This window comes from Rhinoraja longicauda, chromosome 18, assembly GCF_053455715.1.
Source record: "Rhinoraja longicauda isolate Sanriku21f chromosome 18, sRhiLon1.1, whole genome shotgun sequence".
NCBI lineage: Eukaryota > Metazoa > Chordata > Chondrichthyes > Rajiformes > Arhynchobatidae > Rhinoraja > Rhinoraja longicauda.
Genome location: NC_135970.1, coordinates 17,567,498 through 17,684,167, shown reverse-complemented (window position 1 = coordinate 17,684,167; position 116,670 = coordinate 17,567,498). Strand labels below are relative to the sequence as shown.

Here is a 116,670-nt window from a genome sequence, read left to right as displayed (position 1 = left end):
AAACTTACCTTCATTTACCTTTACAGTTAACTTTGGTGATATCATTCAACTGTAGGGGGCTGCACTGAATGTGCCAGCTCTGGTTATATCTGGAGCATTCGGGACACTAAAGAACTCCCCAGCATGCCTTTCCTTCCATATGTGGTGCCCAAATGCAGAAGTCCTCAATGTGCTGATGTCCACATTGTAACTGACCGTGGGTTCTCTATGGCTAACCATCAGCCCAACCTGATTGTGACGATCAGTCCTAAGGGTCGTTCCTTACGTGTTGAAAGTTCCACAAACCATATGGAGCAGTTCAAACCTATGTGCACCTGCCCGTAAATCCAAGGAAATAATGTCCTAATTAGCCTCCTAATCCTGTTGCTTAACGCCAGAGACCCGGGTTCAATTCTGACCTCAGCTACTGTTTGTGTGGAATTTGCATGTTCTCCCCATGACTGCATTGGTTTCCTCCGGGTGCTCCGGTTTCCTACATCCCAAAGACGTGTGGGTTTGTAGGTTAATTGCCCCTGTGAATTGCCCCAAGTATGTAGGGAGTGGATGACTAAATGGAATAACATAGAATTAGTACAAATGAGTGATCGATGGTCGGCGTGGACCCGATGGGCCGAAGAGCTTGTTTCCATGCTGTATCTCTAAAACAAAAACTAAATAAAACTAATGTCTGGGTCTGTGACTGAGATAGGATGTTCCTATTGAAATAAATTACTCACTAAATGGCCTGGATGAGGTAAAACCCTGATTCCTATGTTAAAATTGAATAAATAGGTGAAATGATAGAGCAGGTAATGATGAGTGAAAGAGATAGCACAGGATCTGCTCAACACAAAATAATCATTTGCAGAATTAAATCTTGATTATTTCTTGTGCATTAGCTCCGTTCCTCAAGAGGTGATTCTGACTTTTGTAAGGATGCACCACCACCCCTCCATCGCCCTCCAACCCTTCCAGGTTGTGGTCAATCACTTAGACTTCCCCGTACCTCCAGCTAATGTTTTTGATGTGGACTAATTGATTTTGTTGGCTTTCCATTCCTTCACCCATTGACCCTGGAGGACTGGATGCCAGAACTATACTACAATTTCTCCCACCAAATGGTGAGGACTGTCTTATTACATACAGTATGAGTGTCCTTTTTTGGTTAGATCTGTCATAAATATGATAATGTCATTTCTGGAGAAAATAGTATTGGTGGCATTGGTGGAGTTGGGAGTAGTAGAATGAAATCTAATGTAGGATGTAAGGGTATTACATGAAAAGCTCCATGGATATTGACCCGGGAAATAAAGAATATTGGTTGATGACTGGGTCTTCTGCCATCTTGCAGTAATTTACAGCTGGCTGCATACCTACCTTTGTTGGACAATGCAGAATGTAATCAAGCAGTTGGTATTAGACATTAGAATCCCACCACTTGATTTGATCGGCCATTATGGTTGTGCATACGAGTCTTGTGCAATAGTGTGGCATTCCGCACTGCCTGCACTGGCCGCGTTTGTTGGTATGAAGGAGTTCACTAACACTGCTCAAAGGGTTTTGCAGGTTAATGTTGGGAATGCCCCATTTGCTAGAATCACTGATCCCAGCTGCTTTGCCATAGTTGTCACTCCAGAGATTTGTAAGTGGCTGTGAGGTTGATATCCATGTTCTCTAACTGTCCACAGTAGAAGTTGTACATCGATCACTGTGTATGTGCATATTCACAGTAACCAGCGACACTTTTGCTTGGGGAATCAAGCTTAACCCGTCAGAGCCATAAGTAAATGAACCTTTCAGCTTGTGTGCATCATGTTGAGGGCCAGCTCTGACGAAGGTAGACTTTGCAGCTTATTTTAATTTGCAATTAGATAATTGAGCGTCTGAGTGTTAGCCTTTCTGATATGCGGGGGGGGGATGTTGTTGCTTCTGATTATTGCAGAGTTACTACTACAGAAAGCACTTGCCTGCAACACTGCTGATCATGACTCATTGACAACAAAGAGGCTGGTGCTCACTGTATCCCCCCTATCACAGCATGTGTCTGAATGTTAAATAACCAAAGAGTAAGTTACGTATTGCCTAGTTGATAAAGCATGATTGTAGCTGTCACATTTTATCAAGAGACGCAATTACAGCGAGTGGCATGCTTTAAGGTTATGAGTCCCAGACTGACCGCAATGAGATTGTGTCTGTGAGTTTTGCACAATGCTTGCCAGGTTATGGGTAGGTGTATTGCTTGGAAATGGCCTCCCTAGGACAGCTCCACAAGAAGGGGAACAACAGCCGAGGAAGAATTTAATTATGGTCGGGTCCTTTTGGTTCTTGGATGAAGACTGGGGTAATTGTGCTTGTTGCCTACATTCCATTGCCTACATTTGTTGGGCAGCATCAATGGAGGAGGGAGGGGGGAGGGGGGGAGGGGGGGTGGGGGAGCCTCCCTGATGGGTTCACTTTCACAAGTGGGAAGATCTCGGAATTAAGATCCAAGGATCAGGCAGGCCGCACATGTACTACGTTGGTAATTAGCATTATGCAATGAATTTGCAACTAATTGTATGTTTTAAACTGAAGCTGTAAGAAACCTTTTCCTTTAGTGTATTTATGATTAGCTTTAATCGCCTATAAATGTATTAGCAGCCATGGTCTTCAATTGTTTGACTCTTGTTGAATTCTAATATTTTAAATGTGCATGTCCTTGTGCCAAACTACTTGTCCAAAGCGCTTGCACTTCACAAATAAAGGACAGGCTCACGCAATCAAACTGCAGTGTCCAATGCTTATTGAGTCAACTTTTATTTTAATTCAATTTTCCAGTCCAGCTGATTTCTGTACGATATCACAGGAATTAAAACATAGAACAGTACAGCACAAGAACAGGGCCTTTGGCCCACATTGTCTGTGCTGAACTTGATACCAAGACCAATTCTTATCTGCCTGCACATAATCCACATCCCTCCATTCTCTGTGTATCTGTGTGCCCATCCAAAGTCTGTTAAATGCCACGATTGTATCTGGCTCAACCATCACCCCTGGCAGTGCTTTCAAGGGATACGCCACCCTCTGTGTAAAAAGTCGGGTCAGGGCCCGTCTTCAGAGTGAGCTACTCCAGCACCTCATTCTGCAGCGTGTTTAAATAAGTACATGTATATACTGCTGATCAAACCAAAGTGTTAGTATATGGCAGGTTGGATTGAATAGATAGTAAAATCTCAACTGAAATCCTAGACTTTGATTCAACCACTGGAATAAACGTTTATCCTTTTTCCTTATTTACAGAGCTCTGGTAATGGACATGAGCTCCATCTTGTGACACGTCGGGATATGTTCACTCATGTATCAGATTTAAACCAGTTTATTTTCTTACACAATGTGCAGGAGGAACACAGTGCATCAGGCAGCGTCTGTGGAGAGAATGGGAAACAATATTTTTTGTATTCCCTCCGCAAATGCTGTCTGAACCGCTGAGTGATTGTGAGCACCTTGTATTTTGCTTCTTTTGTTCAATATTTTCTGGAGAACGTCTGTTTTGTTTACGTATTTACAAGGAGACAGGAAGTCTCCGGCTAACACACAAAGCTGTTCAAACGTCAGTTGCATTTCAAAGGGAAAATTTTCCTAAAATAAAACTTTAATTAATCCAAAATGGAAATTTTCAACAGATCGGGCAGTATTTGTGAAGTATTGGTAATGCAGTAAACCATCCAGCTCAATTATTGATTAAGATGATGGCAGATTTTCCATCACGCTGCCATCTTCCACATGAGGAACTGCAGATGCTGGAATCTTGAGCCAAACACAAAGTGCTGGAGGAACTCAGGGGTGAGGGAGCATCCAAAAAAGGTGGATGAAGACCACGTGGATACAGAGAAGTCTAAGCTGAGACTTAGGTTAGTTAACTATTTTATTTGCAACTACAAATATATCAATTAGTGCCTTTCTCTGAGCTTTATGTGCTAGACTTGCACATTGGTTATTTCTCATCTGGTGCTTTGGGTAGTGATTATTGAAGCGCAATGCAAAAATTGAAAAAAAAACAGGACAAGAAATGGAGGCATGGTGAAAAGATGTGTGGACACCATGCTCTTAACGTTGGTTTATATTGGTCACATGCCATTTCCTGAGAGTAAGATAGAGAAGTCAAGTTATGTAAAGGGAGATGATGCACAGGAAAAGAATGAGAGGTTGTAAATTAGCAGAAATGGGAATGAGATATTCTGCCTTAGGGCACAAGAAGGAAGCAGTTATGATAATGTTCTGGAGAGAAAGGTGAGGGTGGGACTTGAGTAAGAATGGAAGAAAGATGCAGGCGAGGTTTCCAGTACCAGTGGGAATGACCCTGGCATGAAGTTATGTTGGGCCACAGGTAGAGGGGTCCAGCCACAGTTCTGTAACTGCCCCATGTAGACATCTCCTTATGTAAGTGTCATCTCCAAAGGCTCCTCAGGACTTCTGTAGGTGAAGGCGTTAGCTGGCCATATCCTCCTAGTTAAACCTCCTCCTCTCTTTCTACCTGCTCGGTGTGACATTCCTGTCCCTTATCACTTAAATGGTATCTAGAGATGGCAGTCTCAGCTAAAGCCAGGTATGCTCTGTAGAGGCAACACATTTTACCTCCTCACTCCAATCACAAATGTTCACAAATAAACTGAATCTAATCACCAACTACAAATTACCAACTAAGTAATTAGTGTGGCACAGCAGCACAGTGGTAGAGTTGCTGCCTTGCAGTGCCTGAGACCCAGGTTCAATCCTGACTACGGGTGCTGTCTGTATGGAGTTTGTGCATTTTCCCCGTGACCATGTAGGTTTTCTCTGGGTGCTCCGGTTTCCTCCCATATTCCAAAACTCATGCAGGCTTGTAGGTTAATTGACTTCTGTGAATTGTTCCTTGTGTGTAGGGTAGAACGACTGTATGGGTGATCACTGGTCAGTGTGGACTCGATAGGCCTAAGGGCCTGCTTCCACGCTAAACTAAACTAAACTAAAGTGATTAAGCAGAACGGACAGAATCATGTGACTGGAGTGGTAATTTTGCCTGCTGCTAAACACCCTTTTCCTGCACTTGGTTAACACATCGTTATCAAACAAGCCCTGTGACAGGATGGGTCTCACCAACGGCCCCGTCTCCACACTTCCGACGTTCGGGAGTGAATCAGGAAGTGGCCACCACGCTAAATAACACTCGTTGTGCTATAAATTTGGGCTTCAGATGAGTAAGTGCTAATGTCTGATAAACACTTGAGTGCAGTAGAAATTAAATGCACTCCCCCCCCCCACAGGAAGATGAATTCGGTTGCAAATTCTTGTTTGGCAAGTGACAGAAATGAAATCATTCTAAACAATAAAGTTAAAACAAATTAGGAACTCCCGACCTAAACAGTGAAAGTACATTTGTCCCTCTTTTTCTGACAGATTTTGTCCAACCTGTTGCACATCTGCAACTTCCCTGGTTAATTTTCACCCAGCAAAGTCCAGCTTGGACTTATAATGACCAGAAAAACTGTTTCTGTGTTGTTTGCTGAAGGACATATATTGATCAGGGTAGAGTTAAGGTGAGAGCAGCAAAGTGTTTTACACCTAGAGTGGTGGGTGTGTGGAACACGCTGCCAGGGGTTGTGATGGGGGCAGATATGAGAGGAGCATTTAAGAGGCCTTTGGATAGGCACATGTTTGATTTCCAGAGCACTATTCATTAATTACATTTCCCGATTTGTCTTTATTCTTCCAGTCACACAGCTCTGCTGAATGCTATGTTTGCTCTTTACGCACACTATAGTTCACCAATGAGGAATACGGTACAGGTTAATGCATTTACATCTAACAAAAAAGTTCATTTTTATTCTTACAGTATTTACGAGCTGACCACCATCTGAAACATTTCTTTAATTGAGGATGAACAAGATGTTTGGGCTGATTTCTCCATGGATAATCATTTTCCAAATGGCCAATATCCTTGCAGTAGGTAAGCTAAACCAGTGAATGGATTCAGAAATCCAGAATTTGTAATTACATCCAAAGGACCCTGATCTCATTTGAAACCTTTAACAATAATCACTGAATGGGACACAGGAACAACAAATATCTGTACAAAGATTCCCATCTCTATCTTATGGATGCAAAGGACTCTCCACAGCTGGGTCTTCTTGATCTTTTTGATTCAGGCACAAATGCAATGTGCAGGGATAAGTCTGCTCTGTGGCACATCGATTTGTAGAGTTCAGCAGAAGAAGGGGAATCCCATATATCTCATAAATGAGGATCCCTCTGCTTAAGTTCAAAAGACATAGGAGCAGAATTAGGCCATTCAGCCCATTGAGTCAACTCTGTCATTCGATCATGGCTGATCTATTTTCCCCCTCAACCCTATCATCATCTTTCCTTCTCCCCTTAACCATTGATGCCCTTACTAAACAAGAACCTGCCAATCTCAGCTTTAAAAATACCCAATTACATGCCCTCCACGGCCTCCTGCGGCAATGAATTCCACAGATTCAGGTGCCTCTGGATGAAGAAATTTCTCCTCATCTCCATTCTAAAGGTACGTCCTTTTATTCTGAAGCTGTGCCCTCTAATTCTAGAATCTACCACTCCACATCTTCTCCACATTCACTCTCTCTAGGCCTGCCATTTGTTAGGTTTCAATGAGATCCCCCCTCATTCTTCTAAATGCCAGTGAGTACAGGCCCAGAGCTTTTAATGTGGTGAATGTGACCAGAGCCCACAGGAATAAATGATCTAGAAGGTCCATGGTCATTAGAGCCAAATATCTACCAGGTGTTACAAGAATCCTAGACAAGGACATGTTGAATAATGCAGCTGTTATTGGCCGTGCTTCTGAACTGTTAGATCAAAATTGGGTTTTGTGGTGTTAATGCTGGGATAAAGTCAGTGAACCAGATGTTGGCGTGGGGTGCTTCCAGCAAAGTCGGCCCGCAGCTCGGACTGCTGGTTCTATTCTACACGCTGGGATCCAGGGAGGGAATTAAATGTTTTCTGTAACTGAATCCATTGAGTTTATTTTTAGCTGCTCCATTATTTAATTTCTGCCCTGGCATTACTCGGTAACGTAACACTGAGAATTGGTGCACTACTGAGCTCTGACACGGTCCTTTTACTTCAGAACATAGAACATGCAATAATACAGCACAGGGACAGGCCCATTCGGTTCACAATGTCCATGCTGAACATAATGCCAAGCTAAACTAATCTCCTCTGCCTGCACATGATCCATACCCCTCTATTCCCAGCATATACGTGTCTATCTAAAAGCCTCCTAAACACCACTGTCAAATCTGCCTCCACCACCACCCCCCAGCACCATGTTCCAGGCACCCACCACCATCTGTAAAAAACCTGCCCCGTACATCTCCTATAAACTCACCTTAAAGCTATGCCCTCGAGTCTTTTACATTTCCAGCCTGGGGAAAAAGGTTCTGACTGTCTACACTATCTATGGCTCTCATAATTTAATATTCTTCTATCAGGTGTCCTCTCAGCCTCCGACATTGCAAGATTTGACATGAGGCTCAAATGCACTGAAGGTGGGATTAAGGCTCCTCTGTCATCCCCACAGCCCCAGGGCGGTTCTGGCTCATTGTAAACTGTGAACTAATCCACTCACTCAAAGATGTCGCATGGTGGAATCTGGTGAAGCTATCATAGAATGGGACTCTCCCAGAGTCTCACAGCGTCTGAAGAAGGGCTCTGACCTAAAACATCACCTATTCCTTTTCTCCAGAGATGCTGCCAGTCCCGCTGAGTTACTCCAACATTTTGTGTCTATCTTCCCTATAAACCAGCATCTGTAGTTCCTTCCTACACAGAATGGCATGATCTGCTGAGATATATGTGCCTAGATTTCTAACACCAAAAAACATGAACTTGCAAGTCTAGAAGTTCAGATCTTTGACTTCAATTAAATGACTTTCAGCAGCAGAGTGCAATGTGCTGACAAGACTATACAGCTCTCTAGTGTTACCAACCAAGGTACATTTTTAGGCACAGTGCCCTTAACAGTGACATTTTACAGGAGAGATGTAAAGTAAAGTGTCAATACAAGGGCAGGCCGGAACTATTAATGCAGGAACCAAATGTTTGGTAAAAGAGGATTTCAAGACTTTATTTCAGACGGAAGCAGAAAGGAGCAATGAGATCTTGAGTCCGGGCCAGTAGAAAGCAGGACAGCCAATGGTCGAGGGGTCAGCACAAGAGGACAGATTTAGAACAATTTAGGTTTCACCAGGAACGTTTCAGATTTGACCCATAGCATCCAGTGATATATAAAAATGATGAGGGATACGCCAGGCTGTTCAATGGGCACAGCTCGCATTCAACACCATCATCCATTTCAAACTCATTGTCAAACTCAGGGAACTGTCTCTGTGCTCCTCCCGATGGAACTAAATTCTTAAATTCATCATCAGCAGATCTCAATCAGTACCAATTGGCACCAACATCTCCGTCTCGCTGACCATCAGCGCAGGGGCACCTCAGGGCTGCGTGCTCAGTCCCCTGCTCTGCTCTCTCTACACCCATGGATGGGTAGCCAGACACAGGTCCAAAGCCATCTTTAAATACCACCATTGTATAACATGTAACCATACGTCAGACTACAGGAGGGAGATCGACAAGTTTATTGAGTGATGTCAAAATAACAACCTTGCTCTCAATGTTAGTAAGACCAAGGAACTGATTGTTAACTTCAGGAGGGGAAAGCCGAGGGATCATCCACCTGTCTTCACTGGCGGGATGATGGTGTAGAGAGTCAACAGCTTCACGTTCTTGTGTGTGCACGTCACTGCAGATCTGTGCTGGGCCCAGCACATTGATACCAACACAAAGAGAACCAATCCCACGTGGACTCGGTGGGCCGAAAGGCCTGTTTCCACACTGTATTTCTAGAGTCTAAAGTCACAGCACTAAATCACTATGGACTATGCACGACTATGTTTACTCTACATACTGGAAGTAATTGATCATTTATTGTTTTTTTGCTCTGGTTGCGTCCGATATACCTGTAAATCTGCAGCAAGTAATAATTTCATTGATCTGTTTTATATCCGGCAAATATGGTAAACACTCTTGAATCTTGAATCTAGTGACTCCTGAATGAATCCTAAGCCCATCTTCAGGCTTGTACCTGACATTGGGCTTGTTAATATGTTGTCCAGGTATGAGATGGAACAATGTCATTTCTCTTACTTTCCCTGTCCTTTCTTCTGAGATCATTGAAGTTAATTGCGTTCCTCTGCAATTTGGATAGGACACAGTGCCACTGAAATTTGCTCTGTATATCTGGCAAGCTATTCCTTGGGATAGTAATTTAACATTTCTATCTATGTATTTACAAGCAATCTCACCCTCTTTGCCTGCAATTTCTCTGTATAGGTATAAGAGTCCGTGAAGACGTGGCCCTTCTATCTTTTTCTAATGGATCTAATGATCAGTCTGTTCAGGCTTTCAGGTGAAGCCATTCTTTTTAAAACAGGAAATCCTTTGGTAAAAATCCATACACAGAAGCTCTCTGGTGTAAATGCCAGCGCTCACTCCAGTTTGAGGCTGACTTCAGGAATAATGTAAGAAAATAACTGCAGATGCTGGTACAAATCGATTTATTCACAAAATGCTGGAGTAACTCAGTAGGTCAGGCAGCATCTCGGGAGAGAAGGAATGGGTGACGTTTCGGGTCGAGACCCTTCTTCAGACTCAGGAATAATGTGCTTTAAAGGATGGTGTTCAAAGCCATCCTCTCTTCTCTCATGTAAAATGTGTCCAGGTGCATTTAATTTGAGAGCCCTATGTTTTACATTTAAAAAATATCCAACGAGTTGGGACCATTTCACCACAGTTCGCTGGATTGTTATAGATACAGGCCCACCACCGATTTTCCAGCAACTGGTGGTCCGGCACCTCCTTTAATCTGGACAAAATTATGAGAGTTCACTTGAAATCCCCCCCTGAAAAGGTCGCGCACAGGCAGGGTGAGGCGGCCGATCACAACGTTGTTGGGACTTCTACTCCAATCGGTGGTGGGTCGAATTTGCCCCCTGTGGCCGGGTCTCTGGAACTCCGGCCCAGCTGGAGCCGGCAGATCCGTTTCCATTGCCAACTTCCGAGGCCAACTTTGCGGTGGATGTCTCCGCTCTTCGGCTGCCCAGGCAGACCGTTCCGGTACCAATTGACTCCTCTCAGGTCCGGTGACCTCCCTTGGTTCGGCAAAACAGGTAATCCAGTAACGCTCTGAAACTGTGGATGCCAGAAAATCGGTGGATGCCAGAAAATCACCTGCACTGATTTTCATTGTTGGACTAACCGGCTTTATACCTTTTGATTATGATTATGATTTTGGTTATAATTGTATGTGTTATTGCATTTTTATTGATTATTCTTATTGGTCTTATTGTTGAACTGCGGGTAATTTTTCATTTCACTGCACATTTATGTGTATGTGACAAATAAATTGACTATTGACATGAGTTTGGTAAGTTTGTATCTGTGTGAGATTAACGTGTGACAGCGGGATCCTGTGCTTCGAGACATCACCAGCAGATGGAGCTATCAGCCCACAAATCCCATTCACTGGTCAACAACCTTATTAGCAGCCGATGGATGAGTATCAACGGAAAATAGGGATATCTTCAAACAGAATTATGAATCTTCTGTATTTTCTAACAAGAAGTTACGATTGTAAGTACCATAATTGTACTGAAAGCATTTTTAAAATAACCCTAGCAATAGGTCATTCAGTCCCTCAAATCTGCCGCTCCATTGAACATAATCATAGCCTCAATTCCTTTTATGTGTCTGTTGGCCATGACCCCCAATTCCCCGATCTTTCAAAATGTATTTATCAACGTTTGGACAGGTACACGGATAGGAAAGGTTTAGCGGGATATAGGCCAAATGCGGGCAGGGGGGATGAGCATAGATGGGGCATCTTGGTCGGTGGGTAAGTGGGCTGAAGGGCCTGTTTCCATGATGTATGACTATGAACACCCTCCATATATCAGGATTGCCTAATAACGAGCTCCTGTTATGGCTTTCATTTCTACACAGACTCTTCACAGACTCTCATACCAATACATATCTGCAGGCAAAGAGGGTGAGATTGCTTGTAATACATAGATAGAAATGTTCCATTTCTATCCCAAGGAATAATTTGCCAGATATACAGAGCAAATTTCAGTGGCACTGTGTCCTATCCAAATTGCAGAGAAACACAAATAACTTCAATGATCTCAGAAGGAAGGACAGGGAAAGTAAGAGAAATGACATTGTTCCATCTCATACCTGGACAACATATTAACAAGCCCAATGTCAGGTACAAGCCCGAAGATGGGCTTAGAATTCATTCAGGAGTCACTAGATTCAAGATTCAAGAGTGTTTCCCCATATTTGCCAGGATATGAAGCACCATCCTGCCAGTGAAGACAGGTGAATGATGCCCCAGCTTTCCCCTCCTGACGTTAACCATCAGCTCCTTGGTCTTGCTAACTTTGAGAGCAAGGTTGTTATTTTGACATCACTCAATAAGCTTGTCAATCTCCCTTCTGTACTCTTGACGCATGGTTACCTATTATCCGTCCAACAATGGTGGTATTTAAAGATGGCTTTGGACCTGTGTCTGGCTACCCAGTCATGGGTGTAGAGAAAGGCAGAGCAGGGGACTAAGCACGCAGCCCTGAGATGCCCCTGCGCTGATGGTCAGCGAGACGGAGATGTTGGTGCTGATCGGAACTGATTGAGATCTGCTGATGATGAATTTAAGAATTTAGTTCCATCGGGAGGAGCACAGAGACAGTTCCCTGAGTTTGACAATGAGTTTGAAATGGATGATGGTGTTGAATGCGAGCTGTGCCAATTGAACAGCCTGGCGTATCCCTCATCATTTTTATATATCACTGGATGCTTTGGGTCAAATCTGAAAATTACCTGGTGAAATCTAAACTGTTCTAAATCTGTCCTCTTGTGCTGACCCCTCGACCATTGGCTGTCCTACTTTCTACTGGCCCGGCCTCAAGATCTGGACGTTGCTCCTATCTGCTTCCGTCTGAAACGAAGTCTTGAAATCCTCTTTTACCAAACTTTTGGTTCCTGCATTAATAGTTCCGGCATGCCCTTGTATTGACACTTTACTTTACATCTCTCCTGTGAAATGTCTTGGCATGTCACTGTTAAGGGCACAGTGCCTAAAAATGTATCCTTGGTTAGTAACATTAGACAGCCCTATAGTCTTGTCAGCACACTGCACTCTGCTGCTGAAAGTCATTTCATTGAAGTCAAAGAACTGAACTTCTAGACTTGCAAGTTCATGTTTTTGTTGTTAGAAAATTAGAGACTTCCAGTGCCAAAGCAGGATTCTCAATGGCGGCTGTATTTCCAGACGTCCAGCCCTCTCACGTACACCTTGTCCAAATGATCGATGATCAGGGACAAACCCACAGTATTCAGCGCAGTACCTGTGTGGAAAATGTGGTGAATCAAGATTTAAAGATCAATTTATTGTCACATGTACCAATTAAGGTACAGTGAAATTTGAAGTTACCATACAGCCATACTAAGTAAAAAGCAACAAGACACACAACCACATAAAATAAAATGTTAGATAAACATCCACCACAGCGGATTCCAAATTCCTCACTGTGATGGAAGGTAATAAAGTTCAATCAGCTTCCTCTTTGTTCTCCTGCGGTCGGGGCTGTTGAACCATCTGCAGTTGGGGCAATCAGAGCCCCCGCAGTCAACGATCCAAAGCCCTTGCGTCAGGATGATCAAAACTACCGCGTCGGGTCTTTTGAAACTCTCTCTGCGGCATGGAGCTCCCGAGTCGGCCTCTTCTTACCAGAGACCGCGGGCTTCACGACGTTAAAGTCCGCAGCTGTAAAGCTCTCCACAGTCGATCCCGGCAAGGGGATCGCAAGCTCCACGATGGTAGTACAGCAGCTGTTTTCACCAGACATCAGCTCTCCCCAGACAGGATCCGTCATTCAGTTAGTTACTCTTCCATTCAATGCTGGCAACATTGTGGCAACAGGACAGCACAGTAGTGCAGCTGGTAGACCAAAAGACATAGGAGCAGAATCAGGCCATTCAGTGCATTGAGGCTATGCCGCCATTCAATCATGAATGATCTATTTTCCCTTTCAACCCTATTCTCCTGCCTTCTCTCCATAACCTTTGAGGTCCTTACTAATCAAGAATTTATCTATTTAAATATACCCAATGACTTGACCTCCATGGCCATTTGTGGCAATGAATTACGCAGATAACTACTCACCTGCCTCATATCCCTCTCTAAATGGCTCTTCAATTATTAAGTTTGAGGGTTTATGATGCCGACAAGCAAAGATCTTCTGTAAAGATTTTGAGCTGAAAGAGATTACAGGAACAGAGGATTGTACTCTGGGAGAATGTTTCTCAACTGTAACTACAGAATATTTCATTGTTTAAAAAAATAATTAATTGACAAGAAACCCGAGGAACAATTTGGAAATTGGCTTTTTTTTAACCTAATATTGGAACTTTATTCGGCAAATAAGTAGATATCGACAAATAGCTTTTCAGAAGTGAGAGGATATTTGCTGGTTCTGTTTATCTGTGAATTTCAAACTAATCAATTATTTGTAATCCCTCCCCCCCAAATTATTTGCTGGTCACTTGATTCCTTTTTTAGCTTTAACATAGAAACTGCACTTGAGTGTCAATGCAGATATAATGCCCGGCTCTCGTAGAGAGTTTAGTTGAGAGATACAGCATGGAAACAGGCCCTTCGGCCCACTAAGTCCACACCAACCATCAGTCACTCATTCACACTAGTTCTATATTATCCCACTTTCAAATCCACCCACTACATATTAGTGACAATTTTACAGAGGTCAATTAACCAAAAAACCTGCAAGTCTTTGGGATGTGGGAGGAAACCGGAGCACACGGAGGAAACCTATGCATAACAGGGAGAACATGCAAACTCCACACAGATAGCATCCGAGGTAGGATTGAACCTGGGTCTCTGGCGCTGTGAGGCAGTGGCTCTACCAGCTGCACCACCATGCTGCCCCTGGACCTTCTGACTCATCAGCAAGAGCGTTAGTACTGAACCACAGCTGACTCCCGAGAATGAACAATACTTTCAATAATAAACCCTGAAAGTTATTTATAATTAATGACAAGATTGGATAGTCACTGATTCACTGATAACAAGCCACACCCCAAACACGTTATTACAAGATCATCCCATTCAAAAGTAAAAAAAAACATGAAAGCAGCCAAGTGTTTATTTACTGTTCTGAAGTGACAAGACGGAAATCCTAGAATACTATGCAATAGAATTAGAATCTGGTTCATTTAGTCATGCTACCTCTGTGCCTGATAAACACAATCCATCACAAGGCAATACATGGCTATTGTTATCTTCTGCCTCACTGTGAGCCACACATTGATGTGTGCCACTGCTATATTGCACAGAATGATTATTTTTAAACACTTCTTGGGTCACACATCCTTGCGACACCTTAATTTTGCACTTCACATGTGAAAATATCTCATATTTAAATTATTCAAATTCTTGCAGTGCAAATTGGCTGGGGTTCAAGTTCTTCCAGTGAATGTATTCAGCTGGATGTAAATCCGTTCGGCTGACTGACCGATATGCAAATTTCTTAATTAGAATTCAACGTTATTAATTATAAATTAAACATCTGTAAATTTAATAGCGAACTGAATGTGAGGGAAACTAATCAATCAAAATAATTGAAGTTTGTCTGTTATTTACTTGCTCTCGGTACATTAAAAAAGAAGTGATCCTAAAATGCAGACAGAGAGAAATACTATTGGCCAGGCAGTAGGATCTTGCTCAAGTGGTGAATATCTGAGGTGAGGAAAAGTTTCATCATTCCAATAAAGTGGACAGATATCTCAGCCACTGTGGACTTGTCTTGGTGTTTACACATTTATGAGAGGCTTAGTCAGAACCTTTTTTCCAGGATGGAAATGTCAAATATAGGAGGCATAACTTAAAGGTGACAGAGGCAAAGTTCAAAGGAGATGTATGGGCCATGTTTTTCACACAGAGGATAGTGGGCGCCTGGAACGTGCTGCCAGGGGTGGTGGTGGAGGCAGATACGATAGCGGCATTTAAGCAGCTTTTGGGTATGCAAGGAATGGAGGGATATAGATTATGTGCAGGCAGATAAGAGGTGGTCTTGGCATTATGTTTGGCACAGACATTGTGGGCCAAAGGAGCTGTTTCTGTGCTGTGCTGTTCTCTGGTCTACAGTATGTTCCATATCCACCAAAAAAAGGGGAGGATGTGCACAGTGGCAAATCCTAATGCTCTTTGAAAAGCATGTGTTGATTATATTTGCCTTAGGATCAATACACAGCTATTACAATATTGCCTATACTGCTATTTCTAGAAGAGGCCTGTAATTTAATTTATGGAAGCAATATGATGGGATAGGTTTTGTGGTAACGATATTGTTCTTTTCCAGCCTCAGTAGGTGAATCAGGCAACAACTTGGGGTCTCTGTACATTCTGTTATTGGGCCAGCATGCCTCCAAGGCTGTGCTTTCTGCAACCTTCTGTGGACTGGTTCTGCCTCACAGTGGTTGAAAGAGATACGTTAGTGGCATTTAAAAGACATGGATGGGCACAGGGATATGCACGGAATGGAGGGATATCTGTTATGTGCAGGTAGATAGGTGAAGGTCTTGGCATCATGTTCGGCATAGATATTGTGGGCTGCAAGGCCTGTTGTTGTGCCAGTCTGTTTTATGTTCCAGTTTACCAGTTCTAACACAGTATTCCATATATAATCAGATAAAGACGCTGCACAACCGCGCATCACTTCTCTCTCAGTCGTCCAGCCTCCTCAGGATGAGAATCAAGTTTTCATGAGTTTTATTATTACATATAAGTTTGTAAGTTAATTGGCTTGGTAAAACTGAGTGTGCACAGCACAGTGTTAATGTGCGGCGATTGCTGGTTAGTGCAGACTCGGTGGGCCTTAGGGTCTGTTTCCACGCTGTATCTCTAAACTAAACTAAACTAAACTAAACACTCATTGCAAAATGCAATAGTGTTTTATTTTCTCAAGACCTTTATGTGAATAGACGCTTCTGATTGATGGAGTTTGAATATCTTCTGTTTGCTGATTAAATAGATTGTGTTTGCTGTGAAATAGCTGTAAGGTCCATTCTCCAGCACATCAGTGTCAGTGTAGCACAGACAACCTATAAACTAGAAGCCAGGAGGGAACAATGCCAAATAGTTAATTTCATGGCAAACAAAATTTGTTTACCCAGGGATATATTTATATGTTTTAATAGGTGTACAATAAGCAGTCTATTGAGTTTATTTTGAAAATCTCCAGAATAGAGATAAAATTAAGTTCATAAGCAAAATTTACAACAGCTTCTTCTGACAGTGATTCCTCCATGGGGTGTTTCAGTCTAACTGACAGTGTGGGATGCGGTGTCCCTGTTTGGTTTTCAGTGAGTAACTCTCAAGGAAAATAATTAGGGTTGACTCTGTCTGATTGTTGGCACAGTGGGAGCTGGTGATACAAGGAGGGAACTCCAGATGCTGGAACCTTGAGTAAAACAAGTGCTGGAGGAACTCAGTGGGTCAGGCAGCATCAGTCTGAAGAAGGGTCCTGATCTGAAATGTCGCCTGCCCATGTCCTCCAGAGATGCTGCCTGATGTGCTTTACAGTGGGAAGTGGTGTACGAGTGATCATAGTGTGGCAGCCTTAGAAAGTATGTGTTAGTAGTCAGTGTGGATTGTAGACATCATGTCTTTATACATCTGGTATGGTCATTATAGGTTTCTCCATACTGCTCCATGTTCCTTATTGTCATTCAGATACCTTATACTATACATTCCACTGTCCTCTCCTCTCCTCTCTTTTCTCCTCTCCTCTTTCTCCATTTTATGTTCATTGTTTCAGCAAAATATGTGAACAGCACATCTCCTTTTAAGGGCCAGATGCCCAAAGTCACAGTTGCTTGCAATTCCTTTGGATGTTTTTGTAGAGTATGCCACTTTTCCAAATAAGGAATCATTGACAAAAAAACACCAGCAGGATTGCGATAAAAAAATCATGAACCTTTTGCAACTTTTATAACCAGAACTAGGGAAAGGCATCCCACAATTCTAACAAAGACTGACACAATGTGCTGGAGTAACTCAGTGGGTCAGGCAGTATCTCTGGAGCACATGGAGAGTTGATGTTTCAGGTTGGGACCTTCTTAAAACATTCTTCTTCTGCAGCTCTACAATTCCCATTTGGAACAAATTAATTTTTAGACTTTATGTCTATTTAAAGAGAGCTTTCGAGCATTATAATTATCAAAGGTCTAGTTTTCTTTCAATAACCTAGGGTCCAAATCTTGATATCTTGACTTCCATAACTTCCGTCATGACAGTTTTTTATTGCCTTGAAACAAATAACTTCCTCCCATGATTTATTTTTGTTCCCTTGCGTTCTTATCCTTTCTCTGCCTCTGCCATGACAATGCATGGACATTAATTTAACTAGGCTGACATAGCCTTATCATTCGTTACACTATCACCGACATCTGCTTTAATTGGCCTACATTTCCCCTTTACATTTCCTCTTTTTCTTCATTTATTTACAAAAAAAAATAGTATTGATAATCTTTGCGACTTTTTATTCCATCTTTCATTTCAACTCACTGTGTACTGACTTAATTTATGTGTACAAGTTCCTTTCTATAGTTCGCCCAGTGCACGTGGAATTCCAATTATACTTGCAATTGTGTGCCCTTAACCTGAAACTGTTTCATTTGTTGCCAGTCTGAACTGCGTAAAGTGGCAATGTGCAATTTGGAAAGTACATACATGTTTGGTTTGTACCCGGCATTAGCCTGAATAATTCCACTGCTTATCTGTACACTTACCCATCTTCCACAGATGCTGCCTGACCTGCTGAGTTTTTCCACCATATTCTGTTCTTCTCGCAGGGAAGCTGAATTTACTTTTGATAAATTCAGAGATGCTGCTTGACCTGTCGAGTAATTCCAGCAGTTTGTGTCTTTTTCACTTCCAATATTTTATTCCTCATTCTTTCAAAGTCTTGAAATTGAAATCTTGGTCTCTGGATACTCCTATTCAAACCTAAAATAAAAGCCAATTATTATGGTTACTTTTTGTGATGCGTTACAGTCATTACTCATCATTGAGTTTATTATCTCTTGTTTTAGTAATTTATTGTCTCCACATTTTAAGCTATTCTGCTTATTCTTGGTTTGCAAAAATTGACACATCCTATTATATCACTTTGATTCTGCATCATGCATCTGTAATTTCGATATCATATCATATATTTACAGCCGGAAACAGGCCTTTTCGGCCCTCCAAGTCCGTGCCGCCCAGTGATCCCCGTACATTAACACTATCCTACACCCACTAGGGACAATTTTTACATTTACCCAGCCAATTAACCTACATACCTGTACGTCTTTGGATATCTAGACCTTCCTCCACCCTATCATTGTCATCACGAGTTTAGTTTAGTTTAGGGATACAACATGGGTATAGGTCCTTCGGCCCAGTACGCTTGCGCCAACCATCAATCACCCATTCACGCTAGTTCTATGTTATCCCACTTTTTGCATCCACTTCCTACATGGTAGGGGCAATTTACAGAAGCCAATTGACCTACAACCTCGTACGTCTTTGGGATGTAGGAGCAAACCGGAGCATCCAGAGGAAACCACAGAGTTACGGGTAGAATGTGCAAACTCCACACAGATAGCACCTGAGGTCAGGATTGAACCCAGGTCTCAGGTGCTGTGAAGCAGCAGCTCTACCAGCTGTGCCACTGTACAGCACGGAAATGGATCCTAGGGCCCAACTCGTCCATTGCAAGTTAATCCCATTTGCCCTCGCATGCCCATATCCCTCTAGACCTTTCCTATACACGTACCTGCCCAAGTGTCTGTTATTGTACCTGCCTCAACTACCTCCTCTGACAGCTTGTTCCATATACCCACCACTCTGAATGAAAAATTCCCCCTCAGGTTCCTATTTAATCTGTCCCCTCTCACCTTCGACTTATGTCCCCTGGTTCTTCATTCCTCTACTCTGGGTAAAAGCCACTGTGCATTCTGCAGAAAGCACACAGTACAGTCTGCATCATTATCGTTACTCAAGCTCCTTCCATCGCCTATCCACTCATGCTGACCTTTTATTCCAGTATCCCCAATTCCAGTATCCCGACTTAAGAACATCTTTGAGAGGGAAGGCGAGCAGCCGGAAGTAGTTGTGCATGTAGGCACAAATGACGTGGGTAAGAAGAAGAAGGAGGTTCTGCAATGTGAGTTTAGAGAACTAGGTAGGAGGCTGAAAAGCAGGGCTTCTAGGGTGGTTATTTCTGGGTTGCTTCCAGGACCTCGTGCTAGTGAGGGTAGGAACAGGGAGATAGGGGATCTGAATGTGTGGCTGAGGAGGTGGTGCAGGGGGCAAGGGTTGAGACTTCTACATCACTGGGATCTCTTCTGGGGCAGGGATGACCTGTACAAAAGGGACGGGTTGCACATTAATTGGAGGGGGGCCAACATTCTGGCAGGCAGGTTTGCTAGTGCTACACGTGTGGGTTTAAACTAAATAGTGGGGCGTGGAGTCAACAATGTGGAAGTGTATGCATGCAGTTAACGGGAGAGTGTAGGAAAGGTCACGTTTAAACTAACAGGGCAAGGGGATGGGAACCAATGCAAGGAGACAGAGGGACATAAAAGGAGGACAGAAGCAAATGGTAGAAGGGCGAAAAGATAAACAAGCCTGAAAGCTTTGTGCCTTAATGCGAGGAGCATTCGCCATAAGATGAATGAATTGAATGCACAGTTAGTAGTTAAGGAATGTGATATAGTTGGAATTACGGAGACATGGCTCCAGGGTATCCAAGGCTGGGAGCTAAACATGCAGGGGTATTCGATATTCAGGAAGGATAGACAGAAAGGAAGAGGAGGTGGGGTGGCATTGCTGGTTAAAGAGGAGATTAATGCAATTGCAAGGAGAGACATTAGCTTGGATGCCGTAGAATCGGTCTGGGTAGAACTGCGAAATAGCCAAGGGCAGAAAATGCTTGTTGGAGTTGTATACAGACCACCAAACAGTAGTAGGGAGCATCAAGCAGGAAATTAAGGATGCGTGCAGCAAAAGTACAGCAGTTATAATGGATGACTTTAATCTACATATAGATTGGGCCAACCTAATTGGTAACAGTGCTGAGGAGGAGGATTTCCTGGAATGTATATGGGGTGTTTCTTTAAACCAATATGTAGGAGAACCGACTAGAGGGCAGGCCATCCTAGACTGGGTGTTTTGTATTGAGGAAGGATTAGTTAGCAATCTTGTTGTGCAAGGCCCCTTGGGCAACAGTGACCATAATACGGTGGAATTCTGCATTAGGATGGAAAGTGACACGGTTTCAGAGACTAGGGACCTGAACTTAAAGAAAGGAGACTTTGAAGGTATGAGACGGGAATTGGCTAGGATAGACTGGCAAATTATACTTAAAGGGTTGATTGTGGAGATGCAATGGCAAAGATTTAAAGACTGCATGGATGAACTCCAAACATTGTTCATCCCTGTATGGCAAAAAACAAAATGGGGAAGGCAGTTCAACCGTGGCTAATGAGGGAAATCAAGGATAGTGTTAAATCCAAGGAAAAGGCATATAAATTGGCCTGAGGAAGCAGCAAACTGGAGGACTGGGAGAAATTTAGAACTCAACAGAGGAGGACAAAGGGGTTAATTAAGAGGGGGAAAAAAGAGCATGAAAGAAAGCTTGCAGGGAATATAAAAACTGACTGTAAAAGCTTCTTTAGATTTGTAAAAGGAAAAGATTAGTGAATACAAAAGTAGGTCCCTTACAATCAGAGACAGGTGAATTTATAATGGGAAACAAAGAAATGGCAGAACAGTTAAAAGAGTACTTTGGTTTGTCTTCACTAAGGAAGACACAAACAATCCCCCAGAAATACTAGGGGACCGAGGATCTAGTGGGAGGGAGGAACTGAAGGGAATCCACATTAGCCAGAAAATGATGTTAGGTAAACTGTTGGGACTGAAGGCAAATAAATCCCCAGGACCTGATGGTCTGCATCCCAGAGTACTCAAGGAGGTGGCCCTAGAAATCGTGGATGCATTGATGATCATTTTCCAATGTTCTCTCGACTCTGGATCAGTTCCTGTGGACTGGAGGGTAGCCAATGTAACCCACTTTTTCAGAAACGAGGGAGAGAGAAAAGGGGGAATTATAGACCAGTTAGCCTTACATCGGTAGTGGGGAAGATGCTTGAGTCGATTGTTAAAGATGTTATAGCAGCACATTTGGAAAGCAGTGACAGGATTGGTCAAAGTCAGCATGGATTTATGAAGGGGAAATCATGCTTGATTAATCTTCTGGAATCTTTTGAGGATGTAACAAGCAGAATGGATAAGGTGAGTGGATGTGGTGTATCTGAACTTTCAAAAAGCCTTTGACAAGGTCCCACACAAGAGATTAGTGTGTAAAATTAGAGCACATGGTATTGCGGTAGGGTATTAACATGGATAGAGAACTGGTTGGCAGACAGGAAGCAAAGAGTGGGAATTAATGGGTCCTTTTCAGAATGGCAGGTAGTGACAAGTGGGGTGCCGCAAGGCTCGGTGCTGTGACCCGAGTTATTTACAATATATATTAACGATTTAGACGAGGGAATTAAATGTGACATCTCCAAGTTTGCGGATGACACAAAGCTGAGTGGCAGTGTGAGCTGCGATGAGGATGCTATGAGGCTGCAGACTGACTTAGATAGGTTGGGTGAGTGGGCAGATGCATGGCAGATGCAGTATAATGTGGATAAATGTGAGGTTATCCACTTTGGTGGCAAAAACAGGAAGGTAGATTATTATCTGAATAGTGTCAGATTAGGAAAAGGGGAGGTGCAATGAGATCTGGATGTGCTTGTACATCAGTCACTGAAAGTAAGCATGCAAGTACAGCAGGCAGTGAAGAAAGCTAATGGTATGTTGGCCTTCATTGCGAGAGCATTTGAGTTTGTATTACGGGGCTAGTAATTCTTATGCTTGGACTAATAATACACACATTTTGAGTTCAAATCCTGCTTTTTTAGTTGGAGAAATTGGCCAAAAGTGACCCTGAAGCTGATGGATTGTTGTGAAACCTCTTCAGATAGGCTCTTTTGCAAACCTGTCGGTGGTATCAAGACACTTAAGACTGATGGTACTATAGAATATGGACCACTAATCCAATCTGAGGGCAAGTAGCTTTGAGCTATAGGTACCAGCTTGCCCCAAGAATGAAAATTGCTGGAGAGGGAAGGTGTTTTAGGGTTGCAGCCTCTTTTGTTGTATGCACAGTACATGCCAGAGGAAGCGTGTAACAATCTGTGGAAAATTTTAGATTAGTTTGCACATTCATATAAAACATTCGGACTATTTATTGATCCCCTCTGGGATCAATACTTGACCTATTTTGTTAATTCCAGCATCTTGGAAGAACAAACGTTTTGTTCAGGTGTTTCAAATCCTTGGGGAGCCAGTATGTGTTATTTGTAGATGGTCCTTTGCTATTTTGGAAGTTTGATATGAAAGATAATCTTGCATCCATCACTGATGAGCACATTGATTGCAATATGTGATACGGAATAACTGGTTGTATTTAGAAGCAGGAGCATTCATAAAGATATTATACAACATGCCCTTGTATTCTAACCTACATCCCTTTGATATTTCCTCTCCAGAGGACACTAACCTACGGAGACATGTGATCCTACAACCATGCAACCCTCTCTGTTACTTTGTGCTCATGCCCTTCCTTTATAGACATGCATATGCAATGACTGTTGATAATCTATTTTTCTATGAAGGACATCAAAATTACATTCAAAAATCCAAATGCTTTGCCACCAGAGGGTAATGGAGTCATGGAGTCATACAGCACGGAAACAGTCCTTTCTGCCCAACTTGTCCATGCCAACCAAAATGCCCCATTCAAGTGGGCCAAGTGAGAACCTGAAATGAATTTCTTAAGGTCTCAATGCCGTCTGGTTCTTCCTTCAACAGAGACCCAATCAATTTCCCTCTACTACATCGACGACTGCATCGGGGCTGCCTCCTGCATCCATGCAGAACTCGTTGATTTCCTCTGTGTCCAATAGTTCTGATCTCGCTCTCTCTCCCCCAAAGGAAACAAGGGTAGAGTTCCCCTGGTCCCCTCCACCAGCCTCCACATCCAACATATCATTCTCGGACATTTCCGTCACCTCCAACGTGCCAACGTGATCCCACCACTAGTCGTATCTTCACATCTCCACCCCTTTCTGCCTTCTTTCTTGACCAGAGTGTTTCCAACTCAAACAGGAAAGAAGAAATGTAGTTTCAGTGACTTAAGAGGGTAAGTGAGCAAGTTTCATGGGGAGATGGTTTGGAGAACAGTGATCACAACATCTTCAGATTTGGAATGATTGTGGAAAATGACAAGGTGTAACCAAATATAAAATAAGTGAACCAACTACAGTGAACTGTAAAAGGATGTGGTCCAGGTGGATTGTAATCAAAAATCAATGAATCCTTAATGGGCTAAGGAAGGACATCCAAAGCTAAATAAAGATATAGAGGTTGAGAAATGAGATTCATGACGAGTGCATATTCGTAAATCGTAAATTTATGACGATTTATGACGACTATTACAGTAAAGCATAATATATGAAATGCAGCGGAGATCTAAAATAGGGAATGAGGTGCAAAGTGTGGAAATATTTGCTGCACAAGAGAGAGAGAGAATCAAGTGTCTTTATTGTCATATGTCCCGAAATAGAAGAAATGAAATTCTTACTTTCAGCAGCACAACAGGTTGCTATATCTTCTTCTTGATGGCAGGAGTGAAAGAAGAGCATGGCCAGGGTGGTGTGGGTTCCCGATGATGCTGGCTGTCTTTTCGATGCAGTGTCTCTTGTAGATCCCCTCAATGGTGGGGAGGTCAGTGCCCATGAGTGACTGGGCAGTGTTCACCACTTCTTGCAATCTCCTTCATTCCTGGGTGTTCAAGGTGCTAAACCAGCCATGGTGCAACCAGTCAATATGCTCTCCACTGTACACCTGTAGAAGTTCAAGAGAGTATTCGTTGCCATACCGGATGAAAAAGGACCAAAGGTACATTTTAGGCACACATTTAGTAAGTTGGAATTAGAGCTGAGGTCCACATGAGTTTGATACTTTTGAGTGGAGCAGTAAAGGACAAGAAGTAGCAATAAATGATGGGGCAAAAGAACAAGCATATGATTTAGAGGATTACACTTCTTAATGGTTACCTGGTCTGTATGGTTACCTGGTCAGCTCGACATAGATGACCACATCTACACCAAACCCAAATCTATCTGGAGTAGACGAGGGCATTCGATTCAATTTGAGATACCAGCTACCAAGACCGATGTGTATAGCAATTCATTCTTCCCTCGCACAATTAAAGCATGGAATAGTCTTCACCCTACTATAGTTACTCAACCAGACACAACTAAATTTAAGGCAGGTCTTCTTCTCCAAGAAGCCCTTCTTGCTTAAGTCCATACTCCACCACCTCCAGTTTAAATTCCATTTGGAATATTTTGGAGGACCAAGAACCAATTAATGATTGCTGAAAGAAGCAAGGGTAGAAATTGTGTCAGTTCTGGATAAAGACTTCAAATCCCCGTAAATGCTGTCAGCAGTTTAATATCTTTATTTAAAGGGGTGGAACAAACTTTGGCAGCATCATTGCCAATCCACCTGTAATCCAGGACAAAATTAATAGGCATTTGGAAAAGTTTAGATTAAAAATGAAGGCATCGATTTGTTAAAGACAAGTTAGGCTTGACTGAGTTATTTGAGGAAGGAACACAGTAGGTTGAGGCTAGTGCACTAGATATTGGATTTATACATTTCCAAAGAGTATTTGAAGTACCACACAATAGACAACCACAAATCTCTTGGAGTAGATCAAGATAGCAAGGCTGCTTAATAAAGATATATATGATTTTTTAGTTTATTAAGAGAAAACTAAAAAAAGTATGCTAAACTTTTATAAAACTTTCTTCAGCTTTCAATAGAAATTGTGATCAATTCTGAGTGGCCTTCAGCAAAGTTTTTCAACATCATGGGTAAATGTAAAAATTGTCCCTAGTGGGTGTAGGATAGTGTTAATGTACGGGGATCGCTGGGCGGCACGGACTTGGAGGGCCGAAAAGGCCTGTTTCCGGCTGTATATATATGATATGATATGATATGAAGACGGGATTTATTAGAATGGTGCCAGTGAGCCAGTGGCGAAACTAAGAAGTTGTTGTTCTCCTTAGAGTAAAGAAGGACTTTACTTTAGACTTTAGACTTTAGAGATACAGGGCGGAAACAGGCCCTTCAGCCCCCCCCCCCCCCTCCCCCAAGTCCACGCTGACTCGCGTTCACCCCATATACTAACACTATCTTACACACTACAGGAAATGGCCAGACAACATTTCGGATCAGGAACCTTCGTCCGAATGATCTGAAGTAGAGTCCAGAGTGGAAACATCATCTGTCTCCACAGGTGCTGCCTGATCCCCTGGGTACCTCCAGCAGTTTGCTTTTCACTCAAGATTCCAGCATCTGCATTCTCTTGTGTCTCTGTGATTAAATAATGAGGACGATGGCGCAAGACGAACAGTGTGGGAGGTAAGAGAGTTTAAAATAATTAATAAAAGGTACGAGAGATGCTGCAATGGACAATGACATATCAGCATCAACCAAATGGTCCAATGGTTATGAATTGAAATGGCTGAACATATCATGAGGCTGGAAGGATGTAAAATGGCGTATCAATAATGGAGTGCTATTTGTTGATCTTCCATGAGCTTTATTGTCGGGGAGTACAGAGAGAGACTGGGGTGGGCAACTAGAACAATAAGGAAACTAGAAGCTTGGAGTCTGAATGGAAGTATTCGCCAAATATACATTAATTTGTATTCGTTGGGAAAGCTCCATCATAAGCAGTAAATACACTACACTGATCACTACAGTAGACTAATTTAGACAGAATGGAGTTAAATTAGCAACCAATATTCAGTAAGGTTAATTTTAACATAGACTGGTATCTTAACCTTTATATTGTGTATAGAGCTGGTTCCAAAATGAACATATTTCCAAAATTAAATAGCCTCTTTAACTTGATCTCTTTCGGTCCTTTGAGAAACAATCTAAAAATTAAAAGGTATGTCAGGCCATTTGGGAAGGAAAATAAACCAAAGACAGGTCATGGGAGCAAGAAGGACTGGTCCTATTCTGTGGATTTGGACAGCAAGGAAAGTAGTGGCAGATGAGGATGGCACGGTGATGCAGCGGGTGGAGCTGCTGCCTCACAGCACCAGAGTCCCGGGTACAATGCTGAGGTCGAAGGCTGTCTGTGTGTAGATTGCATGTTTGCCCTGTGACCGTGTGGATTTCCTCCGGGTGCTTCGGTTTCCTCCCACACCCCAAAGATGTGCAGGCTTGTAGATTAGTTGTCCCCTGTAAATTGCCACCTGCTCTGTAGGGAGTGAATGCAAAAGTGGAATAACATTGAACTAGTGTGAACAAATGATCGATGTTCGGCGTGGACTTGATGGGCTGATTGGCCTGCTTCCATGCTGTATGACTATAACTCTATTTTAAGTTATGCTGGATGCTGACTTCAACCAATCTCGCACAGAATGCCTATTTTCTTACAAGCCGTCAGAGGGTGAAAAGGACAGAACCTTGGGTGAATTTCTCTGCTACCATGCAAAGAGTCACTGAAATCAGAGCACTCTGGCAATTGCAGGGGGGATCAAACCAGGGATCTGTTTTGAATCTGGGTTAGAACCACTTTCCAACATGTTAATAGCACACGGTGAAGGGAGGGGAAACAAAGTTGGGGAAAAGTAGCCCTAAATGGCTGTTTTGTAATCTGTATTCTAAATAGAAAATAATTATTTACTGGTGTTAAGCATTCTCTGAGTTGTGTTTTAATTAACACTGTCATACTGAGGGATGATAAGTATAGAGTGAAATACAGCCACTGTACACTGAAATACAGGTTTCAGCTAATGAAACCTTGGACTTTTTTAAACAGGGTACCAGAGGAACATTTTTTTCCTGACAACAAAATCCTACTTATTTCCTTCCATTAGGAAAGTACATCAATACCACTTTTTAAAGAACTTTTTGTGGAAATTATTTACATGATTTGTATAGAGCTCTAGGGGCTAGCGGAATCAAGGATTATGGGGAGAAGGCAGGCACGGGTTACTGGTTGCGGATGATCAGCCATGATCACAATGAATGGCGGTGCTGGCTCGAAGGGCCAAATGCACCTATTATCTATGTTTCTATGTTTCTATGATTATCAAGTTGCAGGATTGAAGTCATGATACAGCTTATGGGACTTTGGTTAGGCCGCATTGAGATTATTGGTTCTGGTTGCCTCATTACAGAAAGGATGTGGAGGCATTGGAAAGAGTACAGAGGTGGTTTACCAGAATCATGCCTGGATTAGGGGGTATTAGCTACAGGGAGAGGTTGGGCAGACTTGGATTATTGTCTCTGGAATGCCAAAGGCTGCAGGGAGATCCAATAGAAATATATAAAATTATTAGAGGCATAGATAGGGTAGACAGCCAGAACCTTTTTCCCAGGATGGAAAAATCAAATAATAGAGGGCATAGCTTTAAGGTAAGAGGGGCAAAGTTTAAAGGAGTTGTGCGGGGGAATTTTTTTTTGCACAGAGGGTGCAACATTTTGTCACAACCTACCCCCTCCCCTGTTCTGTTCCTCCTTTATCTCTCCCTCTGGCTTTATATTTCACTCTTCTCTCCTTATCTGATAGCCTGTTGACCCCCTTTCATCTCTAGCCTTTGTCACTGACCACCCATCTGTCAATTAACCTCCCCCCTTACCTCTATCCACCTATCACTTGCCAGGCTTGTTCCGCCATCCCACATCACTTTTCCAGCTTTTCTTCCTCTATTACAATCAGTCTGAGGAGTGGGTGTCATGGCTACTCCTGGCAGCACACTACAGAGGACCAACAATACGTCCTTTATTACCTATTCATGTACTAGCCAGATGCACACATGCATAGTTATGTTTCACTAGGTCATCATAATATATTGAACCTATTGCTCTGAAAGGGGTTGCTGTGCAAACCAACATGCCTCAGTCTGCCAATGTTAGAAGATCCACAAAGCTACCTGCTGTTCTGGACACATATACTGTATATCTCTGCTTAGATTTCTGCCTCTGACATATGTTCTTGCTTTACTTGTTTGCAGGAAGCTGTACATAAATTGTGCCAACAAATGCTAATAGTAAGTTGTTCATTTATGTTGCATCCCTTAATCCTTATAAACACAGTGTGGATATTTTGGATGTGGAGGGAACGGAGATGGCGTGGAAAGAGCTGACTTCTGCCTTACTGAGATTCATCACCAGGATGTCCTTGTTTATTTATGATTTCAAACATTCTCTCCCTCTCCCTCTCCCTCTCCCTCTCCCTCTCCCTCTCCCTCTCCCTCTCCCTCTCCCTCTCCCTCTCCCTCTCCCTCTCCCTCTCCCTCTCCCTCTCCCTCTCCCTCTCCCTCTCCCTCTCCCTCTCCCTCTCCCTCTCCCTCTCCCTCTCCCTCTCTCCCTCTCTCCCTCTCTCCCTCTCTCCCTCTCTCCCTCTCCCTCTCCCTCTCCCTCTCCCTCTCCCTCTCCCTCTCCCTCTCCCTCTCCCTCTCCTCTCCCTCTCCCTCTCCCTCTCCCTCTCCCTCTCCCTCTCCCTCTCCCTCTCTCCCTCCCTCTCTCCCTCTCTCCCTCTCTCCCTCTCTCCCTCTCTCCCTCTCTCCCTCTCTCCCTCTCTCCCTCTCTCCCTCTCTCCCTCTCTCCCTCTCTCCCTCTCTCCCTCTCTCCCTCTCTCCCTCTCCCTCTCCCTCTCTCTCCCTCTCCCTCTCTCTTACATGAAAACAAACACAAACACACACAAACACATACACAAAGAGATACTGACACACATGTGTGTGCATAATGCATTTGTGGGATTTAGCAGACGCCTTTTCCCTTGGTTGTGTATATGTTCAAGGCTGTGTTGTACAGTATCTGGTATAGCCAGGGCTGGAACCTAGACTATACAATTAGTGAATTCTCTTTTCAGAAATACAGTCGCTGCATGTCCAAGAATAAAAACCTGAAGTACAATAAACAGCTGGGGGCCAGTCCGGTTCCAGTAGATTTCCCCTGAGATATTAATGCATATATCCTTTAATCTCTCCCCTTCCTTCAGTAGCTGCCCACAGGGCCATCCATATTTCTCCCAAACCAGAAAATATTTTTTTTGCCTGGAAAAACAGGCAGCCAGAAGTGTGGGTCTGTGCAGATTTAAGAAGCTATCAGCTCTCAGTTTGGGTACCGATTTAATGAATTAAAATTCCCAGCAGCAGTAGAGTTGAATTATGATCCAAAATGCACCCTGCACACTCTCAGGGCACTGGTCTGCATTGTACATGGGACATTCAACTGATGTTGAGGTGAACAATGGTTCCTTCACAGGTGCATCTTTGATTGCATGGAACGTTAATGATGACTTTGGCTAAAGCTGTCTGGGCAGCCCGGGAATCTGAATCTCCTTCACAACCAGCTCCAGCAATCCCTCCCATTCTCTTTACTATGTGGATCAGTCCTCCCTCCTAGTCTGACCCGACCAGGAACCACATTTAATATCCCTGTCTGTCAAGATTTTGGTGATTTCTCTCAACATCCCAACAATACCACCATCTTTTTATTATTGGATAATAAGAAAGATTACTAGCTGTTACTGAGCCCAGATGCAGCCCTCATAAACTCTCAACCTTTCATTACCAACTTTAATAATCACTCCTGTCATCGAGTCGTAGAGTCAAAGAGTCATGCACAGGCGCTTCAGCTCAACTTGCCCATGCCGACCAAAATCCCCATCTATGCCTGTGTTTGGCGCATATCCCTGTAAATCTTTCCTATCCGTATACCTGACCATATGTCTTCTAAATATTGTTATAATACCTGCCTCAACTACCTCATCTGGCAGCTCGTTCCATATTCTCACCACCCTCTGAGTGAAAACGTTGGCTTTTAAATCTTTCCCCTCTCACCTTAAACCCTATGTACTCTGGTTCTTGATTCCCCTACTCTTGGTAAAAGATTCTGTGCATTCACACTATTCCCTGTGTAATTTTATATACCTCTATAAGATCACCCCCCAGCCTCCTGCGCTCCAAAGAATAAAATCTTGTTGTGGTATTTTATTTTTTTCAGCACCATGGCCCCACCCTTGCCTCATCTATATACTAAAACTCTCATTTGTTTGTTTATTTGTTCCTGAACTTCAGCCAAAATGGTACATGATAGCGCGACAATGTTAGGCCCACCTTACTCACCGTCGTCCCTTTGGTGCTAATGGAAGAAGTTTCATTGAAATCGGTGTTATATTTTTTAAGTTATTCACATTTTAAAGTTTAAATCTATCTCCTAGGGAGGGAGGGGGGGGAGGGGGGGTGGAGGGAGGGGGAAGGGAGGGAGGGGGGTAGGAGGGGGTAGGAGGGAAGATAAGGGGGGTTGAGGGGGATGAAATGCATGGGGAAGGGGAGGGGGAAGGCGAGGGGAGGGGAGGGGGGAGGGCGAGGGGAGGAAGGGAGGGAGGGAGGGAGGGAGGGAGGGAGGGAGGGAGGGAGGGAGGGAGGGAGGGAGGGAGGGAGGGAGGGGGAGGATGGAGGATAAGGGGGGTTGAGGGGGATGGAGTGGGGGTGAGGGGAGGGTGGAGGGGAAGGGGAGGAGAAGGGGGGAGGGGGAGGGGGACGGGGGTAGAGGAGGGAGAGGGAAGGGGAGAGGGGGAGGGGAGAGGGGGGGGGGGGGGTGAGGGGGGGGGAGTGAGAGGGTGCTGCACCAGAGGGGGGGAGGGAGGGAGAGGGTGCTGCAGGAGAGGTTTGGGGCCCCAACGAGTCCACTTGGTCTAGTTGCTACTAAAATCTGTGCTCTCTTCCAGCTCAGTCGGAAGTCGGTTTTAATGTATCCCCCAGCATCATCTATAATAGCATTATCACTATTAGCGATCTCTCAATCTGTCATAACCTCATCACTATCACTACAATATCTCATTACCATCCTCGTGATTCTTCCCTATTCCACGTCAGCATCAGTGTTCTTTCTAAGTCCTACTATAAATATCAGTGTTCCTTCCCAAACGCACCATAACAACTGCAATAACAGCATCTTGCATTTATTTAGCACCTCCAACATATTATGTTATTAAACAAAAAAAAGTCCAGGACTGATGGTCACAAGCTTGATCAGAGGTAGATTTAATGAGCCTTTTGAAGGGGGGAGGGAGAGAGGGAGGGAGAGAGGGAGGGAGGGAGAGAGGGGGGGAGGGGGGGGGGGGGAGAGAGAGAGAGAGAGGGAGAGAGAGAGAGAGAGAGAGGAGAGAGAGAGAGAGAGAGAGAGAGAGAGAGAGAGAGAGAGAGAGAGAGAGAGTGAGTGAGAAAGTGAGTGAGAGAGAGGAGAGAGAGTGTGAGATAGAGAGAGAAATGCATGGCCATTAACAATAGAGTCATTAATAAATATACATGAGGGGAATACAGGAGGATCAAATGGATTTAGCAGGTGTGTAGAGCTGTAGAAAGGTACTGTTAAGGGGATTAAGGAGGCAGATGGGATGGGTGGATGATGGGTGTTGTCAGAGAATTACCAGTGCAGATCAGCGAGCAAAGGTGTACTGGATGAGTGAGACTTGGAGCGAGCGAGAAAGGGCAGTAGTATTATGATGAATGCAGGCTAGTGAAAGTAGAAAATGGGAGGCTGGCCAGTAATGTGTTGGTGTAATCAATCCCAAATAAAATATAGAGAGATGTGGGATTAAGTAGGTGGCGACTTGCCAGGGGTGAAGGCACACAGTGGTACACAGTTGGCAATAGGCATATTTGGTTATAGTGATAAAATTCAGTGTGTCAGACTCGATGCCAAGAATGCTGGGCCAACTTCAGTCAATTGTCTGGATAGGTATGGTGGAAAATGAGCTGAGTTAGGTGTGAGGACACAAGAATATAGGACACCCCCGGCTCCTTAAGCCAACCCTGCCTTTCAACATTATCATAGAGCTGCTACAGACCCTAACACCTCTTCTGTGCCACTTTCCTACAGCCTTCTATACCCTGATCAACCTTCTCTTTAAATACCTCCAGTGATCCAGCCTTCACAATCCTCCAGAGCAAAGTACTCCAGAGATTCACCACCTTCTGCAAGAAGTTCCTACTGTTTTTTAAATGTTTTTTTACTGTTTTATAATCAGGTCCCATCACTTGATACTCTGCAATGAGTGGAAACATCTCAATACCTAGGGTATTAAGGTTCCATTTGATCTTATTTGTTTCAAAAAGTCTTCCTCATTCTTCTAAACTCATAAGAATGTAGTTCCACGACAGGGGCTTTATTCTTATTCAGTTGGAGGAAATTTCAGCTCATTTGGCATTACATGTGAAGTAACCTGTCGCAAACCTGAAGAATGGTTCATAGCGAGATCATTCTTAGTGCGATCAGCATACACATGGAACCTGCAGCCCAATATTGTGCCAATGAATACATTGCAGATGAAAAGTGGAAGTGGGCTAAAGGGAATCCAAGGGTTTGTGCAACAATGCCACTGCTAGTAATACATTAATTATGTGTTGGATAAAATAAGAACAAAACCAAGCAAGGGCAGACCCATCAATGGAAGAGGACAGTGCGGTGTATTTTGGTGAATACCGCAGATAGGATGAGGAAGATGAAGAAAGTTTAGCTTAGTTTAGAGATACAGTGCTGAAACAGAAACTTTGGCCCACCGAGTCCACACCGATCAGTGATCTCCGTTCACTAGCACTATCCGACACACTAGGGACGATTAACAATTTTTTTTACTGAAGTCAATTAGCTTTCAAACCTGTACATCTCCGGAATGCGGGAGGAAGACAGCTCCCGTAGAAAGCCCACGTGGTCACGAGGAGTACGTACAAACTCCGTGCAGACAGCACCTGTAGTCAGGATCAAACTCGAGTCTCGGGTGCTGTACGGCAGCAACTCTACCACTGCACCACCGTGCTGCCCTAGGTTAGTTATTTAATTGCAGTTGAGGTTCAAAAGAATGTCCTGGTGATTTAGATAATAATAAGATGTGGCAGGAAATGAGACAGAAAGGATTTGGATGTACAGTTGAGGATAAATTGAGCATGGATTTGGAAAGCAATGATGGCATCAAGGACAGGCAGGTGAGGTTGGAGAGGGGGATGCAACTTTTCAAGGTTTCAAGGTCAGTTTATTGTCACGTGCACTAATTAAGGGACAGTGAAATTCGGATTACCATACAGCTATACTAAAAGAGAAGCAACAAGATGCACAACTACATAAAAGTTAACATAAACATCCACCACAGCGGATTCCCCACCTTTCTCACTGTGATGGAAGGCAATAAGGTCCAATCTCCTTCCTCTTTATTCTCCCATGGTCGGGCCAGTCGAACCATCATCAGTCGGGGCGATCAAAGCCCCCGCAGCAGGCGGTCAAGGCCCCCGCGTCGAGCCGATCAAAACTCCTGCGTCGGGGTGATCGCAACTCACGTGTCGGGGCAGTCAAAACTCCTGCGGCTTGGTCTCTGATGTCGGTCTCTAACCAGAGACTGCGGGCTCCCACGGTTGGAGCCCCAAAGATGACCCCCCACAGGGATCGCGAGCTCCGTGATGGTAAGTCCGCAGGCTCCCGCCTTGGAGCTCCCGGTCGATCTCCAGCAAAGGCCATCTCAACTCCACGATGTAAGGCCGCAGTGCGGACGGAGATATGATACGGAAAACATCACATCTCCTTCGAGGTAAGAGATTAGAAAAAGTTTCCCCAAACTCCCCTCCCCCACATAAAACAAGCTAAAGAACACTAAAAAACATACATGTAACACATACAAAACAGACACAAAAAAGGGAAGGACAGACAGACTGTTGGCGACGCAGCCATTGCAAGGGGTTTGGGGGAATGGGGAGTTCCTGGTGAGAATGATGATGGATTTGAAAGTGGTGAGGACCATAAGCAAAGAGAGGGAAGCATTAACAAAATCAGCTAACAATGGGGAAATAGGTTGGCCAACTGAATGGTTGTAAAATGATTGTGTGAACAGGAAGTGGATCTCATGGTCATGATGAACCTATACAGGGCAAGGCAAGAGATGGTAAGGAATCAAGTGAAGCATGTAATTTAGAAAAAGGATAGCATGTGGTTTTGGGGAAAACATGGTCCCATTAACTTGATCTCATTAACTTCATGTATGAAGGAGGGACCTGGCCCAAAACATCGTCTATCCATTCCCTCCACAGATGCTGTGTGACCCACAGAGTTCCTCCAGCACCTTGTGTTCTACTCAACAAGGTTCCAACATCTGCAGTTCCGTGTGACTCCAAACTCTTTGTGTTGGTGGGTGTGATGATGTTGGGAAATAATGTTTAATCCAGCCGCATCTATGAATGTTTGGTTTAATGTGTAGGAAGGAACTGCAGATGCTGGTCTAGACTGAAGATAGACAAAAAATGCTGAAGTAACTCAGTGGCAGCATCTCTGGAGAGATGGAATGGATGACATTTTGGGTCAAGACCCTTCAGAGTGTTTGGTTTAAAGTGGTTTAACATGGGACAGAACCATGGTGCAACTTATAGCTGTGGCTTCACAATTCCAGTAAACAAGCTTGGACCTTGGCCTCCAGTGCTGTCAATGTGGAGTTTCTCCATTCCCTCTAGGACTGCATGAGATTCCCCCCCCAACCCCCCCCCCCCCCACCCCCACACCAACATCCTCCAGTTTCCTCCCACATCTCAAGGACAAACAGGATGGATGGTGAATTGGCCATTGCATATTTCCCCCAGGCTGTAAGTGAGGGGGAGGGGGTGGCGTTAACTGAATGAAATGCAGGGAGAATAGGGATACTGGTGAGAGAATGGGATTGCTCTGTGAGCTGGCGTGGGCTTTTTCTATGTTGTTAGGAAAAATGTCAATGGTCATCAAGGAATCAGAAGAGAACTGCAAGGATGTTACCTGGATTGGAGGGGTTGGTTAGGCTTGGTCTGTTTTTCCTGCCACAAAGGAGACTGAGAGATAGCATGATAAACATAAGTAAAATTATAAGATACATTGATGGGGTGGATAGCCAGTGTCCCATAGAAAGGGTGCCTAAAATTAGAGGTCGTAGGTTTGAGGAGAGAAAGAAGAGGTTTAAATGAAAACTAGGGGGTAAATGTTTCATACGAACAGTAGTAAGCATTTGGAATGAGGTGTCTGAGGAAATGGTGGAGGCAAAAACAAAACAACATTGAGGAGGCATCTTGGCAGATTGACATTAGTTTAGTTTAGTGATACAGTGCGGAAACAGGCCCTTCTGACACTGGGTCCGCGGACCAGTGATCCCACACATTAACACTATCCCTACACACACTAAGGACAATTTACACATGCACCAAGCCAATTAACCTACAAACCTGTACGTCTTTGGAGTGTGGGAGGGAACTAAAGATCTCGGAGAAAACCTACGAGATCACGGGGAGAACGTACAAACTCCATACAGACAGCACCCGTAATCGGGATCGAACCCGGGTCTCCGGCGCTGCAAGCGCTGTAAGGCAGCAACTCTACCATTGTGTCACCATGCCACCCCCAGATACCGTGCTGCCAACAGATACTTGAATGAGCAGTGCACAGAGGGATATGGAATGAATGCAGGTAAGAGTGCAGGTAAGGCCTGATGGTCAATATAGATGCAGGGGGGCAATGTTTCTATGCTGTGTAATTCTATGACTTTATGTGTGAAATTGTGGGTGTACCTTGGTAAAAATAGTCAAAATCGGAGAGGATAGTAGACCAGTGATAAATAGTCAGCTATAAACTAAAGAGTTGAGAATTGGAAATGTACTGGTAAAGGATTTGTGAGCTTTATTTTTCAATTATTTTATTTTGCCGAAATGAAAAGAAGATGCAAGAAGAAATGATCAGAAAAGGGCACAAAGTGCCAGAATAACTCAGCAGGCCAGGCAGCATCTCTGGAGAACATGGACAGTGATGTTAGGCAGTTAGGAGGGGAGTGGATGAGGTTTTAAGTACAAAGAGAGGAAGAGAATAAAAGGAGGTGAGATGAAGGAAGGGCTACTCAATGTAGAAGATGAGGGAGGCAAGCAGAGAATAAATCTTATTGAGAAACCAGCTGTAATATTTGAAGAGATGTTACTGAACAAAAGGTGTAAAATTCAGCTGCATAGAACCTGTTTTCTGGGTGTTATTTTAATGACTCACCATGTGCCAATCCCACCTCTGAGGCGATTTGTCCTTCTGATGTTGGCTGGGAGCATCAGATCCAGTGACAATATTTCCTCATCTTTACTGACTTACTGTTGACCCACTGCTTGGCCAGACTGCCTTCTTGGATTTCTGAAAGGAGAGTAGAAAGGAAATGGCAGTTGTGTTAAATCAAGTGCTTTATGTGTTTTCTTTTTTTTTAGTTTTTAAATTGTTTATTTTAATATTAATTATCCACTATGTTTCTGACAGTCAGAGACATTAAAAGAACTGTTTGAATCCACGAGAGCTTTGAGAGAACATAAAGCTTTTATCGTAGCTTCGCCTTCTGACAAACATCATCGGAAACAACCCAAGATTTAGACTTTTGCAGTACACAATTGAAGACCTGTTTCTTGTCTGGATCTTGCTAAAGTTAACCCAGATGCTGACTAGATCCATGGCTGTGTTCTGCAGAAGTCAGATACAGTGCATTCAGAAAGTATTCAGACCACCTTCACTCTTTCCACATTTTGCTACGTTACAGCCTTATTTTAAAATGGATTAAAAAAAAAAAAATCATCAGTCTACACACAATACCCCATAATAAAAAGGCAAAAACAGGTGTTTAGAAATTTTTGCAAAGTAATTAAAAAGAATATCACAATTACATAAGTATTCAGACCCTTTACTCAGTACTTTGTTGAGGCACCTTTGGCAGCGATTACAGCCTCAAGTCGTCTTGGGTATGATGCTACAAGCTTGGCACACCTGTATTTGGGTAATTTCTCCCATTCTTCTCTGCAGATCCTCTCAAGCTCTGTCAGGTTGGATGGGGAGCGTCGATACACAGCTATTTTCAGGTCCCTCCAGAGATGCTCGATCGGGTTCAAGTCCGGGCTCTGGCTGGGCCACTCAAGGACATTCACAGACTTGTCATGAAGCCACTCCTGCGTTGCCTTGGCTGTGTGCTTAGGGTCATTGCTCTGTTGGAAGATGAACCTCCGCACCAGACTGAGGTCCAGTAGCTCTGGAGCAGGTTTTCATTAAGGATCTCTCTGCACTTTGCTCCATTCATCTTTCCCTCAATCTTGAGTAGTCTCCCAGTTCCTGGTGCTGAAAAACATCCCCACAGCATGATGCTGTCACCACCATGCTTCACCGTAGGTATGGTATTGACCAGGTGATGAGCGGTGCCGCTTGACATTCAGGCAAAAGAGTTCAATCTTGGTTTCACCAAACCAGAGAATCTTGTTTCTCATGATCTGAGAGTCCTTTAGGTGCCTTTTGGCAAATTCCAAGCGGGCTGCCATGTGCCTTTTACTGAGGAGTGGCTTCCGTCTGGCCACTCTACCATAAAGGCCTGATTGGTGGAGTGCTGCAGATATAGTTGTCCATCTGGAAGGTTCTACCATATTCACAGAGGAACTCCAGAGCTCTGGCAGAGTGACCATCGGGTTCTTGGTCACCTCCCTGACCAAGGCCCTTCTCTCCCAAATGCTCTGTTTGGCCGGGCGGCCAACTCTACGAAGAATCCTGGTGGTTCCAAAGTTCTTCCATTTAAGAATGACGGAGGCCACTGTGCTCTTCTGGACCTGCAATGCTGCAGAAATTGTTTTATCCCCTTCTCCAGTTCTGCGTCTCGACAAAATCCTGTCTCGGATGTCTACGGACAATTCCTTCGTCTTCATGGCTTGGTTTTTGCTCTGACATGCACTGTCAACTGTGGGACCTTATATAGATAGGTGTATGCCTTTCCAAATCATGTCCAATCAATTTAATTTACCTCTGGTGGAGTCCAATCAAGATGTAGAAACATCTCAAGGATAATAAATGGAAACAGGGTGAACATACGGTCAATTTTGAGTGTCATAGCAAAGGGTCTGAATACTTATGTAAATGTGATATTTCAGTTTTTTTTAAAAATTACACTGCAAAAATTTCTAAACACCTGTTTTTGCTTTTTTATTATGGGGTATTGTGTGTAGATTGATGATAAAAAAAAAAGAATTTAATCAATTTAAAAATAAGGCTGTAATGTAGTGAAGGGGTCTGAATACTTTCTGAATGCACTGTAGGAGTGTGGGCACTCTGAGTGAAGGCTCCAGGTGGTGGGCTGATGTAGTAAGATCTGACCCATTATGCAATTTGGAAACAAGACATAAAGAACAAATATGCAATGCACATATGTACAGCTCTCAATAGATAAACCACAATCTATAACTGACAATAAATAATGGATAATATTCAATGACAAAATTAAAGAACTGTGCTAATATAGAACACACTGGTGGATGTTTACACTAGTGGGAGAGTCTAGGACCAGAGGCCATAACCTCAGAATAAAAGGACGTACCTTGGAAAGGAGATGAGGAGGAATTTATTTAATCAGAGGGTGGTGAATTTGTGGAATTCATTGCCACAGAAGGCGGTGGAGGCCAAGTCAATGGATATTTTTAAGGCAGAGATTGACAGATCCTTGATGAGTAAGAGTGTCAAGAATTATGGGGAGAAGGCAGGGGAATGGGGTTGAGAAGGAAAGAGAGATCAGCCACGAATGAATGGCAGAGTAGACATGATGGCCTAATTCTGCTCCTAGAACCTATGAATTTATGAAAACTACAGGTTAACTAAAAAGGCAATACGGGGAGAAAAGATGAGGTACGAGGGTAAACTAGCCAATAATATAAAGGAGGATAGCAAAAGTTTTTTTAGGTACGTGAAGAGGAAAAAAATAGTCAAGGCAAATGTGGGTCCCTTGAAGACAGAAGCAGGGGAATTTATTATGGGGAACAAAGAAATGGCAGACGAGTTAAACCGTTACTTTGGATCTGTCTTCACTGAGGAAGATACACACAATCTCCCAAATGTTCTAGGGGCCGGAGAACCTAGGGTGATGGAGGAACTGAAGGAAATCCACATTAGGCAGGAAATGGTTTTGGGTAGACTGATGGGACTGAAGGCTGATAAATCCCCAGGGCCTGATGGTCTGCATCCCAGGGTACTGAAGGAGGTGGCTCTAGAAATAGTGGAAGCATTGGAGATCATTTTTCAATGTTCTATAGATTCAGGATCAGTTCCTGTGGATTGGAGGATAGCAAATGTTATCCCACTTTTTAAGAAAGGAGGGAGAGAGAAAACGGGTAATTATAGACCAGTTAGTCTGACATCAGTGGTGGGGAAGATGCTGGAGTCAATTATAAAAGACGAAATTGCTGAGCATTTGGATAGCAGTAACAGGATCATTCCGAGTCAGCATGGATTTACGAAGGGGAAATCATGCTTGACAAATCTACTGGAATTTTTTGAGGATGTAACTAGGAAAATTGACAGGGGAGAGTCGGTGGATGTGGTGTACCTCGACTTTCAGAAAGCCTTCGACAAGGTCCCACATAGGAGATTAGTGGGCAAAATTAGAGCACATGGTATTGGGGGTAGGGTACTGACATGGATAGAAAATTGGTTGACAGACAGAAAGCAAAGAGTGGGGATAAATGGGTCCCTTTCGGAATGGCAGGCAGTGACCAGTGGGGTACCGCAAGGTTCGGTGCTGGGACCCCAGCTATTTACGATATACATTAATGACTTAGATGAAGGGATTAAAAGTACCATTAGCAAATTTGCAGATGATACTAAGCTGGGGGGTAGTGTGAATTGTGAGGAAGATGCAATAAGGCTGCAGGGTGACTTGGACAGGTTGTGTGAGTGGGCGGATACATGGCAGATGCAGTTTAATGTAGATAAGTGTGAGGTTATTCACTTTGGAAGTAAGAATAGAAAGGCAGATTATTATCTGAATGGTGTCAAGTTAGGAAGAGGGGATGTTCAACGAGATCTGGGTGTCCTAGTGCATCAGTCACTGAAAGGAAGCATGCAGGTACAGCAGGCAGTGAAGAAAGCCAATGGAATGTTGGCCTTCGTAACAAGAGGAGTTGAGTATAGGAGCAAAGAGGTCCTTCTACAGTTGTACCGGGCCCTGGTGAGACCGCACCTGGAGTACTGTGTGCAGTTTTGGTCTCCAAATTTGAGGAAGGATATTCTAGCTATTGAGGGCGTGCAGCGTAGGTTCACTAGGTTGATTCACTCAGAAGGCAGTGGAGGAGGCCAGTTCGTTGGATGCTTTCAAGAGAGAGCTGGATAGAGCTCTTAAGGATAACGGAGTGAGGGGGTATGGGGAGAAGGCAGGAACGGGGTACTGATTGATAGTGATCAGCCATGATCGCATTGAATGGCGGTGCTGGCTCGAAGGGCTGAATGGCCTACTCCTGCAGCTATTGTCTATTGTCTATTGGCCACTATATATAAAACACCATTGAAGATTTCAGTCCAAACACACAATTTTACTCACAGTAGGACATTTTAAAAAAAATTGTCTTAAAAAACCCTACTAAATGCTCTTAGGGCTCAAAGCATCCTTGTTATGATTTCATTTTTTATATGTGATACAGTTTAGTGGAGCGAGATGCTGCTAAAGAATCCATGGTGATTATTCTAAATTGTGGTTAATGCAGCAGAGTACATGGATAAATGATGGAAGGTGTTGGAAATACCATTCAAACAGGTTGATCTACCCTCTGTGATGGTCAGATCACAGAATCATTAACAGATAGATGCTGCTGCACTTAGAAAGACCAATGATGGAACTGTTTGGAAAGCTGAATGTTGGTCACTTCCCTGATCAACTGTGCTGCTGTCCAATATAATTATCTGAGTGGTGGTATGTCTATGCTTTCTACGACAATGAAAAGATTTCTTCCTATTCCTGAAATAAGGAGACACAATAAAATGCATTGGTTGGAATCTTGAGCAAAATACAAAGTGTTGGAACACTTTGAAGGGTCCTGGCCCAAAATGTGGTTGTCCATTTTCATGGATGTTGCCTCAGCCACTGTCAGGCAAAGTGTTCCAACACTTTGCCTGACAGTGGCTGAGGCAACATCCATGAAAATGGACAACCACATTTTGGGCCAGGACCCTTCTTCAGACTCAAGACAGGTCTGACTGGAGGAGGGGTCCACCACAGTCTGGAGGAGGGGTCCACCACAAAATATCACCTGTCCATTTCCTCCACAAATATTGCCTGATCTGTTGAGTTCCTTCAGCGTTTTGTGTTTTATTACTGAAATATTTTTTTAGGTGCAGGCTGTCAGTCAAAGGTCAGAGTGTTGGCTACTCTCCAATGATAAATCTGTCTCTGATATCCCTTTGGAGCCTGGGCGCTATCATGGTCAGATCACAGAATCATTAACAGATAGATGCTGCTGCACTTAGAAAGACCAATGATGGAACTGTTTGCAAAGCTGAATGTTGGTCACTTCCCTGATCAACTATGCTGCTGTCCAATATAATGCGCAGAACAGGTAATGCACTTGAGGGTGGTTGGGGTATATGGAATGAGTTGCCAGAAGAGATAGTTAAGACATGTACTATTACAACATTAAAAAGACATTTGGGCAGGTACACAGATGGGAAAGGTTTAGAGGAATATGGGCCAAATGCAGGCAGGTGGGACTGGTGAACATGGCCATCTTGATTGACTTGGGCAAGTTGAGCCAAAGGGCCTGTTTCTGTGTTGTATGACTCTATAACTTTCAGTAATGCACTTACCAACATACACATAGCCCATATGTAAAAAGGGGAAACATTCTGACTAATTTCACTAATGTAAAAATGATTCCACTGTATTATTCTAATAGCCAAAATAAATATGAAAGGGAAGACTCTCACATCACAAGACACGAACAAAACAAAATGTTCATTGAATTCCTTAAGCAAGATGCAATGTAAGTAAGGCACAAGGCACAAAACAGCTCTTCGAAGCGAGAGCTACTTGTGTGTGATACAAACCAGCACGTCCTTGCCAAGTGTTAAAGATGGCAAAAATCCATCTTGTATTTCTGATGACTTTCAGAAACTGAAATGACTTCTTTTACAGGATAACATTTTGTCTGAATCCCTTGATACCTCTGAATCCATTCCCGATAGTTATTAATACCATTTTGAGTTACACTGAAATTGATATACTATAACAGTAACTGTAACGACCTCTGAAATATGGAGTCTGTACGATCGACAGTGGGCCGTACAGCAGAAGTATTGTTGGCGCGCTCGGAATCTCCTTGTGGAATTGGCCCTCGGCTCCATTGAGCAGTAAAAAATTATCTTTGTCAAAAGCTTGAAGGCCGTGCGTGCGTGTCTTGCGCCGGCACTGCAGATATGTCACAGGCATATGTCTACACAGCCATATGTCTACACATTATGCAGTACGTGTTTGTCCCTATTTTGTGTATGTTTCTGTATCTGCAGAGGGAGCAGCGTATGTGAGGACAACTATGTAAATTTGCCGATGCACCAGTGACCGTGTGTGGCTTGTGTTTATGGTTGGTTTTGTCAAACCGTCATTTTCCCTTTCTACCTAAAACTCTTATGCCTTTTTTATAATCTTAAACATGGTCTCAAAAAATGCCATGGATTAGGACAGAATGCAAAGCATCAACATTTATGGGCAGTATTGGTTGGGAGAACAGCTCTATATCGGTGAGGCTTAGGAAACAAACCTTCTGACGGCTGTCTCGGTCTCAGGGACCAAGCACGGTGCATGAAGGTGGCGGTGATGGTGAAGGGGAGGGAGTGGTGAAGGGGAGGGAGGGGGGAAGGGGCGGGAGAGGGGGGGGGGGGGGGGTGATGGTAGAGAGGACCTGAATTCACGGCTGCGCAGCGCTGTTGCCAGCGGAGGAGAGTCAGCTCCGCCTTCCAATGCGCCGTCTTGTCCTCCAGCTCGCCTCCTTTCAGCAGCGGCGGCCCTGCAAGCAAGCCGGACAAATGTGAACGCAACACCTGATCGATCGATCGTGAAGGGAAACCGATCCGATCGCTGGCGCTGGAGACGGTGCTGGTTAGTGTTGGGAGGGAGAAGGAAAGAGAGAGACAGAGAGAGAGGAGAGATAGAGAGAAGTCGGCGCAGGAGGGGGGAGGAGGAAAGAGGCGGGGAGAAGGCGCCGGACAGATGCCTGGCCGCTATCCGCGGTGCTGAATGATTAGCCCAGTGCACGTCTCCACCTCCCGCGGCGGCACCCCAGGAAAGAGACCTCCCTCCGCGACATGTCTGATCGAGGAGATGGGCAAGGGCGACGACAACGATCGCATCGTGATAAACGTGGGAGGGACTAGACACGAAACGTACCGGAGCACCCTGAAGACCCTGCCCGGCACTCGCTTGGCATGGCTCACCGAACCCGGCGCCTTCGCCAATTTCGACTACGACCCCAAAGCGGGCGAGTTCTTCTTCGATCGCCACCCGGCCGTCTTCGCTCACATCCTCAACTACTACCGCACGGGGAAACTGCACTGCCCGGCCGACGTGTGCGGACCCCTGTACGAGGAAGAGATCGCCTTCTGGGGCATCGATGAGACGGACGTGGAGCCCTGCTGCTGGATGACCTACCGGCAGCACCGCGAAGCAGAGGAGGCTCTGGACAGCTTCGAGTCTCCCGACCTCAACAGCGGCGACGGAGACGCCGGCTGCGGGGGAGACGGGGTCGGGGACTCTGAAGATGAACTGGACACCAAGCGACTGGCCCTGGGAGACTGTTCCCCCGAAGCCGGAGCGAAAGCCGGCTGGTGGAGAAAATGGCAACGCCGCATCTGGGCTCTCTTTGAAGACCCCTACTCCTCTAAATACGCGCGGGTAAGAGCAAAATACTCAACGTAGCGCTGCAACATCTAAAGAACCTGTTGGTGAAACGAAAGGCTAGGAATGGGGGGGAGGGGGTGCAATTTCTAGACAGACCTTGGATAAAGTGAACGTAAGGGATATATTTCCATTGAATTGATATCGATGGCAACAACCAAGCAACTGTGATTGAGGGGTGGGAGTGAGCGTGTGTATGGTGAGGAAGGGGAGAGAGGGGGCTTATCCGACCAGACCAATGCCCGGGAATGCAGAATCATTGTTTGTGATTCTAGGGCAATCAGACTGATTTCCTGCATGCCCCGTTTTGTTACAGCGAGATGGAGAGATTGCAGATTGTAGCTGGTTGTGATTATAGTCAAAACTGTGCGAACTACCAGTCAATCCAACTGGCTTGGCACATGTTGTGTGGTTCATGTGTGGTTGGGACGAGCGCAAACGTCCATTTTTTTAACACTACCCGGTGTTCCTTAGCTAGGATTTAAAAAAAAGATATCGGTAATTGAAATCGTTGGTTCAATTGATACGTTTTGTTTTGTTGGACGGGTTTCAAGCTTATTGGAAAGCGGAGTTATTTTATTCCGGGGAACTGGTCCTTCTGATGGAAGCCGCGGAGATTGCGCGCAGCGGGAGTGCGTTTCAAATGGGGTTCATTGATATTCTATCGGCGCGCACTCAGGCTACAGACTGCAGAAGAATCTAGGAGGCGCCACTTTAATCCCATGTCCTGGTTTAAAATATATTAGAAATAATACGATTTGTGGCCCATCTTATTGAAGGGAGATAATGAATCGCGGCATAACGCTTCTCTTTGTTTTTTTATATGTAAACTCAGGCTAGATATAACAAGAACAATAACATTTAATGCAAAGACACAAACACCATTCGAGTAAACGCACCCACAAGTGGCACTGTACATTTCAGCAATTCTACAGTTTGTGAGATTTCATGTAAGATTGTGAACATTCATTGTTGCAAGCTTCTGAAAGCGTCTCCGGTTTTAGAGCCTTATTATTATAATTTTTTTGCTCTTGCTAGATAAGATGTTGTGATTCATTATTGCCGTTGACCTCAAAATGAAGGCTATCGATTTGCAGATTATTTAGAGAGTGATGGCAGTCTGTACGTTCCGGACAAGCACTCAAACCACTCTTAACACAGCGCCTAAAGAATAAAGACACTAATTTCAGAGTCGCTGAGAATCAGGTTTCTGGTGGGGCGATATGCACTGTGCAAAATTGATTAACAATATCAACCGAGGTGCCGCATCTAATTGACGTTTTTCTGCTAGTATACTGGCACACTGGATGTAAATTGGGCTGATTTCCGAACGAATCTAGATACGTTTATGGGAGGGAGAAGGTAGGAATACATACATACATACATACACACGCGCACACACACACACACACACACATATATATATATATATATATATATATATATATATATATTCATATATATTCCTATCTTCTCCCTCCCATAAATGTATCTATATTCATATATATATATATATATAAATGTCTAAGCAAACTGGCAGCTTGTAAACAAACATTCGTGTCTGAATGTTCCATATCTTGGTTTATTCGCAACATTTGTATATGCTACTTGTTGGACTGCGTACAGCCCAGTCATTCCTCTCCCCTCCCGAGTATAAAGGTCCATCCTACATCTAGTCTTACGTTTGGAAGGGAGGTTCGCCCCAGACACTGTAATATGTCTAATTTGACTCCTTCCGTTGTTATTTCCTCTGTTGCATCTACCTCTGACTGCACCAGATGCGCGCTTCTGCGTACTATTTTACTGCCTCGCAGACATACATGCAAGAGCGAGGCACCAAGAGACAAAGTCGCGGCTTCCAGGAAGTATCGAGTGTTTTCCTCAGTTCCAGCAGGTGGTAGCTGGCACTACGTCCGATTTTCCTGAAATCTCTGCAGTGGAAAAACAAGGGCGAATGGCTGTTGAAACCAGCCGCAAAACACAGGCACGCCGTCGCCCGACACCGATCATTTACAGCTTGGAAATTACCCCTTTGGGTTGATGCATTGCCCAGACAGAGGTGTCAGCATCTGACCTTGAATCTGGAATTATGTATATGTTCCTGAACAGTGCACTGCCCGAGAAGGAGACCTGCCCCACAAGGTTGTCCACAGAATGTTTCTAGGTCTGGCATGGATTCTTTATACCAAAAAATTACAGACAAATGACCTTCATGGATAGAATATCCCACTGACATCAATGAAAGAGGTGTTTCAAAGTACCAATATAATAGGTTATCTAGTTTTGTTAACAGAATGTTGCGGATATTCCCGTTTGTATTGAAATTATATATAGTGCAGGGTAACGTGTACATTCAGTGCGAGAAACAAAAATAAAAATAAGGAAAGCGTTTGATGATAAAGACATGAATGATAACACGTATGGACCTCTCCGGAATCAATGTTTATAATCAATTCCACATTTAGTAAGCACCCAAGAACGTTTATATCGGATTGCTTTGCTGTCTATCGTTGTTTCATGGTGTTCATGTTCTTGAATGAATTCACAATTCACTGGAGACCAATACCGTGCAACTTAGATAACTGCATATTAATAATATTAATAACGGGGCCAGACATCCTGGGTGACATTCCCAGGGACTGGATGAGATGTGCGAGGGTAGGAGGGGGTGGTGGGGGTGGTGGGGGAGCGGGAAATGTGCATGGACAGGTTTCTTTAGATGGAAAACAAAATAGGGAGGACGGCACAGGTTAGATGGTTTTTCATTTGAACTTCCTCAATGTCACTAAAGCAAGAATATGACAATATCTCGTCTGCCAATTTTTCACCATGTTCAATACAAACAATATCTTAAAGGAGAAACAAACGTTAGACCAAAACTTTTTTTCCTGGTTGGTGGCGGGTGTGGGTTGAGGCAGGAGCGGTTCGGGTGCCCGGAGAGGAGGAGAACCATTCGGTGCTTTAATTCAGTCCTGGATCCAGAGTCATGCAGCTCTTCGGGCCAGCACGTCCACGCCGACTAATCCAGGCCCATTTACCCGGATGGCTAGATTGTCAACACTTACAGTCGTTCAGCTCACTGGTTAGCATGCGACAAAAAGCTTTTCATTGTACCTCGGTTTCACTGTACCTCTCAGCTTTGCCCCTTCATGACATTGGAGGGTCACTCCAGATGCTGGTGGGTTTGGTGCCCAAATACGTGATACTAGTTTGGTCCTTTAACATCAAATTACAGCGCATTATAGGGTAGAAACAACACCCTTTTTATGTATTCATGTGGGCATCCCTAGCAAGGCCAGTATATCTCACCCATCCTTTATTTCACTTGAGATATTAATGGTTAACCTCTTCACCTACTGCTTTTCTATTCTCCCTGCACTCAGATGCCAAAACTGCACACAATATAACAGAATAATTAAACTTCCTTTGTGAAGTCAGATTTATGGTCCTTTCATTGCATTCTACAGAAAACAAGGGTTTCTGTTTTTATTTTTCTTATAGGGGTTATCTCATTGCACTGACATTGAGTCAACGAGTCAGTATGGAAACAGGCCCTTTACACCACTGAGTCTGTGCCAACCATCCAGCATTCATTTACACAAGTCCTACTCTAACTGAATTTTATTATCTTCACATTCCCATCAATTCTACTGCTCATCTATGCACATCAGGTATAATTTACAGTGGCCAATTAACCTACTAGCCTGCCATCTTTGGGAAGTGGGAGGAAACTAGAGCAAGGGAGGAAATTCATGCAGTCACAGGCTGCACTGGAGGTCAGGACTGAACCCAGATTATTGGAGTTGCATGGTTGCAGTTCCACCAGCCCCTGTCAGCTGCTCTACTGTGCCACTCTTCGTGGATGCCCCTTGCAAGCTATTGTTTATTTTCTGTCCTGTTGCATGGAAATTATACCTTTTATGGTGTCTCTATGTTATTTTCAAATATACAACCTTACAATTTTCTACTTTGAACTGCATTTGATGCCTGATTCTTCAAGACTGTAATTGTTATTGCAGTCCTTCTGAATTCACAGATTTAACCATCTCTCTCTTATGGTTGTCAGTCAGATGTTTAAATAACTGTGAGACACAAGGAACTGTAGATACACAAAAAGCACTGGAGTAACTCAGCAGGTTAGGCAGAAGTAACTTGAAGAAGTGTCCTGACCTTAAACATCACCTATCCTCATTTTCAAGAGATGCTGCCTGACCCACTGAACTACTCCAACACTTTGCGTAATTGTTTAAATAACTTCTTCATTATCATCTCCTAAATTGTAATGAACTGACCTGAACTGCTTGTATTGATTTTGTAAACTTGATATTCATTTCCTTTCTTGAAACCAAAGTAAAGTGTTTCCAGGACACAAGAATGGAAGAAAATCAGAGCAGACTTAGTATCTGATCCTTCAACCTGCCCTATCATTCAATCTGGTCATGGCTGGACTACACTGGCTCCCCTCTGACAAAATGGCTCAACTCCTCTTTTGTACCTGTTCCCATAACCCTCAATTCCCCGACCTATCATTAAATTATCTATTTCTTTCTTAAAACCTTCTAATAATTCAGCCTCTACAACCGTCTGGAATAGACAATTCCAGAGATTCACTACCCTCTTTGTAAATACATTTTTACACACTTGCATGCAGTGATTGTATACAAGGATCTGCATGGGTTTCTGAACACTAATATTTTTTAACCTCTCACATTTAATAACGCTCCTATACTGGGTCACATTTCTTGACCATATTCCATGGAAGCCTCATGGTATCATCCTCAACTCTGCCACCCAGCTTTGTGATATAAGGAAACTAGAGTTACCCTACAACTAACTGGTCTGACTGGTCTATATTTCTCTCTCCTTTTCTTAAAAGTGAGTTGGGTTTTCTGCCTTCCAATTTGGGGGAAGAGCTCTTGAATCTAATATTGGAAGATGACAACCAGTGCCTCCACTGTTTCATTAGCTACCTTGGCATTATAGTCATTGGGTCCTGGGGATTTACCATTTTTCAGTCACCATATTTGTACTTTTGCAAATATTTTTTCAGTTTCTTATTCAATCTTTAAAGCATCTTCTTCAGGAAGTAATGTTCGTATACAAGTACAGGTATCCCTTGATGTGCAAATCTCTTTGTATGGATTTTCATATCCTCAATTTCCAATGTTTTTTACGAATGTTTAATGTTAGCAATTAATTGGGAGGGGGCAGAGATGGAAAGATCTGGAATGGTTGCGGGGAGTGGAGGGGTTTGGGGGCGGGGGGAGGGTGAGAACTAGGAGTGAGGTGGGTGGCTGACAGAAGCCAAGGGAGAGAGGTGTTGCTAAGAGTCTTGGTGAGGTGTTGGGAAGAAGGCAGGAGAATGGGGCTGAGAGGGAACGATAGATCAACCATGATTGAATGGTGGAGTAGACCCATTGGGCTGAATGGCCTAATTCTGCTCCTATGACATGAACTTACAAAATCTTGAGGGTATGGAGTGGGGGGTGGCAGTGAGAGATGTTGGAAAGCAAGGGACTGCACTGGGGAGAGGAAGAGACATTTTGCATGTTTCACTTCATGAGTATATTGTAAGGTTACATATATGTTTCTATAATCTTACTTGTGGATATAACCATCAATAATATTTTTTTCAGATATTGCCTTATTCTTAGATGTTTTTGATTAAAATTCTTGAGCTTTGGAACACAAGAGTTTATGCATAATTTTCCAAAAATGTAACCCTATTGTGATTCGAGGGATACCTGTATATATTTGTGAGCAAGATGCTGGAATCAGTGGCTGGGGTTGTCTTCTTGTAGTACACCATCTCATGGTTTTCCATTCACAATTTACTCAAGCGGAAGTGCTGGCAATTGCAGGAGCACAAATCCCCGGGTGCTTTCACTGGATCGCAGGTAAAATGGAACCTTACAATACAAGAGGAGGCTATTTGGCCCATCAGATCGGTTACAGCTCTTTGTCATCAAAAATGTAGTCCCTTGCTCTTTGCAACCTCATTGCAAACCATCTTTCCTCATATACTAATTTATTTTCCTTTTGAAAACACTACCTGACTACTCCAACATCCCACACTCTTTCAGTCAGAGAGTTCTAGATTGTAATTCCTCTCTGAGTAAATGATTTTATTCACAGCAGCCCTCCCTCCCCACAGTACTTTTTGCCCATTATTTAAAGCTATATCCCTTGAGATAAGTGTTAATGGGCACAGCCTTCTCTCCATTTATCTTATGTGGGCATAACCTTCCTCCATTTATCTTATTCTTTTTGCTCGTTAAGAAATCCTTGACAAGGATTGCTTTTTCAACAAAGTGGTGACTGAATTATGCAAGGACATTGACTATCAGCTATCTAATTACATTGTTAAAATCAAATCTATAATTCTGTAATGAGATTCCAGGGGGCAGGTGCTGCTCAAGTATTTGTAGAGATCTGTAGTAGTTCTGGGATATAAGTAACTTATTGAATTATTTATGTAATGCAAATTGCATGCTTCATAGAGCTTGCCATCAAACTTCATCTAAACTATACCATCAAACCCTCTCATCAGGATCAAAAGAATAGACTGGAAAAGTGAAAGATACAAAGATACGTTTTGTTGAACACTTATGCTCAGTCTGCCAAGTCTCCCAGTTGGGACCAACTTTAACTCCCCTTCCCATTCCCATTCCCACACTGACCTTTCTGTCCTGGGCCTCGTCCATTGCCAAAGTGAAGCCACAAACAAATTGGAGGAACAGCACCTCATATTTCGCTTGTGTAGCTTACAACCCAACGGTATGAACTTTGAATTCTCCAATTTTAGGTAATTTCTACAAACAGTTCCCTCCCCTCTCCCCTCCCCTCCTCCCCTCCCACCCCCTACTAAAAGTCAGTTAACCAGACCCACAGTTCACAACAGCCTAATGCCTGTTTCTATCCAAAAATTGGCCTATCAGAAAACCTCCTTGCTTGAGGGCAACTGTTGCCAGCACTGATCTCCTGTTTCTATTTTGTTTCATGTTTTTTTTCACCACTCTCCCTGCGACAATCAATCTGAAGAAGGGTACTGATCCCAAACATCACCTAGCGTTTTTCTCCAGAGATGCTACCCGACCCCCTGAGTCACTCCAGCTTTTTGTGGCTATCAAAGATCTATCAAACTTCGCCTCAGTGTTTAGAAAAATAATTGCTTCTTGTAACTCTCAGTTCCTGCCACCAATAACCGTACTGTGTGCTGGTTATGAACCAACTGTCCAAAGTGAGAGGATGAGATCCTCTATCATGTCAACACCCAACCAATTCTCCTACTATTTAATGATTCCTTCCATTTCATTCCAACATTTCATTTCCTTCTGTTCCATGATTTCATTCCATTGCTTTCTCCAACAAAATCAAAGCTAAGAAATCACATTGCTGTGACTTTTAACCAGCTGTTGTAAGTACTTTCAATTGTAGGATTTTGTGATCTTAGTTTGAATTTGGTGAAGAGATGGGAAAATGGCAATCGTCTTTTAGTTTTGGGATATTATGTTCGTTCGGAATCTGTGGGAAAATGACAGCAGCAGCAGCAGCTTCCTGTGTTACTGCCAAAATTTCAAGAATCAAGACGACCTGGGATTTTTAATTTGTCCCATGCATTGAGAATAGATCAATGAAATTCTTACTTGCTGCAGCTTTACGAGCACATTAATGCAACATCATAGCAAATAAATATGCAATAAACAATAATACAATATATTATCAGTTACACTAAGTAACTGGACCATAACAGCCAAATTACATAGTGCCACCCCTGCAACATCCATTGTAGTTCATTGCTGAGGCAGGGTTGTGGTTCGGGTTGTGCAGGAGCCTGATGTTTGATGGGAAGAAGCTATTCATGAACCTGGAGGTATGGTTCTCAGGCTCCTGTACCTTCTTCCTGATGGGGTAGCAGTGAAATGAGAGTGTGGCCAGTGTGGTGTGGGTCTTTGATGATATTCTTGAGGCAGTACTTCCTGTAGTTCCTTTCAATGGGTGGGGAGGTGAATAACCATGATGGACTGGGCAATATCCACCACTTTCTGCAGCCTTCTTCGTTCCTGGTCATTCATGATGATCTAACCAGGCTGTGTTGCAACCAGTCAGTATGCTTTCTGTAGCACATCTGTAGAAGTTCAACATGCCGAATCTCCTCAAACTTCTGAGGAACTAGAGGCATTGATGAACTGCCCTTTGTGATTGCGTCAACGTGCTGGGTCCAGGATAGATCTTGGGGAAAATGTATGCCCAGAAACTTAAATCTGTTGACTCTTCCATTGCTCTTCTTCCATTGAAGACAGGTTCATGGATCCTTGGGTTTCCCTGTCTGAGGTCAACAATCAGGTCCTTGGACTTGATAATGTTAAGAGCAAAATTATTGTTCTGGCACCTTTCAATATTTCCACCCAAGAAAAATACTCTGACTGCCTACCCTATCCATGCCTCACATAATTTTATAAACATCTATCAGATCTCCCTCAGCTTCTGACACTGCAGAGAAAACAATTTTTGCAAGTTTTTCCAACCTCCCCTAATAATTAATACCCTCTAATCCAGACAGCATCCCGATAAACCTCTTCTGCCCCTTCTCAAACTTTAAGGAAGCTTTGGACTTGGTCTCCAACATTCCTCTGTACATCAATGCTGTTAATGTTCCTGTCATTAACAGTATACATTCCCCTTATATTTGACCTCCTAAAATGAAACATCTCACACTTGCTCAGATTAAACTGCATCTGCCTGTTCACACCCATATCTATATCCTGTGGTATCCTGTGACACTCTTCATCACTGTCTATCAATTTTGGTGCAGTCTGCAAACTTACCAACCAACCTATCTACATGTACTTCCATATAATTTATACATATCACAACCAACACAAGTCCCAGCACTGATCCCTGTGGAACACCACTGGTCACAAACCTCCAGCCAGAATGACATTGTTTCACCACTACTCTTTGTCTTCTAAGGGTAAGGCAGTTCCTGAATCTAAACCATGCCTCCCATGCATCTTAATCTTCTGAATCAGCCCACAATGAGTTTCAGTTTTCATTTCAACAAGTTTAAAAATGTATCTGTTTTTAGTATTTTTTAATTTTTCCAAATATTAGAAAATATTCAATGTTTGTGACGACTTTGGTCATGAAGTTTGCAGGTGACACTGAAGTGAGTGATCTTACAGATAGCAAAGTTGATTATCAATAATTATAGCAGGATCCTGGTCAGTTGGGCAAATGTGCTGAGGAATGGTTAATGGGGTTTAATGCAGATAGGTGCGAGGTGTTGCATTTTAAGAAGTCAAACCAGCAAGATCTAGATAGTGAATGGCAGGGCCTTAGGGAGTGTTGTAGAGCAGAGGGCTCTAGGAATGCAGGTATATAGTTCCTTGAGAGTGGTGTCACAGGTAGATAGGGTGGTCAAGGAGGCTTTTGGTACATTGGCCTTCATCAGTCAGACTATTGAGTATAGAAGATGGGATGTTATGTTACAGTTATACAAGACCTTGGTGAAGCTTCATTTGGAGTATTGTGTTCAGTTTTGGTCACCCTGATATAGGGTGACCAAAATTGGAAATAGTGCAGAGAAAATCTTTGAGGATGTTGCCAGGGGAATAGATAGGATGTATGTGTATTTTACTCAGAGTAGTTGAATCAAGGGCTGGAGGACATAGGTTTAAGTTGAGAGGGGAAAGATAGGAACCTGAGTGCTACCTTTTCACACAGAGGGTGGCGGGTACATGGAACGAGCTGCAAGAGGAGGTAGTTGAGGCAGGTACAAGAACAACATTTAGAAGATATTTGGACAGGTACATGGATAGAAAGGATTCGAGGGATATGAGCCAAATGCAGGCAGGTGGGACTAGTGTAGATGGGGCATTTGTTTGGCATGGGCAAGTTGGCCGAAGGACCAATTTCAGTGCTGTATGACTCTATGAGTCTATGATTCAGGCGCCTGGTTTAGCTCACTGTCAGTACTCCATTCATCTTTTCTGAGGGCCTTGATCTGAACACACCCATCTGATAGCCTGTTGTCAAAGCTTTTGTTAACAGAAAGGGTCTCTGCACAATTGATGGAGTATCTCCTTTCAAACTCTGACCAGGTGGACTAGGGATAGGCTGGCAATAAATTTGGCCAACTCACTGTTTACTTCAAAGTCCGGCTTTTTATGTCAAGGTTTTATCCCTTTATGTTGAAGATAATGGGACTAGCTTGAGTGGCACAGTGGCGCAGCAGTAGAATTGTTGCCTTACAGCACCAGAGACCTGGGTCCGATCTTGACTATTGGTGCTCTCTGCATGGAGTTTTTACATTCTCCCTGAGACTGCATGGTTTTCTCTGGCTGCTCCAGTTTCTTTCCATTGTCCAAAGACGTACAGGTTTGTAGGTTAATTGGCTTCAGTAAAATTGTCCCTAGTGTGTAGGATAGGGTCAGTGTATGGGGTGATTGCTGGTCAGTGTGGACCCGATGGGCTGAAGAGCCTGTTTCCTTGCTGTATCTCTGGTCTAAAGTCTAAAGCTTAGATGGGGTATTTTGGTCAGCATGGATGAGTTGGGCTGAAGGGCCTTATTCAGACTGTATGATTCTATGATAGTGATAATCCCTGTTCGGATGTGCAAACAATCACTTCAGGGTTGATTAATGACCAAAGGGAAATTGGAAAGGACATGCCCTGGTGCGATTCAGCTTTTGCATTGGTGATGTTTGCCCAAAGCAAGTCATGCAGCTAATAATGTCAAAGCTCGCGCAGTGCATGTTTCCACCACTGCCGGCAGACATCGGAGCTTTTGTGGGGGAAACCTATGCCCTCCATTGTTAACACACAAAGAAAGTATGGACACATAGCCTAGGATTTTGAAACAAGATTGCGTTTAAAGGTTCCCTTTCAAATCGCATAGCGTTCCCAAGCCTCACTTTTCAATGGCGAATTTTTTGTTAGATTATTCATTGGAGCCTGCTTTCCTAACTGTAACCCTTCTTAAAAAAAACATATTGTGATCTGCATGTAGTCCCTTGGGAAGCCTACACCGCACAGTGGCATGGGGCCACACGTAAACACACATCACATGACTCAGGTTAATCCCAGCCCCACTGGGAAGCTCCAAGCCCCCTCCTCTCACACATTTCTCCTCATCTCCATGGTAACCATTTTTACCACTATGATGTGGTTAGTGTGGGGAGAGTTCTTCAAGTGCCAACCTTAAACAATGAACTTCTATGGACCATACTAACCTCAACTATGAATTTCTATGGGCCACACTGACTTCAACCATGAACTTCTGTGGGCCATACTAATCTCAAACTATGAACTTCTATGGACTGTCTGTTATTGTACTATGCAATTTTTGCACTGGTATTATGGTTATTAATGTATTAATTTTGTGTTTTGTTTATTATATATTATCTGTGTGCATTGTGTTTACAGGGTTGTTACACTGTTGCAAGTAAGAATTTCATTGTTCCTTGTCAGTACACATGACAATTATACACTCTCTCTCTGTCCCTCCTCCACCCAACTCGTCCTGTTGGTTTAACTGATCGTATTCCTTTGGTATCACCTCCTCCACAGCCAACTAAGGATCATTATGGGCTCCTGGGCCATCGGTGCCGGCTCTGATTTGTTCTGCACCTTTTCATACCTCCCCTGAATCTCAGTCTGAAGAAGGGTCTTGACTTGAAACGTCACCTATTCCTTTTCTTCAGAGATGTTGCCTGACCCGCTGTTACTCCAGTATATTGTATCTATCTTCAGTGTAAACCAGCATCTGCAGTTCCTTCCAACACAATTATACACTCTTGACTCACTTCCTGATGAAGCAGCATCTATGAGTTTTGGGATGGAGGTCCTGGCAGGAGGTTCATGCACCTTTTTAGCACCTGAGTTTGTGTGCTAAATGTGTCAGTTCGACTTCTCATTTTTTTTACCTAACTTCACAAATATTTTGGAGATCAAAATTGCCCATAGCACCATCTACAAAAGAAAAAGGAGGGGACCTCTACTTTCGAGACAGCATGTGGGAAAGAGAGAGAGAGATGGGCCACAGAATAGTTTTCAACACCTCAATACCCACATAGACAGAAGCATGGTCAGAGATAATTTGATCGATGTCCATTAAATAACATGGCCACAAGTGTATATGGACTAAGTATTTCAATTGGATATTTTAACCAGAACAGTATGCAGTCACGGCATGAGGTCATATGTTAACCGATTCTTTCCTGGAGAATAGTAAATTATTAAAACATATTGATGGTTTGGGTAGCAATAACTGATATCCTGTATTCTTATGAGTGCCACCAGGATCTGCTTTTGTGCGACCACACACAAAGGACTGAAGTATTATTGTGATCTTCAGATCTAGCTTTGATTGTTCAAGGGGTTATAATGAAATTTATTTCTGAATTGGCCAGTTTTTTTCTACTCCAGGAGATTTCATAGCTGCAAGTGAGTATGATTTGTGTGGATCATGTTTTCTGAGATAAGCTACAATAACCCACTGGTCTTTTTTTCTGTTTGACATGGCCATATCTTTATAGATACAGTATGATAATAGTGATGGAGAAGAACGAGAATGATTATTTGGCAATGTCGTGAAGGATTCCTTTGAATCTAAGTATCCCATTCATTTCCTGGGTGGATTAATGAGCACTGGTTTTTGAAATGGAGTTACTGCATTTCCAAATGGTGACAGGCCTTAGGCTGATCTCTGTAGCCGCACAAAACGACGAGAAAAATAAATATTGCATTCTTCATTCAATTCCTGTCTGAGCACAAAGTCATTAATGTAGCACAAAGTCATTAATGTATTTCAGGAGTCATACTTCCACTTATGTTAGGTTCCACTTTGAGGATTGACTGTGCTCAATACCTTTGATGCAACTATTTTGGAGGCTTCCTGGATAACAACGGCTAATAACAGTGCCCGAGTAAACCTATTTCAAAATCACTGAGATTTTCAACCAAAACCAACGCATTTGACTTTTGTTCAGTGAGAAATCATACAATTGTTGCTACCCACTTGAATGAAATATTATCACCATCCTTTCAAAGGTGCTCTTTATCATTGTGCTACAATCAGGACAGAATATTAGGACAGGTTTCATAGACTATTTTTCTATTCCCTTGAACATGATAGATAAGGTAAAATTTAACTGAGGCAATTGTTATGATGAGATCACTTGATAGGAAGTAAAAATAAATTATTCTGCAAAAAAAGGTATTGATGCTTGGCTATAGGCCTTTCTGGAGGATGAAAGTACCTCTTCACCCAGCGATTTTTTCCCCTAACTCTATTGTTAATTGAGATACTGGAGGAAACTGCAGATACTGGAATCTTGAGCAAATCAGAAAATGCTGGAGGACCTCAGTGGGTCAGGCAGTAACTGTGGAGGGAATGGACAGGTGATGCTTTGGGTCAGGACCCTTGTTCAGCCTGAAATGTTGGCTGCCCTTCCCTCCACAGATGCTGCCCGACCCACTGAGTTCCTCTGACATTTTGGGTTTTGCTGTATTGTCAATTGACCTTCAGTCAGTTAAATAGCAGAAATTAAAATAGAAAAATATAACAGAATGCTTTTGAAACACATGTAAATGATAAATTAATATACAGGACGTATCTTAATTAAAATTAAAATAAACACCTTTTCTATCTAAATGTATGTTTAAATTCAAACAAATGGGATCACACTCATTATAGCCTTGCATAGTGTAAAGCTAAGAGGGTCAGATATGAAGTGGATTGAATCTCTCAACTCAGCATTACTCAACTGCGCTCCTGGACTCAAGTCTGAATCCAGTATTGGACCAGAGAACAGACTCGCTGCCATCTGACCTCCGGTGTTGCAGTGCAGATGTGGAGGTCAGGGGTGAATTGACCCACACAGTGCTGCCAGCCGGCAGTTCTATCTGATCTTTTGGCCAAAAAGGACCTAAATCTGGACTTTCTTATTGACACTGAAACAGGGACAACCATCAAATGAAATAGTATCACTCATACAATGACACCTCTTATGCTACTATAATATGTTGACACTTCACAGGTCGATAATGATATATTGATACCTCTGAAACTGCTAGTAATAAAATAACCCATCAGATAATGAGACCTTAAATGTAGACAGAAGTATTTTGACTTTAAATGCTATCACACAAATGTAATGACAGCTCATTTGCCCTACAGTAATAAATCAGCATTAATAATAATATAGTTGACCTCGTGTATTGAATTTAATATATAATTTAATATATTTACAGTGATATAATAAAATCTCTCACAAATGGATGTTTTTAATATTAGACTCTTACACATTATCATAATATACATATACATAAAGCAATATATTAATTCCTCTGAGACTGACGAGAATCTATTGATATTTCATGTACCGACGTGTCCTGACAAGTTACATATTTAATAATAAACTTAAATCTCGAACACTGGAGGTTATATTGTGGCAGGGGATAATGAGACAGGTAAACATTGACACCTCACAGAATGTAAATAATATGTTGACACCTTGCAAATTTACAGCAAAGCACCAGAAATGCTGACAGTAATCTGGTGACCCATTGCACGTTGCTAGTGTAAGATGACGATAATAGAATACCAACCCAGGCAAGAACCACATGCAAACTGACAGCAATATGGCATACTGGCAGGGACATATTCCTATAACTTATATATTCACTATATGCAACATCTGGACACAGCAGCCATAATATACTGACACCCCCAACTCTGACAGTGATGTAATGGAATGCTAACATCTGAGATACTGCTGGTAATACATGTCACAATTATGCAGTATGCTACTGGAAGCTCATACAGTAATGGTGACATATAGACTGCTCACACACTGACAACAATATATTTACATTACATGGACATCAATGTTTTGACACTCAAAAGACAGTATTTAGTGCAAACCTCACAGAAAGAAAATATTAAACTTGGGCTAACTAATATGTTCACCCCTCATATACTGGCAGTATCAGGCTGAGTTGTCACATACTGAATGCAATAAACTAACGGTCCACTTAACTAATGATACATCTCATAATAAGAGACAAATACATGCCTGTGTGATCTCTTTTCATATAACCTACAAGCCTAGCCCTTGCAGTGGCTTTAAACAATGTACACTTAAGGCTTCTCCAACAACCATAACAGATTGACGTCCACATTTGAAAGTACAACACTGACATCACAAACTCTGATTGTATACAGAAAATCTGACCCCTCACATAACTGGCGCCATATATTAGCTGCAATATATTTTACTGACACATCATAATGACAGTAAACTATTAACGCATATTCTATCAAAAATAGTTTACTAATGAACATGTCATCATTAAAAGAGATTTGAACAGCTACATGGATAGGAAAGGTTTAAAAGGATATGGACCAAATGCAGGCAGGTGGGATTAGTGTAGATGGGGCATCTTGGTCGGCGTGGCCTAGTTGGGCCGAAGAGCCTGTTTCCGTGCTGTATGACTCATTAATAAAATGAAAGCTCATACACAGAGAGCAATGGGGATGCTGGAAAATGAGAGTAAGATATTTAGTGCTTAATGATATGACATCTCACAGAATTGTGAAAAACTAAAACCTCATATAAAGGCACAAATTTATTAATCATATGAAGGTACTACATTGAAATCGTGGGTGCTGACTAGTATATATTGACACCTCATGCACCAACACAAGTTAACCTGTTACATAATCAACTCTTTTACTCATTGTCCACTGTGCCACTCCTGTGTTGTGGAGGGGAGGAATTCATGGCAAGTTATTGCTGTACATTTTGCAGACATAACGTATCTACAGTGAGTCATTAGTGGAGGGAGTGAATGTTGATGTAAGGATTGTGGCATTCCAATTAAGATGATTGCTTTGTGCTGGGTGATACGGAGTGTTGTTACAGATGCAATTTTTCAGTTAAATGCAGAGCACACCATCACACTCCTGACTCGTGTCTGGTAAATGATGGAAGTGTTTTGGGGTGTAAGGTAGTAAGGGTCTGGCTAGTGGAGAGCTTTCCTGCGATTGTTATTGCCTTCTGGAGTTGCCTTAGAATTAAGGTTAGCCACTCTCACCTCGGCTCGGTAGTTTATCCTGTTTGGGCATGAGTTGATGAAGGCTGCAATGAGATTAAGTGTGAGAATTAATTCACTGATGGTAGCATATTGGCAGACACCAATATGTTGACACCTCATTCACTGATAGGAACATATTATCACATGTAATTATAGTAACATAGGCAATTCAAACACTGGCATAACATTGACATTGCACACAGCGATATAATAGTCCTATGTCCATATCTCATACTCAAATAACATATTACATTATGTAATATATTCAAATGAGGCATAATGGTAATATTGAACCATCATCTCGTACATTGACAGCAATAATCTGATGTTTCAAACACCAAGAGCAAGATGTTGACCGCGTGCACTAGGCAGTAACAATGTGGCTCTTATGTATTGAGAGTAATATATGAATACTTTGGTATCATGGGCACAAGAGAGTAAAGTAGAGAGCCCACAAACACTGGGAGTAATGGAAGGACATCATTTATTTATTGTAATTTTGGTCAAAGTGAGTGGAATGTTTGGACAATTCATTCTCAGTAATAATATACAGAGCAATAATAATATACTCAAGGATTGTATTCTATAGCATTTTGAGACTGTCATCTCACACACTGATAAATAAAATGCCTCTTCTCTGCAAAGTAGGATGACTATGTGACATATATGTCAGGAAAATGATATCACCTTTGCACCAAACAGCCTGGATTTCCCCACACTGCAGCCAACAATTGGAACCTTTGCATAACTATGTCAGTACAGAAATCTTGAAAGCTAGCAGCTGCTTGTCAGCGATTTACTAAATGTGTTGCTGTGTCCCAGTCTCATGGCTGAGTGTGAGATTTAAGTTCTGCTGGTCAATCCACTCAATGGACATGCACTGTCAACCCAGTGTAGGTAGTTCTCCATCAATTTCATCAGAGGAGAGCTGTTGTAGGGGATCTGCTGGGTTACTCCAGCACTCTGCGCCCTTTTCTGGTAAACCCGCAAGTGCAGTTGCATATTCCTATTATAGTATTTGAACATTTAGTTTGTTTAAATAATTTGATTCATTTATATTAAATGCAATATTTTAAAATCAGAAACTTCCAGAAACGTTCATGTTAACTGTTTTGGCAGCAGGCTAAGCCAACTATCAATATTTTATCCAGCTGTTTTATGGGAGATTTGAACATTTTCAACAACTTTCAACTTGAAGGGTACAAGATGGTGCCAGAAATGTGGCGGCTCATGTGTACTCTACCATTCTTACACTCATGGACTTGAGTATGATTGTGCCTATTTTACTGAACTGAATGCAAAATATCTACATCTCACACAATGAATATAGTATATCGACACTTGAAAATATTGTTAGTTGTTCACACAATAGCATAACATGTTTTGCACTGATAGAAACATATACCTCATTCGCTCCGAAACAATCATTATATTCAGTAATGTATACAAATATAACAAAAGAGTAAGTAATAAACTGCAACCTAACAAAATTACAGTAAAAAAACTCTTAACGTAGCAAGAGTTTTAAACTGAGAAAGACCCAAAGTGCTGGAGTAATTCAATGGGTCAGGAAGCATCTGTGGAGAACATTGGTAGGTGATGTTTTGGGTCGGACTCTTCTTCACACTGAGTGAGAGAAGGAGATATGCTGAAAAGAGGTGTGAAACGTAAAGCCAGAGGTAGGAGAACAGTCGGAAGGGGAGGCGGGGAAGGGGAAAGGGAGAAATGGATGTTGATCCAGGTGGGGCACACTTTAACCATTGAGAGAATAGCTTGCCAATCTACACACTGTCTGTGATATATAGACTCCTCAAACTCTGAGAGGTCTTGACATTTCACTCATTGATTTTAACGTATTGACAATTCATGAATTAATAGTCTTATTTTGAAAACTCACATACTGGCAAGGTGGCGCAGCCGTAGAGTTGCTGCCTTACAGGCTTGCAGCGCCAGAGACCCGGGTTCGGTCCCGACTATGGGTGCTAACTGTGTGGAGTTTGTACGTTCTCCACGTGACCCCGTGGGTTTCTCCGAGATCTTCGGTTTTCTCTCACACTCCAAAGACATACAGGTTGGTAGGTTAATTGGCGTGGTGTAAATGATCCCTAGTATGTGTGTGTAGGATAGTGTTAATGTGCGTGGATCGTTAGTCGGTGGGCCAAAGGGCCCGTTTCCACACTGTATTTCTAAACTGTATTTCTAAATTAAACCAGAAACTGGACATCTCAAACAATGACAATTATTGCGACAATTCCGTGACTATGCATGCAATCTCAGACATGATAGTGTCACACACACTGATGGTGAGACACTGACTCCCACACACTGATAGTAGTAAATGGACTACAATAACTGATGTTAATGTTGATCTGAATGGAAATATTAAAAAAATGAATCCAGAAAGAATTGAAGCATAAATAGTTTGGAATAAAAAAAAGGTGAACAACTATTTATGTTCTGATTGCCACACACCTTCAGGGAAATGTTGATGAGAGGACAGCAACAGGAAATTATTGGCCCAACTTCTCCCATTTTTAATTAGGATGAATACAAAATGCCAGAAATGTATTTGTTAATTCAGCTATGGGCAGGGAATTTGCCTGAAGTTTACTTTGAAGAAATTGATTAAATAAGAATTAGTCCAAGAATTCCATATGTGAATGGGTTAAAAAAAAAACAGGTGATGAACAAAAAATGTATTGGAATCCATGACCATAATCTTCATTTGGCTCTTCAAGAAGACAGTTTAAAAAGTTATTTAATTTCCTTGAAAGCTCTCAGGACAAATAAGGATGTGATAATCTGAATAATGAATTGGTTGGAGTCTCAAAGAGCAAATAATGATCAATAGCAATAATTTAATTAAAAACATGGGACTCAGGGGCTGATTCCACACCCAACTCTATACCTGTTTTTCACCACATTTACTGTATGAATTTTGTCGTGGTTACCGGTGTTCGAAATGAAGCAGATGACACGGAGAATTCTTCAAGAAGTTAAAAGCCTTTATTTGCAAACAACGGCTGGAACAATCAGGGCGTCAACCATCTGACTGCCCACTTAGTACACCGGGCAGCCTATTTTTATAGGATTATTCTAAACCTTGTCTCCTTTGCATTACCTCATACCCACACTCCTTTCTTCAGTCCTTCATTTCTTTGTAGTACCCGTTTGTCCCGCCACCATTAAATCCCATTTAGTAATATATCCTTATCTCAATGCTCACATCCCTTCATATTTCGCCTCCCTTATTTCCTGCTAGTCCATCCCTCACATCCATCCATCACCCCAAGGCCTATGTCTTTCCTTATCTCTTCTCTTGCCACCATTAAATCCTACTCATTGATGAATATCTGCATCTCTTCACATTCTGCCACCCTTATCATCTCGCTAAAGCAAAGGTAAAGGCTAAAGCAAAGGAGTGTTATGTTACAGAGACGTGTCAAGGGTAAGGAATGTCTAGAGCGCCTTAATTAGTTACAGAGAGGCGCCTAATGCCTAAGTAGTTACAAACCTTAAACAACAATGTATAAAATAATACCGTAACAATGTCTAATGTATAAAATAATATCATGTATAAAATAATATCGTATTATCTCCCATAGTATTCCTATAATGGAGAATGTTTAATGACAGGGATATGCCATTTGCTCCAATAATATGGTACTTTTTTTGGTGATCATGCCATTGTGCCTGCTTTTACGTTACCTTCATTAATCCTTTCTTGCTGCTGGAAAGAAATTAATGATCTCTTGCGACCACAAATTAGATCTACTTGTCTGTCAGTTGGTCCACAAAACTCACCACATTACACTGTGGCCATATTCCATTAGTATTTCACTGGCCACAAGGCATTGGAAACATTCCATTTTGTTGAGTTTTGTGGCAAGGATCAATCGATGGTTGAGAGTGCTTATGCTTTAAATATGTCGGGCAACTTTAGTGAAAAAAATTACAGAGAAACTATAAATGACTGATGACACAATTACCATTTTTGTGAAAGTTCCTCCACATTTGGAGCTCGGGAATTCAGATGCTATGTCCTGCTAAATATATCAATGGAAAAAGCACATTGGACAATCCTTAATTTGGTAGGTTTTTGACAAAGATACAGCATGGAAGCAGGCCCTTCAGCCCTCTGAGTCCATGCCGATTGTCGATCACTCGTTCACACTAGTTCTATGTTATCCCACTTTCTCATCCACTCCCTGCACACCGGGGGTAATTTACGGAGGCCAATTAACCTACAAACCCGCAGGTTTTTGGGATGAGAGAGGAAACCGGGGTACCTGGAGGAAACCCATGCGGCCACAGGAGAATGTGTAAACTCCACTCAGACACCACCTGAAGTTCGGATCAACCCAGAGTTTCTGGCACTGTGGCAGCAGCTCTACAATGCCACCCAATGTTTATGTTAGGTGGCCGTTGATTGCCATAATATTCACTGTGTCATCACAGATCACTCTAACGCTTTGTACGAGAGGCTTGATGATCACTTGGTTCACAGTGTCTATGTTATGCCTCAATAGTAATGCATTAATTAGATTTCTAGAGTAATAGCTAAATCAGAAAAAAAAATCATGATCCTGAATCTGCTCTTAGTTTGGCAGTTCACTCCTCTGGGATGATCATTGATTACTGTAATATAGTACGATAGGCAATCAATACTGTAACACACTAACAAAGTTTGTATGCATTACAATGTAGTACCTTCTCACTGATTGTTGAAATGTTCATCGGCCACTGCTAACTGGAATGCATAGCCTTTAATTAGTGTGAGGAGCACTGGTGAATCACATCACAGTAATAAACTGCACTACACGATCAAGAATCAAGAGTGTTTAATTGTCATTTATACTGACAATGGAACAATGAAATTCTTTCTTGCTGCAGCTTAACAAGCTTGTTAATGCAATACAAATATAATATTTTAAAAAAATCAATACCGCTAACTATTGTACCATAACTCTGCCCTTAACGACCTTTTACTTGTGGATATAAATAATACGTGATTATCTGTTCTGTCTGTTCATTCACACAATGTTGTAATTTTTTGTGATACAGCAACAAAGAAGACAATTCTGCCCATCCTACCCATGCTAACTCTTTGAAAGAGCTACTACAATTTGTCACAAATTTCTGCAAATGTTCTCTTCCATGCAGTTTTTTAACGTACACTGGAAAAGTAGAACTTAATTGTTTTCACTACCTTTCCAAGGGGAACGAAATAGTTCACTATGTAAAAATAAATTTTCATTTCATCTCTGGTTCTTCTACCAATTAATTCTCATCTCTTCCCTCTGCCAACCCAACCTTCTGTCACCAGAACAGGTTTTCCTTATTTTATCAATACATCTCAGTTTTTGCACATCATGATTCACTCTCCCTTAATCTTCATTCTTTTCCACAACAGGCTCAGCTTCTCTGGTATCTCCATTTAACAGAGGTTCTGAAATCTTGACAGTTTAAAAAACAATAAACTCCTCTGCAGCCTCTCTGTGGCATTGATTTTTTTTCTACAATATAGTTTCAAGAACTAGCTGTAATCTACAGAAATATTGGTCCTAATACTGAGCCCAGAGAGACAACATGATCCAGCGTCAAAAACAAGTTCTCTGCTTTCCGCCCATGAGCTAATTTCATAACTCAAAATTGATTAATATTGTGATACCTTCCCCATTGAAACTCAACTCACTTTCATTTCCAGACAGTGATTAATGATTCACACTCTGGAATCAACAGTGTTTCAATGACCAAGCCAGAGAGTACCTTTCTTCCTCTAGCTTCACATTTTGCGCCTCTTCTATCCTTATTTCTTTATTTCGCACATTGTCTTTTAATCTCTGGCATTTGTCCAATCATCTGCCTATCAACCCCCTCCCCCTTCACCCATCACTTGATAGGCTTTATCCTACACCCATATCTTTTCCAGCTTCCCCCCCCCCCCAACTACATTCAGTCTGAAGAGGGGTCCTGACTTGAAACATCACCTTTCCATGTTCTCCAGAGATGCTACCTGTGAACCCACTGTGTGACCTTTCCTGTCCAGACCTGCTCTGGAGACACATTAACTTTGTGAGGCCACAAGGTGCCAACAATCTTGAAGCCTTGGCTCTGTGTCCTGTTCATGCGTCTGACCGCAAGTGGCCTCCATACCTTTAGACGAGGAATCCTAGCCCGCCCCACCCTGCCCCTGCCTTAGTCCTTCCGCTTCGGCCATGTACCTGTACTCCATCCCCCTGCACTCCACCTCTGCCCCAGACTCTGCCTACCGACCCCATCCTGCCCCTCCCCAGCCACTCCCTGACCCAACAATCTTTGACAGCTCACAACTACCCAAATTATTTTCACTCTCTAAGTCTCTGATAATCAGTGTCTCTTATAAAAATAGTTGAATAATTAAAATTAATTTAAAAACAAAGACAAAGTTATTTTCAAATACATTGAGGTTAATTAGTTAAAATATTAATATACTGAGAAATTATGAAAAGAAGAAAATTAAACAGATCTTAGTTTGGAGGGAATGGATGAGAAAGTAGGATAACTTAGAAATTGTTTAAAAGTGTGATCTATGGTCTGTGTGGATCCGGTGGGAAGAAGGACCTGTTTCTGCACTGTATCTCTAATCTAAATTAAAGTAAATATTCACTATGCTTAGTTTTTCATTTAATCTTTGGTCACTCAGATTCCCAGGAACGAAGGAGACACTGCCCGTCCATCACAGGTGCAGATCGTCCTACTGCAGTTGTACAGGGCCCTGGTGAGACTGCACCTGGAGTATTGTGTGCAGCTTTGATCTCCTAATTTGAGGAAAGACATTATTACTATTGAGGGAGTGCACCGTAGGTTCACCAGTTTAATTCCCAGGATGGCGGGACTGACATCTGATGAAAGAATGTGGCGACTGGTTTTGTATTCGCTGGAATTTAGAAGGATGAGAGGGGATCTTATAGAAACATATAAAATTCTTAGAGGATTGGACAGGGTAGATGCAAGAAAAATGTTCTCTATTTTGGGGGAGTCCAGAACCAGGGGTCACAGTTTAAGAATAAGGCGTACGCGATTTAGGACTGAGATGAGGAAAAACTTTTTCACCCAGAGAGTTGTGAATCTCTGGAATTCTCTGCCACAGAAGGCAGTGGAGGCCAATTCACTGGATGTTTTCAAGAGAGTCAAGTCAAGTCAAGTCAATTTTATTTGTATAACACATTTAAAAACAACCCACGTTGACCAAAGTGCTGCACATCTGATTAGGAAAAAAAAAAAGAAACATACAGTGGCAGGCAGCCAAACACAACGGCGCGGCCATCTTGAACAAAATGTTTAACTAAAGCAGAATGGTGTCCCGCGGCCGCGCCACACCGGGCGATGGAAGGCCCCGCGGCTGAGCCACACCGGGCGCTGTTCAGTCCTGCGACCGAGTCACGCCGGGCGATGGAAGGCCCCCCAACATACCCACCCACCCTCACCAGAGTTAGATTTAACTCTTAGGGTGAAGGGAATCAAGGGATATGGGGAAATAGCCGGAACAGGGTACTGATTTTGGATGATCAGCCATGAACATATTGAATGGCGGTCTGGCTCGATGGGACTGAATGGCCTACTCTTGCACCTATTTTCTATGTTTCTATGTTCTATGTTTCTATCCCATCATTGAAGGGATCTTTAGGAGGGGCTGCCCCAAAAAGGAAGCAGTACCATTAAAGACCCACACCACTCTGGCCACACTCTCATTTCACTCTTACTATTGGGAAGAAGATATAGGAGTCTGAAAACCATATCCGCCAGGTTCAAGAATAGCTTCTTCCCAACAGCCATCAGGCTCTTGAAGACTACACAACAGTAACCTCAATTATGAACTATGGACGACCGTCTTTGGTTGCATGTTGGGTATTTTTAAACTAGTATTGGGGTTATCAATTTATTGAATTTTGTTTACTATATAATATCTATGTGTACTGTGTTTACAAGCCTCTTATGCTGCTGCATTTCATTGTTCTGTTGTTGGTACATATGTCAATTAAACACTCTTGACTCTTGAGAACATGAGGTTTGCTACATACAGAAGCTGTGAGTGGTTTTAGGGTTTTTTTGTTTTAGAGATACAGCGTGGAAATAGGCCCTTCGACCCACCGAGTTGGCGCCAACCAGCGATCGCCCGTACATAAATTCGATCCTACATATTAGGGTTAACCTACAAACCTGCACATCTTTGGAATGTGGGAAGAAACCACAGCACCCGGAGAAAACCCACACGGTCACAATGAGAACGTACATACAGCACCTGTGGTCAGGATCGCACTAGGTTCCCTGGTGCTGCAAGGAAGCAACTCTAGCTCTGCGCCGCTGTGCCTCTGTGGTGTGAAGCAGAGTGATGGGGCATAATGGCCATACAGCCCCTCAGCTCAGGATGTGGGTGCTCGGCCTTAGATTCAGTGCTGTCCGGCAAATAAGCAAAGGTCACTGTGCTGTCATCTGACCATTGGGTTTTTTCCTGATTTCCTTCTCGCAATACATAGATGTGAGAATCAGAAATAAGCTGACCCATCTACAATGGTCCTCTGAAGCATCACTGCTGATGCGCTGCATGATCCCACTATTAGAATAATGACCTGACTTCAAAAAATGTCCTTGAACTTAAGAAGAATGGGGACATTTTGCGATTCTGTATTGTTCTATATAAATGCCAATGAATTTTTTACAACAGTACAAGTGGATAACTATATAAGTACAATTGTTACAACTATATAAGTGGAATTCATTGCCACAGACAGCTGTGGAGGCCAAATCAATAGATATTTTTAAGGCAGAGATGGACAGTAATTAGTGAAGGTGTCAGGGGTTATGGGGCGAAGGCTGGAGAATGGGATTGAGAGGGAAAGATAGATCAACCATGATTGAATGGCGATGTGGACTTGATGGGCCGAATGGCCTAATTCTGCTCCTAGACCTTATGAATTTATGAAATGCTATTTTCCTTCTTTTTATTTTCATTCCCTGTACTCAAAGCCACGTGTGCTTGATTAGTCCCCGAACTTCCTCTGCGATTTCTTTGGTAATACTGAGCTTACGTAGCCATGAATTAATAGACCATAAAACATACAATAGTACAGCATAAGAACATATCCTTTGGCCCACAATGTCTGTGGCAAACATGATGCCAATGCCAACTCTCAAATGCCTCCACATTGTCCATATTCCTCTACTCCCTGCCTATACAAAAGCATTTTAGGCACTATTATTGTACCAGCCTCCAGACTACCTATGGCAACATGTTCCAGGCACCCACCACCCTTGATATAAAAAACTTGCCCTTTTAAACTTGGCCCCTCTCACTTTAAAGCTATGGCCTCTAGTATTTGATTTTTTCCATCCTGGAAAAAGGTTCTGACTGTCTATCCTATCTATGCCTCTCATTCCTTGGTGAACTGTCTGCCATCACTCCTACATGTGTATTTCTTAATTAATTCCTTTCAAATTTTCCCCTGCACATTTTCCATCATTTCCTCTGCAACCTTCAGTGCTGTTGTTTTACACAGTCCATTTTCATGCAACATTTCCATGCTCAGTGCTTCACTTGCCTGGGGCACTTTTAAGCTGACTCTTTCCATCAATCTTCCTGTCTCCTGTTTCCTCTTGCTTTTAAGCTATGAATCAGTTGATAACATTTCCTAATTCTTACTGCCTGCCTTTGTGAAAAGTCACTCATGTTGTCCCTAAGCACTCAGTGCTATTTACGATTTCTATTCCTTAAATGCTCACATTTGCAGGCTATTCCAGTCCACTATTGTTTCGGTTTACTGGTAAAATGAAGACTACCAATGGGCAGCAAAAGTTCAGACACAATATTGGAAGAGTACAGGCAGAAATTTACTCTGCATCTAATTCACACTGAAACCCAGTAAAAAATGTTTGATGGAGCACTGCATGCCTGAACTAGATAATGTCCTGATATGCAACAGTAACAATATCCACCTTTGAAGCGAACGCGCAGAAAGATTTGTACAGACAATTCACGCTGTTATACTTCGTTTGGAAGTAAACTGAAATAAAACATAGATCATAGAACCTAGAACAGTACACACAGGAACAAGCCTTTCAGCCCACAATTTCTGTGCTGAAAATGGTGCCACGCCAAAATCTTAATTGCCTGCATATGATCCATATCTCTCCATTCCCTGCATATCCAAAAGCCTCTTAAATGCCACTATCATGTCAGCATCCACCATCACCCATGGCAGCACATTCCAGGCACCCACCACTCTCTGTGTAAAAAAAAACCTGCCCCACACATCTCCTTTAAACTATCAACCTCTCACTTAAAAGCTATGCCTTCTAGTATTTATTATTTCCACCCTGGAAAAAAGGTTCTGACTGTCTACCCTATCTATGCCTCTTATAATGTTATATATTTCATCAGGTCTCCTCTTATAATGTTATATATTTCATCAAACTCTCCTTATAGCTAATCTCTCTGATCCAGGCATCATTCTGGTAAACCGTCTCTGCACCCTTTCCAAAGCCTCCACATCCTTCTTGTATAGGGGCAACCAGAATACTCCAAATGAGGCCTAACCAAAGTCCTATAAAGCCACATCATGACTACCTGACTCTTATACTCAATGCCACGAACTATGAAGGCAAGCATACTATATGCCTTATTTGCCACTCTATCTACTTGTGTTGCCACTTTCAGTTATGGACTTGGACCTCAAGATCCCTCTATACATCAATGCTGTTAAGGGTCTTGCCATTAATTGTATATTTTCCCCATACATTTGACCTCACACTTGCTCAGGTTAAACTAAGTCTACCATTTCACAGCCCATTTCCATAGTGGATTACGCAAGATACTTAGCCTTCCTTACTGGGCCTCCACAGATGCTGCATGACCCACTGAGTTCTTCCATCTCTTTGTGTTTCGCTTAAAACTCCAGCACAAATTAATGCGGAAAAGCTTATAAAGCTGAGCGATGCCTTTGGACACAGGCATTTTACAGAATGCATTTATTAACATTGCAACTTTCTCGCCAATATTAGTTTGTAAAAATGCAAAGCATACCATCAGTAGAAGCTTCATGAAAATAAACTATTTGACATTGGCATTGTATTTCAGTCAGCTGTTTTACTGTTCACGATCCTCTCGTCATGTGCACATGCAATATCATATCATATCACTGAGTTTCAGTTCTGCCACCGCTGCTTAATGACCACAAGAGTCCATTTGACCTTGTGTATTTGGATGAAATTTAACGGCATTACATATCCTTGAGTACTCAGACCAGAGATGACAAGGACAGGAAAAATCAGATTTCCATTTGAATCTTCCATTTGAATTTTTAACATTCCCCTTCCCTCCCTCCGTGCCCTCTTCCTTCACCCTAATCATTTAACTAGTTCAACAGTTCACCACATTGTATCCCTCTTGAGATCACACCTTCTCTAGCCAACAATGTGCCCACCAGGGCACCTCCTCTGCCTGAGGTCATTTGTTGCCGGCCCTGATTGTTCCTGGTCTTTTCTCACCACCAGCTCTTCGCCCCCTACTTTCAGTGTAAAGAAAGGTCCCAACCTGAAACGTCATCTGTTCTTCCTCCAGAGATGCTGCCTGACCCGCTGAATTACTCCAGCACTGTTGTCTATCATCCATTTAAATTAACCTGGAATCACATCAGATCTACACTGGTTCAGAATCAGAATCAGAATCAGAATCAGAATTACCTTTATTGTCATCCAAAAAAAACAAGTCTTTTGGACGAGATTTCATCACCCACAGTTCATCAGTAGCTCAACTGGACCAATGTACGAGATTTTGTTTTGAATATTTAGAGAAATTAAGTTGATACAATAATTTAGCATCCACATCAAGATTTGCATTGAAACCGCAAATGTTTACCAGGATGGACATAGAACATGGAACCCAGAACAGTGCAGCACAGCAACAATCTCATCTGCCGGCATGTGGTCCTTTTCCCTCTATTCTCAACCTGATTATGTATCCGTGTAAGTGTCTCTTAAATGTTGTTACTGTGTCTACCACCTCCCCCAGCAGTGAGTTCCAGTCACCTTCCACACTGTAAAAAACCTACCTTGCACATCTCTTTTAAACTTTCCTTCACTCACCTTAAGCTCATGCCCTCTTGAGTTTGACATTTCCACCCTGTGAAGTCTGACTATCTACTCTATCTATGCCTCTCATCATTTTATATACTTCTGTCAAGTCTCCCTTCAACCTCTGGTGCTCCAAAGAAAACAGTACAATACAATCCAGTTTGGTCAAATGAATACTCTCCCAGCCAGGCAGACTGTTAATGGTGAGGTTACCTGGCTTGGAGAGTATTAAACTGAGGCACAATTAGAGACTGCAGCATCTGTGGAGAGAAAGGGATAGTCGATGTTTTGAGTCGCGGTCTTTACCATGGTGGTGGGTGAAGGGCCAGTGGGAAAGTACATTATGCAGAATAACATCATAGGATTGATGGGATAATACAAAGAACAATTCTCAGAACTCTAGCAACTTGTGGTTACAAAATTACCCCAAACACTTTTCAAAAATGATTGATTATTGATTGATTCTTGGTCCAGTATTTATTCAATGTGGTGACACATCAAAGTACACAATTCGCATGGGTTTCCTTGATTTGCCCATTTTTTATTTGCATTGGTAGAGACATTTTGGAATAGTTAACCACATAAAATCTCTCTCAAACTGTTGAAAAAACAGCTGAGAACAAATTGATCTGTGGGTGAGAGGTGGGATGGGGGAGGTGGTGATGGATCTGGAGAACTCCTCAGTCTAGGACGGCAGACATTCTATGTGATGCATCACCGTGTGAGAGTACGTCCAGAACAGACTGTACCGTGTGGAAGGACCTGGATGTGTTGCCTCACAGCTGCTCTATCTGAGAACGATGCCTTCAGTAAAGGATATTACGTGGCCCTACCTCTAACTTCACCTAAATGATTGTATTCACAGCAACATCAAAGGAACAACTTTGGCGCAGTAATGTTCCCACTAATTAGATGAAGTTTCACTATATTTGAGAAAGGGAGGGAGAATATTATCCCAGTCACCACCACCTCGACTGGGCACACTGAGATAATACAGTGCAGATAGACACAAAATGCTGGAGCAACTCAGCTGGTCAGGCAGCATCTCTGCAGAAAAGGAATAGATGATGTTTCGGTTCGAGACCCTTCCTCAGACACTGCACAATAGTTTATTCCTTGTCCAATTGGATCCCCATCAGTTATCATCCACTTAAAGTGACAACTGGTCTACCTAAGGAAGTTCTCTATCACAGACTTTTGTGACTCTTTCCTCTACATTGGTGGCTGCATTACCCCCACATCTTTTATTTGGCATGGAATCATCCAGCACAGAGAGAGGTCATTTAGTCTGTCATGCGCCATGAGAGCATCATTCAAATAGACCCATTGCCCTGGTTTTTCTCTACTTCCCTGAAAATGTTCCTTCTCAAGCATACATTTGGAAGCTGCTATTAGAACTGTTTCCCTCTCAGACTGTGTATTGCAGATTAAAATATGAACTTGCTGCATAAAAATAATATCTTCATCTCAGTGAATGACTCATGGTTTGTTTTGCCAATGTTCTTAAATATCTAGACATAGACATTCCTCCAAGAGGAAATAGTTTCCTTCCACCTACTCTCTCAAATAATTTCAGAACTTTGAAGATCTCCAATGAATCATCCCTTGACTGATAATGTGAAGAGTGACAGATTTTCTAGTTCCTTTCCAGAGCTGATAGATCACACCCATTATTATTATCCATCATATCTCATGTGCATCTTTCCAAGTCCTCCCAAGAGTGGTGTCAAGAATTAGATAGAATATCCCAGGTTAGCTCTAATCAATTATTTATTTGACTTCATTCCTTCTCTTCCATGACACTTGGCAAAAGTTCTTTGATTTTTAACTTCAGTTACTACATCTTCTTGCAAGGTATAACTAGCTTAAAAACAGGCTGGGTATTGGAGTGTGTGCTAGGATGGAGAGCATTGATGGAATAAATTTCATGTCACTGAAGTGGGGCAGAAGGTTGAGCTGAATCTTATGTCAATAATGAAAATAGGAAGGATAAAAATTGCCCCATTAGACGATGTTGTGTTGTTGCTTGAGCTTATTTTGGGCTTCAACGGTTGGTTGGGAATAATGAAATTTACCTATTTACAAAATACTTCATTTATAAACAGTTTCAATTCTTGGCATTAACATTTATTTCTTCTCTATTTTTCTTCACAGTACTGTGCTTTTGCTTCGCTTTTCTTCATCTTGGTGTCAATCAGCACCTTCTGTCTCGAGACCCATGAGGCGTTCAACCCAATCGTTAACAAAACGGAAATTATAAGGAGTGGAAATGAAACCCGGACGGAAACTAGGCAGGAAACAGAAACTGAAGCTTCCTTAATGTATATTGAAGGAGTCTGTGTGGTATGGTTTACGTTTGAATTTCTCATGAGGATCACTTTCTGTCCAAACAAAGTGGAGTTTATCAAGAATACTCTCAATATCATAGACTTTGTGGCCATTTTGCCCTTCTATCTGGAGGTAGGACTCAGTGCTTTGTCTTCCAAAGCTGCTAAGGATGTGCTGGGCTTCCTGAGAGTGGTTCGCTTTGTCCGAATCCTGCGAATCTTCAAGCTGACCCGTCATTTTGTAGGACTGAGAGTTTTAGGACATACTTTGCGTGCAAGCACCAATGAATTTCTGCTGCTCATCATCTTCTTGGCACTTGGCGTCCTGATATTTGCCACCATGATCTACTATGCCGAGAGGATAGGAGCTAATCCCCATGACCTGAGAGCCGATAAACACACACACTTCAAAAATATTCCGATTGGATTTTGGTGGGCCGTAGTAACCATGACTACACTTGGCTATGGAGACATGTATCCTAAGACATGGTCGGGCATGTTGGTAGGAGCCCTCTGTGCTCTTTCGGGCGTGCTGACCATTGCTATGCCTGTCCCTGTCATTGTCAATAATTTTGGAATGTATTACTCCTTAGCGATGGCCAAACAAAAATTACCAAAGAAGAAAAAGAAGCATATACCGAGACCGCCCCAGCTGGGATCCCCCAATTATTGTAAATCTGGTGTAAACTCTCCACATCACAGTACACAGAGTGACACATGCCCACTCGCTCAGGAAGAGATTTTAGAAATTAACAGAGCAGGTAGGAAACCTCTTAGAGGAATGTCCATCTGACCCTCGAATGCCTCCTTTGCACCTACCCCTGGTAGTCATTTTATATCTCAACCAGCTTTGGATTTCTGGAAAGGCAGCACATTTAAGCCATGCTTGTGTTTTGTATCAAACATCCTCTTAGTAAGCACGTTACCAAATAGAGTGCAGCCAGTCTGGTAAACTTCTATTTGGGAATGAAACCATGCATTGTCGAGGTAACTTAAGAACACCAGGTACATGTGCAATTGGAATCATCTGTTAATTACAGATTCTGACGGGTTTTTTTGTAAAGAAAGAACAAAAACTATAGACGATTTGTATCTGACAATGACTACCAAATCCTACTACATTTCCTTGAGGTATTCAGCATTATTCATATCTTATTGGTTATTAAACACCAGAATGAAGTATTATCATCCATCAGGTGGATTTAGGACAGAATGTGTTCTCATTTGATCAATTGTGGGGATCAAGGTTGAGATAAAACTGTAGTTTATGTATATAAGAAAATATGATAAATTAGGACAAAATCCCAGGCTAAATTGAGGCCCTTGGATTCTAAATAATCTGGAGCCAAATAGGCTCTCCTATAGAAATCTTGCTGCATGAAAATATAAACAAAGATAGGCTTCAAACTCCTAGTAAAGTAGTAAGTAGTAAAAAGTTTTACTCCTAGAAAATAACTAAAGTATTTCACTTCAGACCATAGTTGTTGCTCTGTAAATATACTTCATGTTGCTCTAACAAATCTGCCATGTATTATGGTAATAAAATAGCTTAGTATAAGTGTACAAATAATACTATTAATAATAATAATAACTTAATGCAAGAAGAATCCACTTTCCCTGCTGTTTCTGAGTGAATTAGCATAAAATAATTGTGCATTTTAGTACAAAAATGTTTAACTCTTTCAATGAGAGAAATATACTCACATAATCACATCAGATTAAGATGTTTCTAACACCTATTTTAGTATTAAAGACTTTTAGTCTAAACTTGCTATTTGTATACTAATGGACGCATTTAAAATAAACAGGTTAACACCAGCATTAAAAAAGAAGTGTCAATCAAATGCTTTACTTGTGCGTCTGCTAATATCACAAAGAGTAATGTCTTATGTTGCCATTTCAAACAGTCTTCGAAAGAAACATCAAAATATAAATAACGAGAAGTTAATGTTAGTATAGTTAGCAATGAACTGTGTTTCTGAAAAATCAAGTTTATAATTGCAGATGGCAAAGTTAATGCAACCCTAACATATTTCTCTGTTCTCTTTGTAACAGAGAAGTTAACTAATTAATTTAAACCAATTTCTGTCAGCATCAAATTAGCAGAGAGAAGGCAAAATGAGTACAGGGAACAGAGTAACACCGTCAACAATAATTTTTACTTTATTGATTAAAATTCACTGTATTTTGAAAATGTACCTTTCTCTAATGTGTTTAATAACTGTTTTGGTAAAACAATGTTTCTGTGGCAATTAGCATCAAGAGTCCTACATTGTCTACCTTGCGCGCTAGGATTGTTGGGCAACACGATAGACAATAGACAATAGACAATAGGTGCAGGAGTAGGCCATTCAGCCCTTCGAGCCAGCACCGGCATTCAATGCGATCATGGCTGATCACTCTCAATCAGTACCCCGTTCCTGCCTTCTCCCCATACCCCCTCACTCCGCTATCCTTAAGAGCTCTATCCAGCTCGCTCTTGAAAGCATCCAACAAACTGGCCTCTACTGCCTTCTGAGGCAGAGAATTCCACACCTTCACCACTCTCTGACTGAAAAATTTCTTCCTCATCTCCGTTCTAAATGGCCTACCCCTTATTCTTAAACTGTGGCCCCTTGTTCTGGACTCCCCCAACATTGGGAACATGTTTCCTGCCTCTAATGTGTCCAATCCCCTAATTATCTTATATGTTTCAATAAGATCCCCCCTCATCCTTCTAAATTCCAGTGTATACAAGCCTAATTGCTCCAGCCTTTCAACATACGACAGTCCCGCCATTCCGGGAATCAACCTAGTGAACCTACGCTGCACGCCCTCAATAGCAAGAATATCCTTCCTCAAATTTGGAGACCAAAACTGCACACAGTACTCCAGGTGCGGTCTCACCAGGGCCCGGTACAACTGTAGAAGGACCTCTTTGCTCCTATACTCAACTCCTCTTGTTACGAAGGCCAACATTCCATTGGCTTTCTTCACTGCCTGCTGTACCTGCATGCTTCCTTTCAGTGACTGATGCACTAGGACACCCAGATCTCGTTGAACATCCCCTCTTCCTAACTTGACACCATTCAGATAATAATCTGCCTTTCTATTCTTACTTCCAAAGTGAATAACCTCACACTTATCTACATTAAACTGCATCTGCCTTGTATCCGCCCACTCACACAACCTGTCCAAGTCACCCTGCAGCCTTATTGCATCTTCCTCACAATTCACACTACCCCCCAGCTTAGTATCATCTGCAAATTTGCTAATGGTACTTTTAATCCCTTCATCTAAGTCATTAATGTATATCGTAAATAGCTGGGGTCCCAGCACCGAACCTTGCGGTACCCCACTGGTCACTGCCTGCCATTCCGAAAGGGACCCATTTATCCCCACTCTTTGCTTTCTGTCTGTCAACCAATTTTCTATCCATGTCAGTACCCTACCCCCAATACCATGTGCTCTAATTTTGCCCACTAATCTCCTATGTGGGACCTTGTCGAAGGCTTTCTGAAAGTCGAGGTACACCACATCCACTGACTCTCCCCTGTCAATTTTCCTAGTTACATCCTCAAAAAATTCCAGTAGATTTGTCAAGCATGATTTCCCCTTCGTAAATCCATGCTGACTCGGAATGATCCTGTTACCGCTATCCAAATGCTCAGCAATTTCGTCTTTTATAATTGACTCCAGCATCTTCCCCACCACTGATGTCAGATTAACTGGTCTATAATTACCCGTTTTCTCTCTCCCTCCTTTCTTAAAAAGTGGGATAACATTTGCTATCCTCCAATCCACAGGAACTGATCCTGAATCTATAGAACATTGAAAAATGATCTCCAATGCTTCCACTATTTCTAGAGCCACCTCCTTCAGTACCCTGGGATGCAGACCATTCAGTCCCATCAGTCTACCCAAAACCATTTCCTGCCTAATGTGGATTTCCTTCAGTTCCTCCATCACCCTAGGTTCTCCGGCCCCTAGAACATTTGGGAGATTGTGTGTACAAAGGTGATTTTCTAGAAACATGGGCCGACCCCACTTCAAGCCCACTTGTCTCTTCAACGCAGCCCTTTTACACGCCTCTGTATTTGAAAATGTAGCAAAGGAAACAGTGGCACAAATAGGCCTTGGAGTAACCCAGTGGTCAGACAGCATCCCTGGAGAAAATGGATATGTGGCGTGTCAGGTTGGGAATCTGATCTCACCAGTCTGAAGAAGGGACCCAACCTGAAATGTCACCTATCCATTTTCTCCAGGCTTGCTGGCTGACTTGCTGAGATACTCCAGTACTTTGTGACTTGTTTTGTAAACCAGCATCCACAGTTCCTTGTTACTACAAGAATAGGTCTTATGGCTTTTCAACCTTCTGTGCCGCAAAATCTCATCTTGGCTAATCCCAAGCCTCAAATTCACTTTGCTGCTTGATCACAGTATTCTCTGACTTAATGTGAAAAACAACTATTATTCATCTTTCAATAAATTTAAATCTGAGCATTCAGGTCTTCAGAGATAAAGATTTCCAAAGATTTCTAATCTTTGATATGAACAATCTTTTTCTTGCTCACTAAAACACAGCATTTCCTTTCCCATTCACAACAGTTTTTTCATTTTATACATACTTACACCATTTTAATCACCATATTTGGTAGGTGTGGGTTTGGAAGAGAGATTTATTCTTTTCATTGTAACTATGATTACACAAGGGGGTCAATATTGCATCCTATAGCACAACGCCCCTGTGCATTGTAAGGTACAATTTCATCAGAAAATCCTTCATGAAGTTTGTTTTAGGATTTATTGAGCACTCTGCCAAGTTTGGGATTTTTTGTGTGAGCTCTCTGCATCTAATGCACTGAGGCACAGCAGCATCCAAAACCATGAAATGTGCATTCAGGCATGCATGTTTGGTTTACATGCACACATGCATGGCTGCGACTTTGGCAGACTTGCGGCCTGTTTCATTGTAGCTTAAAGGAACCGAGACTGGAGGTTTGCTTCACAATGGAGTCCACTATTAGAGTCTTACTTTAGGAGATCCACTAAATTAAAAAGCTTGCCCCTCACTATTCCCAAACTGATTGTAAGACCGACCCCTCAGCTCACGTTGAGTATAACCTTGACTCCTCCAATCTCTATAAACACCAATCAACCCTCACCATACCCGTGGATTTGACAGAGGAAGGGGCATTGAATGTGGAAGTTTGTAATAGTTGGTTCCTTCACATAATTGCAGTTGACCTATTGTTCTCCACTTGTTTCACTTGATTATTTGAATTGATTGAAAGATACAACAGACCCTTTGGACCATCGATTCCACGTTGACCATCAATGCACTTTCACGTCAACTCCCTACAGACTAGGGGCAATTCACAGAGGCCAATTTACCTACCAAACCATACGTCTTTGGGATGTTGAAAGAACCCGGAGCACCCGGAAGAAAATCATGCGATCACAGGGGAACATACAAACTCCACATTTCCAGGCCCCCACTACCCTCTGTGTGAAAACTTGCCCCACACATCTCCATTAAACTTTACCCCTCTCACCTTATAACAATGCCCTCTACTCTTGGACATTTCCACCCTGGGAAAAAGGTTCTGACTGTCTACTGTATCTATGTCTCCCCTCAACAGCTGTACTTTAAGTCGCCAGCTGTACATCCAACATTCTGTAACTGTAAAACTTTCCCTAGAAGCCAATGACTCTGAATTAGGTTGGCAATGGACTTTGGTAAAGGATGCCTGTGACTAATAGACCAGACTATTGTTGCCTCACGCCACATGATAAAGTGCTGAACAAGTGATTCAAAGCTTGTCATCTTTAAAACAAATTGATCATACAAGGTGTTGGAATCTTACTTACAATTTCAGCCTTCAACAAACTCATATTTTGATATTCTCCCCTCTGCACTAAACCTGATGGCCACACAAAATAGGCTTGGTTTAATCTTCTTGATAGCAGTCTCATACTACAGAGACTGCATTAAAGTAACCACTGTACAACACATGAATCACCGTAACTAATATCTATGTTTCTGTACCAGCCTGTTGTTATAGAATGTTGTCTCTCTTTCATAAAGTGATGTTCATCTGTTCCATGCACAATGGGAGTAGTTACTTTTGCTTAGAACTGTTGAAATCTATCTCTCACAATTTTGGTGCCGTTGCTTACTATATTTACGTGATATTATTTGCCAGTGCAAAATATTTTATTGGCTGAATGTGCTGCCTCTGGAGTAACTTTAGTTGATTGCATAAAGCGTTACAAACCATAGATTCTGCTAACCTTTAGTAAGAGACACAAACATAGTACTTAGCATTTCATTCAGCTTTTGCTTGTATATTTGAAGATTTTAAACAGAACGGTGATGCAGCAAATGCAGCATTGGCAAACGAAGATTGTCCTCATATTGACCAGGCATTGACGCCTGAAGATCACCTCCCCTTCACTCGTTCTAACACCAGGGAGAGGAATGCCAGAGACGGGCCCTGCTTCCTCTTATCAACCGGGGAATTTTCATGTCCACCCGATGGAGGGATAAGAAAGGGTACGTAACACACAGGCAAGGTAACCTTATAGGTATATATATCAATCTGTTAATCTAGTATTGCTAGGATATACAGCTGCATTGGGGAAAGGTTTATCATGGATTAATAAGCAATGCTTAGCTGTGTAGGGTAATTGTCTATGAAATTCCATAGAGATTTTAGAAAGACGCTAAGCGCCATAAATTAAAATGTAGAATTTCATTCAAGTCCTCTCACTGGTGTATTGTATGTATATATATGTATATATATAGATCTATACATAGAGACAGTATTATCCAAACCATACCATTGGTGTGGTATATAGGAGCTTCATGTGCCATTTCTGATGGACAGTCTTCTATAGAGCAAACTTAATATGTAAATATAATTTATAAAGTAAAGTAAAGTAAAAGCCAGACTAAAAAAAAATGATCACAACACTTTCATAAGAAAGTAGCTTGAAAACCTCAGCTAAAATGATCTTTGTAGCAAAGTGTTGAATTTGATTCCGTATTGGACAGATTGGCTAAAGAGTAATTCACTAGTGTGTTTCAATGTCAGCATATTGTTGGCCCGTGGAAGTGTGTTTTTACCAGCATGGACGATGGAAACCTTTCAGCTTAAATCCATCCTGTATGTGTTCTTGTAGATCTGTTCAATGTTAAGTTCTTGTGCATGTTTGAAATGGAATTGGTTGCATGTCTAGTCTTTAAATGCTTCAATGGACTTCAGAATAGTATCAAATTGGCATCAAAACGAGACCAATTCCTACTGACATGAAAGACTAAAGAGTTCCCAGGCATTCTTTCAAGCCAATTCCTACATTATGTGGGGTGAGATACCATATCAAACACATAATCTTATTTCCACAATCTAAATATGAAGCTCTGGCATTTCCTAATTTGAAAGCAGAGAATTGTCATTTGGAATGGAGAAAATGGGGAAAGGAGGTGGAAGTAGCATCCAAATATCCTATAAAGCATTTGAAAATAAATTAAATTGTGAATTAAGCATGATTAAGCATATTAAAATAATTTGGTGAGTCAGCTAGTTAACCACATTTTAATTCTTCTCTTGTAATAAAAAAGACAAATGTTATGACTTTGGCCTGGCTTATCTATCCGGAGCAAACTGAACATTGGAGTTCTATTGTGTAGGAAAATAGCTGCAGATGCTGGTACAAATCGAAGGTATCACAAAATGCTGGAGTAACTCAGTGGGTCAGGCAGCATCTCAGGAGAGAAGAAATGGGTGACGTTTCGGGTCAAGACCCTTCTTCAGACTCAGTTCTATTCGTTGACTTAATTTGATATGTTTTCAATTGGCTTTTATTGTCCAGGTCTGAGAAAGCTGAACAACTGGAATGAATAAACTATTCAATATCTTGCTGATTAGTTTTATATTAATTAAAGACTAACCTAGTGCCTTGTATATCTGAGGTATTTATTACCTAGCACAAACAGAGTGATTCCTTTCACAATCTAAACATGAAACTCTGGTATTTCCTAATTTGAAAGCAGAGAATTGGAGAGTTGCCAAAGGGGAAAGGAGGTGGATGGGAAACATTTGATGGAGAGAGAGTATTTTGGCACAGTATTTGCTGGCCTTTCACTTCTACTTTCCCCTGGATTCAAACCAAACCTCGACCAACATGTTTAAAGTCTTCTCCCATGGTTGGTTGATACGTTGACACTTCTGGGTAAAAATAGGAATTCTGTTCCAAAACTCATCTCTAATTTGGTGGTTTCACATGCTGGAGTGTATAGGAAATGGAAAGCTTAGGTTTCTGTGGTTAGTGCTCAGATGAGTCTATGGGGTTAAGCTGCAGCAACATTTTACATTACTATACCTGAATTGACAATGCTGAATACAGGTAGTGCTGACTGGATCGTACTGGCTCTTCCACACTGGCATCCCTCTTCCCCACTGTTCAATATGTACACATCGAATTTGACTTGAAAGGAGTGCACAAGAACCTCTGAAAATAATTTTCCACTGATATCCCTACTGAGCTAATGCTGTTTCTATGGGAATTGTTTGGAATAATTTCAATTAAGCCTGGCTCCTAACAAATAGATTCTTAAAAAACATGTTGTCTTTCTCATTTTACAAAATGAAACTCCCACTTGCTGCTCCTTGATGCTGACAAAGTGGGCTCCTAGACGGGACAAAGTGGGCTCCTAGACGGGACAAAGTGGGCTCCTAGACGGGACAAAGTGGGCTCCTAGACGGGACAAAGTGGGCTCCTAGACGGGACAAAGTGGGCTCCTAGACGGGACAAAGTGGGCTCCTAGACGGGACAAAGTGGGCTCCTAGACGGGACAAAGTGGGCTCCTAGACGGGACATCTACATGATTGTGCATCTCCTTAACTATTTTCTGTATTCCTTGTTTTTTTAATAAAAACGTAGTTTTAAAACAGTATTTCTCCATCTGGAATTCCTCTCTGTATTTGAATCTCAAAAGACCGTGTTTCCCACCTTTTCCAGACATGCAACTTCTGTTCTAGAAACTGGATTGTCAACTCTAACAGCACCACCAGTCACAAAGTAATTTTCGTTTGGGCAAACGTTCTCCCACCTCATGTGATAAAAGGCCAACTGCTTCACACCTTCAGACTATAGTTAATGTACAGTAAGATAAATAAATGGAGAAAGAAGTTGATGCCGGCTGTTAGACAGCCGAAGCTGAGTGGACACCAAGTGCTGGTGTAACCCAGCGGGTCAGGCAGCATCTCTGGAGAACATGGATAGGTGATGTTTTGAGTTAGGACCCCTCCTCAGACATTGTTATTTGGGGCAGAAGAAAGCTGGAAGAGAAGCCAGGCTTTGTCCTTCCCCTCCTCTCTTCCAGCTTTCTTTCCTCTCCCTACTACAATCAATCTGGAGAAGGGTCCCGATCTGAAACGTCGCCTTTCCATGTTCTCCAGAATGCTGTCTGACCCACTGAGTTACTCCAGCACTTTGTGTCCTTTTGTGTGAACTAGCATCTGCCGATCCCTGTTTCTACATAGAAGCTGGGTGGAATTGGACTTGGCAATTGATTGCGATATGGTTAGATTTTGCTTGCTTGGTCGCTATTCTTTAATTTGGAATCCTTGACTGAAATATTGCCGTCCCATGGATGACATGGACATGACAGTGTCACCATTTAGTAACCCATTAGATGAGCTGAAGAGGTCATTTGCCCTAAAACCAACAGTGCTGTACTCCAAAAATTATAAATTGAACCATAAAAAAACAAAATAAAAATTAATAGCTTGGAGTAACAGATTGCTGTCTAAAGTGACAACACATCCAAAAGAACATTCACATCCGATACAGCCTTTCACATCACCTGAGATATTTCCTAGCAATCAATGCCTGGTGAAATAAGAGTTGTTAGCTTAGGGATGTAGAATCAATCCCTGGTATCCACTTCTCTTTGTCTTTCATTAACAGTGATACTACTCTGAGCATTCAAGTGCATGGAGATGCTTTATCAGACTGGCAATGATGTAAACTCATCATTATCCATTCTATTGTTGATCCAATGCTGTACTTTGCATTTTTCCTACATAAAGGTTTTGAAAACTCAAGGAGCCTAAGCAACAGAGCTGGCATGAGCAGAAATATACTAAAATTGCCTTCAGTGTCTTCTTCGCTCTACAGCTCTCCTTGTCCATTGAGGCTTTCTCCGTCTCCCATACCATCCATTTTATAGCATGGATTAGTAGCTGAGAATGGTCCAAAGCTTTAGTCCTACAGCCTGTACTGTCTTGCATAAAACCAGGTAATAAGCCTGAAGATTGCATGTGTCTAGTTAGCACTTTGCTGCTGGTGATTCTACTGTTGACATTAGGTGGGACAATCCTCGATGATTTCTAGATGGGATCACTCAGCCACATGATGCCACCAGTGGTCTGTATGCTACATGTGTTTGGCGCGTAGATGGAAATAATGCAGTTACATGCAGTTCCCAATAATTGATGATCTCGCCCATGGCTTTGGGCATACAGTTGTCCACTCGTGAAAACGCTGGCTCTCTTGGAAATGGGTAACGTTTGTGTTTACTGGTGCACCAGGTCAACGTCTGAAGATTTCTTTCTCAGGATCTTTTATGCCGCATGGCCCTGAGGGAGTTCAGACAAACATGCGGTATGTGGTGCCGTTGCATGGAAGCCAAACTGATTGCGAGAAATACTCTGTAAAGGTCCCAGTTAACTTGGGGTGCATGCGAAGGTCTTTAGAAGAAGGACACTGCCCTCTCTGCATGTAGCTATATATTTTTTTAAGCAGAAACAAAATGCCACGTTTATGTTGAAGGGCAGGGGAAGGAAGGTCAAGTATTCATTGTATTCTTTACATGCAGATTTCTGCAATCGCAGCCCTGTCATTGCTAAATATATGCCAGCAGGGGCAGTCAGAGTAACTTAATGAGCTGGGACAGAATTGGACGCTCTGTGGGTAATTATCTGCCCACTGGGAACATTTCAAGAGAAGAAGACCCACCTCTTTAGGACAAGCAAAATTACTTCAAGCCACAAAGGCTTCCGAGGACCATTGTGTGATTTGACCCAGAATTGTTGGCTCTATAAAGCCAAATGTTTCCAAACAAAAGGTAGAAGATTTGTAATTTGTTTGATAGCATGAACTGCATGTTATAGAAACTGTAATTCTATGATTAACTTTTAAATCAGAAGTTCTATTTCCTTCCAAGACATTTTACTTTTACAAAACTTTGATGTGATCACATTGTAAGAATTAATTATATTTATTTGCATTGGATAGCTTTTTTTGTAATTATTCATGAAACAGTGCAAGATTAGAGAAAAAAAACCTGTATATAGATGGTGATTGGTCATATTGACCACTCATCCGTGTTTTAGACCTCCATCTGAAACAAGCCGTTAAACCATGTATTCAGAAAGCACCGGCACCTGTATATGATTAGGTTGGCATGCGAGTAATCTTGTGTTTTCTGAACATCCTATGTATCTATAAATATTAACTCTTCATCCAGATGGTCTTTGCCTCTTTGCATTTACAAGTGTATATTTCAGACTTGCAGACTCTAAATTAGGAAGCGTGCAAACCCTTCTACAGTATCAATTTATCCGCAACGTTTTCCAAGGCAGGACTACCGGTCTAAGTCAGCGAATGACTTCACCCAATTTGGTCTTCTTAAGTTGGAATCAATACTTCAGCACTGTATGCAATTTAGTTCTGAATCCGTGCATGCACAATATAATATGCAAAACAAAAAAATTCGAGCATGAAATAAATTTTGTATTAAATCAGCCTTTGTCTGCATGGATTGGTTTATTTTTGTTTTTTCTAAATTGATGTGAGTGCTATATTCCCTGTAGTCTCCAAGGGCAAATCAAGAGGGTCAGACTGGAAACATCAGGTGCTTGGCTCATTTTCAAACAATGGATGATGAATACCGGGAGTCAGTGCTCTTCGACAGGCTGGGGAAGCTGTTACATCAGTAGAGCTTAAAAATCATAAAATCTATCTATAATTTAAAAATATGTTTAATTATAAATGTTATTATTGGAAAGGTAATGTAGCCGCCACAAAGTGCAGAATCCTTCTTGAGGAATGATTTCTGCCACACATTTTCTGCTAATGATATCCAACTTCACTTCAGGCTTTTTTTAACCTGATGATATTGGATGGAGACAGAGGTGAATTTTACATCTTGATAATACTGCCTGGAATCAGCGGAGAGGGCAGTGTGGTGTCTTGTGTTTAATGGGAGACTGGGTGAAGATTTTGTTTTTCCTGTTATTTAAAATAACGTGGGAGACAAACCAATCACACAGTCGGCCATTTTAACATAAGCCGCCCAGCGGGGGAAAGGTTGGTTGGGTCAGAGGTTTTATAGTTCACCCCTGTTTTATACTTATCTGCCTACAGATATACAAGGGAGGACCAACCTTGGGGAAATCAGAAGAAGACAACAGTAGGACTAGCACTCATCTCCCTCTTGGATCAAAGGATTAACAGCATCTTGCAAAGCCAATTTGGCCTAAAGGGACGATTGCTTATTCCTGCTGAGTGCTGTAGTGAGTTCATAGAAATGGAACCTCCTTGCTATTGTGGTTGGTCAGTAGCAAAAGGTTGGAAGCCATTCTCCCTGATCCAGGCTTCCCAGAGACAGAAGTTAGAATTTGGGAATGTTCATTGTTTAAGTCGGGTACTGTGAAGGATTATGCCATGGCCTGAGTCTACCCTCAGGGATATCAAAATGTTGCAAATAATTCAAGTAAAACTGGTGTGAGGTGAAAGGGAACACAAATTAGCAATATAACACTTAAGCACCATACTGCAAGACAAATAAAATATACTCCAATCAGGGGATTTGCAGGCATGTGTTCCCCCTTGGGGGTTCCACATTTAAACAAGAGGCAGGGAATAAGGCGCTTCCTCCCACTGATGCATTAGATTTCGTGCTGCCAGCTGAGGTGTTGTGTTCAATAGAGAGAGATATCAAGCTATTTTTTGATGGGCCAGCTGCTTACCTGAAACAAGTGTCTGCAGGGAATCAGTTTGCTTTGCTTTAGGCTGAAGCAGATCACGCAGCCTGGAGACCTATGGTTCAGTAGTCAGGTAAGTCATAGGAGCAGGCGTTTGATTTGTGCTCGTCAAAGGGACTTGAAGTCACTTTGTGTCTCTCACATGTGGGGCATAGGCTCAAATGCACACTCAGGTTATTTGAGAAACTGCTTAGAAAAATTGCTGTGCCCTATGATCGGTATTGGGGCATCAGGTAAGACAACGGGTCGACAATGACCACACCAACACACTCCTGGTGGGGTAAACTCAAGTGAAAAGGTTTATTTATAGGGAAGGACGATAGTAACGAGAAGGTCCAGCTGTACGTGAGGGTGCAGTCTCTCAATGTCCGTGGGCAAGTGAGGGGGTCTCTCCCTCTCTCTCCCTCTCTCTCCCTCTCTCTCCCTCCCTCTCTCTCCCTCTCTCTCCCTCTCTCTCCCTCTCTCTCCCTCTCTCTCTCTCTCTCTCTCTCTCTCTCTCTCTCTCTCTCTCTCTCTCTCTCTCTCTCTCTCTCTCTCTCTCTCTCTCTCTCTCTCTCTCTCTCTCTCTCTCTCTCTCTCTCTCTCTCTCTCTCTCTCTCTCTCTCTCTCTCTCTTTCTCTCTCTCTCTCTCTCTCTCTCTCTCTCTCTCTCTCTCTCTCTCTCTCTCTCTCTCTCTCTCTCTCTCTCTCTCGCAGCATTTAGGGAGTAGGCGTCATCACAGTATTTTGTTTCAGATCACTTCATCTTGTATACTTGCATATTGAACATTTTTAAAACTTCTACCATGTGAGATTTCTTGCAAAAGGAATATGCCAGGGATCAGTTTGTATTTACCGTAGGTATCGTCTTTTCCTGTCTTTTCCTGATGGTGCTTCTCTTGTTGGGGAACAGATCTGTGCAAACAAAGAACAGTTTGGAATATCACACGTGTGACCTCATGCACGGAAAGCCTGGGGATATCTCCTATTCATTCTCATCCTCAGCCACCATCACAAACACTTGCTACACGTCATCTCTTGATCTTAGTTGACCTTTTCCTTCCCTGATGCAGGGACATTAAAGTCAACTTCACTCTGCAAATGCAGTCACTGCTGAACCCAGCTAACTGAGCAGGAGCTGAATCTGGGACAAGCTCAGCTGTAGAAAAAGAAACAGAGTTCATGTTTCCGATTAAAGATCTTTCATCAGAATTCTGCTTCACTCTCCATAGATGCTGCCTGACCTGTTGGGTATTTCTAATATTTCCTGTTTTTATTTCTTAATTTCAGAAGCTGCATTTATTTTGTTTACCAATGAAATCTAGGACAATTGTTGCTGTTTGTCTTGAAACAATAAACCTCTGGGGTTGCAGCTTGCTCAATAGGTACATCTCAGCAGTTAACTCAGCAGTGCTCAGGATAGATACAAAGTACTAGAGTAACTCTGTGCATCAGGCAGCATCTCTGGAGAAAAAGGATGGGTGACGGTCTGAAGAAGGGTCCCGACCCGAAACGTCATTATCCTTTTCTCCAGAGATGCTGCCTGACCCGCTGAGTTACTCCAACACTTTGTATCTATCTTCAGTATATACCAACATTTGCAGTTCCTTTTTGCACTACGTTGTGCTCATTTGGCTGATGCCAAATCAGGCGCAAGACTCCTCCAAAGTTAATGGGAATGGGCAGAATCATAAATTGAATCTAAATCAAAATAATGTTTTTTTTAATGCTATGTAATTAAAATTTGATTTTTCAATGAGTGAAAGATGAAAAGGGCCATTATTGGGTCATGTCTCAGAAAATTCAACTGTTGTGAATCACTCTTCTAAAGTGATTTCCATGTCCGGGCCATGCAGGATAGAACAATTTTCTTTATAACGCCAAACTAAATGGAATTCGACTACACAGTATGACTTATGCAATCCAATAAAATCAGATAATACCATAGATAAACACAATCAAACCAAATTCATGTGGCCCAACTTGCTCAGTGCTGAATTCAGAGTTTTGCAAAGAGAGTGAAACAGTTGGTAGTACCAGCCCGAATACCCCAGTTTCACCTACGGCCACTCTACCCTGTGAGTCCTCCCAGCAGTAACACCTGCTGACTTCTATCTTCTGATTCACCTCCTCATTCCACAGTATGTCTTGATCTTTCTCCTCCTTCCAAATAATATTGTTGGCGTATCACAATCCTTCTCAGACCAATGCACCACCTCATATATTGTTGCTGGTAAGTCCTAATTCTTCTCCCTTTAACATCATGTAAACAATAATGGAGGTGAATCCCAATCCTTATTCTTCACTGCTCCCATAACCCCTTCAAAGAAGAATGGCAGAGAGTCTCATTCCATTGTCTCACTGCTCCACACCCGACTTTATCCCCACCATCCCCAGACCTGTGGCAGAACATCAGGGCAGGAAGGATAGACTAGACAGCATATCTTTAAAAGGAAAAATGTGTAATGTGTAACTGAATACTGATGCATCCTAAACAGAGCTTGTCCACCACATTTCTATGCTTCCAGCACAATGTTTAGAGTGCACATTTATTTATTCTTTAAATATGAACCTTTAAATATAACCTTGTATTTTTAAATTGCCATTCATCCACATCAGGCATACATTCCCACAAATCTATCAAGAAAACTATCATGATTTTATTGAGACATGCAGGTTTCAGCGAGAATAAATTAAAATTGGTCTAAAACATTAGGAAATTATGTTATTTCTGCTTCGCCTAAGCATCTAGTCTCAAAGTGAAGTCCTTTGAATAAGTGCAATTAAACGACCGTTACTTTTGAGGATTGAGGGATAATTGGAGAATTGTGCAGATGGAGATTGCGAAAGATAATTGAAATGCCGTGTCATGGAGATGTGCATGTGATAAATAGCTGCGATCAGGCCAGCACAGTGGCCTACCTTGAGAACTGCTTCCTCACAGCTCCAGCAATCCTTGCATGATCCTGACCTTGGGTGTTGTCTGTATGAATTGTGTACTTTCTCCCTGTGACTGTTATGTTCCCGCCTGATATCTATTTCCTCCTGTATCTCGGAGATGTGCAGGTTAGTTTACTGTCTACTGTCCCCTTCTGCTTCGAGGAAACCTCTGTCATTTCAGTAGCTCAAACTTTGACCATAATTAAGCGCTTTTAAAGATTGAAAGTGCTATAGGAACTCGGCAGTTCAGGCAGCACCTGGGAGGGAATGTTTCAGTCTGAAGAAGGATCCCGACCTGAAACTCATCTGTCTATTCCCTCCCCACATGCTGTCTGACCCATTGAGTTTGTGTTTTGCTCAAGATTTCCAACATCTGCAGATTTTTGTATATGCTTTGAAATGTTGTAAATGGCCCACATCTGTGCCAGTCTTCTGGACAATCTAGACTCTGAAATTTGGGTACAGGTAAAGTAGTCTATAGAGGACACCATCTCCCTTGCACTACATTCAGCTCTGGATCCTTGACAATAAGAACACCTATGTTAGGATGGCATTCATTGACTACAGCTCAGCCTTGGACACCGTAATACCAAATAAGCTCATCTCCCAACTTCTGGATCTCCATCTGAAACTTGCTGTTGAACATGTTGGTTAGAAATGGTCCCAACATTTCCTCCACCCTGACCCCCAGGGTTGCATGCTCGATCCCTTGCTGTAAACCTTGTACCCCCCCCATGTCTGTGTGGCCAAGTACAACTGCTCGATCTTTAAGTAACTCGATGCTAACATTGTTGTCGGCCAGGTTAACAACAATGTTGAGACAGAGCACAGGAAAGACATAGGGAACCTTGTGCATTGGTGTCAGGACAATAACTTGGAACAACATCAGCAAGCCAAAAGATGTGTAGGAAGGAACTGCAGATGCAGGTTTATATCAAATATTGACACAAAAAGCTGGAGTAACTCAACGGGTCATGTAGCATCTCTGGAGAAAAAGAATAGGTGGCGTTTTGGGATGAAACCCTTCTTCAGCCAAAAGAGCCCAAGACAAAAGAGTTGGGGGGTGAACATAACCCTGTCCTCATCAACAGAGCTGCTGTAAAGATGGTCAACAGTTTCCAGTACCTAGGCATTCATATCCCCAGCAACCTAACCTGTCTCTTCATACTGATGCAATGATGAAAAAAAGCACATCAGCATATTTACTTTGTTCACTGTCTGAGATTCAGCACATTCATGAGGATTCTCTCAAATGTCTACAGATGAACGTCTATGTAAAGTATTCTGATGAGAGGTATCTCAGCCTGATATAGCAACTGCTTTGATCTTGCCTGCCTGAACCTGCAGAGAGTAGTGAACACAGTCCAGCCCTTTACAGGCTTGTCACTTCCGTCAATCCAATCCATCTTCACCGTGTATTGCATCAGGAAGATTGGAAGTTTCGTCAAGAATGCCTGTCAGCCTACCATTTGTTTTTCTCTCTTCTACCTCCTGGGAGAAGATGCAAGGGCTTGAAAGCCTTGACATCCAGACTTATGGACAGCTTTGTCTTCATGGCTATCAGACTCCTGAACCAGTCACCTCCTTCACGCCCCTTCCCAGTAGTGTTGCCATGTACTCTTACTCTTAACTCTACATCATTTGATTATTCTGTCACTACTTAAATTTTTTTTGTTGCTTTACTTCAGATGCACTTTGCATAATTCTGCTGCTTTGCTTGGTGTTGTATTTATCATTACTGTATGTATACTGTTTATTCTGTGAGTCTCATGTGATCAGGGAATTTGATTGCATTCTGGTACGTATTAGATTAAAATAACCTGAATTGGGGGTTAATTCCCCATTGTAAATTGCCTAAAGTGCAGGTAAGTGGCAGAATCTGGGAGGAATTGATGGGGATTTTAGGGGAATAATTTACATGAAAATTCAGTGAGTTGGTGGGGTGGATCTGTGAACTAGCATGGGCTTCATGTGCAGAAATAGTCTCCTACTTTCTAAGGAAACATGGAACTATGGAAAATTATTTATTGGAGAGATTGGACAAACTGTTTTCTCTGGAACATCAGAGGTTGAGGAGAGACCTGATAAAAAGATATAATTTTATGAAAGGTAAACAGAACCCTTTACCCAGGTTGGAAATGTCAAGAACTAAAGGGCGTAGCTTTGAGGTGAAAGGGGCAAAGGAGATGTGTGGAGCAAATTCTTTTTACACAGAGGGTGATAGGTGGCTGGAACTCACTGCCAGGGGTGGTGGTTGAGGAAGGTACGATTGTGGGATTTAATGGGCTTTTTGAAAGCCACGTGGATATTCAGGGAATGGAGGGATAAGGATCACGTGCAGGCGGAGAAGATTATTTTAACTTGGCATCATGTATGGCACGGACATTGGTGGCCAAAGGGCCTGTTCTTGTGTTATACTGCTCTATGTTGCATGGTTTTGTCCACATTATAGACAATAGACAATAGACAATAGGTGCAGGAGGAGGCCATTCGGCCCTTCGAGCCAGCACCGCCATTCAATTTGATCATGGCTGATCATTCTCAATCAGTACCCCGTTCCTGCCTTCTCCCCATACCCCCAGACTCCGCTATGCTTAAGAGCTCTATCTAGCTCTCTCTTGAATGCATTATATGTCTCTGGAAATAAATGTAGGTGAATAAATAATTATTTAACTCTTTTACTGCTCTCACTTTTCTGAGTTAAAAACACACTTGACTCTGTTATACCACAACAAAGATGAAATATTAGAATAAACATTGATCTCACTGTTAACATCATACTGTATCTGGTTGTAAAATGTTGGAAGATCATCCATTAAAAATATAGTGATGTTGATGCTAACTAACATCGAGTAGTTGGCGGCCTTTATCTAACATTGAGTAGTTGGCGGCCTTTGTCTAACATCGAGGAGTTGGCGGCCTTTGCTGGAGACCGACTTCGGGAGCTCCAACCGCGGGAGCCTGCAGGACTTAACATCGCAGAGCTCGCAATCCCTTTCCCTCTGAGCTCCAACCATGGGAGCCTGCAGACTTTAACATTGTGGAGCTCGCAATCTCTGGTTAGAGACTGACTTAGGGAGCTCCAAGCCGCAGGAGCTGCGACCGCCCCTACGTGGAAGCATCGATCGCCCCGACGCGGGGGCTTCAATCGCCCTGACACGTGGGCTTCAATCGCACCGAGGCGGGAGCTTAGACTACCGGTTGTGGGAGCTTCGATCACCCCACCGGATGGTTCGACTGCCCCAACCGCGGGATGAATAAAGAGGAAGAAGATTGGACTTTATTGCCTTCCATCACAGTGAGGAATGTGGGGGATCTGCTGTGATGGATGTTTATGTTAACTTTTATGTAGTTGTGTGTCTTGTTGCTTTTTTTTAGCATGGCTGTGTGGTAATTCACATATCACTGTACCTTAAATGGTACACGTGACAATAAAAGACTTTGAAGCCGTTGAAATCTTTGAACTTTGGGGCTGTGATTCACCATAGGTCATATTCCTCAGAACAATTAAAAAAGATGGAAAGAAAGTGGATGTACCAAAGGAGATAAAATAAATGGAAAGGAAAAGCAAGTTTTATTTTCCCTGAAGAACAAGCAGAAACATGGAATAAATATAGAAAATGTACGAAACACTCAACAGGTCAGGCAGCATCTGTGGAAAGAGAAGCCATTAACATTGTCAGAAGCGGGAACAAGACAACATAAGTTAGTGTTTTGTTGCAGAGTAGGTGGGAGAAGGAAGGTGGAGCAAAGAGTACATCTGATTTGCAGGGTGTTTCAGGTCTTGAGCCCTTCAACAAATAAAGAGGAATTTGGAGAGATTTGAAAGGTCTCTGTAAATGCAATGAAGTGAGAATTGTTGTATATTTCTCAAACTACACATGCAATTAAATAACAATGGCAAGAGGTAACAATTTCCTGTTCAAACAATGCAGTGTTAACTATACACTCATCATGAAGGGCAGCACATGGGTGCAACTGATAGAGGTGATGTCTCACAGCACCAGAGACCTGGGTTTGATCATGGCCTCAGCTTCTGTCTTTGCGGAGTTTGCTGTGACCGCATGGGTTTCCTCAGGTCATCAGTTTCCTCCAACATCTGAAAGTTGTGCGGGTTTATAGGGCAATCGACTTACGTAAATTGCCCAAAAGTCGGATAACATGGAACCAATGTGAACAGGTGATCAGCGTGGACTTGGTGGGCTGAAGGGCCTGTTTCCATGATGTATCTTTCAATCAATTAATCAATCAATTAACCAAAGGTAGACACAAAATGCTGGAGTAACTCAGTGGGACAGACAGCATCTCTGAGAGAAGGAATGAGTGATGTTTCGGGTCGAGACCCTTCTTCAGACTGAGGTTAAGGCGGACTGAGCGGAGGTGTTCAGTGAAACGATTGCCGAGCCTGCGCATACAGCATATAATCCTCCAACACTTTCGCCACCTCCAACGGGATCCCTCCACTGGCCGCATCTTCCCATCTCCACCCCTTTCTGCATTCCTCAGAGACCGTTCCCTCCGCAACTCTCTGGTCAACTCGTCCCTTCCCATCCAAACCACCCCCTCCCCAGGTACTTTCCCCAGCAACCGTAGGAGATGCATCACCTGTCCCTTTACTTCCCCCCTCGACTCCATCCAAGGACCCCGACAGTCTTTTCAGGTGAGGCAGAGGTTCACCTGCACCTCCTCCAACCTCATCTACTGTATCCATTGTTCCAGGTGACAACCTCTCTACATTGGCGAGAGGTGCTCATTTCGCTGAACACCTCCGCTCAGTTCGCCTTAACCTACCTGATCTCCCGGTTGCTCAGCACTTTAACTCCCCCTCCCATTCCCAATCTGACCCTTCTGTCCTGGGCCTCCTCCATTGTCAGAATGAGGTCCAGCACAAATTGGAGGAACAGCACCTCATATTTCGCTTGGGTAGCTTACACCCCAGTGGTATGAACATTGACGTATCTAACTTCAAATAGCCCTTGCTTTCCCTCTCTCTCCATCCCCTCCCCCTTCCCAGTTCTCCCACCAGTCTCACTGTCTCCAACTACATTCTATTTCTGTCCTGCCCACTCCCCTGACAGCATTCAGGGAATTCTTTGCCTCATAAGGCAGTGGAGACCAATTCTCTGGATGCTTTCAAGAGAGAGCTAGATAGAGCTCTTAAAGATAGTGGAGTCAGGGGGTATGGGGAGAAGGCAGAAACGGGGTACTGATTGAGAATGATCAGCCATGATCACATTGAATGGTGGTGCAGACTCGAAGGGCCGAATGGCCTACTCCTGCACCTATTGTCTATTGTCTATTGTCTATCAGTCCGAAGAAGGGTCTCGACCCAAAACATCACCCATGCCTTCTCTTCAGAGATGCTGCCTGTCCTGCTGAGTTACTCCAGTATTTTGTGTCTACCTTTGATTTAAACCAGCATCTGCAGTTCTTTCCTACACATCCTAATCATTTAACCAAGGTGGGACTGTGGCTGCTGTCATCGAGATAAATTCCGCAGAGTCGCTGCATCTCTGCTGGAATGTTACTCAGGAATATCTAGAACTTGCTGGAGGACAGATGGCTGGATCGCTGTAGGGATATCACCCAGAATCGTTTCAACAAAGGTGTGAGATTCTATGTCTTCACTTTCCTATGCCACCTCCCATACCTCTTTGCAACTCATTTTGTGGGGAACAGGTTTAGATCAAGTAGTCTAAATGATGCAAAACTGATTGTTTTTAATATAAAATTTTCCAAGGAACACAAAATATGCCATTAATCTTTACTAATCTCGTGTAGCAGGAGGTAAGGCTTTCTAGATAACACCTTGATAACACATTTGTTGTCTCATTCATCAGATATTAACTTTTCATATTATAAAATCATTCAATCACAGGGGAATGCTAGATTTCCTTGCAATTAAAGTGGCAATGATGGGAAGACCCATTTGTAAGTTATGGTTAGAAAGTGTCTCCTGTGGCACCACGAAGTTGCTCTTTAAAGATACGATGGGGTAATTTTACCCTGGAACACCATGAATGAACAATACTTTATTGTCACATGGGGTATGGATTGCGGAGCTGGCGGGGGTTAGTGACATAGAATCCACAGACTTCTCTACTTCACTCCAACACGCTGGGCTGGACATGTGGAGGAACCAATTTGGCAACATTGCCCAGAATTGAAGGAATATTTCAATTCACATTTCAATTTCACCCAAGCCCACAATTTTTCAAGCTTCTTGAAATTCACCAATTTATCAAGAAATACTGTCCTCGTAAGCCAGTATTCAGAATGGGTTTGCTTACGTTAGTGGTGAGGTTGCTCTCTAGATTTAAGAGGTCTGATCCAAGGTTTGAGGTTTGTTCTTAAGGACCCACAAGTTGAGCTATGGCTGAAGGGCCATATGTTCAGTACCAGACACCTGGTGACAAAACTGTAGGTGATCGCTGTGGAGGGGAGTGCAGTACCAAAAAACAGGGCAGCAGGGAGAGTAGGTCACCAGAGAGGTCACAGCCTTTGGTCAATTGAACAAAAGAGTATTTGAAGATCAACACCCCAGACCAGTCACAAAATTCTTGGTCAATCAGGCAGCAATGACCCGTGGCTTCCTATATACTTCTGAAATCAACATTGCCAGGATATCTCAAGGCACTGGCAAAATACCACCAGCACTGCCTCGACAAATCCACCAAACGTCCAATGAGAAGGGTGAGATGAGTAAGGAATTAAAAGTATTGTATATGAATGCGCGACGTATAAGAAGTAAAGTAGATGAGCTTGATGCTCAGTTAGAGGTTGGTAGATATGACATTGTGGGGATTACAGAGACGTGGCTGCAGGAGGATCGGGCCTGGGAACTTACTATTCAGGGTCATACATCCTATAGAAAAGATAGGCAGGTGGGCAGAGGCGGTGGGGTAGCTCTGCTGGTGAGGGATGAAATTCAGCCCCTTGCGAGGGGAGACATAGGGACTGACGAGGTAGAGTCACTGTGGATTAAGTTGAGGAATTGTACAGGCAAGAAGACACTAATTGGTGTTATCTACAGACCCCCAAATAGTAGCCCGGATGTAGGGTGTAAGATGCAGCAGGAGTTAAAACTGGCATGTAAGACAGGTAATGCCACTGTGGTGATGGGGGATTTCAATATGCAGGTAGACTGGGAAAACCAGGTTGGTTCAGGACCCCAAGAAAGAGAGTTTGTAGAGTGCCTCCGAGATGGATTCTTAGAGCAGCTTGTAATGGAGCCTACCAGAGAAAAGGCAATTCTGGATTTAGTGTTGCCCAATGAACCAGATTTGATAGCAGAACTCGAGGTAAAGGAACCGCTTGGAGGTAGTGATTATAATATGATTAGTTTTAATCTGCAATTTGAGAAGGAGAAGGTTAAATCGGAAGTGTCAGTGATGCAGTTGAACAAAGGGGACAATGAAGGCATGAGAGAGGAGCTGGCCAAGGTCGACAGGAAAGGGATCCTAGCAGGAATGACGGTGGAACAGCAATGGCAGGAATTTCTGGGCATAATCCGGAAGACACAGGATCATTTCATTCCAAAGAGGAAGAGAGATTCTAAGGGGAGTAGGAGGCAACCGTGGCTGACAAGGGAAGTTAGGAATGGAATAAAACTTTTAAAAAAGATGTATAACACAGCAAAGAGTAGCCGGAAGCCAGAGGATTGGGAAACGTTCATAGGACAACAGAAGGTAACAAAACGGGCAATACGGGCTGAAAAGATGAAGTACGAGGGGAAGCTGGACAAGAATATAAAGAAGGACAGTAAAAGCTTCTTTAGATATGTTAAGAGAAAAAGAGTAGCAAAGTCAAATGTGGGTCCCTTGAAGGCAGACACAGGTGAAAATATTATGGGTAACAAGGAAATGGCAGAAGAGTTGAACAGGTACTTTGGATCTGTCTTCACTAAGGAAGACACAAACAATCTCCCAGGTGTACTGGAGGAAAGAGGATCTAGGGGGGTAGAGGAACTGAAAGAAATTTTCATTAGGCGAGAAATAGTACTGGGTAGACTAATGGGACTGAAGGATGATAAATCCCCTGGGCCTGATGGTCTGCATCCCAGGGTCCTCAGGGAGGTGGCTCTGGAAATAGTGGACGCATTGGTGATCATTTTCCAATGTTCAATAGATTCAGGATCAGTTCCTGTGGATTGGAGGATAGCTAATGTTATCCTACTTTTCAAGAAAGGAGCGAGAGAGAAAACGGAGAATTACAGACCAGTTAGCATGACTTCGGTGGTGGGAAAGATGCTAGAGTCAATTATTAAAGAGGTAATAACGGTGCATTTAGATAGCAGTAAAAGGATAAGTCCAAGTCAGTATGGATTTATGAAAGGGAAATCATGCTTGACTAAACATCTGGAATTTTTTGAGGATGTGACAAGTAAAATGGATAAAGGGGAGCCAGTGGATGTAGCGTATCTAGACTTTCGGAAAGCCTTTGATAAGGTCCCGCACGGGAGATTGGTGACTAAAATTAGAGCACATGGTATTGGGGGTAGGGTGTTGACATGGATAGAAAATTGGTTGGCAGACAGGAAGCAAAGAGTAGGAGTAAACGGGGCCTTTTCAGAATGGCAGGCAGTGGCGAGTGGAGTACCACAAGGCTCGGTGTTGGGGCCGCAACTGTTTACCATATATATTAATGATTTGGAAGAGGGAATTAGAAGCAACACTAGCAAGTTTGCAGACGACACAAAGCTGGGTGGCAGTGTAAACTGTGAAGAGGATGTTAGGAGGTGGCAGGGTGACCTGGACAGGTTGAGTGAGTGGGCAGATGTGTGGCAGATGCAGTATAATATAGATAAATGTGAGGTTATCCAATTTGGCGGCAAAAACAAGGAGGCAGATTATTATCTCAATGGTGTTATGTTAGGTAAGGGGGAGGTGCAGCGAGACCTGGGTGTCCTTATACACCAGTCACTGAAAGTTGGCGTGCAGGTACAGCAGGCAGTGAAGAAAGCTAATGGAATGTTGGCCTTCATAACAAGAGGATTTCAGTATAGGAGTAAAGAGGTTCTTCTGCAGTTGTATAGGGCCCTGGTAAGACCACATCTGGAGTATTGTGCACAGTTTTGGTCTCCTAATTTGAGGAAGGACATTCTTGTAATTGAGGCAGTGCAGCGTAGGTTCACGAGATTGATCCCTGGGATGGCGGGACTGTCATATGAGGAAAGATTGAAAAGACTAGGCTTGTATTCACTGGAGTTTAGAAGGATGAGAGGGGATCTTATAGAAACATATAAAATTATAAAAGGACTGGACAAGCTAGATGCAAGAAAAAAAATCCCAATGTTGGGCGAGTCAAGAACCAGGGGCCAGTCTTAGAATAAAGGGGAGGCCATTTAAAACTGAGGTGAGAAGGAACTTTTTCACCCAGAGACTTGTGAATTTGTGGAATTCTCTGCCACAGAGGGCAGTGGAAGCCAAATCACTGGATGGATTTAAGAGAGAGTTAGATACTCTAGGGGGTAGTGGAATCAAGGGATATGGAGAGAAGGCAGGCATGGGTTATTGATTGGGGACGATCAGCCATGATCACAATGAATGGTGGTGCTGGCTCGAATGGCCAAATGACCTACTCCTGCACCTATTTTCTATGTTTCTATGTTTCTATGTTTCTATGAAATATCATCAGTGCCTCTCCCAGGTCAAGGGAACAATCAAATAATGATCATAACATAAAATAAAAAAGAATAAATATAATAACACAGATAGATAAGTAGATAGATATATAGATAGAGATAGATAGATAGATAGATAGATAGATAGATAGATAGATAGATAGATAGATAGATAGATAGATAGATAGATAGATAGATAGATAGATAGATAGATAGATAGATAGATAGATAGATAGATAGATAGATAGATAGATAGATAGATAGATAGATAGATAGAATAACTTAAAAAGGAGAAAGTGCACAGCTAGTCAGAAAGTAACCCACAGGGAACAAAGCTGGGATTAAGGTCGTTCATTTAGTAATGTTGTTGCTCCATTATTTGATGTGTTGAAGTTTCCAAAGGAATTTTAAAAAAATACAAAATTAAAGCAATATAAAAATTAGAAAACCAGACTGAAACTAAAAGATAAAAATCCATATACATTCTAACAATGTTAGTGATTCTTAAAAACATGGCCTTTGTTAGTCGTGATACGAGGATTCTGAAATGAGTGATCCCCAGAAACACATGAATGAGTCATTCCCAGGGAACCACTTTCCACAAGCTACAATGATGAATCAGTTAAAACTCACCGGGTCGACCTTGCAATGTGGCTTGAAAGCACTCTCCAAATGTTTCTACAAATTCGAATTCTTTCCAGGAGAATTATCCTCAAATGTACAATTAAGTCCCAACATCAGCAATGTCACTACGAGTAACATAGTTCGATCCCGACTACGGGTGCTGTCTGTACGGAGTTTGTACCTTCTCCCCATGACCATGTGGGTTTTCTCCAAGAACTTCAGTTTCCTCCCACTCTCCAAAGATGTATAGGTTTGTAGGTTAATTGGCTTGGTAAACTGTCCCCAGTGTGTATAGGATAGTATTAGAGTGTGGGGAGCGCTGGTCGGTGCAGACTCGGTGGGCTGTATCTCTAAACTAAACTAACAATGATGTCCGAGATCCTTTTGGCCCCAACAGTATTGGGAAACCTTGCTTCCATCAACACACACTGGCTGGTCCGAGAGGCCTCATCACAGAGAATGTCCAGGACCTGTCTTGTGATCCTTGTATTCTTTAAGGACAGATTCCTCCCCAATATGCCCCAGAGATTGGTGGCACAGTAGAGCTGCTGCCTCACAGTGTTAGAGACCCAGGTTCGATTCTGACCTTGGATGCTGTCTGTGTGGAGTTTGCACACTCTCTCTGTGACTGCGTGAGTTTCCTCTGGGTGCTCCGGTTTCCTCCCACATCCCAAAGACATGCAGGTTTGTAGAGTAATTGGCCTCTGTAAATTACCCATAGTGCAGTGGAGTGGATGCAAACATGGGATAATGTAGAACTAGTGGGAAAAGGTGATCAATAGTTGGCATGGGCTCCAATGATCCAAAACATCACCCATTCCTTCTCTCCAGAGATGATGCCTGTCCCGCTGAGTTACTCCGGCATTTTGTGTCTACCTTCGATGGACTGAAGGGCCTGTTTCCATGCTGTAGCTTTCATTCCATCAATCAATATCCCCATTGATTCCTGGGAATCTCTGGGCCATGACTGCTCAAAGTGGTGGAGGAGGGTTTGGTTTAGTATTGACAAATCTGAGGCCATATTTTAGAAGCACAAAGAAACCATGAGTAAGTGGATGAAGAAACTGACCACCTCACGAACGATCCACCTGCCGACCCATTAGGGACTATTGCATCTGTGGAAAAGACTTTGGTGTCTCCATTGCTTTATTCAGATACCTCAGAAGTCACAAAACTGGAGTGGAAGCAAGTCTTTGTGGTTAGACACAAATTGCTGGAGTAACTCAGCGGAACAGGCAGCATCTCTGGAGAGAAGGAATGGGTGACGTTTCAGGTTGAGACCCTCGTCTTTGTGGTTCCTGAGGGATTGACTGAGAAGCAGGCACTGAGGTTGGTTACAATGCTGCTTGCTGTTTGCACTTTTGCTGACATTATCCAATTCACAGTATGAAGCCGAGACTCCTGTGAACATGACACATTTCCACATCATGCCATGCTTATAATCACTGACCTGTTAGAATGGTGATAAAAAAAGACATCTTGGAGTTCACATACTCATGATTTCTCTCTTTTAAAAAACATCATGTTCTCAGTGTGAGTGACGTTGATAATTCAGAATGTGCTTTTCCTTTATTCGTTCCAAGACAGTAACAATAGACAATAGACAATAGGTGCAGGAGTAGGCCATTCAGCCCTTCGAGCCAGCACCGCCATTCAATGCGATCATGGCTGATCACTCTCAATCAGTACCCCGTTCCTGCCTTCTCCCCATACCCCCTCACTCCGCTATCCTTAAGAGCTCTATCCAGCTCTCTCTTGAAAGCATCCAACGAACTGGCCTCCACTGCCTTCTGAGGCAGAGAATTCCACACCTTCACCACTCTCTGACTGAAAAAGTTCTTCCTCATCTCCGTTCTAAATGGCCTACCCCTTATTCTTAAACTGTGGCCCCTTGTTCTGGACTCCCCCAACATTGGGAACATGTTTCCTGCCTCTAATGTGTCCAATCCCCTAATTATCTTATATGTTTCAATAAGATCCCCCCTCATCCTTTACTGAACATTGGAGATTGAGGGGAGACTTGATAGTCGAGAGACTATACTTATATACTTATAGAAGTTTCTGAAATTATGAGAGGCATAGATAGGGTAGCCACTCAGAACCTTTTCCCCTGGGTGGAAATGTCCAATGCTCTAGGGCATAGCTATAAGGTGAGAAGGGGAAAGTTTAATGGGGATGTGTAGGATAAGTGTTTTTACAGAGAGTAGTGGGCGCCTGGAATGCATTGCCAGGGGTGGTGGTGGAGGCAGATACGATAGTGTAGCTTAAGGGGCTTTTAGATCGGCACATGGAAGTGCAGGGAATGGAGGAATAAAGATCATGTACAGGCAGATGAGATCAGTTTGACTTGGCATCATGTGCGGCACAAATATTGTGGGCTGAAGGGGCGGTTCCTGTGCTGTACTGTTTAGTTTTTAGTTTAGGGATAGGGCATGGAAATAGGCCCTTTACTCTATCAAGTCCACGCCAACCAGCGATCACCCATACATTAGTTATATCCTACACACCAGCACATCTGTGGAATGTTGGAGGAAACCAGAGCACCTGGAGAAAACCCATGTGGTCACAGGGAGAATGTACAAATCCTATCCTATCTACTCGCTATCCCGCGGTCTAGGCTTAAGCTCAGGGGTGACCGCGCTTTTGCCGTTGCAGCTCCTAGACTGTGGAACAGCATCCCTCTCCCCATCAGAACTGCCCCCTCCATCGACTCCTTTAAGTCCAGGCTCAAAACCTATTTCTACTCCCTAGCGTTTGAGGCTCATTGAGGAGGCCCTGTGAACTGTTTTGTATGTGCTGTTATGTTTGCGTGCTACTGTATGTTTCATTTTTTTCCTTAGTACCTAATCAGATGTACAGCACTTTGGTCAACGTGGGTTGTTTTTAAATGTGCTATACAAATAAAATTGACTTGACTTGACTTGACTATACAGACACCACCCAGAGTCAGGAACAAACCTGGGTCTCTGGCGCTGTAAGGCAGGAGCTCTACCGCTGCGCCACTATGCTGCTGTTCTATGTTGTATGTTGCATGTGAACTAAACCATTATTGGGAGAGTGTTAATCTATGCAACCAACAATGAAACCACCATTTAAAACCTGAGCCATCTTGAAATAATGCTCAGGAGATTTTACAATTTTGGATATTATAATAGATATTTATAATAGAAATCATGATGTACCGATTCTGACTGTCTGCAATTAAATTACTAGCAATAGATGTCATTTGTGATCTTCACTTCAATCTACACATCAAATCCCCAGTAACAGATGGTGATGCCCTCCAGTTAGAGCTCCCCTTCTGCAGAGGATTCACAAACAGGGCATCTGCTTGCAGGAGGTCTCAATATCAATACATTTCCCTTGGGGTCTCGCAAGTTCCAGTGAAAGCAGTTCGCTGAGTATTAACAAATAGCAAACTCCAACCCTGCTGCTAATGAATCAGAGCAGCAGCTCATACTGGTTACAATGAGGACTTCAGTATCTGTTGCACCATTTTCTCACTCAACCACTTGGCAACAATTTCCAGAAGCACCCTTTAAAAAGTAAAAACAGTGCCTTTTAATTTTCTGTCTGCTTAAAGGTGACCAACGGTTATTTCAGCAGAGACTGCTAATTAGATAAAGCACTGCTTCCGTTCTCACTCTGAGTAGATGAAAATATTGCAGTCAAGTCTTAAAGAATAGGTCATAATTATTTACCAAACCAGGTAGCTAGAAAATACCGCAAGATGAATTAATACCCATGGACAAACCAACTCTAATTGTTAACATTTAACAGAGCTCTCATAAATTCTTAATATGTCCAAGGTGTTCTCAATTGTGAAAATCTGTTGAAATATCTCAGTTGTGTTCAGTCAAGATGCAAGGATAAGAGGTAGAAATAAGGAACCAAGGGTGCTGATTTACAAAAGGAACACATTGTGCTGGAATAACTCAGCGGGTCAGGCAGCATCTCTGGAGAATATGAATAGGTGACATTTTGGGTCGGGACCCTTCTTCAGAGTGATATGAGGTAAGTGTTTGCCTCACCACCAATGGACTAAATCTTGATTGATTAAGGAATAAGATGGAATGTGGAGTGAGTGGCAAGTTACTGCTACTGTCAGGGCAGGAGACACAATGTACAAAAATAATGTTATAAATATGGAGTTGGAATAAATCAACAGGAGAATGAATGAGTAAATGCTGTGAGTGTCAAATGCTAGAGTAGAAGTCAGAGGCCAACGAGAAAGACACTGAGCAGGTGACAAAGTCGATAGATGACAAAGCCAATAAATAATAACAAACTCAATCGGTGGGTGACAGAATAGGCAGGCTGGTAATAATGCAAATATACAGGCAGCAAGGGTAATGGACAATGATTGAGTAATTTGTGAAGTTACAAGCACGAGGGACAAGGAACAATGGAATTCTGTCAATGATGATATGCGGGCACAGGAAATAATGAACACTTGTCAACTTTCCTGTAGGTTATTGGGCAACAATGCAGTCAGAACCTTTTTCCCAGGGTGGAAATGTCAAAGACGAGAGAGCATGACTTTAAGGTGAGAGGGACAAAGTTTAAAGGAGATGTGCATGGCACATTTTTTTACACACAGAGTGGTGGATGCCTGGAACGCACTGCCAGGGGTGGTGGTGGACACAGATATGGAAGTGGCATTTAAGAGGCTTTTGGAGAGGCATCTCTATATGCAGTGTAAGGGGTTTCTGCGCCGAGCTTTCGCCCGACCTAAGGTCCCCGTGCCTTGCTCTGATCCCTTGACCAGGCCGCGCACACTGGTTCCCCGTGAGTGGTTCGACCCACTCACCCCTTACGGTTCTAGACACTGGACTTAGATGCAGGAGCGTTTATAGTGCAGAAAATTCAACCAGACCAGATTTGAAGACCAGGGTTTAAATGGAAAAGGCTTTTATTGAGCGCTTGGGACTATTGTCCATGAATACTTATACAGTTCTATAAGACATATCTATAAGACACATACCGAATTACATGAATACTTTTGACTATGAATCATAAAACGCACAGTTCTACAAGACATATACACGACTGTAAGATGGGGAACGTATGACACATCGCAAAATTGACCAACACATATTCCTTTACACACCCACGTTTATTCAAAGCACCCTCCCCTCTACACTAAACTATGTCCAGGATATGCAGGATTGGGGTACATGCTCACCGTGGGGCTATTACTGGGGTTACTGGCTGTTCGCACTGCTTCTCCGCTGTTTTCCGTGAGGGTCGTGCTTGTCCCGTGAGTTTCTTCCTTCCGTTTCTTGCGTTCCTTGCAGGTTTTCTTGCAGTATTTCTTCTCGAGTTGCGTGCCTGTTCCTCTCTCTTGCATCCGTTCTTCTTGCCCGTCTTTTCTTCCTCCTGCATCCGTTTGACTTGAGTTTCTTGCATCAGTTTGACTTCTGCCTTGCAATGAGTTTAAAACCCAAAAGTCGTGGCCAGTTATACTAATTCTGACCCGTCCTATCTCCCGCCAGATCTTGGGATCTCTTTGTTTAAAAGATATGTATGAGTTTTCTCTCTGATCTGCGCTTATGTTCGGGGGTAACGGGGATGGCCAGACGGTGTTAATTGGTATTTCGTTGCGAGGTGATGGGTTTAACTGGTTTCCCATCACCTACCAGGTAGTTTTCTATGGGCTATTGTGCCCCCTTAACGAGATTAACTGTGTAGGTTGGCTTGGGGCATTGTGAGTATGCTGATGTCAGCGCCCCAGTGTCTGGACTTCGACCTGGTTTCGCAGGTTTCTGCATGGCCAATACCCATCCATTGTTCTGGCCGTGGCTTTGCAGAAACCTAGAGACTGGGCTGTAAGGTTTTTACTTTTGTGGCTGGTCACGAGGTCCTGCAGCCATCTTAGGACCCACAGATTGTGACATCCCTTGGTAAACTGACCGCAGCCTTTCTCCGCTATCAGCCCCAGTCTCCCGTTTAAAATGTCCAAACTGCAGCTCTTTGGTTTGGTGTTGCTTTCCGAATGAGGGAAAACTTCTCAAATCTTACAGCAGGGAACAGAGGAATATGGATTTGTGGGCTGAAGAATTAGTTTAACATCATGTTTGGCAGTCATTGTGGGCTGAAGATCCAATTCTTGTGCTATAATGTTCTGTGTATGTGTCTGTGTCCGAGTCTATATCTATGTCTATGTCTATGTCTAACAACCGGAGGCTGGTTATTCCATTATCAGGAGAATCTGTGGGTCCCAACTGTTGTTCTAGTCAGGGTAAGTGAATTACAAATAGGCGGAAAGTACTGGACAAGGTTTTTGCCCACTATCTGCAAAGATTTCTATCTGTGAAAGATTTGTCTAGTTGATTAAACACAAAGGAAGCCAGTGTTCACAATGCAATGGAATGATTTTGAATAAGTGTTCTATCCATTGGTTCCTACACTGACAACCACACTAACCGACCCTCAATGTGCCTGTCCAAAAGTAAACCTTGAGCTTCCATCACTGCTGCAGATTAACTGGAAGACGAATTCTATTAAATATTAGCTGTGCTCTGACCTAGTTTTACACACAAACAGGAAAAAAACATAGCATGAGAGCAAGCTTTCTCGTGAGATGGAATGTGTAGTGTTGCCATGGTGATCTTGCTTTCTAGATCACTGATCCCCATTGAGCCATATTGCCATTATTATTTTTAATGATAAGTGAAATTTAAAGAGCATAAAATCAAGAATATTAGGGCTTTATTGCAGGAGTACTGTTAGGTCTCTCAGTGTGGAACATAGTCAAGAATGACAAGCATAAAGAAATGACAAAATGCATTGTGGATCATTCACTGAATGCAGCAGCACAGACAGAATGTGGAGATGACAGGTGGGGCACAGGTTTGAACTGACAGTGTGATGGTATAAGGCAGTGTGGACTGAGTGAAGCTCACAGTTTGGAGCACAGAATGGATCTGACATTGTGGACGTTGTACAGTCTGAACATGAACTCACAGTGCAGGTTTCTGATGACGCTGCTTTAGTTTAGGTTAGAGATATAGCACGAAAACAGGCCCTTCATCCCACTGCATCCGCGCCGAAAAACGATCACCCCATACGCCAACACTAATCTACACGCCAGGGACAACTTTACAATTTTACCGAAGCCAATTAACCTACAACCGGTACATCTTTGGAATGTGGGTGGAAACCATAGAAAACACAGGCAGTTACAGGGAGAATGTGAAACTCCATACAGACAGCACCCGTAGTAAGGATCGAACCCGGGTGTCTGGCGCTGTAAGGCAATAGCTCTACCGTTGCGCCACTGTGATGCCCACTGCTTGTCCAGGACATATGGAGAAGCAAATAGTGTGTGTGTGTGTGTGTGTGTGGGGGGGGGGGGGTTCCTGGTGGAACTGTGGTGTGAGTGCCAGGTGAAGCTGACAGAGTAGAGTCCATGGGGAAGGTAACTGAGTGGGGCCAAAGATGGAGAAGGATCCTGACCCGAAACATTACCTATCCTTGTACTTCAGGGATGCTGCCTAATCTGCTGAGTTACTCCAGCATTTTGTGTCTTTCTGTAAATCAGCATCTGCAGATTTTTGTTTCTACTTAAAGATAGAGCTAATGGTTCAGGCATGGGTTGGAACAATGTTGGTGGCATGGTGCACAGCATAAACGTAAAGGTTATCATGAGACTTTTAGCATAGGTTATAATCTATAGCAGATCACAATGTTGGTAGCATCGAAGGCTGTAGGTTTCTTGACATTGTGACTGTTGGTCAAAGTTGGCACATACACTAGAAATGGCAAGGTTTATGCTAAATACATATATCCATTAAAAATATTTGAAATAGATCGTATCATTCAAAACTCCACTGCCCGTCTACTCACCCACTCCCCGATCCGTGACCATATCACCCCCGTCCTTTACAAACTCTACTGGCTCCCCATCCCCCAGAGAATCCAGTACAAAATCCTCCTCATGACCTACAAAGCCCTCCATAATCTGGCCCCATCCTACCTGACTGACCTCCTCCACAGGCACACTCCCACCTGCACCCTCCGTTCTGCTGCTGCCAATCTCCTGTCCCCCCCATTCGGACCAAACTCAGATCCTGGGGGGACAGGGCTTTCTCCATCACTGCTCCCACCCTATGGAACTCACTACCCCAAACCGTCAGAGACCCCTCCTCACTCACCACATTCAAAACATCACTGAAGTCTCACCTCTTCAGCACTGCCTTCAACCACTGAAGGTCACCTCACCTTCTGTCTCCTTTCTCTGTTCGTTTACTTATTTATCTATTTATTCACTTCTCTATGTTCTAGAAATCCCTGTAAAGCGTCTTTGAGTGTTTGAAAAGCGCTATATAAATGTAATGCATTATTATTATTATTATTAAAACATGTTCTGAAATGATATCCACAGAAGCATGTTCTTGCACTGACCACGAGATAGTGATTTTTCAAATGTGCTTCAGGTCATCACCACACTTCCAACTTACTTTACAAATACATCCATTCCTCTCTTCCCTCCAGCTTTTACCGCCATTTTTAACTTTATACAATATCACTCATCTCCCTCCATCAGCTACTGAACATCTACACTCATTCACCATACCTTGCTCATAGATATCTTTATTCCCTCCTTGTAAGAGAAGAACAGACAGACACCAGAAGGAGTCAAACAGAGGTAGATCATCAGCAGCCTTGCAGTTGACAGGTTCAGAACATAAGGAAGGACACAAAATGCTGGAGTAACTTAGAGAGTCAGGCAGCATCCCTGGAATACATAGATAGGTGACATATCGGGTTAGGACCCTTCTTCAGACTGGTAAAGACCCTTCTTCAGATCATAAGGCCTGGTCGTATATCATACTCTTGCATCATTGCCTGTCAGGGTTGGGGAAATATGTGGGGAAATAATTAAATATCATCCATAAGATCATGATCATAAGATCATGATCATAAGATCATGTGATAGGAGCAGAATTAGGCCATTCGGCCCATCAAATCTACTCCCCCATTCAATCATGGCTGATCTATCTCTCCCTCCTAACCCCATTCTCCTGCCTTCTCCCCATAACCTCTGACACCCGTACTAATTAAGAATCTATCTATGTCTGCCTTAAATATATCCACTGACTTGGCCTCCACAGCCTTCTTTGGCAAAGAATTCCACAGATTCACCACCCTTTGTCTAAAGAAATTCCTCCTCATCTCCTTCCTAAAATAACTTCCTTAAATTCTGAGTCTACGACCTCTAGTCCTAGACTCTCCCACTAGTGGAAACATCCTCTCCACATCCACTCTATCCAAACCTTTCACTATTCTGTATGGTTCAATGGGGATCCCCCTCATTCTTCCAAACTCCAGTGAGTACAGACCCAGTGCCGTCAAATGGTCATCATATATTAACCTACTCATACCTGGTCCATTCAAATAGGGTGTCCCTCTCACTCATACTGACTCGATGTAAGCAGCAGGTGAAATAATATCAAATGCATAATGATCAGGTCAAATATTCTTACCTGGAAGGCCTGAGTTAAAGTTCTTAATGTTCCAAATGGATTTCAAGCTCCCCCTCCCCTTCCCTTCCCCACCACCCTTTCCAATAACTCGAGCGACATCTTCACCTAACAAAGTTTCATTCCTGTTTTGACACTTCATGTCAAAAGTAAAGTTATTTTTGCACTTATCTAACATTAATCAAAGGTTAAAATCAATGACATACATACCCATTTAGGAGGGGTGGAACACAGCCCATTTTTTGTTCTCTCTTTCGAGTCCTTTTTCTATCTTCACCATCTCTTTCTCTCTCTCTCTCTCTATCTCATTCCTGCCTCGTTTAATCCTCATCTCTCTCATTCTTATATTCTCAAATTTACTTAGGAGGTCTTTTGTGCTTTTGATTTTATGCAGTCTCTTCAGCTCTTGTTCCCTGTCGCACTCCCCTACTAATTTCTCTGTAACCTAATCTCTCTGATATGTCCATCGACTCCAACTTGATACTTCCGCCACCCACATACACCGGGGTTAATGTGCAGTAACCGGTTTAACTTGCCAATCAGCATGTGCTTGGGATGTGGGTGGAAACCAGAGCACTCAGGCTAATCCCACACAATCACAGGAATAACCTGCAAACTCCATGCCGACAGCACTGAGGTTAGGATCAAACCCTAAGTCACTGAAGCTGTGAGCTGCAACTCTATCTGCTGCCATGTTCCTGCCCTATTCTTCCCATACATGGGATTCACATGTTGCCCCACCCCCCCTCCCTTTCCGTCTTTTATATATAGCAGAAAAAATATGAAGTGGCAGCTGAACTGAAGCTGTCAAAGAGATTGTTAAAAATCAAAGATGTTCCCCATAAACAGCCTTGCTGCAGCTGCTGCAAACTAACCTGACTCTGGTTGCTATATTTACTCACTGTGGCAGCAATGCTTGGCAAGGGTACGGATGAATTGTCAGGAGAATGAAAGTGATCTGCCACTTCCTAATCTCATTTCCATAGCAGCATTTCCTATGGAGATCAGCCTGGACATTAGGCAGGCACAGCCAGGAGAGTGGTGGAGGAGAAGAGGAAGGTGGAATGCAATTAGTAAGCAGGAGAGCTAGGGGATAAAAGGGATGGAGGAAGAAGAAAGGGTAGGGATGAGAATGGAACTCAGAGAAAGTAGGAGAGAGGGGTGGTGAGGGCAGAGAGTGGAAGAGAGGTGTGATGTTGGAGAGAGTGATAAGGACAAAGCTAATGCAAGGTGGAGAAGACGAAGGCTGAAACAAAAGACAAGAAAGAATGATAAAATGCACAGAAAGAAGAGATGAAAAAGAAAGGAGGTGAGAACACAGGAATGGCAGATGCTGGAATCTTGAGCAAAAAGCTGGAGGAATTCAGCAGGTCAGGCAGCATCCGTGGAGTGAAATGGACAGACAACGTTTAAGGTCGGGATGCTTCTTCAAACTGATGGAGTATTGAGTAGGCAGCTGGTAAAGAGAGGTAGGGTGGATACTGGTGAGGAGGGGTGATTGAAAGATGGGTGATAGTGACAAAAACTAGAGGTGAAAAGTAAACAAAAGGGTGTCAGATGCAGAAAAAAGAAGAGGAGTGAAATGTAAAGCATGAGGAAGGGATATGGGTGGAAGGGGACATGGATGAAGGGAAATAGCGGGAACTAAGGGAATGGGGACAAGGTAGGGGGGGTGGGAGATGAATGGAAGGAAAAGGAGAAAGGAATAAGGTGACAAGGATAGTGAGAAAATGGTGCGTGTGGGAGGGAGTCATTGAAATTGGAGAATTCAATGTTCATGCCGTTGGGTTAGAGGCCACGCAAGTGGAATATGAGGTGCTGTTCTCATCTCAAATGAGTTGAGATGACCTGTCAACTTCATTGGAGTGGTGTGAGTATAGGTATTACCGTAGACCTACCTGTCTAATGATCTGTCCCTAGGCTGAAATGTCCATGTGATTATATTTAGATTTGTTTTTAAAGACAGAGAGAGGAGGTGAGGGCAAGGAAGGGTTGAAAGTGAAGGAGAAGGACATGAAGAAATAAGAGACATGGCCAGAGAAGTAGAGATCTGAAGAAGGAACAGAAAGGGAAGAAGAATATAGACTATGGAGTGGCTCTTAGATGAGAGAATGGATAGGAGCAAAGAAGGGAAAGGGTTATAAAGAACTTTGAAGAATTGAAGGAATACAGGGGAAAGAAAAATACCAGGAAAGGAAAGGCCAGATCAAAAATAAAGAAACAGGATTGGGAAGCAGATTGTTATTTCCCACAAGGGCAGACAAATCAGATATCATTATGGGTTTCAAGAAGAAACTGGAAAGACAGTCGAGGAAATGTCATTTTTAAGGCTCTGGGGAAAGAGCAGGGGAATAGATTTTACTGGATTGCCCTGCTAAGCAGGCTCAATGGCCTCTTCCTGTCCAGGACATAGAACAGAATGGCACAGGAACAAGACCTTTGGCTCACAATGTCTGTGCTGAATTTGATGCCAAGTTAAATTAATCTGACCTGCCTGCACATGATCCACGTCCCTCCGTTTCCTGCATATACATGTGCCTTTCTAAACGAGTTTCTGATTAGTTTTAATTCCAATTAACGATGGGTGGAATGTACCTTACTTGTGGGTTTTGCTGAGTCACCTATGGGCCTACATTGGCCTTGACCATTTATGCAATGCAATCATTACTTTTCTTTAATCACAGGCAATCAGTAGCAGGTAACTCAACATGCAGACTTCACATGTCGTCTAAGGGACTTTCTGCACTACACAAAATAAATCCCTAATATACCAATTGCCGGTAGGAACTACAATTATAGTGGGGCAAGACTGACTAACCAAAGTCCCACACAATAAAAATAACAGTACAATTAGTTATATAACAATAACTATAGCAACAATAACAACAATATTACTGTACAATGAACAAAAATGCAATACATAATTTACACAACTTTGAATCACATGCTTCCCTGCACCTGCTGCACAGCACTCTGTGTGACCAATGCAGTGCTTGTATCAGTGACATGAATCAGTATTCAGGGCACACGATGTTGCAGCTGCAGCATTAGCAAACAGGGTGGGCAAAGGAGAGTGAAGGCGGCCCTTATAAAGAGAAGCTGGCTGTATTGAGCTCTCCTTTAAGGGACTGACATGTGGAGTCCATGACAGAAGATGATTATAGATTAAGTTCCAAAGCAGCAGATCTGATTTTTTTTTCACATTTTACAAGTGAGGTTTTCCACATTTCTTGGAGACTGCGCCCCCCCCTCCCTCTCTCCCCCTCCCCCCCCCCCCCCCCCCCCCCCCCCCACCCATCAACTTGGTCTAATCCTGTTCCTTGTGGTGTCAGGTCCAGCATGAAGAAGCAAAGTGCCCTCAATCTGGTCATTCACAGCCATCTTCACATCAGGTTGCACCATTTCCAGCTGCTGCTTTAAGACCTCAAACTGTAACAGAACATAAAGCAGGCAAGTTCCCACCTTGCGTGCAATTCCACAAATTATGCCCAGTTACACAAAAGGTCAGTGAATACACATTGCACCTTATATGTTGTAAGTGCTGGAAAATCCCCCTCCATTGATCCCCATCAGCCTTGTGTCCCTCACTTCGCACCATTTTAATGCTTGTTTCTAGACTTCAGAATTAGCAATCCTGACCTTGAAGACTTTCTTAACATTTGGGAGGATACCAGAAAAAAAAGACTTCTGTTTCACCTTGCTTGGGATTTATGAACAGAAAGACTACAGGGTGAAATGAGAAAGACTGACTGTGTTTATGTTATGGGTGAATGGTCAGCAGTGTCGCCGAGAGGCAAAGACACCATTTTTCAGACGATGCACACAACGTTCCAGGTGGTTTGCCAGACATGAATCAAGGAACACTGTAGCAGCTTCTGATCCCTGTGTACTTAGACACACCTGCCATATTATGTGGTATAAATTAGTTCAGTTTAGAGATATAGCATGGAAATAGGTCCTTCAGCCCACCAACCACCCGAATGAAGAAGATGTGGCGGACACGGGCTGTCCGTCCAAGAATGAGGAAGCACACTGAGTTATCCAACCCCACTTTATTCCGTGTGTCGCACCCTCCTTCCCCATTCTCTTATCTTCTGCTCTTGGACTCCTCGTGACCTCTCACGAGCCTCTCACGAGCCACAGGTTATGTACTGTGTGTGGCCCACCACCAGGGGCCGCTACATGACCCCCCCCCCCCAGAACCAGAGGCGCAGAAACGGTCGGGCAGCCGGACGAGGCAGCCGGACCTTGTACGCACGTTCCCGTGCAAAGGAGTCCTGCCCTGTAAGGGCAAATTAGGTTGGGCCCGAGATGGAGGACGCCCCCGACGACGGGGCTGGGCCTCCCGTACTGGCTCGCTCAGGTCCAAATGGGCCGGTTTTAAACAGGCCACCGATACCGTCTCTTGCCGACCCCCCATGTCCAATACAAAAGTCGTGGGCCCATGCTTCAGCACCTGAAAAGGACCTTCATGTGGGCGCTGCAAGGGCGACCTGTGTGCTTGGATGGATTCCGACAAAACATCACTCGTCCATATTCTCCAGAGATGCTCTCTGAGTTACTGCAGTATTTTCTGTCATTCTTTGATCACCCATCACACTAGGTCTACGTTACCCAACTTTCGCATCCACAAAATTTCACAAAAGCAAATGAACCAACAAACCTGCACGTCTTTGAGATGTGGGAGGTAACCGGAGCACCCAAAGGAAACCCAGACAGTCACAGGGAGAATGTGCAAACTCCACACAGGCAGCACCCGAGATCAGGATTGAACCTGTGTCTCTGGTGTTGTGAGGTTGCGGATCTACCACTGAGCCACTGTGCCGCCCTTATCATGATGATTCAAGTGCAGTCACAATATAGATCAAGGGGCCTAACAGTGTTTCTCCTGCATTTTCCCTATTCTCTTTTTGTAATCTACACAGTGCTGGACTTGGCCGAGTGCCAAATTACTCCTCCAGCCTACAGGGTGTGGTGGAGGGTAGATGGTGTAGGGATGACGGTAGTGCCTTATTTTTGCAGATTTATAAAGTGAATCCATTATTATCATTTGATCTGAAATGTCACCCATTCCTTCTCTCCAGAGATGCTGCCTGTCCCGCTGAGTTACTCCAGCATTTTGTGAATAGCTTAGACTTCCTGGATTTCTCCAGCTTCCCATCTACATGGATATTTCCTTTGATTCCTGGTATTTTCCCAGCTTGGGAACCTCAGAATGCTGCTCCGCTTAAAGAAAACCCCCTTTTGAGCGTATAGCAGACGGTGTCTTGCACTGCTGGTGGACAATGCTGGCAGCTTGGTGCCAGGCTTGCTGTGGAACAGCCAATATCTTTCAGCCAGGTACATGCAGGTTTAATCAGAAACATATGTGCAAAACAGCTCCACACAGCCACAGAATTAATCAAAGTCCTTATTCAACTTCGGTGGTTGCAATATATGCAAATATTGAATGATAAATTACCATGCCTTCACTCCCTAGCCATGTACAGTAAAACTGGCAGGACTTTAATGGTGCTGCAATCGCAGATTTTCCTGGTTATTGGATGTAAATGCCATTAATACTTCAATGCACTTAAACTTCATTTTTCCTAAAAAGATGTTACGTAGTAATACAATAAATTTTGGAGTCAATCCAGTAAGCACTATAAACAGCATTGTAAACTGGGCCCTGGTGAGTTTTAGAAACAAGGAACTGCAGGTGCTGGTTTACAAAAATAACACAAAGTGCTGGAGTAACTCAGCGGGTCAGTTTAAAGATGTGCAGGACAAGTTTTTTACACAGAGGGTGGTGACTGCCTGGAATGTGGTGCTGGGAGTGATGGTAGAGGCAGATGTGATAGTGGTATTTAAGAGACTTTTGTTTAGGCATATGGATATGCTGGGAATAGAAGAAAATAGATTAAGTACAGGAAGATAAGAGATGGGTAAGAAAGAACTGCAGATGCTAGTTTGAACCGAAGATAGACACAAAAAGCTGGAGTAACTCAGTGGGACAGGCAGCATCTCTGGAGAGATGGTCTGGGTATCATATTCAGCACAGACATTGAAGTCCATGGGGAATGTTCTTGTGCTGTATGGTTCTATGATCTATGAAACAGAACCAGAAGTGGGAATGCAGAAAGCTTGAAGAGAGGCATGGGAACCAGGGTTCTGATGTGCCAATGGGAGTGCGGGAATGGGATGCTGGACACCTAGTGAGCTAGTTTGCAAATTATAGGGAATTTCAAACAATCATATCGTTATCAGAGATTTACTTTTCAATCTGTTTCATCATGAATTTTCACCAAACAATTAAATCTCTTGAAAAAAATATTTTCTAGCTGTCCAATGGTAAACCATCCTAGTGCAGAAACAAGGAACTGCAGATGCTGGTTTTCGTAAAAAGAACACGAAGTGCAGCACGTCAGGCAAGATCTCTGGGGACTGCGGATAGGTG

The 116,670-nt window shown here is 42.8% G+C and overlaps 1 protein-coding gene and 1 long non-coding RNA gene across 5 annotated transcripts; one reads left to right on the top strand and one right to left on the bottom strand.

Moving 5' to 3' along the window:
* Positions 1–12,568: 12,568 nt before the first annotated feature.
* Positions 12,569–43,250, bottom strand: LOC144602278 (uncharacterized). 2 transcript variants are annotated; one of them, XR_013548431.1, is made up of 6 exons: positions 43,021–43,250; positions 36,341–36,475; positions 23,847–24,109; positions 17,902–18,118; positions 13,259–13,350; positions 12,569–13,033 (listed from the first exon to the last, which is right to left on the bottom strand). It is a non-coding gene; the product is annotated as an uncharacterized LOC144602278 (long non-coding RNA). The 2 variants fall into 2 exon arrangements; XR_013548430.1 differs by lacking the exon at positions 12,569–13,033 and having other exon boundaries at positions 13,135–13,350.
* Positions 43,061–88,093, top strand: LOC144602277 (voltage-gated potassium channel KCNC1-like). 3 transcript variants are annotated; one of them, XM_078415182.1, is made up of 4 exons: positions 43,061–44,009; positions 74,379–75,312; positions 80,889–81,086; positions 86,966–88,093. In XM_078415182.1, the coding sequence occupies exons 1-4, from the start codon at positions 43,356–43,358 to the stop codon at positions 87,013–87,015; spliced, it is 1,836 nt and encodes a 611-aa protein (XP_078271308.1). In that variant the 5' UTR covers positions 43,061–43,355; the 3' UTR covers positions 87,016–88,093. The 3 variants fall into 3 exon arrangements, with proteins under 3 accessions (XP_078271308.1, XP_078271307.1, XP_078271306.1); XM_078415181.1 differs by lacking the exon at positions 86,966–88,093 and adding an exon at positions 85,416–86,441; XM_078415180.1 differs by lacking the exon at positions 86,966–88,093 and adding an exon at positions 84,628–86,439.
* The last annotated feature ends 28,577 nt before the right edge of the window (positions 88,094–116,670 follow it).

Bases quoted from the DNA above. Each gene is read 5' to 3' on its own strand.
- LOC144602277 (XM_078415180.1), top strand. From the start codon at position 43,356: ATGATTAGCCCAGTGCACGTCTCCACCTCCCGCGGCGGCACCCCAGGA. The intron at 75,313-80,888 runs GTAGGAAACCTC...GTATATTTGAAG, and splicing joins TTTAGAAATTAACAGAGCAG to ATTTTAAACAGAACGGTGAT. The intron at 81,087-84,627 runs GTACGTAACACA...TCCTACATAAAG, and splicing joins CGATGGAGGGATAAGAAAGG to GTTTTGAAAACTCAAGGAGC.